At 37.1% G+C, this 127,312-nt stretch overlaps 4 protein-coding genes and 1 long non-coding RNA gene across 7 annotated transcripts; 4 read left to right on the top strand and 1 right to left on the bottom strand.

Annotated features, from left to right (window-relative positions):
- Positions 1–3,233: 3,233 nt before the first annotated feature.
- Positions 3,234–15,294, bottom strand: LOC140140291 (uncharacterized). The gene is made up of 3 exons (XR_011857240.1): positions 15,040–15,294; positions 11,469–11,540; positions 3,234–3,759 (listed from the first exon to the last, which is right to left on the bottom strand). It is a non-coding gene; the product is annotated as an uncharacterized lncRNA (long non-coding RNA).
- A 3,704-nt stretch (positions 15,295–18,998) lies between these two features.
- On the top strand, positions 18,999–19,376 carry LOC140140434 (U7 snRNA-associated Sm-like protein LSm10). Its single transcript, XM_072162195.1, has one exon. The coding sequence runs from the start codon at positions 18,999–19,001 to the stop codon at positions 19,374–19,376; it is 378 nt and encodes a 125-aa protein (XP_072018296.1).
- Positions 19,377–28,116: 8,740 nt separating this feature from the next.
- Positions 28,117–60,955, top strand: LOC140140435 (uncharacterized). The gene is made up of 5 exons (XM_072162196.1): positions 28,117–28,178; positions 55,188–55,354; positions 56,826–56,907; positions 59,443–59,601; positions 60,648–60,955. The coding sequence occupies exons 2-5, from the start codon at positions 55,202–55,204 to the stop codon at positions 60,953–60,955; spliced, it is 702 nt and encodes a 233-aa protein (XP_072018297.1). The 5' UTR covers positions 28,117–28,178; positions 55,188–55,201.
- A 6,093-nt stretch (positions 60,956–67,048) lies between these two features.
- LOC140141034 (uncharacterized) lies at positions 67,049–78,485 on the top strand. 2 transcript variants are annotated; one of them, XM_072162811.1, is made up of 10 exons: positions 67,049–67,178; positions 68,070–68,148; positions 68,951–69,106; positions 69,664–69,803; positions 70,201–70,347; positions 71,844–72,016; positions 72,934–73,003; positions 73,594–74,245; positions 75,491–75,661; positions 77,602–78,485. In XM_072162811.1, exons 1-10 carry the CDS (start codon positions 67,098–67,100, stop codon positions 77,745–77,747), a joined length of 1,815 nt encoding a protein of 604 aa, XP_072018912.1. In that variant the 5' UTR covers positions 67,049–67,097; the 3' UTR covers positions 77,748–78,485. The 2 variants fall into 2 exon arrangements, with proteins under 2 accessions (XP_072018912.1, XP_072018914.1); XM_072162813.1 differs by having other exon boundaries at positions 73,594–74,236; positions 77,599–78,485.
- A 10,069-nt stretch (positions 78,486–88,554) lies between these two features.
- Positions 88,555–112,121, top strand: LOC140141035 (chloride intracellular channel protein 4-like). 2 transcript variants are annotated; one of them, XM_072162815.1, is made up of 5 exons: positions 88,555–88,699; positions 100,280–100,421; positions 104,789–104,957; positions 109,375–109,573; positions 111,061–112,121. In XM_072162815.1, the coding sequence occupies exons 1-5, from the start codon at positions 88,628–88,630 to the stop codon at positions 111,193–111,195; spliced, it is 717 nt and encodes a 238-aa protein (XP_072018916.1). In that variant the 5' UTR covers positions 88,555–88,627; the 3' UTR covers positions 111,196–112,121. The 2 variants fall into 2 exon arrangements, with proteins under 2 accessions (XP_072018916.1, XP_072018915.1); XM_072162814.1 differs by lacking the exon at positions 88,555–88,699 and adding an exon at positions 90,376–90,545.
- The last annotated feature ends 15,191 nt before the right edge of the window (positions 112,122–127,312 follow it).

Here is a 127,312-nt window from a genome sequence, read left to right on the forward strand (position 1 = left end):
TATTTTTCAATCTATTTAGATTGATTCCTATTATCAATCGTTAAAAGATTGAAATATCTTAATCGGCCAGTGTAAGAGAGAAGTCCTTCCTTGTAAAATGCATAATTTGTTCACTCTTAGCAATCTGTAAACAAATTTGCCAATAAATTTCAGTAATACGATTTTTAAAAATCACGAAAATTGGAAACGGTCGTGTAATCATTTTGATATATCCTGTAGTATACGACGTTTATGTCGATCGACAACCTTGGCAGTATTTTTCCGACATTCGTCGCCTGACGAAGTCTGGATACTAGAACATGTAGAACAATATATAAACACAGCCAAAAAAGAAAGTCTCCATTAGTTCCATCCCCATTTAATCAGAGTCTGATGAGTTTATGGCAAAATAATTTATATAATAGTTTTCTATACACTTTCCCTCAAACGTTGATACCAAATTTGATATAAAAAATTTAATCATCATGAGCATAGGAGCCGTTGTTTGGAAATTCGTGCAATTTATAAAATGACAAATTACGAATTGACCACGCAAAATCCAATGCATGGTATCAGCTTATTATGTGGCCTGAAGCAACCCGTACATGAATCATTGCACACTTGCCTGCGCACAATTGAAAGAGCGGGTTATTTGATTTGCATTTTGACATGCATGGGTAAACCTTTAACCTGCCGGCCTATTCAGGCGACGTAATTCTTGGTACTCACGCTAGCTCTGCTACGTGATACAATTCCCTATGTCATTTTTAAAATTGCGCGAATTTCCAAACAACGGTTTCTATGCTCACGATGATTAAACTTTTGATATCAAATTTGGTATCAACATTTGAAGGAAAGAATATAGAAAACTATTATATAAATTATTTTGCCATAAACTCATCAGACTCTGATTAAATGGGGATGGAACTACTGGAGACTTTCTTTTTTGGCTGTGTTTATATGTAAATAGTCCATCATCGTTGACTTACGCATACTGACGAGTATCAGGTTACTACAGACCGTCCCTATCATGCATATATACCTCGTGAACATGGTGAAGTATAGCGCGGGTATAGGGACCAACAATTTACACACAAAAAAAATCTAGGCCCTATATCGCTCATTCTACAAAATCCGGTGCCAATCCACTGTAAAATTGAAAAAATAAAGTTGTTCAAAAGACCTGCTTTTTGTGTTTTTAAGAGCAAATGTATCACTACTTTCAGATGTAAAAGATTGTCAACACCACTTGTATATTTTTCTTTCAGGACTTCATGATGTTTTTAACACTAAAACTCAATGTAATGTGAGCTACGTTACCGGCTACAAAATGGGCTGGTTTTACTTAATCCAAGGTCATAAAAAGCAAACGAAAGATCACTTGAGTGAAATGTAACACCGATTTCACCATTTCATAGAAGTTTTGAAGATGCATTTATGAGTGCGTAACGTAGCTCACAGTAACGTAGTTCACGGGTTTTTAATGTTTTTGATGTGATTTGCGAACGTTAGAATGTTATGTCGGTTAATTCTAATATAAATGGGGTTCGATCACTGGTACCTATCACATATTATTAGGAAGTACTTGTTATACAAGTGCATACTATGGAATTCTGGTAACGTAGCTCACCAATCTTAACATGGTCGGTCGAAATTTCAATGTTTACAACATTTCTATGCCAAAAATGCTACAGCATCACGATTTTTACTGTTATTTTTAAAAACATATGAGTGTTTCCTTTCAAAAACCGTAAACTACGTTGATACCTCTGTTTTACGTATTTCCAATAATGTGTGTTAAAAAGTGGTAACGTAGCTCACAGCGTTTTCGTGGAAAGTGCAATTTATTTTAGAATTACACAAAGACGTTTTAATCACTAAAAAATAATGTTGATATGCAATATGATGACGCCTTATCTAATTAAAAAACAACAAATATGTAAAGATATCGCATTTATTCAAAGAAAATATTAAGGATCAGATTTGACACTTAAGCAGTGGAAACGCAATTTTAGCGATTTTCGAGCCTTTGCAAGGGTTAATCAGGCTGAAGAAAGCATTTAAAGTATGGACAACTATATATGTCCGTGTAGATCTCGTTTAGTTCTACCAGAAAAACAACATATTTGATGCCCTAAATGCTCGACAAAGTATTTGTGGACCAAAGAATGGAAAAAGGGCTATTGGCACCGGATTTTGTAGTATGAGCGATATGCTTCACACCACCAATGAACAATATTTTCGATATCAGTTCTAGTCTAAACATCAAAAATGATTTAAAAGTTTTTATTTACAAATTCGAGGAGATTGGAAAAGGCACAACGTCGGATATGACAGACACGATGCGTTTGTCGTATTAGTACAATCCAAATATGCAAAAACCACTATCATATTCGGCAACATTGACCGCTCCAAGCGAAACGTGGCTTTAACGAAGATTGTTCACTGGTCCGAAAAAAGGATTCGCTATGGTCCGAAAAATTAAAATGGGTTGCTAGTCCGAAAGTTAGGGTCATGAGAGTCAGAGTAATAGTTAGAGTCAGAGACACGGTTTAGAGGTTTAGAGTCAGAGGTAGGTTTAGGGTTTGGGCGCATTCTAGCGAACTTTCCGGACTACCAATAGACCTTTTTCCCTCTATCCCACAATGCACTATTCCAGGGGGTATGACGTAGTTCATCAACCTCATAGATCGTGTGCATCCGATGGTCTTTGCCAGGCCTTTGCAATTATTTTGTCTTAATATGGGCATACTGATTCCATATATGCGGATTATCGTAAAGGCCATCGATGTTACTAATTATGTAATTATTGAATACACGAGTGATGCAGTTACGGAGCGATGCAGAACATCTGTGTAAGAGATTTATGTTTACGTCTTATTTTCATCTCCGAAAAAAAAGTGAAACGGACGCCGACAAAATATCACTGCGTGTCCCGTCGTTAGTTTTTCACCATTAGGTCTATAAAATGTATACAAAGTTAGGTTTCAATAGCAGGAAACTTGTTTGGCTGAGGACACCATGTCCATAAGGCATAAAATGTTGTTTTTGCCCCGAAAGGTATTAGAGATCGCGGCGCCATTATCGTGATTATCGGGGATTCCTTTTTGTGATGAAGGCACCAGCCGAAATGTCCGTATTCCATAATGTAATGAACTTAACTCTGTACTCCCCCGGGGAGATGATGTAGTTTGCGACACTCATACCCCCCTGGAATAGTGCATGATGGGAAAGAGGGAAAAAGGTCTATTCCTTGCTATTGTTCGGACTAACGAACTTTAGGTAGGACTAACTTTGATCAGCTCGTAATCGGCGGGAATCATTAGGCCTTTACCACTACGCTGAAAAGTAGAACCATGTTGAGAGTAATATAGTTGATCTACCTGTTTTAAGGTATAGGACTTCAATTAATAATTTGTAATACTTCTGGCGAAATGTCACATGACAATTTCCCACATAAGATATATCGATATTATTCCGCGATGCTGTAAGGCCGCCGATTACGAGCTGATCAAAGTGTAGTGAACTCACCCCGCTGTACACTGCAAGAATGTCTGAAATGGCACGACTGGCTACTTTGTACATTGTTTTCTATATTATTGTAGTTATGTAACGTTTCTTCGTGATATTTGTATATTCTGAATCAATAATATAATGAAGACCGTATAAGACATTTTGGAACAGGTTCCAGATCACCGGGTTACAGTTTTCTTTGAGACAACCGTCGGCTGATTATCTTCACGAAAATAGTTTAGGCCTGCTGTTGATTACCGCCTTGATCTATGAGAATAATTAGACAAAAGAAAGTATTTAGAATTTCATTTTCATTTTTAATGCTGAAGGAAGTAGAAGTATAACAATTAAATACACTACCCACATCACACCCATGCTACCCCCGGGGGGGGGGGGGGGGCACTCAAATTTAGAGTGACGGGTATGTGCCTACCGGCGTCGCGAAGTAGGGGCCTATCGGGTACAAAGCGCTATTTTAAAAAAGGGGGTCATTGGGTACAGACAAAACCAAAAAGGGGGTCATTTGGTATAATATTTCAAAAAAAGGGTCATCGGGTAGAAAATTTTGAAAAATGGAGCAAAATTTTGAAAGTTTTGGCATAATTTTGAAAAAATAGAGAAAAAATTTGAAAGTTTCGGCATTATCTTGTTGCATTTTGATGATGGTATTCTAGAAAATCTAAAGGGGGTCATTGGGTAGCCGCAACCAAAAAAGGGGTCATTGGGTAGCCTCAACTAAAAAAAAGGGGGTCAACGGGTATGACTTTTAAAAAAAGGGGGGTCATCGGGTATAATCGACTTCAAAGAGGGGGCCTATTGACAGGCACATACCTTCACTTCCAAAGTTGAGTGCCCCCGGGCATACTACACATTCTAACTTATGCACTTCTTCTTCTCCTCATCTTCCTCTTGCTCTTCAATACATTATCCACGTTAAAAAAGGACCACTAACCGCGAAATGTGGATATCCAACTAGTTTGCCCCGCAGGGCTATAAGACCACTAACCGCGAAATATGGATATCCAGCAATCTTAAACTATAAATAAGAAAGAGGACAGGGCTTGAAGAATGAGGGAAATTACGGGGTAAAAAGTAAAACCATTAAGGTTATACAGGATTTTGAACTTTTGTGTAGGCAAATTGGCTGCACGTAGCCACCTAAAATATTTTGTTTTTCAAAAAATAAACATGGCAGGCCTAAAAATCATACTTCATCTTAAAGTTGACACTCTAATGATTATTATTGTAATACTTTTAACGTCATAGCTCATACACAAATGTACTTTGTAAGTGTTTCAATTTGTGTTCAATTTCATGAGCATGAGGTTTTTTGGGAAAGAGGCCAGGAAAATATGGGGAGAGGGTCCGATTTCATTGCGATTTCGCATATGTGTTACAAACAAACCAATGAAATAATGTACCTATTTATTCTTTCGATAGGTCCTCCTGATTTAAAACAGTAAGCTTACATGTTCACAGAATGTAAATGAAAATGATGGGGTAAATGTCGTCTTTTTTGCAACAACAATATTAATTTAGTGTGCCAATATATTGACACAGTTATTCCCTACATTATTTCTTTGAAGTATCAGCTAACACATGCATATCAAAATTTTATGAATCAGCTACGGGAAACATTAAAAATAATTTATTTCATCTCAGCATATCAGGCCAAATGGTCCAAAATGGAGTTCTGAGATATCCACACATTTAGTTTCAAGTACTCACATTTTCTGCTATTTCACAGTATCAATTCACAATCCCATAATATTCCAGGTGCAGTGCTCCTGTATTACTACTGATAATCCTTACTGCATGGGAAGTATCAATTGATTTTCACAAAACTTGCAGAAATTGACAAATTTCTGCCAAAACTTCCACACTACCTATTATCATGTTCAAACCATGTGCTAACTTGTTTACAATGCTAGTTAGTGTTGCCAGGGCCAGGGTGATAGTACTTATTTTATTGATTTTGTCTAGTATAGTGCTGGTTGAATACTCATGCTCCACTGTGCATATGCTTCTGTGATTTTAGCAATCAAATGAAAATGATAGGGTTGCCAGTTCATGCACTGGAATAATAATCACTATAAGGGGGCACATCACTAAATAAATGTCCCATTGAAATACATGTGAAAATACAATCAAGTAACTAGGTGCATAATAATTATGAGTCCTGGGGAGGGTAGAATGGGGAGGGGGAGCAGTTTTTGGCAAACATTTACAGTGCATCTTTATAAGGCTTAGGAAACACTACAGAAACATTCAAATCTGCATCATAATATCTAGGCCATTTAAAGTTTCCACATTGGCAAAGTTAGGCTGGCCGAGAGCAGGGCCAGGGGAGGATGACAGGAAATGTTGGCATACCTTTTAAAATCTAACCCACAGGCCCCCATGTATATTTGGGATTCCCCCTTCCAAAGAAAATGATAGCCCCCAAGGTCTTAGCCAGCCATGCGTCCACCGTCTTTAAGACAGGCTAATCTAATTTTAGACAGGTGGATTTAATGGATTTTACAGATGTGATAGTTCTAAAACAGATGATTTTAAGGCTATATGAACTTGAGACTAATTCAGAGTGACATGTAAAGGCCAAATCAGGACAAATTTGACCCCAGTGACCCTTCCATGGGTACAGACAAGTTGTTTTATATTTGAGGGTCAAATTTTGGTGTCTGCTTGGACGGGTGGTTTCTGATTTCTGGCTAAGACTCTGATAGCCCCTCACACCTTCTCTTTCTTCCATGAGTTACACCAAATGCGGAAAGATTTAGTGTAGTGTCCCCTTAAAACAAGAACTGTCTTTAAAAAAGAATTAGTGCTGTGGGATATCTAGAGCAAATATTGATACACAAAAATAATTTAAAAATACTTTGTTGATACAATTTTTCAATCTACATCTCTGAGATGTTTAATATATACATATACTTCATAAATAAAAATTAAAAAACAAAAGACAAGTTGAGTGGAATTTTCACCCTCCGTAACCTTAAGGTTAGGGTTTAGGGTTAGGTTTTGGTTTGGGGTTAGGTTTAGGGTTTAGGGTTAGGATTTAGGGTTAGGGGTAACCTTAATGTAACATTGATTAAAATTAACCATATTTACATTTTAACCCCTTTTACTGATTATAACATATATACTGCGCCAATAAGGTATCCTTACACTTGGAAAAATAATCACAATTTCCAAACTGAACAATATTGGGGTAAATTTGTTTGTTTTTAATAGATGTACTATCTAATTCTGCACATTATGACACTCCATTGAATCCAATGTGACTTCAAGAAGCAAAGTTACAAGCATTTGATTACGGACTTACGGACTTACGGAATTGATGGGTAGTGTTTAGGCACTCGCCTTTATATCCCCATATCTTTGCCAATATTTCTGGAGTTCATGTTTGAATGAGGTAACTGTCAGTGCGTTAATAACTTGCTGAGGTTAAGTTATTCCATTCTTCAATGACTCTTTGCGTGAAGAAATCCTTTCTGCAGCGAAGACCTTTATGCAATCTGGGTTTAAAGATCTTCTTGTTGTGTCCTCTTGTGCTGCTGTTTTCAATCATCAATTGAAAAAACTTGTCTGCATTTACCTTCTCTAGTCCATTCATGATTTTGTTCACCTCTATCAGGTCACCGCGCAATCTTCTCGTCTCCAGTGTAAATAGACCCAGTGCCTCTAATCTCTCTTCATATTGAAGATCTTTTCTGGAATTAATTTGGTGGCTCTTCTTTTGCCCTTTTTCAGCAGTAGTAAAATCTTTCTTCAATCCTGGATTCCATACTGGAACACAATATTCAAGATGAGGTCGTATGTATGATCTATAAAGAATCTGGAAGGCATCTTGGTCAAAGTGCTTGAATGTCGTTTTAAGAGAGTTCGTGGCTTTCTGGGCTGCTTTTGAACATTGGGTGCTGGGCTTGCAGTCATTCGTAATGTACACTCCCAAATCCTTTTCACTCTCAATTTCTTCAAGTGCTGCCCCATTCATCTTGTAGCTTCCACCTGGGTTATTGTATCTCATATACATCACCTTACACTTTGCTGTGTTAAATTTCAGGAGCCATATTCTAGACCATTCAAGGAGGTTATCTATGTCTTTCTGCATTCCTTGTACATCATCATTTGAGTTCACACTACTAAATACTTTGGTGTCATCCGCAAACATCTATGCCTCTGATTCAATAACTTCAGGAAGGTCATTTATGCATACTTTGAAAAGGAGTGGCCCTAGCACGGATCCTTGCGGAACTCCACTTGTAACTTCTGCTTCAGCTGACTTGCCCTTCCTCACTGCTACATACTGTGATCTCCCACTGAGAAAGCCTTGGATCCAATTCAGTATATTTCCTCTGACCCCATATGAACTGAGTTTACTCAAAAGTCTCTTGTGTGGCACCGAATCAAAGGCCTTCTGATAATCAAGAAAAACAACGTCTACTCCATTTCCTCTATCAAGCTTTTCTGTTATGTCTTCCAGAGTCTCCAATAAATTTGTAAGGCACGATTTCCCCTTTGAGAAGCCATGTTGTTTTTCTGAAAGTGCACTGTGTTCATCAAGATGTTTTTGAATTTTGTCTTTGATGATCGATTCCATGACCTTGCAAGGGAAGTTAAACTCACAGGTCTGTAATTGCCGGGTTTTGTTTTCGATCCCTTTTTGACGATGGGTGTAACTCTTGCTGTTTTCCAGTCTGCTGGCAAAATCCATGTGTCAAGTGTTTTCCTGAAGATGAGGTACAATGGAGTTGCTAATTCACTGCTACACTCTTGCAGAATTCTTGGATGAAATTTATCTGGTCCCGGGCATTTATCACCCTTTAGCTTTTTCACTTTCTCTTCTACATCTTCTATGCTAAAATCAAAATCACTCACTTCATCCTCAATAACACTTGGTAGAATTGGTATCTCTCCATCTGGTTCTTTAGTGTACACTGATTGAAAGAAGGAACTCAGTACTTCAGCTGCCTCTGTGTCGTTGTCGGTTCTTGTCCCATCTCCTTTTTCAAGCTGTGTTACTCCAACGTTCACCTTTTGTTTCTCTCTAACGTAACTATAGTACTTCTTCGGTTTCGTCTTGAACTCCTTCATGAGTTCTTTTTCATAGTCTGCTTGTGCTTTCCTGACTATTTGTCTGGTCCTGTTGTTTTGCTTCTTATAATCTGCAAAATCACTATCATTTGTGACCGTACACCACGAATGAGCCGTAAATGTCCTCAATTGTATTCTGAGTTACAGTGTAAAATGGGCATGAAGGTCATATTCATAGGTATTTCAATTTGGTGCTACGTGTATCTCATTAAATGAGGTACACGTAGCACCAAATTGAGGTACCTATGAATACGACCTTCATGCCCATTTTACACTGTAACTCAGAATACAATTGAGGACATTTACGGCTCATTCGTGGTGTACGGTCACATTTTGTGTTCTCTTGTATCTTTTATAGAGTTCATACTTCTTTTTGACAACTCTTTTGACTCCAGATTTCATCCATCGTGGTTTGTTTTTCTTTGTAGGCTTCTTCTTTGGCACATGTTTATCAGTCACACTCTGATACTTGTGTTTCAACAGTTGCCATGCACCTTCACTGTCAAGAATGTCCATTTCTTCATTCCACTTGATAGAACTGAAGTCGGCTCTCATATCATTATAGTTTGCTTTGTTAAAATGTGGCTTTAACTCATTGTCATCCTGCAGAGTCTCTATGTCAACATGGCATGTAAAATTCCAAAATAAACCGACATGATCGCTTTTCCCTATGGGGTGTATTTCCTCTATTTCTCCATCAATCATTGGTTCTTAAGACAAGGTCAAGCAACGATGGTCTTTGCCCCTCTCTATATCTGGTTGGTTTGGTAACATGCTGAATCCAATAAAGATCTTGAGTAACATCGTAGAATACACTTGCTGGATGTGTGTCACTCGCTTCCACAAAGCCTTCTGTCCACTTGGTTTCTTTGAAATTAAAATCGCCGAAAACCAGGATGTGGCTTCTTCTCATATTGTCAATACTCTTCAGTTGATGAAGTAATTTCTCATTATTTGTGTCTGTACTGTTTGGGCTGCGATAACAAAGTCCAACAAGTAGAACTTCACTTTTATTTAACTTCACATCACACCATAGTGATGATTCAAAGTTGTTGCTGACTACCTCATGACATTCGGAGACTTGTAGATTGTCACGGACATACATTAGGCTTGTCCTCTCTGAAAAGATTGTACCCACTTAAACTTACTTCTCCATCTAACACAGAGTCGCCACACCATGATTCTGCAATGTCGATGACATCAGGATCAAGTTTGTCTATGTGGACTAGTAGTTCACTCCGCTTATTCATACAGCTGGCGTTTGTGTAAAAGCATTTCAGAGAACTAAGATTGCTACTACATGTATTTCTGCAAGTCGAAACATCGTTTCTTAAGGTAGGACCATCTTTCTGGGTAGCGCTAAACTTCTCCTCTGGTTCTGGTTCTTTATTGTCTATTTCAATATCACTTTTCTTTAGTTTCATAATCTTTGAAGTATCACTAACTTCATGTACAGTACTTCCTGTACCTGTGCTGTTGTGCTTGGGTACAGATTTTATGTACAAAGTTTTCTTTTTCTCCTTTGAAGAATTTGGCTTGACTTTTGCCTGCCTTATCATCATATCATTGTCACTAGTACCCAGAACTTCCAGGGGTTGGTCAGTCTGCACATCGCCCCTTACCGTAAAGTTCTGGTTTAAACTCACTTCTCCACTGGTCCCTTCTGCTCTTCTGTCATCTGACACTGGCTGGAACTCAGGTGGGTAAAGAGTTAGATTAGACGAAGGTCCAGTTTTAAAAGTGACAAACTGGCCTATTCAAAACTCCACAGACTAGACATCTGGTTTGAGAGTGATGAATGCCTAATTTATGCGTTATGCTTTAATTTAAAACAAAAGGAACGAAAGAAAACTGAAACAAAAGAACTAACAAATAAAGTGAAAATTATGAAAAGTACAGAGAAGCAAAAACTGAAATAAAAACTGCTTTAAATAACGCTTCAATTAAGAAACTGTGTTGTCTCTTTGTTTCGCTTGTTGCAATCTTTTTGCGCCTTATAGGCCAGTTTGTCACTTTTAAAACTGGACCTTTGTCTATTCAATTGCTTGTAACTTTACTTCTTGAGGTCACATTGGATTCAATGTGGTGTCATAATGTGTAGGATTAAATAGTGCATCAATTAAAAAAACAAATTTACCCCAATATTGTTCGGTTTTGAAATTGTGATTATTTTTCCAAGTGTAAGGATACTTTATAATAAGAATGAGGATGGGGTGCCCTCGTCCTCGTCCTCCTCTTCTTCTTCTCCTCTTATCCTTCTTCTTCCTCCTCCACCTCCTCCTCTGCTTCTTCTTCTTCTTTGGGGACCCATTGACAAGAATCAGTTTCCAGGCACTTTTATAAACATCTCCTTGATCAGCCGTCTATTTAACCCGGGGGTACTCAGTAGGCCTACAAATGACCATACGGGGACGTGCCGCAAATATGGGTAGCATTTTCAGCCTCTTGGTATATCAATGACCCCTTTTTCAAAGCATATTTTGGTATATGAATGGGTCCTTTTTTCAAAATGTTCTCAATTTTTTCGGAAAATAGCCCAATTTGTCCTTAATCTAGCGAAATTTTTCAAAATTTTCCCAAAATTTTGGGAAAATTTGTAAAAAACTAAGACAATTTGGGTTAAATTCGGCCGAAAATTTTGACTTTTAGTATATCAATGGGTCCAAATTTCTTGAAAAATTGGTATATTTATGGGTCCACTTTCAAATTCTCAGCGGCACGTCCCTACCAAAACCAAACTTGAGTACCCCCCGGGCTATTTAAACGCTTTTGTTCAGTACCCCTGAATTGTCGGGCCACATGGACTTCGTCCACCCTGCTATGCACCCTGGCAGGGTGCTTTGGAAAGAACTGTAATTTCTGAGACACCCTGTACCTACCATCCTTATTTTGACCATCGTCGCTATTGTCATTTTGGTTATCATTGCTTTGACCATTCATACCACCGCCACCTAAAATGAGAGTAGAATTATTTTCATCAGTGTCATATGTTTTTGGAACACCCTGTATGTGCATGTCAAAATAACCCGCAATAATCTGATAAACCATTTAGGCATACTGATATACAAAAAATTATTCGTCATAGTAGTGATTCTTCAGTGGCGGCGCCATGGGGGAATGGGGAGAAAATGCCCCCAGTCAGAACTATTTCCCACAGTCCTCCCTCCCCCCCGCGGAAAAACCCAAAATAGGCAATTTTCTACTTTTTGGAGCAATTTTGAGCAAAATTGGTTGATTTTGCCCTCCCGGAAATTCACTTTTACTCCCAATTTCCCCCTCCCCCGAACAAATTCCTGGCACCGCCACTGATTAGGCCTACCATAGGCCTCGTGATAGATGAATACAATTTTGAATACTTATTATAATATGACCTTAATTTTTGTGATATTCTGCTCTGTGAATGTTTTTCTCACTATTTAAGCATAAAAAATATTACAATTCTGAAATTTTATTTGGTACGTTAAACTCACCAAAATGACGCCACAACATACTGCGTAGAATACGTATACTTGACAGTGGTTTAAATGCATTGTTTTAACAAAACAATAAACTTAAAATTTTTACCCATGAAAAAATGACGAATTTCTTCTGTACCTTTCACCAAATAAAAGAATCATAACTGTGGTATGATCCCTTTAGCATGAATTTTTTTTTTTTGTTGTTGTTTTTTTTTTGGTTTTTTGATGTTGTTGTTTAAACGGTTAATCTCTGTGGAGACACTTTTGGGTCCTGTTAGGCTCGAACAAAATGCTCAAGCCAGGCTAAAAAGTCTATAACAAACGATCTGGTCTATGTGAAAAGAAACGAGCAGAGGATGATTTAAGGAAGCCCCATCATGCACTGTAAAAGTGTTATCACTAGAGTTTCAACTGCCACTTTACTTTTCAAATCCCATTGAACTCTGTGCAAAAGATGTTGTTTTAGAATTGCCCGTGTGTCATTATTACTTGGTCGATTTCAGATCTAAAGTGATGTATGCATGAAGGATAATTCACACCTTCTGTAGATAACATAAAATGTGAAATCGACCAACCTTTTGAAGGTGTTTTTATTGTAAATATATCTGTCAAAATTCAAATTTCACCATGCACGTGCGTACTACTAGTATGCAGTGGGCGGACAGTGCCGGGGGACAGTGGTGTCACACAGCTGTGCTAACCGCAAGACTTGCTGGGAAGTGCTTAAATCATCCTCTGAGAAACGAGAGAAACAAATTTGAAGATCAAGATCAAGGAAAAGAAGGACACTCCCAACAATCAGGTAAAGTGAACAATTTTACTGTCAGCTCTGGGTTAAAGGCTCTGGTATGAGCGTTTGGGCAGTATTTTTTGTGGGACACACATGCATGAGAGCACATCAGACATATCGAATTGCATTCTGAATACAAAGAATGTCGTTCTGATTATTTTTTTTAAATTGGCGATATAATACAAATTTTATGACCAAGTTTTAAAATTTGATATATAACAGTCTTCGAAGTAAACTTTATAAATCGAATGATATGTACTTAAGGGATCTGGAATGAGCGTTTTAAGTGTTTCGACAGTATTTTTAGTGGGACATGAGAGCACATCAGACATATCGAATTGCATTCTGAATACGCAGAATGTCTTTTCAGTTGATAACAAATAATTTTCATTTTTTTAAATTTACAATATAATACAAATTTTAAGACAAATTATTAAAATTTGATATTTTTCACATTTGTGATATATAACAGTCCTTGAAGTAAATTTTATAAATCTAATGATATATGTGACGTGTCATGTCAAAAGGAGACACTTTTGGGCAGGATAGTAAATGGAGAAATAGCCAAAAATCTGCCCGGGAGTGATTTTTCACAATTTGGGTTTGTTGCGGATTTGTGATGTTCTTAATGATAAAAATATTGTCTGATAGTTTCAGACCGGAATATAACTGGCATCTTGTATCTTTTAAGACATTTTTCAAAGTAATTCCTACTCTCGACATTGTCAATAATATTTTTAAAGGCCGATATCTCAATTTCCAATTTTATAATACCATAACTTACAAGCTCAATATCTTCGCTTAGGAACGTCCGATTTCATTGGGGAAAACGGCGGTGTGGAGCAAAATACATCTATATTTAAGATAGGTAAAAACCTCAAAATTGATAACCTGCCCAAAAGTGTCTCCTTTTGACATGACACGTCACATATTCTTAAAGTGTATGTAGCTGGGAGGAAAAGCCGACGATCAATTTAAAATTTTGACCTTTCATATTGAAGATATGGATTTTTTTCCCAAAAAGACCTAATTTTTTTTGGTGTTTTGGGCAAAAATCCATATCTTCAATACGAAAGGTCAAAATTTTGATTGATCGTCGGCTTTTCATCCCAACTACACACACTTCAAGTATCATCAGATTTATAAAGTTTTCTTCGAGTACTGTTAAATATCAAAAATATCAATTTTTAATGATTTGCCATAAAATGTGTATAACATTGCGAATTTCAAAAAATCAAAATTATTTGATATCAGAAGGACATTCTTCGTATTCAGAATGCAATTCGATATGTCTGATATGCTCTAATGTCCCACAGTCCAAAGATTTATACCCCACCCCTTAAAGTGTATAGTTGGTATGAAAAGACCTCTTTTTTGGGTATGGGGGAAAAATCCTTATCTTCAATACAAAAGGTCAATATTTTCAATTGATCATCGCCTTTAAAATATAAAACTGTTAAATATAAAAAAAAATAATGAAGAAGGAGGCGGCCTATATGCTTCACCCTAGCATATCAATTTTTAATCATTTGCCATAAAATGTGTATTATGCCTATATCGCGAATTTCAAAAAAATCAAAACTATTTAATATCAGAATGACATTCTACTTATTCAGAATGCAATTCGATACGTCTGATGTGCTCTCACGTCCCACAAAAAATACCGTGCAAACGTTCATACCCCATGGTCCAATCTCAACCGAGGCATTGATATCCACGGTGGCGTAGCTACCGGGGGGCAGGGGCGATCGCCCTTGGCAAAAATTGCCTATTTGGGCCCCGCCCCCTAGTGCAAGGAAAAAAAGGAGAGAGAGAGAGAGAGAGATAGGAAAAAAGAGAGAGGGAGAGGAGGGAAAGAGAGATATTGGAATCCATACGATATGCAATACCATACGATTATTATCAATAAGCCTGGCAAAATTGTCTATTTGGGCTCCAGCTCCCTAGTTTGGGCCCCGCCCCATACAGGCTTGCCCCCTGGAAAAAATCCCAGCTACGCCGCTGATGATATTACGTTCTACATTCACGAGATCCGAGACCTTGTGTAAAGTGACTGGTAGAGAGGCAAATTACAAAAAGAAAAAAAGAAAAGAAAAAAATGGATTTTAATATATAAATGTATATCAACAAATAGTAAATAGTCAACATATTATAAATTAACTAGGCCTACAAACTGCCAATCGTTTTATTTGGTCAACTTACATTGAGCAGGCATCGGGAAAGTACCGGGCGGCGGGCAAGCTCGCTTTATCCTCGCGAGTACTACCGGTAGTACCGGTGCGGCATCTACGGGTGATGATATATCAGCGAGAATATAAGCAAGAACAAAACACACAAAAACAGTTTTGCAATTCATGATGCTTTGATCAAACAGTACAAACAGAACGCTTTAATAATTAATACACAGTGGTCTCTATCAAAATATCTCCTTTCAGCGTATCAACTACAAAGTGATGATGTGCACGAACGTCGGCAACCTATTAAATCACAAACACGGTTATCATCTGGTTTCATTATTTTGAAGCAAAATCAATAATTAAAAATAAATCAATTTCATAATTATGACAATTAGTTAATTGATTGGATTTCATTTGTTTCAGATGGTGCCATCTGAATGATTGTTGTTTTCAGTCTACGAAATGGGATGGAATTTTCTCATAATTAATAATAATATATTTAATTATTTATAAGCACGTCAGCACTCCACATTTGCATACGATTTACCGATTTACAAGTTCACGGTGCATGCATATGTACACAAACACACTAGGAGCCTACTTTGAATCCGGGCTTTGAATTATCATTTGAGATTATCCACGAGCATCAGCGCTAGCATCGCACCGCTCACACCCGCCTTGCACTACAATCCGGCACACCCCGTCACACATTACAAATACACCTCACCCCACCCCTCCCCCCTCCCTACCCACCCCACACACACACCCACCCCGTCTCCCACCCACCCCTCACAAAATACCAGAACACACAGTGATGATGTTATTTTATGCAGTCACAAGGTTAGCTTACCTGTATCTGGAACGCCTCTCAAAATTAATTTGCAATTTTCTGCGCGGTCACGTGAAAAAAATAACAACAAAGGAAAACTTCTAATCAAATTCTGTTGCCATATAAGGTTAATTTTTCCGAATAACAGAATATTTTGATTGATAAGAAGAAAACGAACTCTGATGCCAATTTCGTTAATTTCTAGTCCATCTTGTATTGCTTAGGATGTAATGTGTACACTAGACTGATTTTGCATACATGTAGGCCTACATGTACATGTAGTTTAGTGTGTCTTGGTAAGGGTGACTGCATCATCATCATCAGTCGGCTGCGGAGCAGGCGACTACAAGCTTTCTCCAACTAATGCGATCTTGGGCAAGCGAAACAATTTTGTTTGGCTGCAGCATCCCTTCAGTATCTCCCAGTGCGGCATGGACATACTGTAAGTACAATGTGCGCGGCCGTCCCCGTTTCCTCTTCCCATGTGGTGGAATATAAAGCGCATAATTCTTTCACAGGCTCGCCATCTTCAAGGTGTAGTATAGGCCTATGGCCGAGAAATTTGAGTTGATGAATCTTGACTTTGGAGTGGTGTTGGTCAGGTTGTAGATGGTTTCATGGGGTGACTGCATATATAACTTTGTATTTCTTGCTGCCTTTTTGTGATTTGTGGTTGATTGACCTGATTTATTAATTTTTTTTTTTTTTTTTCAAATGAATAAAAATGAATAAACATTGAAACATAAAAAACAAAAAAATTCTGAATCTGGAATACCCAGCTCTCTACGTGGTGGCCACGTGCAAAAAATAGCTTTCAGAAAACTTTCAATCAAAGTGAGTGTGACACACCCACACCCATGCATATCCGACCCACAATTTCAGACCTATTCTAGCCCAAAATGAAGGTGAATTTTTGACGGACTAATTGCGAGTGAAACGTGCGAAATTATGCAATTTTATACCCTATTTTGACCCAAACCACATTTATTTCAAGGGATATTTATTGCACCCCAAAAAACCCCCAACAACAACAACAAAACACATTTCTTAATAATCAAACTCTGTCTCTCACATTCACCCACACCCACCACACATTCACCCCCACACACCACACCCATTGACGTACACCCCAACACACCCCATAAAGTGATGATGTTATTTTACGAGTGAGCCTAGTAACAAGGTTACTTCCCTGTATCTGGAACGCCTCTCAAAATTTATGCACACTTTTATGCGCGGTCGCGTGTAAAAGGGAAAAAAATCCTTTAACTAAATTCTGTCACCAACCAACCAACCCCATAGCACACTACCCAGCCCCCACCCTCACACGCCGCACACCCAACCCTATGTCACACCACCCCACCACTCATCTTCATACACCAGACATAGAATGGATATTATGTTATTAAATAATTATATCAATTAACTTTCCTGTATCCGGAAAGCCTCTCAAACTTAATTTGCACTTTCTGTTCGCAGTCGCGTGCAAATAACCAATTTGTACCTTATCAATCGGGTTAAAGTATTCCTTAAAAAAAGGCAAACTTTTAAAATTAAAGTGTGCCCCCCACACACACACCCCCTCAACAGACACACACATTTATTACCGGTACCATAAGCCTGTTTATCAACAGTGTTCTGGTTAATGGTTTCATCATAATTATTGTATTGAAAATTTTTAAATAAACTGATCGATTTGACCTCATGATGAACTCAAAACGTGATTTAAATCCATTAACTGTTTGTTTATTGTATTGATCTGAGAATCAATAACCATGAATAGCAAAAAACAATTTCATGGCAAGTTCAAGGGTGCCGGGTTTGGGTGTATGTGACTAAAACAATTTTATTATATTAGACCACTGTGGACACAAATGAATTATCATGACCTATTGCGGATGTCTTATATGCCTCGTGTAGGGCAAAATAAGACTGAAATATATGTTTTGACATGGTGCATGGTGGATGTGGGCCCTCACTTCACTGGGCCCTACGGAATGCTGAATAAAGCAAAATGTTCTGCATAAATCTAAATCACATCAATATGAACCGTGATTTAAATCCACAAAAGGCTGTTTTGATATGAGAATCAATAACCATGATTTAGGAAAAACAATTTCAGGGCAAGTTGGTAGGCCTATCTATTTTATTTTATTATTTGCCCGCGGAGGGCAAAATATAATAAGTTCTAGGGGAGAGGGTGTCAAATAAACATAAAATCACATTCAATATTGTCATGCACCATCATAATTCATCATAAGGTTTGTTTTTAAGCTGTCATTGTTTTGATAATTTTTGTCCATCTACCCTTGAAAAGATATTTGGGGGGGGGGCACGTGGTCTTCTATGACCACTATTAGGGACGCACCATTAGACTTCAAGGGAAGTTTTTTTTTTTTCACCGCCAAAGGCGACGTTTTTTAAAAATTTCATGCATTTATATAGTTAGTTGGGGAAAAAGTTTTTGGGTTTTTTTAGTGTTGGCGGGGAAAGTTTCTTTTTTGCTCAGTGGGGGGAAGTTTTTTTTTCAAAAACTTCCTCCCCATCCCCTTGAAGTCTAATGGTGCGTCCCTTTAAAAAAAAAATGAGATTACAATTTCTATGAGACTGTTATTTACTGGTGAGCGCCCTTAATTGGTTGACGAGCTGTGATTACCAGGTCGCGCGAAGTGACAAATTTCTAGCCAGAAACTAAACTGCATTGACGTTGTGAATTGTGAAAGCTTACAAGTTACATGTATTTATTCATCGATTTGCTGCTGCAGAGAAGAAACTTTTCATGATCAATCTATGAGGTCGTTTTATGTACATCCTCTCATAAATCTCACGTCAGCAGAGTGAAGGGAATTCGTATTTGAAACCGATAATAATATATTGACTGGTGACTGCATGCACTGCACAGTGCACTGCTTGATTGTTATCACTGCATAGTGCATACGATACATACTCCATAGTGACTCCGGGATGTTGACTTTTTCATTGAATTTCGTTTAATACATTTGTAGCTTGTTTGAAACCTCTAGCTCATTCACAAAGCCTATCGAGGTCTCCACACACTGCAAAGTAACACTACAGCGACTATTCATGTATTAGCTGGGAATCTTCAGAACTTCAGGGGACCCTCTTAACATTGTACATCTGAAGGATTAGACAACATGGCAGGTGCTGGCGCATCTCTCCGAGAGAAATACAAGTCAACAAATTCTCTTATTTGTCTCCTGCAAGGCATAATGAACAGAGTTACAACGGTAGAACTCAGAAACGAAAGTACCGCAACAGGACTAATTGAAAATGTTGACGGTTTTATGAACATCAAAATGAAAGATGTGACATTTGTGTCTTCAGATGGTACAAAGACAAAAATGGATGAATTCTTTGTGCAGGGACCTCAAATACGCTATGTGCAGATACCGGATGATGTGAATATGATGCAAGTGATGAATGCACAGTTACCTGGAATGGGGCGTGGATTAAGGAAGGGACGCGGGACCGGAAGAGGAGGAAATACGTCAAAACTGCCGCAACCAGACTGAATTTGAATAGTGTTGGATTAGTAGATCTGATTTGATTGTTTTAGAGTACGGTACAATATCACCGAGACATTTAAAAGAATACATGTATGACTACATTTACAACATCATGATCATATGCTTGTGGGATGCATTTGTTTCTTTCAATGTACATCTGAGAATTAAATACAGGGACAGTTGAGGCGAGTTGGATCAGATGCTTAGTAAGTTTGTAAAGCACTGAGGGATGATTTTTAGGCTATGCATGAAATTCAGGCCATCGGCAATGAATTCATAGTTTCCTCTTGGGAGATCTTTTTTATTTTTTATTTTGGGTACCCGGGCAGGGAATTTCCTGCCCGAGTTTAGGATTCTCGGGCGGGACTCAAATTCCCGGGACTCACTCACACCCTTAATCATAGGTTCACTTTGCTCATATTGTGAAATCAAAATATTTGTAAATAAATTACAATTATTGCAAGCGCATCTAAAAATGCTCCGGAAAGGGACGAGGGATTCTAAAATTTCCATATTTTAGCACATGCTCTACCCCTACTGCACGCCAAACACCGCTAAAATGCTTACAAGAATGAGACAGACATAACTGACAAGTCAACACTTTCATAATTACATCAACTTTTAAAGAAAATTGAGATTTGAATGAAAATAATGAAAGTTTTGGTCAGTTTTGAAAAATGACGAGCGCTCCAAGAGGAAACTATGAATTAATTGCCATTGGCCTTACTGAATGTTTCAAATAAAAAAATATGAAATGCATTACAATTGCTCCAAAAATGAAATGCGTACGAGCTACAGGAACCAAACTTTTTTCCCGAATGTAATTTGCTTACAGAAACTGAATTTTTTAACAGAACAAAGACTTCAGGTATTAAAGACTCGCAAATCAATAGTTTTCATGTTGACAATTTTTATTGTTTCAGTGCTCATACTGTAATGGAATTGGAAGTTATCTTATAATAGGGTCAATCCATGTCAAATTGCCCAATTGTCAGGAAAGTTCCAGCTCAACCCTCTTGGATTTTTTAAAGAAGTTCCTAAAATGTTGCCCTTATGGTCAAACGAAAAAATCCAAATGTCTGTACATTATTTTGTTTTCTTGTGAGAGCCTCTCAAAGTTGGGATGGTGGGGGGGGGGGAGGGGGGAGCTATGTGCAGAAATTGCAGATAATATCTCATAAATCAATGATTTTCAAGAAAAAATATATCAGTCCCAGAAGGGGTTTGCATCCCCCCCCCCTGTGCAAAAAGAAGACCCCATCCCAACTTTGAGAAGCTCTCACAAGAAAACAAAATAACTTACAGGCCTCATACTTCGGATGTTGTTCTTTGACCATAAGGGCATCATTTTAGGAACTTTTAAAGAAAATCAAAGGGGGTTGAGCTGGAGTCATTGGGTAACCTGACATGAAATGACCCAATAGGCAATTACATGGAATGCCAAATAAAGTGATCTACATTTCAAATGTTGGAATTAATTTAGTGTTCAGTTTAGAGGATATAACCTGAGTGTATTAAAATAATTGACGTCATGGTACTACAGTATATTCAATTAAAAATGGGCTATTCCAGATGAAATCCATACACCCCTTATGGAAGACATGACCTTAATCTCCCACACAGGGTGTGTGAATTTCAAATGGAGTTGTCTAAATGGGTGACCCCATTTGAAATCTACACCCCATGTATGTATGGTTTTCAACTGGAATAGCCCAATTAGTGCTCCAGGTGCTTCAGTAATTTTGAAAAAGGGAGTTCTTAATTGTTATACCTAAATATAGATTCCTGTCATCTGATTGGCTATGCCTTTTGCTCTTGGCGAAGGACATGTAGTAAAGTTGCTCGAAACCTGTTGCCCTGGCCAGTGCAATTGACAATCTATGTGCAGTTACATTACAGTACATCCATTAATTTAAGCATCGCCAAGTCTTTGTCCAGTGCTGTCAGATGACAAGAATCTATACAACAGTGATAAGGTATATGTATTTAAAACAATATTGACTGCTTGTATATGGGGCACAGTTAAAATTACAGTGGAAACTTGTTAAAACGAGATCGCCGGGGCCGGCGTGTTTAGCTTGTGTTAAGCGGAGTTCGTAGTAAAAGTCAAGTGCAAAAAAATGTGTCGAGATGCGTATCGGCAGTGTACTGTACGAATGAAACTTCACGAGTAACTATGCTTAAAACATGAATATTTTAATGTGCTACAAAATAAAAAAACAAACAGAAGAAAAACCAAACATTAGTTATGATAAATGTGCAAAAATGGGCGCAAAAATGCCATTGCTGGTATATTTTTCCCCCACTTGACAAAAGCACTTTGTTCTTCACAAAATATCAGTTCGATACTAAGCTTAAAAAAGATAACAACTTCATAAATTTACCTTGAGAAATTAGCTCGTTTTATCCATCGTAAAAACAATAGAAAACAAAAGCTTGGACTGACAGTAAGTGCTTGTATTATGCAGATTTTGTGTTATTTACCTTGTATTAAACAGCTTATTTTGTAGAGTAAATAATAGGGGAAAATCGGGGCCAAGTGACTGTTCGTAGTAGGGGGTTTCTCGTATTAAGCGATCTCATATTAACGAGTTTCCACGGTAACTGTATATAGGTTCTTGGATAATCTCAAAACCATGCTATGCGCCAATGTTTGTGAGATTGTCACAGGCCTATAATAGTTACTTACTTAACCGCCCATGCCTCTCTCATGGCAGTTAATGTTTGTATGTACATGTAGGCCTACTACATGTACATTAAATGTTATGATTTAAGCTGGACATTTTCCAGACCAGACTACTTTATAGCTGCTCTTCAGGGCAAGAACAGACTCATTAATAAAAACTGTTGCAGCCAAAGAAACTTAATTGCCCAGATTGTTTTTCTTTGATTTAAGGGGGTACTACACCCCTGCCTTATTTTGTGCCTATTTTTGCATTTTTCTCAAAAATTATAGCGTATTGGTGACAAGTAAGATATGTATATTATAGGGGCAAGGACTGCAACTACTGCACTGAAAATTTTATTTCAGCGAAGACAACAGTTGTGGAGTTACATGTACAGTCAAAAATGAGGGAAAACCAATATTTGATCAATAAATCAATAACTACTTCCCTTGAGTTGCTGAATTTTTAGTGGGACAGTAGTTGTAGTCCTTGCCCCTATAATATACACATCTTAATTGTCACCAATGTGCTATAATTTTTGAGAAAAATGCAAAAATAGGCACAACATTGGCCAGGGGTGTAGTACCTCCTTAATGATACAAATTAGTATAAACTTAGGGGGCATTTTGTGATCTACAACCTCATCCTCCCACTTATATTACTCCAAAAAAAGATTTTCATACCACCACTCAGAAACCTAAAACTACATTATTTTTGTGCACATTACATGTATATATTTCTTGCATATTATTTTGGTCATTTGACAACCAGAAATTACAATACATTGGCCTATGGGACACTGTAATACTGTACATGTATGATGTATTGTATGTGTCACTCATAAATTCAATATCTGAATCAACTGAAATTTTGAAAGTGCCAGCATTTTTGTGGATATCTACATGTAGTACATCTGTTTAATCATGTCCTAAAAAAGATGTCAATGCTAGAATCACAAAATGCCCCTTCCAAGTGTTCAACAAGCAAGTATGTATAGGGAGTAGGCCTACTCACAACTTGTAACATCCAATTCACTTTCCTTAAAACTGTTTGGTTATTTACTTCAAGCTATTATTTTTCAAACAAATTTAAAGGTGTATAACCAGATCAAAACATCATCCCTCATTTTTCTCTATGAAAAACTCAGATTTTTGTATCGAAAGAAAGGTAATACTTGCACTTTTCTCATTACCCCAGTCAAAACATCTGATACATTTACATGGGGTGAACAAAAATAAATAGCCATTTTGAGCAAATACAGTGGAAACTCATTAACACAAAATCTGTCAGCACAAAATTCCTGATTACAAAAACGTCTGAAGCATAAAATTTATACATTATCAAGACCTGATAACCATGATAACACAAAATACTATTTAATTAAAATCCAAGGCCCTTACAAATTTATGTTCATGAGGTTCCACTGTATTCATTCCATTAAATGCCAAAGTGTCCACCCAGTGATTATACAACTTTCAAAATGCGATGCTATATTAACTGCCGGCTGCCACCCCAAAAATTTGTGACATACATGTATCTTGCAGGCTTTGGGCCAACATTTGGTGGGGGATAGGAGGTACACCTGGTTTCAGTACATGTTATTCCTTCTTGATTTTTTTTCCAAAAAAAAAGGGATTCTTACTAAGTTGCTGGGCGTGGGACTTACCCAGGTCAGTACTGTAAATTTGGAAACTCGTTAACACAAAAATTTTTAATGTCCCAACTCCCAAGCATATCTGTGTGCCTTTAAGTTATTACATAGACCTGACAACATTAATATATCCCTGTTAACACAAACTCAAATCTGAGGCCCTGAAAATTCTACTGTGATCACTTTTACTAATTGCAAAGGATCAGGCTATTCTAGTTGGAATTCGTACACCCCTTACAGAAGAACAAGAATCTCCCTCACATGGGCTGTAAATTTCAAATGGAGTTGCCCTTCAGGTAACCACATTTTAAAGTCACGTCACACTCCCTATGCTCCCTGTATGGAAGATTAAGGTTAAAATGTTTTCCATATGGGGTGTATGGATTTTTAAATTATACTGTACTATTATTTTAATCACTTTTACTGCTGGCAAAGGATTGGGCAATTCCAATTGGAATTCATACACCCCTTACAGAAGCACATGAATCTCCCACACAGGGGGTGTAAATTGCAAATGGAATCAATCATCCATTCAGGTAACCCCATTTGAACTCACACTCCCTGTATGGAAGATTAAGGTTAAATGTCTTCCTTAGGGGATGTATGGATTTCATATATTCTACTGTATTAAATCACTTTTACTGCTTGCAACTTAGGAGTGGGCTATTCCAGTTAGAATTCATACACCCCTTATGGAAGAACATGAATCTCCCATCACAGGGGGTGTAAATTTCAAATGGAATTGCCCATTCAGGTACCCCAGGGCCTCTCTGTATGGAAGATTAATGTTATGTCTTCCATAGCGGGTGTATGGATTTCAAGTGGGACAGCCCATTGTTGTTATTTTTCAAGCAAAATTTCTACAGTTTGTAGGCTCTGTAGCATCTTGTCCAAATTCTCCTTGACTTGTTGTTTTGTTCCCAACTCAAATTATTTTAAAGTCCTCAATCTTAAAGAACTGCACAAAAGCAACATGCCCTGATCTACAAGTACTACCCGATAGTATATAATAGTGCTTCACTTGTAGTACTCATTGTGTTCTTTTTATCTTGCTTTCTTTGAAGACCAAGCGTTTATCAAATTATTAGCATAATATAAAGTCAATAAATAAAGTCCGACCATCACGGTAAACACCAAGTATAAACACACAACAAGAGGCACAGTATCACCAACAAGAACATCTGCTTTTCCCTTTGTTAAGAACTCTTTCAATGCATCAAAATGATGCAATATTCCAAATAGCATTCCTCCCATCCCCAGTGCCACAGTTCCAGCATTGCTCAGTCTAAGGTAGATTTGTCTGTTGCGTGGTAATGATGTGAGCCCAATCAACGATGGGATTAAGGATGCGAACCACATGTATTGCCATGGTAACGGCTCCACCTGGATGATTTTGAGGTGAGACCAGATGAGTAGAATCCCTTGAACACTGGCGAGGAATGCATTCAGAAGCAGGTAAGTCTTTAGTTTGGATTTCAGTTGAACACTGAAAAGAAATGGGCAAATAAAAGTCATTAAAAATTATGTACGTACAAAACTAATTTTGGACAGCAATGTTTGCACAGTATTTTTTGTGGGACCTGAGGGCACATCAGACATATCAAATTGTATTCTGAATACGAGGAATGTCCTGATGATATCAAATATATATATTTTTTTTAATTCACGATATACGGTAATACACATTTTATGGCAAATGATTAAAATTGATACGGTACCTGTTTTTTGAAATTTTACAGTCCTCAAAGTAAATTGCATTTAAATCTAATGATATGTTCTTTTAAAATGTGTATGTAGCTGGGATGAAAAGCTGTCCATCATGAAAATTTTGATCTTTTTTGTATTGAAAATATAATTTTTTTCCCAACAACACCAAAAAAATGTAGGTCTTTTGGGGACAAAAATGCATATCTTCACTATGAAAGGTCAACATTTTCAATTGATGATCAGCTTTTCATCCTAGCTACATACACTTAAATTTATAAAATTTGTATTTACGAATTTCAAAAAATCATTTGTTATCAAGAGTGTAACATTCCTCATATTCAGAATTTCCAGAACAATTTTAAAAATTCCAGTTCATAGACAGCAAAAACTTGGGGTGAATAACTGATCTTTGTGAACTCTAAGTTCAATGTGTCAACTGTACCTTTTGAGTAAAGGTTGCCTAGATTTAATTATTTGAACAGTCTAAAATTTAGTTGAAGTGCAATTTTAGCAAATTTTTTTATGCGATTTCATGACGGGCTGTATTTACTTCCATTGCTTTTATGGTGACAGTGTCATGTCACTCATGCTTCAGTGATTTCAACTATATTTTGATTTTGAATGCAATGGTATAGCCTTCATGGCCTTCAATCGAATGTGAAGCTAACATATAAAGGGTTCACAAAAAATAACTCCCCCCTTAAATTACAAAACATTTCTTTGCATACATTGTAACTTGACATACATTTTGTTGATTTGAAAAATTTAAACACCTGTGAATAAAAGAATCCTTTTTCTACCCTCCCAAAGTTTTTTCTTCTAAAAATCATTTTGTTTTGGCCAAAAATAATGACATTTTCCAAAAATGATGCTTTCAGAAAAAGTTGCACTTTTCAACATCCTCATTTATGTCAAAATTAGCTTCAACGAATCATTATTTTGCACTACATGATGGTTGCATGGGTGGCTAAGGGATCAGAGACAGAAATGTGAAGGAAAACAAAACAATTAAATAAATCATAACATTGAAATCGAGAAAGTTTTGTACATTGCATGTATGGGATGCTGAAAAGTGCAACTTTTTTTAAAGCATCATTTTTGACAAATGTGATTAGTTTTTACCAAAACAAACGGATTTTGAGAAGGAATAACTTCGATAGGGTAGCAAAAAGATGCCTTTATTCACAGGTTTTTAAAATTTTTAAATCAACAAAATGAATGTCAAGTTATGCAAAGAAATGTTTTGTAACTCCTAAATTGATTTCACCATTTTTGAAACACTGGCTTAATAAAACCTTCTAGAAATACCCCGTACATGTCAATGAATCATTGTTTTATACTGCAAGATGATTACATGAGTGACTAGGTTATCGTATACATAAAAATTAGAGAAAACAAAAACACCATTAAATCAATCAAAACATTGATATCGAGAATGTTTTTGTACATTACATGTATAGGATGTGGAAAAGTGCAACTTTTTCTGAAAGCATCTTTTTTGGAAAATTTGATTATTTTTGGTCAAAACAAAAAGATAATTTTTTAAAGAACTTTGGAAGGGTAGGAAAATGATTCCTTTATTCACAGGTTTTTAAACTTTTCAAATCAACGAAATGTATGTCACGTTATGCAAAGAAACGTTTCGTAATTTTAAGGGGGGAGTTATTTTTTGTGAACCCTTTATATACGTGTGTACACATCAGGTTCCAGCAGGCAGTGATGTGTTAAGTGTAGTATTTCAGACACATACAGATATTGGTGAGCAAATTCGTGGCCAGGCTTCTCAAGCAATTCTCAGTCACATCACAAAAATAAATTAAATTTGGGTCAAGAATATAACATATAAAAATACTTTATGTAGGTTTCATTGTCAGTTGCTTTTCCATGTAAAATATATGTGTTGTGTTTGGCTGACCAACAAATGTGTTTTAAGGTTTGCTTTCAGGCCTAATAGTATATTCATATGCATGCCATATGCATCATTGTAGGTATGCCAGGCAAACCTTAGTCAACACATTTGCTAGTCAACCAAATTCGCCTAGAACTCAATACATATTTTACATAGAAATTTAAAAGAACAGGCTGGTCAAGGTCAAGGAAACCTACATAAATATGTTTTCTATACTTCACTTGACCCAAATATATGATTTTTTTATGGTGATAAGACAATCGCACATGGAATTTTAGAGGAATTTGGATACCAGTTCCATTAAAAAAAGCTGCTATCATAATGAGACTAAGATCTAGAAACACCCCCGAAATGCCGTTTTGGGGAATTTTGCTAGCTGAATCTTTTTGATGAAAGTCAATCTTTGACAAGATGTAACTTTGCTTCGGAAAGTGCTATGAAAAAAAGGTTTCCAGTTTTGGCTTTGTTTACTCAAGGGCTTTAATTTGATAAAATGATGCAGTTTGATGGCAAATTTGAATTCACCTAGCATACCTATCATTGCATGATGATATGATATAAATTTTAAGCTTACCTGATAACATATTGTGATGCAACTTGTTCCCTGTGTGTAAAATCACTGCCATCACTCCCCACTGCTCGTGGTCCTTCTCGTGAAGACATTCTGTTTTTCTCTTCAAAAATATTTACACTTTTCGTGGTAAAGTATAACTTTACGATATCAATTCTATCACAAAAATCAAATTAACGTTCACTTCGACGTGTCCTTAAAAAATTGACACCAATTTGACCGTCTAAATTCAGCCCGTCGCCTTTTACGCTTGCGCAGTGAGCAGTTGCACTTTGCACGGAATTCAATGCTGGACCGTATTTTGGTAACTAGAAATTTTATATTTTTGTTTATATTCTACATAATTACATGTGTAAACATTAAAGTGTATGGTAAAGCACTAATTGCAAAAGTTGTATGATCTTCTGTCTGACCGACGATCTGTCTTGGATTATTCTGTGACTGTGAGTGTAAATTATTATCATCATGAAAAGACATGATGATTGCTCGAGTCATGATGAACATGATAATAATAATAAAATTAATACATTGTAATTGCACTAAATACATATAAATTAATACATTGTACGAAATATTTTTATAAGCTTCAATTTCAGTTGAGCTTGCCAGGCACATGCCAAATGATAGTCATGAACGGCAAGGAGACTGAGCCGCATATCTAGTCCGAATAAATTAAATAACAGGCTCAGATCTGACGCGAATCCGCGAAATCGATTCGCGCAAAGATTCTCGTAAAACATCAACCGGGCGAATCCATATGGATTTGTGTAGTGCATTGGCAGTGTACAGAAAGGAAAAATATGTACCCAGTTTGAGTCCCGGTTTGACTATTTATAGGTATCCCTAGTGCCGTACTATTACGCTGACTTTCGTATTCGGCGAGGAGGACGATTTCGACCTCCTGGTTTGTTTACAAACAGAGAGGTAGACAAAAACCCGTTCCGCTTGTCCAAACACTCAGGTATCAGAAGGATGGTCCACAATAGCATGATTCACGTAACCTGAATAGGGATTAAAAAGCTGTCACGTAGAACCATGTGCTTCTATTGTCCAATTTGCCATCTAGATTTCATATGGAAACAGTTCAGACCCAGTACACGATCATGTCAGAAATTAATATTTTGTTCTGGGTCTGATTATTCGGACTAAGGTATCCCAGGCAAACCTTAGTTAACACATTTGCTAGTCAGCCAAATTCGCCGAAAATGTCAATGCATATTTACATAGAAATTTAAAACAACTGGCCGAAGAAGGAAACCTACATAAATATGTTTTCTATACTTCACTTGACCCAAATATATGATTTTTTATGATGATAAGACAATCGCACATGGAATTTTAGAGGGATTTTGATAGCAGTTCCATTAAAAAAAGCTGCTATCATAATGAGACTAAGACAGGCTCCGATAAATCCCCTGTCCGATTGCCCGGGGCAATTGAAAATACTGTCGGGCAAGCTAAATCATCAGACACCCTGCCCGACCGGGCAATTGCAAAATTATTGTGCAATGACAGCATTATTGTGTTCATTTACTTGCATTAATAGCAATGCAGATTGACAAACAAACAGTATCCGGTACAAAATATATTTCCTGACAAGCCAGCAACTAAATTTCCACTGTTATTGATCCCAGGATATTCCCCGAAGCATAGAATTATGATAACACTGTAAATATTTTTAGGCAATTTTAGCTATTACAATACAACAAAAATATTCGGGCATAATCGGGCAAGCAAAAGTTGACCTTAGCTTGCCCGATCGGGCAATTGAAAATAAAAAATTTATCGGAGCCTGGACTAAGATCTAGAAACACCCCCGAAGTGCCGTTTTGGGGAATTTTGCTAGCTGAATCTTTTTGATGAAAGTCAATCTTTGACAAGATGTAACTTTGCTACGGAAAGTGCTATGAAAAAACGGTTTTCAGTTTTGGCTTTGTTTACTCAAGGGCTTTAATTTGATATATAAAATGATGCAGTTTGATGGCAAATTTGAATTCACCTTGCATACCTACTATTTATACTTCATTATTTCAGCAACTGAACCCCCAAAATGACGAATTATGTATAATTTACTTAAGGTAATACACAATTTAAAAGTGTTGCGATTTGGTAGTTCACAACATCTTGCGAATGGTAATGAGCTTTGGCAAAAATTGCATTGCTCATTTCCTTGCGAGCGTGTAGAAGAATTCAAATATCACATACCGGTAAATAATTTTGTAGGTCCTGTGGTTGTTGAGTTATGTTGTAAAGAGGGCTGAAACAACAACACTTTTGTAAAATGTACATAATTCATTAACAACAATAAATTAAGCAAGTTTTCAAATTATATAATTTGTAGAATGAACTTTTGCAAAACATCAATGTGTTATTTGTCAATAATTTATTGATCTAGAGAATGAAAATCGATTTTTCTGGTTGCTTCGACCAACAACACTTCGCCTACCCTTAAGGTTTTACCGTCGTCAGTCGATTCGACTTGACTATTGCGCCTGTTTTCAAAGGCGTGCGTGACGCCAGCGTCAGATTCGGCGTTATGCGTTGCAGACATCGCAGAGAACGATTCTTATTGTGCGTGTCAATGCTATTTTTGCGCACCGGCGATAACTAGGGCCAAAAAATAAAGAAAACAATGTTTGCTGGCGCAAAAAAAAAGTGGTCGCTTCTAAGTAATATTAGAGTCACGCGGTAGCCGTGACCAGCAAGTTTTTAAAAAAAAAGACTGATAAAGAAGACTAATAACAGATGCTCCCGCGAGACTATATTTACAGCTAACATTAAAACACTTGACTTCTATTGTTCGATGTTATTTTTCGCTGGGTACAAAATGTATCTAAAACCATGCTAAATGTTATTTACAGTCCCAGGTGTAATATTTTGACAACTCATTAATTCAAAAGGGCCACCAATCCTACAGTCAATCATTGTTCGTAATAAACAAATATTTTTGCTTCCATTTCACGCGGTATTTCATAGCGAAAATTAGTTGCAAATCATACTGATCCAGAATTTTTAGACACTGCTACAGGTCTACCTGGTTATCACCTTCACACTACTTTTTCAGATTCACTTCCAATTATACCCTAGCAATTTCTGAAATACCGTACATACAAATTCCGAACCCCATTCGCCAAAATATCAAGTTTTTCACAATTCTTTTGTTCTTTTCGGACGACACATCAATTCATATAATAAATATTGTACATCGACACGCTATTTCGCAGCCGAGTCTCGTGGTGTAATGGTTAAGGCATTGAACTCCTAATCCGGGGACTCGTTCGAATCCGATGACCAACTTATTTTTTCAATATTTTATTAAACAATAATTTTATTGTCATTAATCAAGGATAACACAATTTTAATCATCCAGTGCTATTATGATATTTTTTTTTATATCAAAGCAAGATGTTACCAATATTTTTCTCATTTTTAGTTCTGTCCTGCCACGGGCGATTCGCATGATAATAGGACAATAAAACATGTGATATGTATGAATGGTTGTTGAATCGATCTAGAGACCTGTCCCTTTGTCATCTTCAGCTATCGTAGAACTGTATTCCAACATGACTGTCATTTCAATTGTTATACCGTTCCGGTTGGTTTATTGCATACACTCTATAGACCTGTGAAAAATTATTATAGTATGGAAGGCCAGCAGGGACAAAAACGTATCCAAAAAGATACAACCAAATATGGAAGGCCACTAAAGTCATAGTTACGTAAAGGCAAATTAGCAAAGCGGCAAAAATACCCAAATGCCTATTAAAAGGAGGGACTGTCCCCACCACAGACACACGGAACCCCCGATAGAGAGCAGGGCTTGAAGAATGAGGGAAATTAAAACCGCAAAAGACCGCCAACAACCGCCGCTTAATAGGAAAATCCAACTCGATTGCCCCGCAGGGCTTCAAAGAACTATCAACCGCGAAATTTGGATATCCAACTAGATTGCCCCGCAGGGGCTACAAAACCACAATCATGGTTGGCATGAAAAACGAGGGAAATTAAAACTACAAACCGCGAAAGATCGCCAACAACCGCCGCTTAATAGGGAAATCCAACTAGATTGCCCCGCAGGGCTACAAAAAACTATCAACCGCGAAATTTGGATATCCAACTAGATTGCCCCGCAGGGCTACAAAAACTACAATCATTAAAGCATAATTATCTTGCTAAGTCTTGGCACTTAGACGCTTCCGTAGTATAAGCCTTGCTACATATACACGCATTTCTCAGCTTCAATTTGAAGTAAATCGCACTGACTCTGTGTCTCGCTGGCATCGTCAACATTGGGTATTTTTTGTTCATATTTACATTTTCTTAGTTGCCTTGAATAAAGTTTATTAAAATGTATATGTATCCCTATTAACATTACAGTCATGCGGTAGCTGTGACCAGCAAGTTTTAAAAATAAACGGCTGATAAAGTTTTATTAAATTATTTACTGTCATAAATCAAGGATAACATATAATTTCAAACATCTATGTTTCGCTTTTATTCGTTTTATGGAGTACTTCGTAACCGATGACTTTCCAAACTTGGCTACATTCATAAAAGAAATAAAATCCACCAAAAAACGTTGACAACGTAAAAGAAAGCAGCAAGTTTAAAAAGCCCCACCTCGGCTCACTTTTTGAAACTTGGTCCCATTTTGAATATCAACAGCAAATCGGTGTTTTTAACGTTTAAACAACAGCATCATTGCCATTAACATGCCTACTTATTATAAAACAAAACATATATAGGATATTGGCCAAGAACAACATAATAACCTTTCTGATCGTTCCAGAATGCCTACAACTCAATATCGCATCGGCACATTAAAGATACATAACACTTCTGGAAATGTTTTAAGTTGATAATTATGACAAAGTTTAAATCAGTATCTTTTACAAATGGGACCAAGTTTCAAAAAGTGAGCCGAGGTGGGGGCTTTTTAAACTTGCTGCTTTCTTTACGTTGTCAACGTTTTTTTGGTGGATATTAAATGTACAAACCAAATCTTGCCAGCGTGCTTCCAGTAATAACGGACCTGGACCCCCTTCCCAAAGTAGGCCTACGACATCAGGGTCCAATAGATGGTATGAAGTTATAGGCCTACCAAACAAACACAGAATCAGGGTGTTTTTTTAAACATTAGGCTAAACGAGTGTTGGTTAAATTGGTTAATTTGTTTTAATAATATTTTGGCCTAAATGTTGGGGAAGCACTACGGTATATTATAGGCCTGTTAAGGGGTAGGGTATGAACGTTTGGACAGTATTTATTGTGGGACATTAGAGCACATCAGACATACATAGCCGCTTTCGCCAAACGTTTGATAAACATTTAGCGATCAAAACGCTTTGCCAAACGCTTACGGGTGTTTACGAAAATGTTTGACAAACGTTTGTGATCGGCAATTGTTTGACAAACGTTTGGCGAAAACGGCTGTGTATATCGAATTGCATTCTGAATACGAAGGATGTCCTATTGATATCAAATAATTATGCTCTTTTCAAATTCTCAATGTAATACACATTTTATGGCAAATCATTAAAAATTGATATTTTTGACATTTAACAGTACCGTACTCGAAGTAAACTTTATAAATCTGATGATTTATACTTAAAATGTATTTAGGTGGGATGAAAAGCCGACAATCAATTGAAAATTTTGACCTTTCGTATTGAAGATATGGATTTTTCCCCAAAGCACAAAAAAAAATTAGGTCTTTTGGGGAAATAAATCCATATCTTCAATATGAAAGGTCAAAATTTTCAATTGATCGTCGGCTTTTCCTCCCAGGTACATATATTTAAGAATATGTCATTCGATTTATAAAATTTAATTCGAGGACTGTTGTATATCAAGAATACCGTATGAAAAATATCAAATTTTAATAATTTGTCATAAAATTTGAATTATATCGTGAATTTCAAAAAATGAAAATTATTTGATATCAGAAAGACATTCTTCGTATTCAGAATGCAATTCGATACATGTATGTTTGATGTGCTCTCACATGTCTCATGTCCCACAAAAAATACTGTCGAAACGCTCAAAACGCTCATTCCAGATCCCTTAAAGGTTATACGTTTGTAGAACGTTTCATAATGAAACACTACAACAAAATTAAAAACATGTTGTGAAAATGTTATTGTAGACATAATTATTTTGGCAACATTGTTCCAACTTAGAATATGTTTTGCAGCAAGTGTTCAATGTTTTTGATTGTTATTTTTAAAATGTTTTAAAAGTTTATAATCCACCATTTAAATGTTTAAAGCATTTTGTGTTATTGGGCAAAGACCTACTACGTGCACTGAATTCATAATGCATGCGATATAGACAACACCATCAAAACTATTCAGTTTAAAAAAAAATGTGTCATACATTTACAAAAATGATATCATAATTGGCCAAACGTTTTTCTATAGCTATAGGCAACCCAGCGTTTAACTTTGCTTTAATTGAACTGCAACAATTGATGATATGAATCCACCTCGAGATAATTCCGTGGGCCTATAGTTTTGTGACCAAAAGTTTTCCTCTCGATAAACGGCACTAAGCATGCTAAGTAGACCTATGCCTATAATAATTGTAGGCCTATTATAGTCAAACACTTCCGCCCATGGTGTCAAACGCTTCGCTTTAACATGTTTAATAAATCCTCTTTTTGGTCATTCGAGTCAGCTGAAAATAACTCGCTTTGTGTAACTCTTTGGCCCAATATATTTGCAGAATGGGAGCCTTTCTTACACCCGTTTGTGACCAAAATACACCAAATTAGAATTAGGTTAAGAATTTTTAATATTCTTAGCCTTAATAGTCGACATCATTATAATTGTTCCTAATTATGGACACTTCTTAGCCTTCTTAACTTTTTTTTTTACAGTGAAAACTTTCCTGCGTAAACAGACAATTCCTTTTTTTTTTTTTTTGGCCATATGCGTAAATGAACGCTGATCCGGCATCAGATCGCGCTTCATACCATCGCGTTGGCACACACCAAAATATCCATGTACGCAATTAACTGCGCATGATGTCGCAGAAAAAATGCATTTTTGACCTATTTTGGTCAATTTACGCGAAAAATAGGTCCGGTACCACCAATTTTTTTTGCGCGATTTTACAGAGATTTTTCTTTTTCATAACATATATAAAATTAAAAAAATTTTGTCTCGACAATTTTTTTATACAACGCAAAAGGTGATATATTTTGGGCAAATTGCTGATTTTGCCATTGAAGTGTACAGAGATTTTTGAAATGTACACCTCTTTTAAAACGGCTGTACCTCAAAAGTGAGGTCCGGCACCCCCTGTTTTTTTTCCTGATTTATTATCTACACATATTAATGTACAAAATACGTCAATTTAAAAAAATTTCATCGATAGGTTTAGTAACGACGGTAAAACCTTAAATCTTTTGGCGCCTACGGCATAAGAGCGAGCTTCAAGCCTACCTAAACGCTAAGACAACTGCTTGTCTCCCCAAAAGACAAAACCGAGAAGAAGGACATAGCGGGCCGGTTTATTTCATTCCATGCCAAGGACAAACCCGTAAGGGTCAGTGATCCGAATCTTATATCGGCGAGACGGAAAGATCTTTTCGCACCAGATTTTTGGAACACTGTTGCCCCAGCTCCACCTCGTCTGAGGTTTCCCAACACATCCACATCGAGTCTCCCGGCCATCACATAGACTTGGACAAAGTTCAAATTCTGGACAAGGAACCCAGATATTTTGAGCGTGGTGTGAAGGAGGCCATCATATCAGAGTGAACCAGCCATCGCTGAACAGAGACGGGGGTTGATACAAGCTACCTAGAGTGTACGACCCGATTTTGGGGTCAAGTGTCCGAAAGGTCGCTGACCTGTGAATTGGGTTGCCAGTCTGCTGATGAAAGTCGAAGTGTCGATTGAAAATTCCAGGTACTAAAATAACCCTTTTTTTTTTTTATGCCAACCTAGCATTTAGCTCATGGGTCAGGGACACTACAAATACAAAAAAAAACAAAAAAAAACACACCTTTCTTTTTCGCCAGCCCATTCGGGCTGGTACCTGTTTCAGGTTTGGGGTCAGTTTACTCAAGAGATTATATTTTAGTGGTATTGGAATGATTTTTTTTTTTTACTTTTTGGGGTTAAATTTTTTAAAAATATTTTAATTGATTTGTTAGGAAAAGTAAGTATGTTTTGCCGTTTCAACGAACAAAACGCAGTGAGTATTACCAAAGTTATGTTTGAACTAATTAATTATGACTTTAAAAGTTTAAAGGCCTAAATGTAACAATAATAGTTAATATATATAGCATCATATGGTCAGCAGAAGAAAATCTGACATCACCTATGATGTCATATCAGTGTCCTTGACCGGGGTCCTTACTCCTTGACCACTGAACAGCGTGATATCATGTTGATAACAGATCTATAGAATCAAAATCTTCATCATATCCTCGGATCATATCACAGATTCTCAACAATCTGTGATCATATGGACCATATTGATGTGAAAGTAGTTATCTATCATATCCTGTGTCGCTTTATGGATAAAAATGACTCAAAATGTTATTGATGAAATGGTTGCTATCATAAACATCAGTTTTGTCTTTTCAACGGGAAAAATCCGATGCAAAATAAAGTTTTTAGGGCCTAGCTATAATATGGGCATAATTTATGCATATAGTATTGAACAATGTACCCCATTTGACATGCACTTATAGATAAATAAATTGTCTTACTTTATTAATTTACTAACTTCTTTATTATAAATAAAATGACACATAACTATTTGATTCATAAAATTACATTCAACAAAATGATTGAAGAGAAACACACAAGGCACTAGGCAGACTGTTATAGAATGGAGTATGTAAGATGCCATGTCCATAGCTTCGCAGGGAGTTTCCGACTAGCAATCAACATGATCAGCACATTCAGAAAAACACAGTTTAAGAGTGAAGATTGTAGTGAGTAACCAGTCCTTTATAAATGTGCTGGCCACTATCTATTATAATATAGTAGGCTTAAACTATACATTGCTTGAATTAATTAAGTTATTTTAAAATAAAATGTACATGTAAGTAAACTCAAACCAGCAGTATATATATCAAAAGCAGTGAAATCGGACATTCCTAAGCGAAGATATTGAGTTCGTAAGTTCTGGTATTACAAAATTGGAAATTGAGATATCGTGGGTAAAAAGCTGAAAAGACAAAAAACCAACGACAACAACAACAACAACAACAACAACAAAACAAACAGACCAGAACAATTTGGAGTACATGTAATGAATTAAAAGAGTTGACATGAGATTAGGAATTGATGTGTTCTGCTGTTTCAGTGTGCATGTTCTCATCGTTGATGGTTTGGTGGACTGTCATGTAGATTTAAGCGTGATCCTAAAAATGCCTTTCACATTGACCAAAACTAATTACAAGACCTCTTCTACATTGAGGCTGGCTTTCCTTTTAAAGGGAATTGTTATTATTTATAAATTTAAAACTGTGAGTACAGTCCCTCCCATAGGAATAGATCTCAGGGGGTTTGGAGGATGACAGAATGCAATATTTTTAATATTTTGATGATGGTCTCCATACAGTCATCAAACTGTTGATGTCTGTACATTGTATGTGGGTTTCTCATCAAATTAACTCATATATTTGACCAGGGTTGTAGCTAGGATATTTTTAGTGCTGGGTGGCTTTTGATGAAAATCTTGCATATTTGGAAATTGTTTGCCAAAATAGACCAAGTTCTTAACTAATTCAGCAATTTTTGCCTCTGAATGGTGGGCTCCAGTGCTAAAATTGGAGCTGAGTGGTTGGCTCCAAAACTGAGTGGTGGGCTCTACCCCACTGTAGCTACATCCCTGTATTTGACCATTTTACTAGTAGCCTAAAAAGTGCCAATTTTTGCACTCTTCATGCGACTTCATCAGGCACATTTTTTTCACTTTTGCACCATATGTATTCACCATTTTAGCTTCAATATGACAAAAATGTTCGCACATTTCTATCGTAACTTTATTCCATCACCAATAGGTGCTGGACTCATATTGCTGAATTAAGCAAAAAATATTCTGAAAAATACAAACTGTCGCCATTCAGGGGAGCTAGGGAATTCTGAGAAAATTGATTTTATTTTTTATTTTTTACTGGTGTGTGCATTTTGGTAAACAGTACCCTTTGCAAAGTTGTATCATATTTGAATTTGATTAGAGGGTATTACCAGACTTGGTACATTTGCATGTGACGCCAACAGGATATTTATGGCGATGTTTTTCCTCTGCTGCTGTTTTTGCCAACAAAAAATTAATAGTCAACCTTATGACTCATAATTTCCTCTTCAAAATCATAGCATGGTTATTCAAAATTACAACGTTCAAGCAAGATTGTCTCCAAATATGGAAAAAAACTCTCTTTGCAGCCAGACTTGTGACTTGAGTCACAACTTGTGACTTGACTTGCACTTTACTTACTTGTGACTTAGACAAAATGACTTGGACTTGGACTCAGTGGCATAGCTAGGGGTTGTGGGGCTAAGGATACATAATGGTGCCCCCCCCCCCCGGCCTCCAAAACTTGAAACAATTGTGCGGGGAGTGTGCAATAGGGCCTACCACTAATTAATTTTGGTAATGAAGTTGAATATCGGTCTTAAATTGATCTTTCAAATGACTACTTGTGCTGAAATGCATGTGGAGCGTGCGAAAATGTTGATTTTCATTGCTTGGAGGGGTGCAGAATTGATGCTGAATTGGTCATTTTGGCTCCCCAGTCCCCCCTCCATGTGGCGCCCAGGGCATGTTGCCCAGAGTTGTACGTCTATGGTGGGATGATCGCACCACAATGATTGAATCTAATCTATTGTTAGCAAATAGCCTGCTCCCCCTTTAAAAAAGAGGGGGAGGGGGGAGTAGTGTATAGGAAACCTCTTCAGATAGAGTGAAAATGGATCATTTTGACCCCTCCGAAAAAAAAATCTGACCCCTCTGAACAAAGGGTCCGAGTCTTTTTTCAGCCTGATGTGGTTGCAAACATGCAGTTATGTTGAATCACAATTCCGGATTGAATCAACCCTTTGCCTTAGTTTTAAACATTGTATGTGGGTATTGGACCTTGCCATGCTAATGCTTCAGATTTCACACCACCAAATAGTATTATATGGTCGTGCGCCCTGAATGCATTTCTCAGCCTAAAGTAAGCATTAAAATGAGCAGAAATTTGCATAACTTTGGATTGGTCATGATTAGTATTATTAAACACTTGAGAATGTTCCTGTAATCTTATTGGTTCTTACCTGTGTGATATGACACGATATCACACGGGTCAGCGCATGTGCATCGACTATGTGTGCATCGCTATTTGAACCAATCGGAGGCGCATAGCAACAACGGGACTGATCAATTTTAAGCCCTAGGTATAATTCTTTGCAAAATGTAGGATTTAATTTGATTGATATTTTTATTTGAATTGAAGTGTTTAAGAATGAGAATAAAGGTATTGTTTTTAGCTGCTGTCGGGCATCTATCGTCTCATATAACATGGGCGACATCATTATTTTCGGCGTAAAACAACTCGGCTTCGCCTCGTTGTTTTACTTAAAATAATGATGTCGACCGTGTTATATGAGACGATAGATGCACTCCAGCGGCTAAAAACAATACCTTTATTCTCTAAATATCAAATCCTGCAAGTGTACCACAGATGGCAGAGATCGAGTATTTTTTTTGATTTTTAAGCAGTCGTTTCTGTATAGAAACACTGGCATGATTTTGGAGGTAAATTTGGTAATTCCCAGACATAGACTTCGAGGGCCAGTCGTAAAAAAATAATGACGGTCAACCTATATTTTTTCCCAGTCAGAGGGATCAGGCTAGGGCTATTTTCAACCATCATAGCTGTCGCTAAGAACTGAGTCGCTCTTGCGAAGAAAAAATGATGTTTTCTTGAGGTGAATTTCTATGGGGATTTATTTGGTGGTGTGATATCTGCATTGGGCTGTGTGTAAGAGCATTGGTGTGTAGGCAACACGCTTTGATACATCTCCGTGATAGAAAATTGTCATTGACAATAATATTTAACCAGATTAAGTCCCGGATTAAGTGCTTTTCTTCTGTTTTGGGTAAGTTTTCTGTTAAATGTAGGCTTACAATGTGGGGGGGGGGGGGGGGCTAGATATGGCGACTTGGAAATTTGCTCAAAAATGGCTTGCTTTAGACTGAAGTGTTGACTTTAAGCTTACAGGAAATATTCTAGCACTGTGTCCATGAGTAAGTTTCATTATGGTGCTGCCTACTTGAATATAGATCTGGAATAATTAACATTTGTTTCAACTTTTACATGTGCCATTTGACTCAATTGAAAACATCTAAAAGATTAGGCCCTGCCTAATTTTCATATCTGAATGTTGCTATCTTCAGTAGATAGCATGTGGTTAGCAATGCACATGCTGTATTGATTTGAGTCAGCATCATACTTATACTTGAATTTAACTTTTAATGGTCAAGATATGTTGAGATAGGCTGAAGATGATGTAAAATAATCCTTTTGAAAAATATTTGCTCCCTGCATTGGGCTGTGTATAAGAACATTGGTGTGTAAGCGACATGCTTTGTTTACATCTCTGTGATAGAAAATTGTCATTTACAATAATATTTAACCAGATTAAGTCCCGGATTATATGCTTTTTTTCTGTTTTGGGTAAGTTTTAAATGTAGGTCTACAATGGGGGGGGGGGGGGGTTGAAGACTGAAGTGTTGACTTTAAGATTACAGGAAATAATCTTACACTGTGTCCATGAGTAAGTTTAATTATGGTGCTGCCTACTTGAAAATAGATCTGGATATATTAACATTTGTTTCAACTTTTACATGTGCCCTGTGACTCAATTGAAAAGATTGAGATGCAAAGAATTAGACCCTGCCTAATTATCATATCTGAATGTTGCTACAATCAACTAAAAAGTCTTGGAACGCTATGCGTAAAAAACGGAAAACTGTCACCCCTCTCCCTGTGCAATGTTGAGAAATACCAAAGTCTTCAGCTTTTCCCAATGTGTTCCAACATTGATTGATGGGGAGAGGGAAGGGTAAATCATTGTTGTAGATGTCATGCTTGTTTCCAGGCAAAATATACGTCATTTCCATGACAGAGTGTACCAAGCGTTCCAAAGACTTTTTTCGTAGATTGTAGGTCTACAATGGGGGGGGGTGCTAGATATGGCGACTTGGAAATTGCTCAAAAATGGCTTGCTTTAGACTGAAGTGTTGACTTTCAGCTTACAGGAAATATTCTTACACTGTGTCCATGAGTAAGTTTCATTATGGTGCTGCCTAATAGATCTGGATATATTAACATTTGTTTCAACTTTTACATGTGCCCTGTGACTCAATTGAAAACATCTAAAAGATTGAGATGCAAAGAATTAGGCCCTGCCTAATTATCATATCTGAATGTTGCTATCTTCAGTAGATAGCATGTGGTTAGCAATGCACAGGCTGTATTGATTTGAGTCAGCATCATACTTAAACTTGAATTATTTAACTTTTAATGGTCAAGATATGTTGAGATAGGCTGAAGATGATGTAAAATAATCCGTTTGAAAAATATTTGCTCCCTTCAGATTTCACACCAAATAGTATTTGCATTTCTCAGGAAAAACCATGCATAGCCTAAAGTAAGCATTAAAGTAAGCATTAAATTGAGCAGAAATTTGCATACCTTTGGCTAAATTTGGATTGGTCATGATTAGTAATATCAAATCCTGCAAGTGTACCACAGATGGCAGAGATCGAGTATTTTTTAATGATTTTAAAGCAGTTGTTTCTGTACAGAAACACTGGCATGATTTTGGAGGTAAATTAGGTAATTCCCAGACATCATAGACTTCGAGGGCCAGTCGTAAAAAATAATGACGGTCAACCTATATTTTTTCCCAGTCAGAGGGATCAGGCTAGGGCCAATTTCAACCCTCATAGCTGTCGCTAAGAACTGAGTCGCTCTTGCGAAGAAAAAATGATGTTTTCTTGAGGCGAATTTAGTACATATCTCTATGGGTATTTATTTGGTGGTGTGATATCTTTTAAGCTAGGTTTTAACTGCTACGGAGTACAGAGATTTGCTGGAAAATAATACAGAATGTGCAAATGGGTGAGAAAAACTCACCTGCCAATTCTAATTTTTTCCAATAGAGCGCATTTGACTTAAATAATTTTTTGTGATTGGAAACCCATAGACTTTGTACATGGAGTGTTTCTGACATGTTGCCATTCATCAATTTGTTTTGTGATTTTCTCTTCTTTATAACCACGACACGAATCTGATTTTATTGCAAATATGCTATTTTTATAAGGTCAGTGATTTTTTCCCAAGATATTGGTCTTAAGAGTAGGTCACCTACCTTTGCACAGTTTTTGTGGTTTCTTTTTTGAGTGTGGGGGTGGGGTCAACTTTCTTGACTTATACTAGAAACACTAAATTATCTAAATTCTAGAATTTTTTGAGCTAAGGGAGTGATCGTTATTTACGACAGGGGGAATGGGCATTTTGAGGGGGGAACCCAAATTTCTTTTGGGGTCTTGAGGGGGAACGCTTAATTTGTTTGTTGAACCAGGAGCCGGGGATTGTTAAGTTTTAATGGAGAAATTCGGAAAACAATGGGGAATCCAAAATTTTTGAGCGGATGCGAGGGGGGAACACATATTTTTTTGTCAATATTTTTTCCAAAATGCCCATCCCCCCCACCGTAAATAACGATCAGTCCCTAACTATAGGTCCAATCAACAAACAAGGTCTCATATGAAAGGTAATCAAAGGTTTTGGAGAATTCTCAAACACTTTAATCATGATCATGATATGTGAGTAATGTGACCATCCACCACAAAGTGGTAGTAAAGTCAGCTCTAGACCATTTTCTGTTTATTGCAGATGTTGAAAGAATGTACTTTCAGCTTTAAAATGACACCTCAACCAGCTTCATCGGACATCTGGAAGTGAAGTTATGGTTCATCAAAGGTCAAATTCCTTATATATTTTACATAGAAATCCAAATACTGTTTTGATTGTATCTCAAAATGGAAAATGCCGACTTTACGACCAGTTTGTGGTGGATGGGCACATATTGTTCCTTGTGGTTTGACTGCATACAATTAGACAAAAGTGCAGCTAGACATGTTGAAGTTATTGTGCAATATAAGGAAATGAATATGAGTTGGCTACAGACAATAATAGAGAAAACGGGTGCAACATATTTTAAGGATTGTCAGTGATTTACTCAACCAGAACATCTGGAAATTCATATAAATTGAGATTTAAATAAAATATCATGTATTGTCAAATGAAACATAGCTAGAGCTTAATCCTTTAGTTCTACATGTAAGTGGCAATAAAAGTCAAATTTTAATAGTTTTGCAATTTGAGGGAAATGGTCCAAAACATTCAATTTTATGATTTCTTACAATTTCAGTAACAAACACAGCATATGAAAAAACACCCTAAAAATGCCCCTACATGTATTTCTAATTATTGACAAAATATTCAAATTTGACTTCTATTGCCAGTTAGAAAGTTAAGGATTATGATTTCGCTATGTTTCATTTGGCAAAATGAGATAATGGTATGAGTGTTTGGACAGTATTTTTTGTGGGACATGAGAGCACATCAGACATATTCAGAGTGCAATTTGGTGTGTCTGATGTGCTCAGGTTGATCCCCCCAAAAATACTGTGCAAAGGTGGGTGACCGATCCCTTGAACCATTGTGCAATTGGAATTCCCCTTGAAATCACCTTTTTTGCCATTTACTATTATTTGTGATTAGTGAACCTTGCAAATTGTATCTGCAGAATGAAAAGACTGGATATTGGGACTTTCCAGCATTACTAAAATATAATAATAGTGACAACTGCACCCAGTTGGATGGAACTTACATTTTGTAAGTCAAAGTTTCTACACCAACTAGAATTGGAGTTGAAAGCTTGTGAAAGGACATTGCTGTTGTGCAAAACTGTATGGTTATTCTATACTCTAAGGAGGAAGTACATTTTGCAAATTGGATAAAGGTGGAACTGTTATCTGAAATTCACTTTATGTTTTGAGAAAAGAGGTCAAAACATATTTACCATTTCTCTATGACATCATTTAACTAGAGAAGAGTTGTTGCTTTTTCATCAGCAAACTAGTATGGTCTGATTTGACAGGTTACCATGGTTACAACACTTGGGTACATTTGAATGGATTTGAATTTGACAAATATCCAACAAATGCATGGAACCACTTACAATTTTGAAAGACATACCGTTTCTAATGTGAAGTCAATAAATGTGTTTTTGCTGGAAGTGATGCGTGGAATTATCAAACATACTATCAGATTGGAGTGATGAAATTGCATCATCTGAATAGAGTTAAGAAACTTGAGGCATTGCATGGTGAAAGAGAGAACCTTTTTAGCATAAAAGAAATAACCTTCTTATATGGAAAGAAATAAACTTAATTGATGCAACATTTTGAACTCGACCAAATTCTTGATTTTCATGATGGCACACAGATTGTATTTGTGCCTTCTCCTGTTTTCACTTGTGATGATCTGTTTTGATTTAGCATCATCTGAAGCCAGTGATACTGTAAGATGTCAAAATCAACATTTCATTCTTTCGCGGAATGATACACTTACAATCCACACATATAGGAATGAAACCTGTGACTTTCTGGTGTCCTCCTCTGATAACCACAGCATTACTGTGAATTTTCTTTGGATGTCCTCCTGGTCCATTTTTGACGACATGTACTTTACCATAGAAGAATCAGGAGCAGAATGCTTGAATCGATCTTATGCCTGGATTGGATTTACGCCGGCAGAACCGTGCACAATGGTTCTTAATTGTATTACAATTCGCATCAACATGCATGTTTCATCAACTTTGGAAATACAGGATAGCAGTGTGATTGCATCAACAAACAACTCTAAATATGCCAAATGGTATAATACAGATAACCGTCGTGCATTTGAGAACATCAAGTTCCATCAGTGTAAAAATGTTCATGTCATTGATGAGATTTATCAGATGCCATATAATGAAATTCACTATGTCACACTACAAGAGTTACACACATCTCTCAAGATAACATTAGAAGGAGATCCTTACTTCAAACCAGATGAACTACCTGGATTTGATCTTGACCTTCCAGATGATATACTTCTAGCTGAATTCCCGGAATGTCCTGATGGCTGCTTCTGTACCCTGCGTTTCCAAATATTTGTTATTGACTGTCCAGATAATGTTAGCAAGAACATCCTTTTAGTAGGCGGATCTCCTGATTTGATTATTGCCAATTCAACTGCACTAGACCTCTCTGATAGACAACTTACTCGCATTGAACCTCAATGCTTCCTCAATCTATCCGATGTTATCATTTTATTATTGAACCATAATAAGATGACAACAATTGAGCCTGGTATTTTTGAAGGTTTAGAAAACATTCATACATTGGACTTGTCTTTCAACCAAATCTCAAGTATAGAAGCTGGTTCGTTTTTACATTTGTACAAATTGAAACAGTTACTGTTAAATGTAAATAAGTTAAAGTATATTTCACATACTTGGTTTGAAGGTTTAGTCAATATACAGGTACTGTATTTAGGTGGAAATACTATTAAGGAAGTAGAACCAGATATGTTTTCGCAAATGCAAATGTTAAAGGTCTTGTCTATCCCTGATTGCTATTTATCTCAATTGGGAAACCTTCCAAATGAACTGCTGTTGTTGGATATTGCATCGAATATTTTCTCACACATTCCCACAAGTCTGCCAAAGAATTTAACCCATTTATCCTTAGATAACAACCATCTCTCTTTTCTGAACCAAACAATACTGTATGATAAATCTACACTGATATCACTAGTCTTGTCACACAATAATTTATCTCTCATTCGAAGTGGCTTATTCAGTCACTTTTACACGTTAAAACATCTTATATTGGGTTCTAATACTTTAGAGAAAGTACAAATAGACATTTTTGATCAATTAAAGACATTAGAAATATTAGATCTATCTAACAACAGCATTGACTCACTGCAGTCAGGTGTATTCAGAGATTGTCATCAATTGAAAGGGTTGTTGTTGTATAACAACAAACTCAATGTGATACAAAGTGACCTTTTCAATAATTTGACAAAGCTAGAGATATTAGGTATGCATAATAATAGCATTGAATCATTACCATCAGGTATATTCAGAGATCTTTATCAATTACAAGAGCTTTATCTGTATGGGAACAAGCTAAGTGTGGTACAAAAAGATGTTTTCAACAGTTTGACAGAGTTAGAGCTATTAAAGTTGGGTGATAATAGCATCAATGTGATACAAAGTGACCTTTTCAATAGTTTGACAAAGCTAGAGATACTAAATCTTACCTATAATAATTTTGATTCATTACCATCAGGTGTATTCAGAGATCTTCATCAATTACGAGAGCTTTATTTGTATGGGAACAAACTCAATGTGATACAAAAAGACGTTTTCAACAGTTTGACAGAGTTAGAGATATTGGAGTTGGGTGATAATAGCATCAATGTGATACAAAGTGACCTCTTCAATAGTTTGACAAAGCTAGAGATATTAAGTCTGAATGAAAATAATATTGAATCACTACCATCAGGTGTATTCACATATCTTCATCAATTACGAGAGCTTTATCTGCATGGGAACAAACTCAATGTGATACAAAGTGACCTTTTCAGTAGTTTGACAAAGCTAGAGGTATTACAATTGAGTAATAATAATATTGATTCATTACCATCAGGTGTATTCACAGATCTTCATCAATTGCAAGAGCTTTATCTGTATGGGAACAAACTCAATGTGATACAAAGTGACCTTTTCAATAGTTTGACAAAGCTAGAGATATTATCTCTGCATGAAAATAACATTGACAAATTACCATCAGGTGTATTCAGGGATATTCATCAGTTGCAAGGGCTGTGGCTATATGGGAACAAACTCAATGTGATACAAAGTGACCTTTTCAATAGTCTGACAAAGCTAGAGATACTAAGTCTGATTGAAAATAACATTGAATCATTACCATCAGGTGTATTTAAAGATCTTCATCAATTGCGAGACCTTTGGCTGGATGACATCAAACTCAATGTGGTACAAAGTGACCTTTTCAATAGTCTGACAAAGCTAGAGACATTAAGTATCGCTAGAAATAGTATTGATTCATTACCATCAGGTGTATTCAGAGATCTTTATCAATTGCAAGAGCTTTATCTGTATGAAAACAAACTCAATGTGATACAAAGTGACCTTTTCAATAATTTATCAAAGTTAAAGACATTACTATTGAATAAAAATAACATTGGATCATTACCATCAGGTGTATTCAGAGATCTTCATCAATTGCAAGGGCTTTGCCTGAATGAGAACAAACACAATGTGATACAAAGTGACCTTTTCTATAATTTGACAAAGTTAAAGACATTACTTTTGGATCATAATAACATCACTGTGATACAAAGTGACCTTTTCAATAATTTGACAAAGTTAGAGTTATTATTTTTGAATAGTAATAACATTGGATCATTGTCTTCAGGTATATTCAGAGATATGCAATTATTAGAGAAATTATGGCTGCATGACAATGAAATTGAGTCATTGCCCTCTGCTCTTTTTAAAGACCTTAAAAGCTTAAAGCAGCTCCATCTCTATGGCAACAGGTTGACCGAAATACCAAGAGATGTTTTCCACCAATTTAATGGAATGCCTTTACAGGTATTAACTATCTTTGCAAACAAATTGGTCAGACTTTATCCATATCAGTTTGCAAATTTGACAGATTTGATAGGTCTGAACCTTCAAAATAATAAATTGAAACAAGTTCATAATAAAGCACTGTCTGGTTTAACCAAATTGAAATTTATAGACCTTTCATATAATAATCTAACAAAAATAACAAAAGACTCGTTTGTGGGATTGACTCTGCAAAACAAAAGTTACATCTCAGTAGACAACCCATCCACATGTTGTTTTCTTGAAATTATAAATCAGTCTCATTGTGCTACAAGATATGAAAAATCTCCTTACTTATCATGTAAGCAGCTCCTCCCATCTACAGCAGTTAAATGTTGTACATGGATTTTTGGCTTTTGTGCTTTGTTTTCTAACATTGTGGTGTTCATTTGGGGATGTGAAAAAATGAAGTCCAAATCAGCAGATGAAAAGCAAGTGAAACAAGTTGTTTTTATTACCAATTTAGCTCTGGCAGACTTACTTATGGGTGTATATTTGTTAGTTATTGCATCTGTGGATCAATATTACAGTGAGTATTTTCCTTCATTTGCTGAACATTGGAGGAACAGTGCTCTTTGCAAAATTGCAGGATTTCTGTCAGTCTTATCAAGTGAAGCATCCCTTTTATTTCTAACCCTTATAGCTGTAGATAGACTTTGGGCATTTCGAAAAATCTTTATAACACGGAAGCTATTTGGAAAATTGACACAAGTATTGATGACAACAATTGCATGGGTTATTGCTCTTGCTCTGAGCATTGCAACTATTACCTTACAAGATGATAAATTGTATCAATTTTCTGATGTTTGTATTGGTTTACCATTGGTAAAAACTAAAATATATGAGAAAAACTATGAAAACATTACAATATCATACAACTTTTTAGCGCAAGATGATCATCTTCAGTTACTAACATTTACTGAAATCAGCTCAAAACTAGAAAACTATTTCTCAATTGGACTTTTCCTTGGGCTTAACTTCATGTTGTGTTTGTTGATTTCAATATGTTATATACTACTATTTATGTATATATGTAAATCAGGATTTGCCTTACTCAAAACTGATTTGAAAATGGCCATTAAAATGGGCGCGGTCGCATTGACTGACCTCATGTGTTGGCTCCCTATTGTTTCCTTGGGTATTCTAGCACAGACTGGAGTAAAGGAACTCCCCCCTGAATTGTTTCCATGGATCACAGCATTCATTTTACCAATTAATTCTGTACTTAATCCATTTTTGTATGCTACAGTAGATCGTGTTTCAAATCATTTTGTAGATCGAATACAACCAAATTGTTACAACGAAATGGAGACAATGTTGTAGTCCATTTCATTTATGTCATATTTGTTTTATCAGCATGACTTGCCCAAAAGATTGCTGTATTAAATGTATACAAAATGTTCTGATGAAAATGGATACATTGCAAACTTTTACAAGTCAAATGTGTGACATGGCAGCAATAAGTGTACTAGAAGAAGTGTACTACATGTATTTCAGATAATAAATGATATAAACATTGCATAAGATGTCCAAATGAGGTGATTTATATCCAAATAAGTTGATTTATATCCAAATGAGGTGATTTATGTCAAAATGAAGTGATTTATGTCAAGATGAGGTGATTTATGTCAAAATGAGGTGATCTATGTCAAAATGAAGTGATTTCAAAATGAGGTGATTTATGTCAAAATGGGGTGATTTATGTCAAAATGAGATGATTTATGTCAAAATGAGATGATTTATGTCAAAATGAGGTGATTTATGTCAAAATGAGGTGATTTATATCAAAATGAGGTGATTTATGTCAAAATGAGATGATTTATGTCAAAATGAAGTGATTTACATGTATGTCAAAATGAAGAGATTTATGTCAAAATTAAGTGTTTATGTCTAAATGAAGTAATTATGTCTAACTGGAGTGATTTATGTCAAAATGATGTGATTTATGTCAAAATGAGGGGATTTGTGTCAAAATAAGCAATTTATGTCAAAATGAGGTGTTTTATGTCAAAATGGGGTGATTTATATCAAAATAAGGTGATTGTCAAATTGAAGTTATTTATGTCAAAATGAGGTATTTATGTCAAAATGGGGTGATTTATGTCAAAATCAGGTGATTATTGTCAAATTGAAGTGATTTATGTCAAAATGAGGTGATTTATATCAAAATGAGGTGATTATTGTCAAATTGAAGTAATTTATGTCAAAATGAAAGGATTTATGTCAAAATGAGGTGACTTATGTCAAAATAAAGCAATTAATATGTCAAAATGAGGTGTTTTATGTCAAAATGGGGTGATTTCTGTCAAAATCAGGTGATTATTGTCAAATTGAAGTGATTTATGTCAAAATGAAGGGATTTATGTCAAAATGAGGTGATTTATGTCAAAATGAGGTGATTTATGTCAAAATGAGGTGATTATTGTCAAATTGAAGTGATTTATGTCAACATGAAAGGATTTTTGTCCTTGTCTTTTTAGAATATAATGGTTTCTAAAATTAATGATGTAGAAAGAAGAGGAGAAATGTGAAAATTAAAAAGTGGGCATGTATATACGTCAGTGACATGGGTCAAAATGTGTTTATTGTTTTATGAATTAAAAGATGATGCATACGCTGCAAAAAAAAAGCTGTTTAAAAGTTTAAACAAGTCAGTGAGTCATTTAAGTGCCAGGTTTAAACAACTTGTTATGTTGTTTAAACCTGACGCTTAAACAACCCAAGTTGTTACCTAATATATATTTTGCTGTATACAAAAGGCATGTTGATAATCATAATTATAAATATGAATGAATACAAATATGTTTGTTTGTTTGGTTGGTTTATTTCTTCTTTTGCCTGGGTTACTCATTCAGTGGATGTTTTAAGGTATACTCAGTTCTTCCATGAGTCCCAGGGTATGAACATGCATGTATGTATGTATAATGTATATCTTGGAATAACAACCGTTAACACACACAGCTTTTTGTAGTTTTCTAAGTTATAGACCTGGACCACAAGAGTGTGTTTTTTCCCGTCTATTACGATCGTGTCATAATCTTATTATAATATAGTATCATGTTTCCGCTCAATGTTGTCGGCTTACTACAATCGTGTCATCATTCGCGAATGTTAAAAATTTCCATCATCAGGCCGCTTTGTAGTATGATCGTGTTGTAATTGCCGGCAAAAATTACTTGTGTGTACGCATTTCTTCATTGTATTTATGTTTAATCAATAGACTACGTAATTGCCGTGGCGTGTATATAACCAGAATTTATTATGACACGATGATGAGGTGCTGACCGTGTGGATGCTCTCATCATTCATTTATCATAATTGTGTCATAATCTGGTAATTACAATACAATGACGAAAGCACTGGGTCATACTTAGGGGCTGTGCAATAATTATGAGCCCCCCCAGGGGGGTAAAATTTCCAAACAGCTCGCCAAAAATCGCTTGGCCCCCCCTCTTGGCCCGCCAAAAATCGCTTGCCCCCCCCCTCTCTGCCCGCCAAAAATTCTTTCCCCCCCCCTTGAACATGCCAAATTTTTGGGATCCCAAATTGTAAACTTTAAATGGTCTAGATGTATGTTGCGAGCGCAGTGAGCAGGAAAATTTGCATATTTAGGCGTTTCCGTACTGTTTTCCTAAGCCATTTTAGAGCGTTTTATTAAAAAGGCACCCCATGAATGCATGCCAAAAATCGCTTGCCCCCCCCCTCTCGGCTTGCCAAAATTGCTTCCTACTCCCCTTTCGGCTCGCCAAAATTTCTTGCCCCCCAATTTTACCCTCCCCAGGGCTCATAATTATTGCACAGCCCTTACGTGCCATGGACTTCATTGTGCTTGAAGAGTTTGTGGCGTAAGTGAGAGAAAATGAAAAACTTGACCTTATTATAATATTTGTATATTATTAAAGTTGGAAAAAAAGATTGTTAATTGGTTGTGTTCTATCAAATACTACCTTCTTATATAATGTTACATTTGGTTCTTGTAGTCCAACATGGTCTAATCAAAGCTTTAAAAAATTCCTCAGCAAATTTTGGAAGGATTATGTACGTCCTTATATTCATTTCGTCGACGGGTCCTTAAAGAACTTTAGCAAAATTACCCTCGATTAGAGAAAAGCGAGGGTAATAAATTTTGTTTCACTGGTTTCATTTTCTGATATTGGATTTCATAATTTGATCTCATATACCTCGACACCTGCTGATGTTTGACCTTTTGCATGTCAACACATTCCTGGTGCTCTGGAGGTAAGCTGGGCAGGGGAGTGAGTTTCAGGGCTGGAATTGCCAGAGGGCATATAATATGGTAACCCAAGTGAAGTCCAGCTGGTTAGGATGACAGATTGACCACTGTGTTTTTAAGACTAACTTTCATGCTCATGGCAATTGCCATGGCAACTGGCTGTCAAAGCTGAAAACATTTGAAGAAAGCATGGATTCAAAAGTTTTAAGGACATGTACATGAAATGTTTGCCCCCATGCCAAATGTCAGCATACATATGTCTGGCATTAAAGATTTTAATCTGTAAGTTTTATTCTATCTTTTAATCATGTAACTTAGTTACATTATGAAGTTATGGCTTATGCTAAATATGTGACACAATCTGGTCCATGGGGGCCAAAGGAGGCATTTTTGAAAGTTTAGTTACTATAACTATTACCTAATACAAACATCAGGCTATCATATACTGAAAACACCACAGGTTCTAAAGTTATAAAGTTTCATGATGTCTATTTTCTTATGTATTTTATTGTTTTTTACTCCATATTTTTGCCTTTATCTCAATTTCAAATTTGCCGCCTTTGGCCCCCATAGATCAGATTGTGTATATTGTCATCACAATTTCATTACATTTATATATTTTTACTCTATTTTATATTATTATTATCATCTTGAATAATTTGTTATTGCCAAGTTACTTTGTATGTGTATGAGGTCCTATTTTGGAAGAGAGGGCTTGTCACTGAAGCTGTGTACTAAAAATATAATAAAAACCCAATGAAAACAATAAAATTGTTCTTGTTTTGTTTTCGTACACTGCGATTGAATTTTCTGCCATCACATACTGTAAAAAACTTGATAGTTGGTACATGTGCTTACTGTCAAGCACTTTTAAAACATGCAAACATGAATAGCCCCATCCACAAAAGTGTAAAGGGTTTTAAGCAAATCATCGATACACATACATGTAGTTAAATATATGAACAAGTAAACCTGCAAATTTGTGTCTCAACCCCATTAGCTCAGTTGGTAAAGCGCCAGACTTTGGTACAATTTCATGTTTTTGTAAAGCCTTGATAGTAAGCACATGTGCTAACTATCAAGTTTTTACGGTAGATTCTTTGATACACTTATATAAGCATAGGAGGAAAAATCGATCGCAGTATTTGCGGCTGTATTAAATTTTCATTTTTTTTTTTGGTGCAATTGCGTTTTTTCAAAGAAATTTTTTTTACAAAAATTAAAAAACAAGAAGTTATGGACCCTAAATTACTTGTTATTTAAGGTTGGAACTGGAGAAACACTGCTCCAAAAAAACCCCAAAAATTTTGAGTTTTTTTAAAAATCAAAACTGGATGAAGTTGTTGGGGTCACCCCATTGTGGCCTGTACACCATCCGCGATAATCAACTTTTGAAAAGCACCTAAACAAGGATTTAACCCTTGGCTAAAACAATACTCTAAACAGGTAACACACGCCTGTTTCACACCCTAAACAGGGATTTTATTCCTTAAATCAAATTTCATACCCTAAATTTCATTTCCGCGTATTTAGCAATTGCAATTTTGAACCATTTCCCCCCTATTTTTCATGTTTTTGACACCTAAACACGATCACGCACGTATCGTACTCTACCTAAAAAAAAAAGCGACCCTTTTACGCGTTTTCATTATAGCGGATGGTGTATAGGCCACAGTGGGAGTGACCCCCCCCCCCCGGAGTTGTACATATTTATTACTGATCGCATCTTTTGAACAGCCAAGGACACACTGAATTAGCATGCATTGCTAACTGTTCAATAGAAGCAAAATTGCTTCCCCCCAAAATTGCTCCCCCTGATAATTATGATTAAAACTAAGCTTAATCCCCATCAGCCCTGTGGACTATAATCTTACCATATCTCTGATTGGCTTGATACATGATATAGCGCTCTTTGAAACCAATCTATTATAAATTAATGAAACTGGCAAATTGGTGAGGCTAAAAACTTTTACGGTTTACATTATTTCGGAAAACGGACTTTTGAAATGCGAAGAACAAGGTTGTGCGCACTTCAATAAAACGTCAAATTTTGTTTTTGTTTACGTTAAGGGAAGGGGTATGAACGTTTGGACAGTATTTATTGTGGGACATTAGAGCACATCAGACATATCGAATTGCATTCTGAATACGAAGAATGTCATTCTGATATCAAATAATTTTGATTTTTGAAATTACGCAATGAATACACATTTTATGGCAAATCATTAAAAATTGATATTTTTTGATATTTAACAGTACTCGAAGTAAACTTTATAAATCTGATGATTTATACTTAACGTGTATGTAGGTGGGATGAAAAGCCGACGATCAATTGAAAATTTTGACCTTTCATATTGAAGATATGGATTTTTTCCCCAAAACACCAAAAGAAAATTAGGTCTTTTTGGGAAAAAAATCCATATCTTCGATATGAAAGGTCATAATTTTCAATTGATCGTCGGCTTTTCCTCCCAGCTACATACACTTTAAGAATATATCATTAGATTTATAAAATTACTTCGAGGACTGTAATATATCAAAATTTGAAAAATATCAAATTTTTATAATTTGTCATAAAATTTGTATTATATCGTGATTTTCAAAAATGAAAATTATTTGATATCAGAAAGACATGCTTCAGTATTCAAAATGCAATTCGATACGCCTGAGGTGCTCTCATGTTCTTTATTAAATACTATCGAAACGCTCAAAACGCTCATTCCAGATCCCTTAAGGGGGTCAAATTAAGTTAATTAGTTTCAAAAGCACTGAAAGGGCCTTTCGGACTAATCACCTCCAATAAGGTTGCAGTATTTGGACTTGCGGGTCAATTTTTTGTCTGATATCCGGTCACTCATATCATTATACACAGGAGCTAACTGGTAATCAATTTTGTGGTTGGCCAACATCTTGAGCATAGTGGCTGTTATCATATTTACATAATGATGACAATGATAGTGGTGATGAGGAGTCTTTTTGTTGTTGTAATGTTTAGTCCTACCAGGGGAGATGTTTAATATTTAATGAAGTCCTACTGGGACATGCGTTAACATGTAGTCATGACGTTTAGGGGGAGGAGCTTTTTCTCTTTTTAATACTGTGTTGTCCTACAAGTAAGAGGATAAAAGTAGTCCAACAGGGCAAATAAAATAAAGTCCTAACTATGCATTTACGAGCTGCGAAAGACGGGTAATCTGCTAGTCAAAATAGTTCTTAGAGGCCGATGATCTGGCAGTGTCCATGTGGTCAAACAAATCATTTTTGTGTAATTTTATCTTATTTTTTATCCACTCTCCTTTTCCCCCAGCATATGCCACCAGTATGACTCAACAGTTTTTACAGCAGGCAGGCAAGTGTTTTCTTCAAGGAAAGTTCAACCAATGCAAGACACTGCTGGATAATCTGCCTGTGATAGACATTAAGAGGTCTGTGGTTCTTCAACTGGTACAAGAAAGCAACCTACTCTTATGCAAGGTATGTGGTATGAACAATGGCGGCACCACAGGGGGGCATGTCGGCAAATGCCTTCCCAGTCAGAACTCTTGCCCCCTGTTGCCTCCCAGTAAAAACCCAAAATTACGAAAAATTCACTTTTTGCAGCAATTTTGCGCAAAATTTGTTGATCTGAAATTCACTTTGCTCCCCCCCCCGAAAATATTCCTGGCGCGGCCACTCGGTATGAAGAAGGAAAATATGTGACCTGTTACAGCGAAAGGTACCTTTGGGGTAATATTCTGTTGGAAATGGTGGGAAAGGTTGCGGGTTCGACCCTGGTAGTGGCTTAGTATGCTTGTGGGAAAATTAAGTTAACTTAAAGTTCCCCTGGACAAGAATTTTCTGCTAATTGTCTTGTTGAAATCCGTGGAGCTAATCCTGGATATGACGGCCAATTCTCGCATTTCACGATACAATGCGCCGCCAACGGTTGCTCTTGCTAGTCCAATTTTTGGCCTCCAGCGTCGACATCGCCTTGCTAGCCACCACTGGATTTTTACGAGAGTGTGATAATAATGCTGAAAACAGCTCCACCAAGGATTATAATTACTAATTATATTGACATTTAAACACATAACGTCCTGTGTTACAGCTTATTTTTGACAACTGAATGCGAAATTACATGCCAGTGCTTGATGATATCTACTTCCGGGACTGGCTTGTTGATCAATTTCCCACAATTCAACGCGCTATGACGACTGTCGCATTTTAAACCGAATGGGGCGCATAGATTGAAAAATGCAAGAATTGTGGAATGTTAAAAGAAACTGAACAACAAAAATGTTGTTCAACGATGTTTTAATATAAAATAATTCACTGACGTTTCGTACAAAAGTACTTTATCAAAGTGATGAAATAGAGAATTGTGGAATGCTGTTGTTAAATGGTTATGGTTATGGTTATGGTATGATATAGGCCTACATGTGGGCTGTAGTATTGGTCCTCGGCAGCCTGTAAAATGGGGTGGGGCTTGTGCCTGTGTGTAACACACTTTAACTCATCATGCAATTTTTTTTTGTGTGTGGAAATTAATGGATGTTGCAATCTTGTTGAACAAGCTGCGTAGCATTTTCGTAGCTAGCAAGCATTGCATAGCACTAGCTAGCAAGCTAGCATATTGCATAGCATTGCATAGCATTGCTTAGCTAGCTAGCAAGCTAGCTATTACATTTTTTATTTATATAGCACAATTTAAGCGCTGGAGAATCATAGATCGCATCAACTAAGCCTGATTCAGCCGACCTGGCGCAAACCTATCCTCATTAAGATTATAACATCTACCAGTTATCTGAGCAGCTCCCCAACTTCAGGCATTGGGAGAAGGAATGAAGTTTTTAATAACCAAACAACTAATCACCGATTTTAAATATAGCATATATTAATAAACAGTCAGTGATTAATACCAATTTGTAATTGAATAGAATGCTATTTATTATTGAATTGAATACAGGAAGATGCTAGCATATTAACCTGTGATAAAAACCAAGTACCATCATCAGCAGCTGTCAAACAAGTACTACAAAAATTAAGAGGTAGGTTTACAGCAGATACTGTCTGTTACAGCTGTCAGCTACAGCAATGATGCCTCATGCAAGCTTGCCTTTAACTATAGTCCAACCTCTCTTATCCGGCCATGAAATCAATAACAGAAAGATCTGTATAAAAGAGGTCCGGATAAGAGAGGTTGGACTGTATAAGAGAGTGATTGATAAATATAAGCATCCACTATAGCTCTTGCCAAGGTCCTTTTGATGAAAATTTGAACTGGCAGGGACTGTATGACACACTCATCTTGATTATCGCATTAAATGCATTAAGTCATGCCAAGGTCATGTGTTGTTACACAGCTTGTTCAATGACCGAGGTGCCAATATTTCATGACATATATAATTCAATTAGTTAATTATCAGGACCCCACTTTTGTGTTTACGCTGTACCAGGCTGTACAAATGCTAAATCTGGAACATGTGCAAAAGAAAATAAATAGTATAGGATCTCAAACATCTTTAACAAAACTGAATTTGGATTTTGATCGACATCTAACTCATCTAGCTTGATCACATGACATATGGGTCACAGTTTCAACATGTTGGTCATTTGTGACAAAATTAAATGAAACTGAGTACCTACGTAATATACAGGGTTGTAGCTAGGATATTTCTAGACCTCTATACCGTATTGTTCCTAATAAGCGCCCATTGGCAATGACATTTCATGAAGGGTGGGCGTTTAATAGGGATCAATTTTTTGTATACAGTTTTTAGATGCGTCTGTATGCAGTAGGAATGGCTTACCATCATGAGAAATGAATTTCCTATAATATTCAGTGAGACCTAGCAATGATCTAACATTGTTTTTTTTGTATAATTGCACTTAATAATAGTACATTTTATTGCTTTTTCAATTTTCATTTAGGAACATTTTTGGGGTGGGCGTTTAATAGAGACTGGGCGCTTATTAGGAACAATACGGTATGTGCCATTTAATAAAAATCTTGCGTATTTGGCAATTTATTGCCAAAATGGACCAAACTCTCGACCGATTCAATAAAACTGCAATTTTAGCCTCTTGAGTGGTAGGTTCCATTGGTAAAATTACAGCTGAGTGTTGGGCTCCAAAACTGAGTGCTGGGATTGGCTGCCCATTTCATAGCAACAAGTACAACCCTGGTAATATAATAGTTTTGGGTACATAAAAAGAAAACTAAAAGATAAGGACAAAGTGGTGCCTCAGCGGCAGAAAGACGTATCTCCATTAACTGCTCATGATTGCATTTGATATGATTGAATTTACTTAATGTCCATGGTTGGGCTATACACCTCCTATGGCAGACATGATCTTAATCTCCCACACAGGGAGTGTGAATTTCAAATGGGATTACTTGAATGTGTGACTCCATTAGAAATCTATACACACCGTGTGGGTGATTAGTGTCTTTTATGAATATTAAATAGAATAGCCATGGTACATGCATTCATGTACTAGCTGGGTATATACCATATACCCTGAGTGAACTTATGCATATAATGTATCACAAGCAATAATAGTATCATACACATAGCAACTAATGGAGATGCATATCATTCAAGGAATTCCAGTGTGTAGATGCAGTGTTTTCTTTAAAGCCATATGTCACAATTTTAGCACTGTGAAAAATGAGATTTGGTGCATTAACACAGGCCTAAAATCGGACTCTTCCCACATTCCTGTTCCATCTTGTCTGGTTCACCTCCTTTTGTTATATTCTTGAAGAAATTCATCAGATTTGTGTGATACAATAACAATTAACAGAGTGTTCTTCTTGTCAAAACCAATTAATTTTACTGACCTGACAGTTTCAACCATCTTGATTGAAGGCCATCATCGGAGTGATGGTACTTGATCCTTCCGTCTTGTTGCACGCCGCCATTGAATCCATGTGGATAAGAAAGAGAGCTCCTAACACCATGAACAGAGATGAGGGGGCCCATTTTCTGGGTGCTAGAGCGCCCTCTGTTGGTGATCAATCAACCAGAAGGAAGGATCAAATACCATCCCTCCGATATGATGGCCTTCGACCAAGATGACCGAAACTGTCAGGTCAGTAAAATGAATTGGTTTTGACAAGAAGAACACTCTGTTAATTCCTTGTGTTATAGCTGCATTAAATTATGCTTCACAGCAACACTTTTAGATCCACTTGGTGGACATGGACATAAGCCACACATTATAAATCCTTGTATTTATTTATACATAATGCATGATAGATGACTTTTGTATGTCTTGTTTCAAGTTGAGAGTAACGCCATGTTGGATTTGGCAGTAGCAGATTCGAATCACGCACGCTAACCTAATCCTGCAGGATGTATACACATGAGTAGAAAAGGATTTGTCAATACGCTGGCAGCGCAACTGCGTAAAATGCACTGATTCGAATCTGTCACTGCAAAATCCAACATGACGTTGCTTTCAACTTGAGATCAGGCACACTATACCTTGTTATAGTTATTGCATTCTCTTGGAATGGAGAAGTCCTTAAAATAAGATTTTGTCATTAAAACTTTCTTTTCCTGTTTTCGTTCTTGCAGGACTTCCAGCGTCTAAGAAGCTTTTGCCTCTGGAATTAGCTCTAACATACAATGAAGTTATGTTATCACATTTGCAAGGAAGTACAGGCCAAATGGCGTGGGATGTGAAGAGGGAGATACCTGAATTGGAAAAGAAACTGTCGAGTTGTCTGAAAAGATGTAAGGAATAAACTTTGGGATTTCAAAAATAATAATTCAGAGATTGCAATTAATCAGTACGTCCATCGTCTACCACCTGCGCATGTCATTATGTCATGCTTGTTAGTAACAACTGAAAAACAAACATGATGGACATGAATACAGATACGAGAGTGACTTTTGCCCCAAACCATGTGTTTGCATGCAGTTGTGAAAGGATTGCACACTGAATGTTCTTAGATCTAAATTTCAGATGCGGGGCAGGCTTAGCTGCACTTGGACATTTTGTGCAAAATCAATTCCCATAGATTTCGGGGTAACGTCCAACACCAAATTTACACGTAATTTTCTCAGTTATACCGAATGGTCTATTCCATTTAAAATCCACACTACCCCTGTGGAAGATTTTGGAAATGTCTTCCACTGAGAGAGTATGAATTTCAAATGTTACCCGTCAGGGTTAATCATTTTGAAACCCATACTCCCCCTGTATTATGGGTTTACCTATATCTTCCACAACTGGAGTGAGTATTTCGAATAGAAGTTACCCAACTGTCTATTCTATTCAAAAACTCATACTCCCTCTGTGGAAGACTTCTGCTAAATCTTCCACAGGGGTATTGTGGATTTTAAATGGAATAGCCCAATAAGGGCATTGTCTTGTTTTAATTGTTAAGACTGTGTTAATTATTATTCAGCATCGAAGTGGTTACGTAATTCTCTTGGTTAGCGGATCACGCTATTTTGGTATGCCTTTGAGTGCCATATACTTTGTGTGATGATTGTTATGATCGTGGTTCATTACTCAAAAACGTGTGATCCCGTTGACATAGTAACTTGGACACTGAATTGTTTATGAGCTACCTGTCATTGTTCTGTTTTGATAACAGGCCTAGGACAATGACATTCACTGACTGATGTTTAGTAAAAATATGTGTTTTCTTGAATTAGGCCCATGGCTCGCCAAGCTCCTCACAAGTTTTCTCTACGGCCCTAGAATATTCTTCTAAAATAAACTTTGACAACTTGTATAACTCGTAATGAATCTCTGTTTATCACACACACAGGTAGAGCAGCACTGAAGTTGACCAAGAATTCAAGACATGGAGATATAGAAGAGCAGCTGAAGGAAATATCAAGTGTAAAACTAGAAACAGGTATATTGAATAAGGACTGTACGTTAAAAACCACCTATACATGTGATCATGACCTGCAGAGCAATTTTAGATCAGGTGCTGGTATTCACATTGTTCGGGCTGGTATATACATATTATACATGCAACAAATTTCTTATATAGTGCACCAATGGATCAGACCACAACATCTTGCACTTGATAGGCAGCCAATGGAAGGTATTAATCACCAATCAGAATAGAGCTTTGCAAATTATTCACCCAATATTTTTGTGTGGTGAAATTATCTCTTGTAATATCTACTTATAATGTCCGTACTGTAAATCAACAAGGGAAAATGCATCAGCTATTCATGGGCTGTGCTGATGCAGGTATTGACATTGCGAATTCAAGAACATCGTCTCATTACACCAAGCCCAACCGATGAACTTTGGTCAGATGATAGGAACTGGGTTTTATTATTCAGTTCTGCTACCAAGCAAAGGCACGGAGGAGTTGGTCTGGTCATGTCCAAGCACATTCACAGATGTCTTAAGAGTGTTGAAGCTGTTTCTGAGAGGATACTATTTGTAACATTCCATGGCAACCCTCAGCTCAGCATCACTGTTGTATATGAAGAGCTTTGTTTCAAAACCCCTTACATCCACTTTTGGCCAAATTGAGTTATTGGCATAATATTATAGTGTGGGTAAAAATACACATTTTGGTGGTTGTTTGACCTTCATACTACCTTCCTTCCGGAGTTATCGATATTTCCTGTTTGGGAAATCTTAGGGAATTTCCGGAAATCTGAACTTAAAATTAATATAGAATTGTTTTGTTTAAAATTTTTGATGTATAATGGTAGCCTGGAATGTTCTTTACCTATTAAAACCAAAAGGAACTGTTTTTGGGTCACTATGTTTGAAAAAATCATTTTAATTAACAAAAGGTGTAGCTTCAGAAATACCCAAAAAATGAAATTTTCTCGAATTTAATTAAAAAAAAAAAAAAAAAAAAGTGAATGAGATATTTCAATTTTTCTTTTTGATTTTCAAAGCATTAGTCAAGTTACATAATGTAGTGCAAACAAATGGGCTCAAATTTGATTGCAAAGGTGGTTTCTAGAAAAGGGTAAATTTATTTTGTTGCAAAACCCCTTACATCCACAAAAGGTGCAATATAAAAGAAATAATAAAATAAATAGGAAGCCTTGAAAATTGTCCCAAACCTATTCTTTTAGTTTCTATTTATCAACACTTTATCCAATCCCAAATTGAATCAAATCGAACAAGTAATACTTGCACAATTAAAAAAGCTGTTTTTCTCAAAAAGTCAAAAGTGGATGTAAGGGGTTTTGCAACAAAGCTCTTCAATTATGCACCCACTGAGTGCGCACCATCTTCTGACAAAGAGGAATTCTATTCATCTCTATCTGACCACCTGGATGGTATGAAAAGACACAACATCCATCTCATCCTTGGCGATTTTAATGCCAGAATAGGAACAGACAGTCATCTTTCCCATCCTTGGGTCATTGGTCCACATTGCTACCATGATTCAGCAAATGACAATGGTGAGCGTCTGGTCAACACCTGCCAGGAGTACAATCTCAGACCGGCCCAGATGAGATTCCCACAACCCAGGAACCGTCTCTGGACTTGGACCCATCCAGCTGGATCAACCCATGCACAGTTAGATCACATACTAATAAACAGCAAGTGGGTAAATTCTCTCCGCAACTGTCGAGCATACAACTCAGTAGAAGTGGACTCCGATCATCGTATTGTGAGCATCCGTCTAGCTGCCAGTCTGCGAACTAGCAAAGGAAAACCTTGCAAGAGACCAAAATTCAACTGGAAGAAGTTGCAAGATCCTGATACAAAGGAGGAATTTCAGCTGGAGCTATCAAACAGATTCCAGGTCTTGAGCATGGATGACACCACACCCATCTCTGATAGGTATGAGACCTTCGAAACAGCGGTCCGTGAAGTTGCCGAGAAAGTTATTGGAAAGCAAGAGCCATGCGGACTACCAAGTTGGGTATCAGATGCAACCATCAGACTTAAACTTGAAAGGGATGAGGCCAAAAAGCGGTACTCCATTTCAAAGTCGCAGTCAATCTAGAGAAAGATGGAGGAACTTGAACACCAGCCTTAACAACTCCTATAAATCTGATGAGCTTGCTACCCTCAATAAGCAGATGGAAGACCTGAAGCTGGCCGACGAGATGGGGAATTATACCACCACCTGGAAAATTATACACTCGCTTTCTGGGAAGAACTCAAGGAAAGGGGTGAAAATCAAAAAGAGAGATGGATCAGCTCCAACCAGTGACCATGAACTGCTTGAGGAATGGAAGGAATATTTTAGCTCACTCCTTAACAACGACAGTGGCACAGCAGCTTCAGAACTTCCTGCACCAGCTGTTGAAGATCTTCCTATTATCACTGAGCCCCCAACTCGTAAAGAAGTAGTCAAAGCAATAGCAGCCATGAAGACCAACAAGGCAGCAGGATTGGACTGTGCTATAACTGCAGAAGCACTTCAGGGAGGAGGGGATAGCATGATTGATATGATTCTCGAATTCTGTATGGAAGTATTCTCAACGCTGACACCACCACGTCAATGGGTTACTGAATGTAATCATTCCTCTACCAAAGAAAGGTGACCTCTCTCTCATGACAAACTACCGTGGTATTTCGCTTATGTCCATTGCCGCAAAAGTGTACAACAAGATCCTTCTGAACAGGATCCGACCCCACATTGATCCTTTACTGAGAAGCAACCAGGCTGGCTTTAGATCTGGTCGCAGTTGTGCTCAGCAAATACACATTTTGAGGAGGATCATAGAAGGCTTCAAGGAGTACCAACTTCCCTTAACAGTCACTTTTGTGGACTTCAAAAAAGCCTTCGACTCCATCAACAGGTCCGTCATGTTTTCAGTGCTGCGGCATTATGGAATACCAAGGTTGTGGTCAATGCCATCCAGGTGCTCTACAAAGACTCCAATAGTGCCGTTATGGTAGATGGCAGTATCTCGGAGCCTTTCCAAGTAACAACTGGAGTGCTTCAGGGTGATGTGTTGGCACCATTCCTGTTCATTATCCTGGTAGACTACCTTCTGGTGAAATCAACTTCTGGAATTGACGCTGGAATTGTTACCTACCCACGTCGGTCAAGCAGGTATCCTGCCAAGATGCTGAATGACCTGGATTTTGCTGATGATATTGCCCTGCTGGAATCTTCCATAGACCGGGCCAGTCACAGCTTACTAGGACTGCAACTGCAGCAGCAGATCTAGGCCTTGTAATCAGCGCACCTAAGACAGAATATATGACTGCAAACTGTAACGCCCAACCAGCACTTGAAGTCTATGGTAGTACCATCAACCATGTCACAGACTTCAGGTATTTGGGTTCAAGATGGGCTCTAGTGTTGGAGACCTAAAAGAAGAAAAGCACTAGCCTGGGCAGCTTTCTGGAAACTGGAACGCCTTTGGAGAAGCCTGTCCCTGCCAATCGAAACAAAAATCAAGCTGTTTCAGACAACGTGTGTTACTGTCTTTCTGTACGGGTGCGAGTCATGGGTAATTTTACCAAGGACATGGAAAACAAGATCAATGCATTTGCAACATCTTGCTACAGAGTCATGTTAAACATCAAGCGTGTGGATCGGATTCCAAACGAAACCATCTACAACCTGACCAACACCACTCCACTGGTTGCCAGAGTCAAGATTCATCAACTCAAATTTCTCGGCCATATATTGCGTCTTGAAGATGGCGAGCCTGTGAAAGAATATGCGCTTTATATATTCCACCACATGGGAAGAGGAAACCGGACGGCCACAAGCACACTGTACTTACAGTATGTCCAGCACCTCCTGGGAGATACTGAAGGGATGCTGCAGCCAAACAAAATTGTTTCGCTTGCCCAAGATCGCATTAGTTGGAGAAAGCTTGTGAGTCGCCTGCTCCGCAGCCGACTGATGATGATGATGGTGAAATTATTCTAACAATGTTGCTGATTGGACCAATTGATATGAAAACTTCTTTTTGGCCAATCGGCAGGTAGTTCTCATGGGGTTAAACAAACTGACATTTACCAGCAAAGTGGATCAATTTGGCTGCTTTTTATGCTGGAGAGATTGCAAACATTCAAGATGTTTTGCTTTTGCACCATATAACAAGGCATTGCCATAGACATTCTGCAAAGATCTGTTCTGTCAAGTGCTTTTATCTTGAACATTATATTCTTCATAAACATATAAATCGACACAACAAAATCTAAGTTGAGTACTTTCTTGTGCAGGCCTGCACGGACTAGGCCAGTTGCTTTGGCTTTCATTTTTTGGTCAACTGAAGGTGGAGAAGATGCAGTAGAGGTTATCCACTTTACTCATGTGTGACTTCTAACAAAAGGCGCTTGTTCCCGTAGTATTCCTCATTCAACCCAATTCAATGCATGACTTCTGAGTTACCTGCATGACTTTGGCGGGCTATTTTGAAACAGTTATAGAACATAACCTCTATTTGTTTGAGAGCATTCACAATAGCTTCCATTGACCGCCAAACTGCTTGTATGGATTCAGCTCTGGCTGTCCATCTTCTTTGGGACAGATTACGCAGATACAGGGCATTCTCTATCTTAACCATATGCTCGTTCAGTACCGAATGTCACTTGGTGCCCAGAAAAGAAGACATACAGCTCCTCCAAAATGTTGAACATTTCCTTGATGATGGCACTGCTGTCACATGCTCTGTGAGCTTGGCAAGGAACATACGGTATCGTTCTCTTCAGCTTATTGGTAACCTCTGCCTGTGCACCAATGTGCACCAATGTGCTTTCCAGACATACTGGATGCGAAGTCATAAGATTGGAATGCAAGTTCTTCTGTATTCAACTGATTGTCATCTAAGGACTGTAGGATGTCATGTGCTTTTCCTGCCCCGGTTTTGTCCTTAGTTTCCTTTACTTCAAGAAGTCTTTCTTTAACTTCACCATTCTCGTTGACATATCTGCAACCGCTAGACGATCTTTGTGAGATACACCTGGAGTTGTGTCAGCCATAACTGTGAACACGCTGACTTTATAACTTCGGACTGAACCTGTTTGTTGGAGTGCTTGCATGGTCAGTAGTATTATCATTTCATTTTGGGACTCAGGCCTCATATAGGTAACGTGGTAAGGTCTCAGGCGCCTCTCTTTCAGCCATCGCCCCATTGTTCTACTATGACAACCTACGAGTTGCACAATTGAAAATTCAGGAACAAAGGAAAAGTGGAATCTGCTTATTTAGCTCTTTGTCTATGAAAACGGATCACACCAACATCGCCTGGCTAATAATTACTTTCTCTGCAGAGATACTAAAATCAATACCCGGGATCAATACACGTGAATGTCCTATGCACAAGTTTGATATGAGACGAAAATCTTTGGATACCGGGGTAGAAAATGATGAATATCTCCCGTAAATGATTTTGTATAAAGAAACCGGATATGGTTCTTTGCACTTGAATATATATTTTGAACAGATATGATAGTCGTTAGCTTGCATCTTGAGATAGAAGCGGTGTCTTGAGGCAAAAACTGACAATAATTCTGATTTATATGTGCCGAATTATATAGCGCAGTGTATAGGCCAATCGTGAAGGTAGTCTAAAAGCATGACCTATGGCGTACATGTACCATGCTCGACTCGGCGAGGTCAGTCACTGGCCTAATCGGGGCTATTGTCAGTAGCCTTAGTCAGATGTCCTTTGGCCCATTATGCGACTCAAAACTATTAAACAGGTCGATATAAAATGGCCATGCGTGGCAGTGGATTCAACCTACCATGGCGATTTCTGCCATGAAGATATCGGGGCGATGACACTGTGCGGATGGCATGTCTTTATAAAATCACAAATATTTATACATTCTTGGACAGGCCTAGGCCTGTGTAAAACTAATATGATTGTTAATGTGGATCAATTGTACAGGTTTACTTCCCTCTATCACTCATCATCTCTCACTCTCTTCCATCTCTCATTTTATTGACATCCCTTTTTCTCTATCTCCCCCACTCGCCTCTATCTCTCTCCCTCCCTTTTCTCCTTCTCTCTCCCCCTTCCTTCTCTCTCTATTTCCTCTCTCCCCCTTTTTGAGATCAACAGTGGGTGTAGCACCCTCCACAGCGACGGCCTTGGCTGGACCAAGGAGTGTAAAAAAAGTTAACGGTATACAGCTTGTTTAATAATGAATGCAGGCATGAATAATAGGCACATACCACTTAACATCCTGTGGGGATATCACCACCTTATGTGACACAATTCTTTTCATCATATGTTTGTCCTTTACTTTCTTTGTAGATACCGGTACCTGTTTGGCCCTCCTGTGTTGTGTCATCAGTACATATTATCTCATGAACAGTGAAACGGATAGAGTGTTAAATGTGCTAGATACAGTGAAGAAACTTCTCCATGACTCGTCAACTCATGAACAGGTTTGTATAGGACGTTGTAAACGCCAGTGGCAGCACTGGGTGGTGGATGATGTAGCTCCCCCCTTCCCAGCTTGGGCTTTCCCCCAGTCAGTGTCCAAAATAAGGGGAAAAGTGGAGGTTGTCCCAAGGACAACCTAAGCATAGATTCTACTTGTCCTTAAAAAATTTCAGTTTTCCTAAAAATGAGTGGAAGTTTGTTTGGGTGCAAAAAATTAATTTGTTTGATGTTTTTTGCTCTGGAAAACCTGTGCTAGCTTCTGATCATGTGAATCTCCATCACTGGCACCATCAGTTTACTCAGTGAATGGAGAAGTAAAAATTCAGAAATGAATATGCTGAGGACATTACTTTTTCTTTATTCACTAATCATAATTTTGGAGGTAAAATGTCTGGTTGTCCATCGGACAAGTGCTTGGCTAATCATGGTTGTTGCCAGGTGATTTTTGGACAAGCGGGCAAGAGGATTAGTGCTTATTTCGAACACTGCCCCCACTCTTTAACAAAAGTCAAACTGAAAATCCCACTATTTGGAGCAACAATTGCAAAATTTTAGGCAAAACTCCCATTTCAACCCCCCTGCGAAAATAATTTTTTGGTGCTATTACTGACTCACCTTTCTCCACCTTGAGTGTTCCTGGGATGGAATACAATCTGCGGTGGAGTGGGTAAGGTTCAGATGTCCTGCTCCAATGTGAAATGTGGAAACTTTCTGTGAAATTGACTTCATAAAATACATTTTTTCAGTGCCATATTATTTATATGTTTTCTAACTGCCAACATTATAATGTTGTGTAAAGAAATATGAGCAGAAAGGAACAACAAGATTGGATCTATTTTTAATTTTTTTTTTTTTTTTTTTTTAATTTTTTAAATTTTTTTAAATTTTTGCAGCAAAGGACAAGTAAAATCTCTCTGTTGATGAAACTGCCGTCTCAGAACATGGTTATGAGATTATGCAAAGATGATACATGTAAGTTGTAATGAGCTATTCCAGTTGAAATCCATACACCCCTATGGAAGACATGACCTTAATCTCCCACAGAAGGGTTGTAGATATCAAATGGGGTCACCCATTCAGGTAAACCCATTTGAAATTCACTCTCCCTGTGTGGGAAATTGAGGTCATGTCTTCCATAAGGGGTGTATGGATTTCAGCTTGAATAGCCCTAGGTAACTCCTCAGGTATATTGCCTATCCCTAGTTGGCTCATTCCGTTTCAAGCTAGGTGGCTTCTATGAATAAAATGTGGGTGCTATGCCCTCTATAAAACTTGGGTATTATGTCCTCCATAAATCTTGTGTGTGCTGTGCCCTCCATGAGTGAAAACTTGGGTACTATGCCCTCTATAAAACTTGGATACTATGCCCCCATGGGTGAAAACTTGGGTACTATGCCCTCTATAAAACTTGGATACTATGCCCCATGGGTGAAAACTTGGGTACTATGCCCTCCATAAAACTTGGATACTATGCCCTCCATAAGTGAAAACTTGGGTAGTATGCCCTGTATAAACAACTTGGGTACTATGCCCTCCATATAAAACTTGGGTACTATGTGGTATGCCCTCCATAAGTGAAAACTTAGGTTCTATGCCCTCCACTTTTTTTGCACTTTTTTCCTTTGTTGAGGTAGCATGTATACTATATAAATATGGAAGTGGGGTCCTGAATGGCTACTTGAATCATGTCTGGAAATATCAACACCATCTTTGCTGAAAAAGTAGAATTTGGCACATTTTTACTAGTTTTATATTTCACTTGTTTCATCTGCAGGTTCTTCTTCCTATATGACATCATCTATAGTGGATTTTCTCAGGGCATGCTGTTTTTTCCAAGAGGGTATGTTTTCATCCTGCCTGAAACTTCTGCAGTCGGTGGAAAAAACAAGTTTATCGGCACATATGATTCCAATGTGGGAATACTTGAAAGGTATGTGATAGTTATGCAATTGTCAATTGTAATCCTGCCCCCCCCCCCAGGACCAGGCAATAGCAGGGACTTAGTGGGACTTAGCCAAGGAAGAAACAGCTCAATGTGTCCTGCACTGGCAGGACATAGCCAAAACTTATTATACAGTGATGTAACGCATCTCATCAAATGTGCTGGGTATATACCCAGGACGATATAAAAGTTTACTCGTAACTGTGCTGGGTTTGAGTCCTGGGGGCTTAGAATTCAAAAGACAAAATCCTATAATTCTTCTATTTCTTACCAAACCTCCAATTCTTCTATTACTCACCAAACCTCCATTTGGTATGTAAACACCAGGTAAACAGTTCATACTTTGCTGCTGGGTTTGTAACAATCGCATGCGCAAAGTGGGGGGTGTCACTTTTGTCAAGTTTGTGAGTCATCAGCTAGACCGATTATTCAATGACACTCTAGTTCATGTTTATACCTGCGCTCGCCACTGTTTTGTGAGTCATCAGATGGACTACTCAATTTTTAATTGGTTGTGTTTTGTGTTTAATGTTTCCGTCATTTAGGTTACTGTTTATATCAAGAAAATTCCTTCTTTGAAGCAGCACAGTGTCTTCATGAGTTGCTGAAATCATCTGCTGCCCACTGTGATTCCATTATGAAAGCTAGATGCCATAATCTGATTGGTTGCTGCTTGGCTAAGCAGGTAAAGTCTTAAAACCATAATGTAACATATGCTGAGGAGGACGCCCTCAGTATTTTTCCAAATTCTTTTTTTACACAATTGTAATGTATGTTAGGAAAGTAACATACCCTGCACAAATTACGGTGCTGTAGTTTTGTCAAAATCCAAGATTTGGAATAAACGGTCTGAACAAGATGGTTTATATTAAGATGGAAATATTAAATCGTAAATGCAAAGGCGTGCAATGCTGTGCAGAAGTTGGTAAACACTGGTGGAATGACTGACCCTCACGAATATGCGAGAACTGTCATTGCACACCAGGCATGTGGACTTCACCTTATGTGGCGCTATTTGCACCTCTTTAGTGTATGGTTTTCAAATTTCAAGAATATGAATCATTCACTTTAATTTTCAATAGGACCATCCAAACACTGCAATCCAAACATTCAGAGATGCGATACACGAAGATTTCACCTATCTAGAACCGCTATACAACATCTCTCTGATGTATAGACAACAGAAACTATGGGATGCCGAGCTGGAAAGTCTCAACTTGCTAGTAACTGTAAGTAACAATTGGTATATTTGCTTGACAAAACCAGTAAGTTTTTACTTACTCTAATATTTCGTCCTACTCGTCGGGGGAATTTATCAGATCTGAAAGTTGATCATCTAATGAAGTAAGTAAAAACTTACTGGTTTTGTCAAGCAAATATACCAATGATTCGAAGTACAAACCTGATGAATTTATTCAGTGAACTGCAAGTAACACTGTATTTTATGTGTGTATAAGAGATTTGGAAGCCAAAACTGTAAAGGTGTTGCTGCTTTATGTATGAAAGTTGGCTATTCCAGTTGAAATCCACACACCCCCTACGAAAGACATGGTCTTAATCTTCCACACAGGGAGTGTGAATTTCAAATGGAATCACCTGAATGTGGGCTGGGTCTCCATTTGAAATCTACACCCCTTGTGTGAAAGATTAAGTCACATATTCCATATGGGGTGTACGGATTACAACTGGAATAGCACAATTCTTCCAGTGTATACCAGGGCCGTGACACTCGTATTCAAACCCTGTATAAAAATTGAAGTCACTTCGGCAGTTTGAGTGACGGTTGCTAGGGAGTTTGGTACCATCGGAATGTTGATTGACAGTTTTGGGTAGTTTGGTACCCTAAATTTGTCCAAGATGGCGCCCATCGACTGCCAATTATTCGGACCCTTTCCAGCTTATTTAGCCAGTCTCGTCATGGGGTCATCGAAGAGAATATTTTCCTAGCATATTGAGCTAACTCCTCAGCTATTTGGTTTTTCATGATATGATAGTAATAGAAAGATTCGACCAAATATTCGTTGTTTTTTCGCCATTTAATTTTTTTTGAAACGATGACGTAAACATTGCATCATCTCTTCCACAGGTAATACACTCCTACACGTACAAGGGTACTATGCCATCACATGCATTATCGCGCATAGGCTGAATGACTGACTTCATTTGCGCAAATGAGTGGCTTATCCTATAGTATATTAGTACTCGAGAATCCTTGTGTATACACACTATTCCTGAATATGTGGAGTAAACTTACCAATACATACTTGCCTCATTTTCTACAATGGTTTATGGATGTATATGAGATATCAGCAAGTTTTTGTAAAGTGTACCTTGTCGGTCTGACAGTTAGAGAATAAAGGTTTTTCGCAAGGTTTTTTCTCATTCTTAAACACTTCAATTCAAATAAATATATTAATCATAAGTATACCAAATTTTAATCAAATAAAATCCCACATTTAACAAGGAATTACCTGGGGCTTCAGAATCGATCAGTCCCATTGTTGCTATGCACCTCCGATTGGTTCAAATAGCGTGTTCGAGTATCAAATCAATACGCTTGCACTAAAGTGTGTGATATCATGTCATAACACATGATTAAGAACCAATAAGATTGCAGGAACTTTCTTAAGTGTTCAAGAATGTGCTATAAAGATCATCGCCGTATGGTCACAGCATATGGCGATCAATAAATCCAATGATTTATTTTATTGATTTATTCCAACAGGCTGTGGAAAACCAAGAACTAGAAGAGTCACCAGCATCATCTGACAGTGGACTTGTACTAAACTTATCTCATGAAAATACACAAGGGATATACGCAAGGCAATATAAGTGCATGAGTATCAATCTCACAAGTGCATTGTACACACTGGCTAAAAGATGTCTGGAACTACAGAGGTATGACAAGCATTTGTATCTTCATTATTTCACTGCTCTGTCTAGACTCTGTGCTCTGTATGCAGAAAACAAAGTATAACATTAGACCTGGTCTAACTACGGAGAAGGAATTCTCTAATAGACCTTATTCTATATTATTGTAGATCCTCATAAGGAATACAAGAAAAGAGTAAAAGAGTCCCTCCCTAAGTCTAACCTCAATAGTTGGACCACAAAATTTGTTTTGTGTATACGGACCTTAGGGTTAGTGTCAAGGTACAGAATTCCAGTTTGTTATTGAGATGCTTGAGTAATTATAGATGTAACCAGGTGTATAGTTGCAATTTTAAATTTTCAGATTTTGAATTAGTTACAATGAACAAAAATAAGCCTTATAAAAATTAATGTATCAAATGTGATAATTACTTGGTCAATAGTCACTCAAATTACTTTGTTTCCTATTGAATTTTGTTGAGTTTATTGAGCCATATCTCTTAATAGGCCCTGGTGACTTTTACACCTGGTTTGTGGTGGATGGTCACATAGCCAGTAGTGTATTTAAAACGTGGGTGACCTGATTGACAGCCGCATCCCACCCACTTTGCCTCATCAAAACTTAGATTTTGATATTTAAAAAAAAGTCTTATTATCCCCGATAAAAAAATGCCAGATATATGTTTGGATTAAATGGCATGAACAACTAAGTTGTGTGCCATCACTGGAAGTATGTACTCTTCTATGTGGCTTTGTTATAGATGTGTTTGCATATAACATTTAAACCAATGGACAAGGAGAACTCAACATTTGGAAGGAGTTTGTTTTAATGGTAGACTTCCATGTAAGATTAAGAAAACTGCTTAGCTCTTTTTCTTTGACCACAATTTCACTTTTGTCCTTTCTTAATTTTATCCCTCGCTCATTTGTGTTCAATTTTACAGATATAGTATAGCAGCTGACAAGTTCTTAGACCTGCTGGCTGTCTTAGAAGAAAGTGACATTCTATTGCAGGTAAGGCCTAAAAAAAGCTGTAAATTGCTTGTTTTTCTTCTTCTTTTTTTTAATTTTAGGTTTTTAAAAAAAATTGCAAAAAAGTATTTTAAAAAGTCCATTTTTAGGGTCGGTCAGGTTACGCCAATCAATCAATTTTTTTTAGGCCTAAGTGTGTTCATTTTGAGCCAGGCAATTAGGCTATTCCAGTTTAAATCCATACACCCGTTGTGGAAGACATGACCTTAAAATCCCACACAGGGAGTGTGAATTTCAAATCGAGTTATCTAAATGGGTGACTCCATTTGATGTGATATACAAGCTAAATGAGATATTGATTTGGAGATACAGCCAATAAAAGCAGTCAATTTCCTTTGTATTTTTTTGTTCTGAGCAACACTAAAATTATCATATCTCTTGAACTAAAGTCCAATTGTGATGGAATTTTCAGCAAAATGATGCTCTGAAACTGGTCAATGTAATGCGATTAAAACATGCAATTATATTTTGTTCGACAAATGACTTATTTTGATTGATTCCATCACATACAATTTTCAGATTTATTATTAAGAGTTTATAAGTTGTGTGTACCTCTCTCTTTTACGCTTCAGACTTCTCCTAGACCGAGTCCAAATGGCATAATAACAATACCCAATGCTGACATCATCTACTTAGAAGCTGCATTAGCACTTTCTAAATCAGAGCAACCAGAAGAAGCCTTGTTACTCTGCGATCAAATCATCTCTAAGATGACAAAACCATCAGTCACCATAACAACTGGTAAAGATGATGAGGAGGAGGAGAAGGAATCTGTAGGGTCATCTATTAGTGAGTTCTCTCGCAACACAAACTTACAAAACTCTGGACATCCAACTGACATAGCTAGTACAAGTAATGATACAAGAACTTTGGACTCAAGCAAAGTACCATCCACATCGGCAAGGAAGCGGCCAAGGGATGACGACTCCCAAAGTTCAAAGGTCATTGATAGTACATTGACACCTGTCACAAAACCAAGTCAGACCAAATTAAGACATTTACATTTGTACTGTAGTACTTTGCTGTTGAAATCACAGTGTTGTAGAACAATGAAACAGTTCTCAAAAGTGACATTAATTTTAGATGAGATACTGGTTCACCTAAAGGGAGTGACTGCAATAAATTCAATGAGTCGAGACTCAACTTCAAATGATGATGAAGACTCAAGATCAACCTGTCTTGGACCACAGACTAAGAAGAGAAAACTGGAGAAAGGTGAGATAGGTCAAACTATATTTTTGTGCAATTGCAGAATAACCCTAACCTGATACTGGGCTATAATTTGCATGTGAAATCCATATACCCCCTATGGACATTGCCTTCATCTCCCACACGGGGGGTGTAGATTTCAAATGGAGTCACCAAGTTTAGGTAACTCCAGTTGAAATTCACACTCCCTGTGTGGAAGATTAATGTCATGTCTTCCTTAGGGGGTGTATGAATTTCAACAGGAATAGCCCATTGGGAGGGAGAATAGATTTTGCAATTACACTACATTTTGTGTTAAACCTTTTGATGAAAGGAATAATTTGATATCAGTGTGGTCTTTTGAGGGGTCCATATATTTTACATGTTCAGTGGCATATCTGGGTCAGTTAAGTGGATAAGGGGGCAAAGGCAAACAAAGTCCCGGTTAGCATCATTTTGGTCCTGTGTAACTGTGTAAAAAATCTAATTCAATTATATACCAAGGTGAAATTTTGTGTTTTCCAGGCCATTTGTAAATTTTACACTGTATTTGCTCTAAATATAGGTACAATTTTAAGTTTACTGGGCCATTATTCAATTTTACATAAGGGGGCCAGGGGTGAAATTATCTTTAGGAGGGGGTTGGTTTTAAAGGGAGTTGAAATTTTCTTTTTTTTTGGGGGGGGGGAGTTGAATTAGCAAATCAACTCATGGGGGTTCAACCCCCCTAATCCCCTGCAAAGACCACACTGTTTTTGGTATGTTTTTTTAGTTGAGCAACTTTTAATCTTGAACCACATGTGAACTTTGATCAACCTTTCCTACTTATGACATGTTTTATTTTTGGGAGGTGTATTAGTTGGGAAGAACCTGAATGTGTTAGCACCTTCTACAGGATCAAAAAAGGTTGGTTTTGTTCAGTCTGGGTGATGTGATTGGAGTGATTCTAGATCCTAGTCTAAAATTACATTTTCATGAAAATTGTGTTGTTGTTTTTCTTCTGAAATGGACAAAGTGTTTCTGATCGCCAACAATGCTCTGTTCACACCTTGCATACTTGAGAATACTTTAGAAGCACTCTTTCTTATTAATTATATTCAGTTTTGCTGGTTTTTTTTTTCAAGTTGGGTTGTGTGCCGGGTTGGATTTGTGTTTATTTGTTGTCTTGTTTAATTGTAACACTTTGGGTTGGTAAACTGTTCTTTCTTTCTTAATACTTTAGGCATTCAAATAAAATAAAAAAACATAGTTTTGTTCACTTTTGCACTATTATTTTCACAGAAGAATATGATGTACACAGTACTCAGCCTATGTCTCCACAGGGGCCAATCATAGGAAGTCTTCTGGAACTCAAAGCCCAAGCCTGCAATGATAAAGCACTTATGCTGATTGGTCAATCTAGGCTGCAAGAAGCTATGAAGGTTTTGCTGAAAAGTTTGAACTATCAGCCAGGTAAGACATTATTAGAGGCAAAACTTTCTGAATGACCCTCGTAGCTACAATCTTGGAAGTTAGTCTTTGAATGCCTGCGTGTAAAAAACGGAACACTGTCACCCTCTCTCCGTCATTCAGTGTTGAGAAATGCCAATATCTTCAGCGATTTCCCAATGTGTTCCAACACTGATTGACGGGGAGATGGGAAGGGTAAATCATTGTTGTAGATGTCATGTTTGTTCCCAAACACAATATGCATCATTTCCATGATCATAAGAAATTCTGCAGAGTGTGCCAAGCGTTCCAAGTACTTTTTTCCAAGGATGTAGTGTTATGTTATAGGCAAAATATCTAATCCTCGATCATGAGAGCCAACTTGGATACGCACAGTTATTTGCGTCGAGCGTACTACGCAAAGACCGGCATTTATGGTGCAAACAGAGCTTTTGAGAATTGACCAATCACCCAGTCGTTGCTAGGCAAGGTCAAGGTTCGGTCATGTAGGTCGCGCGATTGCGTTATTCTATGCAAAGTACACTACTGCAGAAGGTACATCCTCTCATGATCGAGAGTTAATTATTTTGCCTATAATATAACACTAGCTATTAGGGTCATTCAGAAAGTTCTACCACCACCCTTATATCTCAGCTTCTGCAAGTAATAGCCCATTCATATTTTGCATATTATAACATATGGACTTATCTAGCTGGTGAGAACATTTTGTTTTAATATCTTTTTCTTTTTGGTTGTGAGGTAAGAAAATGAAATCAGAATTCAAGACTGCAGATATGGAGAAATTCTGTACATAGCTCCAAAGAACGCATAAGTAGACCAAATTGAAGTTACCATAAAATGTGACCGTTCACGGCGAATGAGCCGTAAATTCCTCCCCCGGTCAATTTTGTTTTATTTCGTGTTTAAAAGATAAACATCATAAACTTAAAAATGGTATATCATTTGACTTCAAACGATATCCAGAAGCGGGGTTATGGTTTGTTAAACTTTGCTCCTTCAACAAAATTATAGCTTTTTACGTTTTTACATGTGTCTCTTTTTCCACATTGCTGGCAATAAATATCAAACAGTCATAATTGGCGGTCATTTCAAATCATCCCCAAGTCAACGCATACCTGTACAAAATACAAAGCCTGGTAACCCACCACTTGAACAGGATTTAGCAAAAGCAAACAAAGACCAGAGCTATTAAAAGTTCTATAGCCATCTACTAGGTAGAAGCTTATTATCCACTTCAACAATAGAATTATTGATTAGTTTTTGACTATCAAAATTAGACGGATGTCGGGCCAGCTTAAGTTACCGATGAATACGACCTTTGTACACATTTTACACCGTAACTCCGAATACAATTTAGGGAATTTACGGCTCATTTGTGCTGCCGGGTCACAAATATGATTTAGTCATTTCAGATGGCTTAAAATAAAATATTGGAGAAAAATTATACCAGGACAAAATTGATGGGAAGTTGTTACGGCCACCATTGTTCTTATTTTGGCCCATTTCATCATGAAAATTATTGATGGTATTAACATTGTATTGGATATGGTTGATACTAGTCACTATTGAAAGGAGATAAATTCAAGGGAAAAAATGTGCTTGCACCCCCAATTGTGTAGATTTTTGAGTGCACTTGTAAACAAAAAACAAAAATTAGTGTCAACAATTAATAATTTTAGTCAGCAAAGAATATTTTGAGCTTGACAGCGTGACAATTTGGAAATTTTGGTTACCACCTTTTGTTCATACCATCTAAATGAAATCTATCTCTGGCGTTAAAATTTACTGGGGTTATGAGAAAACTGTGAGCTTTTTTCTAATACCAAAATCTCAGTTTTGATGAGGAAAAATGGGACTGTCAATCTAGTCGCATCCCATTTAAACAAGCATCCAAACTTGAAGAAATCCACCTCATCACTGTTTTTTTGTATTTTTGTCAGCAGATAACCAGGATGCTTTGTACAACTACATCTTACTACTACTGAAGATGGGAAGGAAACAGAATGCAAGGGATGCATTCATTAAATATACCGGGATGAGAGGAGCAACAACTAATAGACTGAATGAACTTGAGAAGGCTTTGAGATAAAGCTTACATATTGCTGTGAGTGGAGATGGGATGGAAGCAGGATGCAGGGGATGCATTTATTAAATATACTGGGATGAGAGGAACAACGACTGATAGACTGAATGAATCAAATCAAATAAAATAAAATAAAATAAATAAACTTGAGAAGGCTTTGAGATAACATACATGTAAAGCTTACAAATCATTGTGAGTTCTACATACTTATGAACCACAAATAGATATGAACCAGTCTTTTTGTGTGTATACGCCCCTTGGGATTAGGTTAGCACATTCAATTTGAATCTGCCACTGCAAAATTCGACATGGTGTTACTCTCAACTTAAGATGAAACATGTAACATGTATAAACAAAAATATGTCATCTTTGTACAGTGGTCCATGTACTTTTGGTGTTACATTATAATTTGGAAGTCATGAACTGTTCTTATCATACTATGGGAGTCTGTAATACACATTTCTTGTTCCTAGAATCCAAACTGGTGAAGCATTATTTAGTCGAAACTGATAATAAGCATGTTTGGCTGATGTGAGGTAGAACAATCAGATCATGCAGCCACATTGAGAGAATGCTTTGAGAAAACCAGGTTTGCCAAGTGTGTATTAACATCAGTTCATACACTCCTATATCAAAGCAGCCAATCAGAAAAGTGGTTATAAAAGTATGCAGAATGCATTGATTGTGTATAATGACACATCGCGTCAGATTGATTCATTTTTTGGGCAGGTTGATGCATTTATATTTAGTTCTATTTTCCAACATTTTTAGTGATAATTTTGTTATAAAAACAGCAAAAATCATGTTTTTTTCCTCATGAATGAAATACAGTCTGCAAAACAATTAAGGTACCAGTTATTATTTACCCCTCCTAAACAAAGGAAGATATGTCATAATTGGAACCTGAAGCTGACATCTGCGTTGTTTAGCTCGGATTTAAGACCTCATTCGTTAAAATTGGACAAGAAATAAAGCCACAATGATCCGAAACTCGAGGAAGAAGCTAATTCAAAAGTTGCAGTTTTGCTCCATTTCATCCCTATTGATTTGTTCACAAAGCGTTATCGAATAAGAGAACTATAGTATCAAATTCAACAAGTGAGATGTTAAATCAGAGCTAAAGGGTATAGGTATTTGCTGCTGGTTTTAATTCTGACATATTTATCTTTGTTTAGGATACACAGGGGTGAACATAGCTGGTACCTTAATTCTTTGGCTTACTGTAGGTTAATAAATGCATATCACTTGTTGCTCGAGAAATTGTACAAAATAATGCACTTGTACTGAGATGTTGATGCATCTAATGCACTCCCCTTTCGAGGCTCATGCATCAACATCTCAGTACATGTGCATTATTTTGTAGAATTTTACTCCCAACAATATAATGCATTTATAAACCTATAATTTAATGGTGTTACAGACTGGAATCAGTCCTTTCTCGTTACCCAGAAGATTAGAGCAATATTGTACTGTCTAAAAAGGATTGTCAAGACGCAAGTCTTACAAAATGGCATTTCCTTGAAGATGTAAATGTTTGTAGAAATCGGCTTAAGTTGTGTCAACTTGACGTAGACCGTGGATGGGGGCAGCACAAGCCTTAACCCTCTCCTATTTGGGTTTTTATTGAGTTCCTACAGGAAGATAATTTAAAACAAACAACTATTGGTTTTGTTTATCTGTGAATTTAATATCATTAGTGAATGCAAGAGGAGATAAAATGGGCTATTCCATTTAAACTCCACACTACCCCTGTGAAAGATTTAGCTAAAGTCTTCCACAGAGGGAGTATGAATTTCAAGTAGAATAGATAGTTGGGTAACTTCCATTAGAATTACTCACTCCAGTTGTGGAAGATATAGGTAAAGCCATAATACAGGGGGAGTGTGGGTTTCAAAATGATTAACCCTGGCCAATTACATTTGAAAAATATACCCTCCTTTCCAAAATCTTCCACAGAGGTAGTGTGGATTTCAAATGGAATAGCCCAATGGTTTTTGTTGAAGAATATTTTCTAATGTGAATAGAAATATCTTGTGATTTTAAAATTGGAAACAGAACAAATAAAGTGTCATTTGTTTTACCATCTATGTTGTGTTTCAAGTTGTGTTTAGAATTTTCGTATCAAAACATTGGGTGTGCTAGCACTATGGATCACAATGGCCTCATCCCAATGCCATAGTTCAATAACCTCAATTAAACCCTCATGGTGCAAAATTTAACCTCAAGTTGCAGAGTATAGTTTTTGTACCCAAATTTTTAAGGTCATTCAATGAATGTGCAAATGTATTGGGGTGAAAGAACTCTGCCGTGATAGATGAGCATGTTTTGGATCCTAGTGTAGGCCCACTATATGGGAGGCAATGTAGCACTGCTGTACTCGGTGGCATCAGAATTTAATTTGTGAGGAGGGGGAAGTGAAATGGGGGTGCGGACCAAAATCAGAAAATTAGTATAAATTTAGGCATTTTTTGTTTTCTTCATACTAAAGAATACTTTGCTTCCCTCAAACCTTTTATTCTCATCTCATTTCCTGCCCATTTGTCTATGTTTGGTATATAAATAAATGTTTGTGTGTTGTCTCGTCACTCTGTCTTTGATAAAGATCCTGCTAGGATCAAAAGCTCAGAATATTAACCAATTTTGAACTTTCTAGGTTGAACAACATTTTTGGACTTACCTCCTTCATTTTTTTTTTAAAATTTGGTTAGATATTATTTTGGTTGATACTTAATCATTATTTTTGTGGCCTTGATGTAGGCAAATTAATTTACTGGGTAGTTTGTGGGGCAAATGCCTTCGCTTCAGGCTCTCCAGCTACCCATTACCCCAGCGACCATTTGATTGAGGTGAGAAATTTGACAATCCTCATTTAAGGGCTGGGGTATGGACGTTTGTGCAGTATTTTTTGTGGGACATGAGAGCACATGAGACTGTATGGAATTGCATTCTGAATACGAAGAATGTCCTGATGTCAAATAATTTTGATTTTTTTTTTTAAATTTCGCGATATAATACACATTTTATGGCAAATGATTAAAAATTGGATGTTTTTCGTTTGCGCGGTATTTTTTGTGGGACATGAAATAATTTTGATTTTTTGAAATTTGGGATATAATACACATTTTATGGCAAATCATTAAAGAATTGATATTTAGGCCTAACAGTCCTCGAAGTAAACTTTTATAAATCTAATATGTACTTAAAGTGTATGTAGGTGGGATCAATTGAAAATTTTGACCTTTCGTATTGAAGATATGGATTTTTTCCCCAAAACAAAAAAATGGGTCTTTTGGGGGAAAAACGTATATCTTCTATATTAAAGGCTTATGTACTCAAAATACTGAAATAATACTAGTAATAATGATCGGGAATGGTTTCTGTCCATTTTGAGCTGAAATAACGAGGTAACGTGAAAGAAACACTGCTTGTTATTTTGGCCGTTTAACACGCAGTTCTATGGGCGCGGGGGACATAAAGTCATAATTTCTTGAATTATGACTTTATGTCGAACTTTGCTCTGTTTACCTACAAACATAACAAATTTGGCTGATTCCATTTAGGTGCAAGTTGTGACATGTGTAAACATTACAAATATGCAAAAAAATCAGGTTTGAAAAAAATTAACCAAATTCATATTATAAGATCGTACATTATGACTTTAAAGGTCAACATTTTCAATTGATCGTCTGCTTTTCATCCCAGCTACATGCACTTTAAGTACATATCACTTGAGATTTATAAAGTTTACTTCGAGGACTGTTAAATATCAAAAACTTTAAAAATATCAATTTTTTATAATTTGTCATAAAATTTGTATTATATCGCTAATTTAAAAAAATCAAAATTGTTTGATATCAGAAGAATATTCCTCGTATTCAGAATGCAATTCGAGGTCTGGTGTACTCTCAGCTCCCACAAAAAATACTGTGCAAATGCGTAAAACGTTAATATCAGATCCCGTAACCCCAATCGGAGGCATTTTCTACTAATGCTATCTTCAGTAGATAGATAGCTAACAATACATGAAAAATCATCATATACCTCAAGTCTTTCCTAACACGCATACCTTTACTTTACTTTAATCCACCACTTTTGCCTTTCATAGCGTCGTGGGGAAATGTAACTTTCTTTCCTGGGCAAGTCGGGTAGCCTCACTCATGGTAATCCCATGACTTGAGAGTACTTCCTTTACTCCATCTGCCCACCTCTCAATTCATTGGTCTTCCTCTAGCCCTAGTTCCTGTTGTTTTGCTGTTATATGTTCTTGCTGCAGGTTGGCTAGGGGCCATTCGCATAAGGTGACCGAACCATCTAACTTGTTGTTTTGCAACCGTGGTTCCCACCATCTTTCTGATATCCTCATTCCTGATTTTATCCCTCCTTGACTTATTAGCTGCTCTTCTTAGGCATCTCATTTCACAGGTGATGAGCTTTTGGGTTGTTCTTTTGTTGAGAGTCCATGTTTGGCACTGGTAGCAGAGAGTTGGGAGAAAAATATGGCATTGATGAGTTTTGCTTTTGTATCCATCGGTATTGCAGGATGTGTGAGAAGCGGGCCTAGTTGGTAGATAATATTGTTGGCCTTTTGACATCGGGTCTCTATTTCTCTGGCATACCATATGCGTTAAAAAAGGCATTTGGCCTAATGCTGAACTATTTAAAAAAGTCTAAAATAGAGAAAGATGTAGGTCCGGAACGTGGTAAGGCTATAATATAGAGATGGGTTTTCTGAAACGTGGTCAGACTATATGAGATAAATTTACTGAACGGGACTTATGTACTGGAAAGAACAAATTAGCCGCCACATGATGAAATCAAAATATAGAGAAAACATGTAAAAAACATGGCTGATGCAGTAAAAAGAGATGATGAATCGGGATAAGACGCTAAATGCTATCTTCAGTAGATAGCCAAAAATACATGAAAAATCAAAATATACCCAAAAACGTTCCTAACACGCATTCTGCACGAGTTAAAATACGGCATTTGGCCCGATGCTGACGAGCTATTTAAAAAAACCTAAAATAGAGAATGTATGTCCAGAACGTGATGAGGCTATAATATAGAGATAAAATTCCTAAACGGAATTTAGTATGCACCAGAAAGAACAAATTAGCTCCTTCGTGATGAATCGGTACGCGGTATGAGACGCTAAACTGCTATCTTCAGCAGATAGCCAAAAAACATGAAAAGGTTAAAATATCATATACCTGCGTTTAAAAATCATTCGGCCTAATGCTGCTGAGCTATTAAAAAACGTTAAATTTGAGAGAGATGTAGAACTGGAACGTGGTGAGGCAAGAGATAAAATATTTGAACAGGACGTTTGTACAAGAAAGAACAAATTAGCCCCTACCTGTTAAAATAAATTTATAGAGAAAAAATGTAAAACATGGTTTAATGCAGTAATGATGAATCGGCATAAAAAGCTTAATGCTATTTTCAGTAGATAGCTAAAAACATGAAAAAGTTAAAATATACCAAAGACACCCGCGTTTCGCCTGCGTTTAAACATCATTCGGCCTAATGCTGAGCTATTAAAAACCGTTAAATTTGAGAGAGATGTAGGCCCGGAACGTGGTGAGGCAAGAGATAAAATATTTGAACAGGACGTTTGTACAAGAAAGAACAAATTAGCCCCTACCTGTTAAAATAAAAAAAAAGAAAAAAAATGTAAAACATGGTTTAATGCAGTAATGATGAATCGGCATAAAAAGCTTAATGCTATTTTCAGTAGATAGCTAAAAACATGAAAAAGTTAAAATATACCAAAGACACCCGCGTTTCGCCTGCGTTTAAACATCATTCGGCCTAATGCTGAGCTATTAAAAACCGTTAAATTTGAGAGAGATGTAGGCCCGGAACGTGGTGAGGCTATAAGAGATAAAATATTTGAACAGGACGTTTGTACAAGAAAGAACAAATTAGCCCCCACCTGATGAAATAAATTTATAGAGAAAAAAATATAAAACATGGCTTAATGCAGTAGAAAGAGATGATGAATCGGGATGAAACGCTTAATGCTATCTTCAGTAGATAGCCAAAAACATGAAAAAATTAAAATATATACCCAAAGACACCACGTTTTGCCTGTGTTTAAAAATCATTCGGCCTAATGCTGAGCTATTAAAAAACCGTTAAATTTAAAAGAGATGTAGGCCCGGAACGTGGCGAGGCTATTAATATAGAGATAAAATATTTGAACGGGACGTTTGTATTAGTTAGAAAGAACAAATTAGCCCCTATACCTGATGAGCAAAATTTATAGAGAAAAAATGTAAAACATCGCTTAATGCTATCTTCAGTAGATAGCCAAAATATGAAAAAATAAAATATACCCAAAGACACCACGTTTTGCCTGCGTTTAAAAATCATGCTGAGTATTAAAAAATTGTTAAAATTAAAGAGATCTGGCTGGGTACGGAACGTGATGATGAGGCTATAATATAGAGATATAATATCTGAACGGGACTGTTGTACTAGGAAGAACAATTAGCCCCTATACGTGATAGAGAAGAAATGTAAAACATATCTTATGCGCTCTTATGCAGTAGAAATGGATGATGAATCTGGGTGAAACGCTAAATGCTATTTTCAGTATAGCCGAAAATACTTAAAACTTCAAAATATACCCAAAGACTTTCCTACACGCGGTACGCATTCTGCGCGAGTTAAAAACAGCATTCGGTCTGATGCTAAGCTATTAGAAAAAGTCTAAAATAGAGAAAGATATCGGTCCAGAACGTGATGAGGCTACTTGTCTTTTGTGCAAAAACTGTTGGGGGACTTCGACAACTATACTGCCATGTGCCATTACCACTTTGGCTTCAAAGCGTACATGGAGAAACTTTGTAGTCGCCTGCTTCGCAGCCAAATAAAATAGAATGAATGAAAATAGAGATAAAATTTCGATATGAGCTTGAATCTGCATCGTGGTGTGAAGCTCAAAGGTCGGAAACTTTAAATCTATTTTGTTGGCAAAATGAAAAATGACTATCCTGGTGAAAATATGCCAAATAAAAGATACCGGTAGTGGTTTATATAATCATGAAATACAGCAATTATCACCGTGGCAATCACTGATATTTAAGTGCTTCAAGCATAAATAAGTCATGTTTTAACGCTTTTGAAAAGATTACACCCAACACAACAAACCTACTTTGAAATTTGACCCACATTTAATTGATAAAGATCAGAATCTATTTACAAAATACTTGGACGCAAATATCACACAATCCACATCGAAGCCTGAATCATGACTTCCCATAATGCACAACTTTTCGGCAGTGGCGTAGATTTCTTTTTGACATGGGGGTGGAAAAAATTTCTTAAAGTATAGTTAATCCAGCACCTTTTGAGAACAGAATAAGTTTATGGTAAAGATGCGCGCGAAGCGCGCGAAAATGTTTGCCATTTTGAAGCTAATGATGAAATATTGTGCAAAAATGGAATAAATTCGCGCGTAAAAAAAATTGCACTTTGGGCTAAAATGGCCAATTATGAGGCGAATTTGGTCAGAAACCCACATACAGGCGTCAACATCGGGGGTGGGGTGATTGTACGGACCATCTCCCCCTGGCAAAATATTGGGGGGGGGGGGGGTTATCCCCCATCCATCCGGGATCTACGCCTGTGTGTCTATCATATCATAAAGTTGGGCCGAAGCATGCACTAGCGCGAGCGGCTTCAGTACGCCTATCGGTGTTGGATTTTTTTTTTTTAAAGAGGTTAATTTATTCAGCCCGTGGGGTCCAATAAAATAAAGGTCATTGTCGTTGAGTGTGCACGGGACCACTAAAAATTGGCTGCCACTCACATTAAAAATAACTTTCTGGGCAAGTGTGCAAACTTTTGCGAAACTTTGCAATTTTGAAGCTAAAATTGCCACAAAAATGTTAAATTTGTTCTAAATGCGCAAAAATGTGCAGCAGGCCTAATTTGGTGTTGATTTCTGAAAAAGGGGTCATCATGGTCATTGGGACATCGACAGTTGATGAAAAAAGTGGCCATTGGGTCCCTAACCACCACTGGTGAATCCTCATTGAAGTTTTCCGGTCGGTTTTGGGAAAGTGAACCCACGCCCAAGATCCAAAACATGAACTTGCCCCTGCCCCTCCCCCTCGCGACTAAAATAGCTTAAAATCTCAGTTACGCTAATAAGTCGCTACCCCTCCCCCACCCCGCTAAATGAGCTACACCACTGCATGATTGAGCTCAACCTGGTGCAAAGCATTATGGGAAGACAGTACACTCAATCCAGAGGGTGCTGGACACACTCGTGCTACTATAGCTTTCTGTGGAAACCTTGACGAGTTTCTAGTGGGGAGGAGTTGCCACTGTGTGTATAGGTTGGATCAAAGTCCAGGGGCATGCTTTACTCTGACAAACCATAATATTATTATAATGATAGTAACCACGCCCAATTAGCCCCCGGAATTAGCCACACCCGAGGGCTCATGTTGGCTTCATCTCCGATTTTGGTCATTTTGAGAAAATCGTTTTCTAGCCCTTGTATAAATTTCACTAGTCTGTGGCTGTATATCATATGTATATTGGGGTTAGAAATGGATTGTTGTCACTGGAAATCCCATTATTTTCTTAACATTTTGTACCAAATCCAATTATTGCCAATAAAAAACAAGTTCTGCAAGTGGTATCAACCAGAAGAATTTACGTAGGCCTACTCTTAATTAAGTAAATTAAAAGGAGTAGTAGTGGTAGGCCTACTGGTGAAAACTGGGGTGTGGTAAAAGGGATGAGGGGGGGGGGGGGAAGTAAAAAATCTGGCAATTAGTTTGACTAAAAAGCTCTAAAATTAGGCCTATAGTGGATGATTTGATGAGGGTGTGTGATATACAATTTTAAAGGGACCTGTACATGATTCTGAATACTGCTGTACCCCAATTCAGCGGAGGTGTAGTCTTGGGCAAAACTTGCCCAAAGGGGATTGCTACTAAACCCTAGCAACCCCCGACTCAACCGTGTGTCGTAAAGGGTGTGTGCATGGGGTAATATCCCCATGTGTGGAACATACTTCCCCCTGTGGGATGTTGACCGCCGTGATCGTGGATTCAAGGTCTTTTTTGACAAATTTCGTGCCCCCAGCCACCTAACCCCCGGAAAAATGCTTGGATGGCGGGGGGCAGGGGGCAGAGTGCCCCCTGACAAAAAAAATGAAAGAAAAAAGTGCCCCACTGATAAAAAATAAAAGAGAAAATCACGAGAGCAAAGGAAAAGAAAAAGGGCAAGGAGCCCTTTTCTACCAAAATTCAGCCCGAAAATACAAACTTTTTGCTCGCTATGCGCGCACATTGTAAAAATAAAGCCCGTTCTAGCCTGATAATGGGCAAAAAAAGTGTAAAATACCAAAGTTTTGCGCGCTACGCGCGCACATCATCCCAATAAAGCCTTTTGTCTCTATGTATTGTATGATGCAACTGTAATTTTTTTCGTCTGTGCCCCCGAAATTTTATTTTGCCCCCCCCCCCCTGACCAAAAAGGCTGGCTACGCTCCTGGAAGAACAGTGGCAAAAGCAACCAGTTTTACCCAAAATTGCCCCAAAAGCGGAATTTTTCGTAATTTTGGGTTTTACTGATGGGTAAGAAATATTGGAAATGCCCCCGCCCCCCGCACCCGACCGAGTGCCACCAGTACCCGCTCGCATTCGCGCGCATTTCAGGTTTTTCTTAGCAATCGTATTACGTATATGCAGTATTTGGTGAAAGAAAAGGTGAAGGTTATAAATGATATCAGAGATATAGTCATATGTCTGGGGAGAGCTGTAATAAACTATAACAAGAGCTACTCCCTATTCCAGAAAAATACAGCACTAATTTTTTGGAATTAAAAAAATATTATCTGGTTTTGCCAAATGAAATAGCTAAATCCTAATCCTTTAGGTAGTCCTAACTGGCAATAAAAGTCAGATTTTAATGTTTGGTCTTTTTTTGGAAATAAGGGCCAAAAACATGCGTTTTTAGGGTGTTTTTCGTATGCTGTGACAATCAAGCCCAAAGACTTGTACCAAGACTAATTTCAGTTAAATGCAGTCTAATTTTTGGAAAAGTCATGTTTCATTCCAATAACCGATAATTTAATTAGAGAAACACAAAAAAGTGAAAATTATAGCAAAATTTCGGCATATACTCAAGATTTTGAATGCTTAGACTTGTTCCAAGTCTTTGATTTTTGTGACTCGATTGTCAGAAACTTATGCCGAAAATGCATGTTTTTGGCTCTTTTTTCAAGAAATTAGTAGAAAGTGAATTTTTTCTTTTATTGCCAGTTAGGACTAACTAAAGGATTAGGATTGAGCTGTGTTTCATTTGGCAGAACGTGATAATATTTTTTTAATCCCCAAAAATTAGTGCTGTATTTTTCTGGAATAGGGAGTAGTAGGTAGGCCTATACATGTATAGACGGTATGCAGAGGGGGACGAAAGCAACCAATGTAGGCACAGAAGATGAGTTAGAAGTTCGATACATTCGCTCAAGTCATAATTTTTTCAGTGTTTTTGTTTTAAAATTAAAGTCATTTTGAAGGCCTAAAATAATAATATTTCGACTCTTTTGAACATGGTTTAACAGGGAAATAGTATTATTATTAAAATAGTGCATGATTAATTAATAAAATTAAAATAGATAATGACTAATAAACAAAATATTTCAGGAAAAGTCGATATACTCCCTTTTTTCTGCATCAGTGAGCAACCAGTATAATTATCATGGCCATGACCCAGTCAATGGTTTCGGTTGACGGTTTTGGTTACTTTTCGGCCGCCATGTACAGAAAACTATACGTGTCGTGTATTTAGCATGATTTAGTGTAGTGTACTGTCGCAGACCGCATTTAACTTCAAGCTGTTTAATAAACTAGGAATTAATTATGGCAGCAAAAGGACAAAAATCACGAAATGATGCTGAGGGTAAACCAACTAAAATTCAGTTTTATGCAAAGGTAAGAATGATTTTGGCGCGTTTTCAGGGGGATTATTAGTGATAGTTGAGGCTCAGAAAGATTTAACTTATTTTTGAAAGTGAAGCCCGGAAGTGAAGATTGGATTGAGACGAATCAAGTCTTTGCAACTAGCACCGAGAACTAGCAGCACATGTCTAAATAGTAAAAACTTTTAATAGGCCTACTAATACTACTGAAAAAAAACCAGTACATGTAGTATATAGAATTTGACTCGTTTTCAGGGGGATCATAGTTTGGGGACTTTTAGGCTTATAAAGATTAAACTTATTTTTGAAGTGAAGCCCGGAAGTCAGTGAAGATTGTATTCAGCCGAATCAAGTCTTTGCAATAGCAGCACATGTCTAAACAGTAAAGTTTTAATACATGGCGAATAGCATATATTTTTGGGATATTTTTAAATAAATGTCACGCTTTTAAGGCGAGTGGGATGGCTGGAGCCATTACTTTTAGTTTTAGCTACTTTTTAGCCATTATAAAAAACTACACTGCAGTTTTCAATCACATTGGTTAATGATAGAGAAAAGACAAAAAGTCATCACAAGTTTGGAGTTATGAATTAGAGAGTTGATATGAAGTTGTAGGAGTTGATGTTTGGTTTGTTATGTGCGCATTATTGTTGGTGTGTTGGATCACCATGAACATGGTGAATGTAAGCGCAATAAAGTTCAAGATCAGGTCAAGGTCATCAGAGGTGAACTGAGTATAGATCGTGAGATTGTGATTACCATGATTACAATCGATGTGATCACAATTAAGCACTAGAAATGTAAAATGGCATGCCAAGTCATTTGAGGTCAACTATTAAGTATAGGCCTAGATAGATGGAATTGGTGGATGTGATAACCATTATAGGGCCGGTAATGTTCAAGGTCATCTGATGTAAAATGAGAGTCATTGTTGGATTGTCATGAAACTTGGTGGATGTGATCACCATTGAGCACCAAACATTCTCATGGTCAATTCAAGGTCATCTGAGGTCAAATCGTACGTGGATTGTTGTGAAACTTGGTGGATCTCAAATGAGGTTTTTGTTACAAGTATGAATTAAATGTAGCACACATTTTTTTAACGTAAATTCAGCTCCATGATACTAGTGTTTTCACAGTATTTTCCAATAGGCCTTTATTTCTTTAATAGGCCTACCGGTATTTTCCACCTGGTTAATTAGTACACACACAACCCACCACACCCCCACATGAAAACCCCAATTACCAGCATTAGAGCTCATCAGTTAGCTATACATTCTAGTATTCCAGCCCGACATTCCAGGCACTTTTCAAAATTAAATGCAACGTTAACATGAAACCTATTCATCCGTGGTGTTGTCTTTTTTAAAGACAGTTCTTGTTGACCTATGTTTAGGAATGACCTGCTGAGCTTCCTGATGGACTCTTCTATTATGCATATAGGGGTAAATTTCTTAATTGATTTGAGGGACGCACAAATTACACATATTAAATGAAATGTAAGCAAATCATTATTGTATTTACCAATAAATCACTGCTTTATACAATTTATAATAAACTTTGATGGTAGCAATAATGCAATAAACAGGGCTTGTTTCTGTTAAATTTAGCACAAAATTCTACTCGTTTATGCCCCCTCCTAAAAATTTACTGGGCGAAGCTTCTGCATTACACAGCGTACGCCTACTGTATTGAAACTGATAGTACGGCGCGCTATAGGCCAATACGTGTATTTTGTATACCAGATTGCACATTTTAGTGCTTCAAAAACTGTAGGAATTATGGCATCAGCCGGAGCACGAAATGATAAAGGCGGGGAAAAAGGGGATAAACCAACTAAAATTCAATTTTATGTTAAGGTAAGGATGATATTTGGAGCGTTTTCAGGGGACTGATGGACGAATTTAGAGCAGTGAATTTTGACCCACTTTTTCGACTTCTCCATATTTTTGGTGACCTTTGACTCACAATGGTTTACCGTAAGCTTACTTAGCAATTGTCTAAAATTATTTATTTTCTATGGAATATGGCTAAGGCATATTTAAGTCTAAGTTTCATGTTAGTAGATGAATCAGTGTTGCAGAAAAATGTGGTGTTTCTCGAGGCCTCAAATTGACAGCTAAAAATGCTGATGTCAACGCCCGCGCCCGGGCCCGGCCCTCTGTTGGACTCCGGAACCACAATCGTTAAAATATAATACAATGAATACCACATACAATGACCATGATGATATACCGCACTCAGGATCCCGTAGTAATTATCACACAGAACCAGCTTCTTTCCGCACATGACATCCGGGAATGGAATCTTCATGATCTACCCGAATTAGTTATAAATAAATAAAATAAATGTAGATATTTATACAGCACTTTATGCCGTAAACAGCCTCAAAGCGCTTTACATAATTTATTCCGCCGGGGCGCGGTTATTAGAATATGTCGGAACCACGTTTGCAGCCAAGTGGCACAGGGTACATCAGTACAATGACTGTGACTACCCCTAACAGCTTCCCATTGCACCTGGGTGTGGTGAGGCAAGCGAGGCAAAGCGCTTTGCCCAAGGGCGCAACACGGTGGTGGGACGGGGAATCGAACCCACGCACGTCGAGCAAGCTCTCGGATTATGAGTCCAAGGCCGTAACCACTAAGCCACCGTGCCCTCGAGGTACCGTATATCTGGTTCCATACAGCAATACGCAGTATTGTTGTCTGGTAAGCAGGTACGAATTGAGACGTCGTGAATTGAGACGTCGGAGCTGGTCAAACACAGAGGACTATAGCCTACATCCCGTATCCTACTATCACTCAAACAAGCAAATCTCTTCACGAATTCACTCACCTTGCGATCCTACATCATCAGTTGAAACAAACATCTAAGTTTCCAAAAACAACTTTGTCATTCCTCAAAACTACAAGTAACTTCATTAAAAAAAAATTGAAATCATACTATTACCCGTTATTGAAAATTTTGTTCGATTTATGTGAACCATAACTAGATACGCAAACTTGTCGAGTTCAGTTTACCAAAATGGTAGCTCCTGCCTCCTGGTTATATCTGGTTCCATACAGCAATACGCAGTATTGCTGTCTGGTAAGCAGGTACGAATTGAGACGTCGTGAATTGGGACGTCGGAGCCGGTCAAACACAGAGGACTAGCCTACATCCCGTATCCTACTATCACTCAAACAAGCAAATCTCTTCACGAATTCACTCACCTTGCGATCCTACATCATCAGTTGAAACAAACATCTAAGTTTCCAAAAACAACTTTGTCATTCCTCAAAACTACAAGTAACTTCATTAATAAAAATTTGAAATCATACTATTACCCGTTATTGAAAATTTTGTTCGATTTATGTGAACCAAAAGAACGCACGAGTCGAGTTCAGTTTACCAAAATGGTAGCTCCTGCCTCCTGGTCACCTCAGATATGACGTCAGTATCAAGCTGCTTATTAAACGGTGGATCGGATTGGTTGAAATCAACGCCACGTTTTTGACCTTACAGGGGTCAGAGATATGCATATTCATGTATGAAAACAGCGATGCGGATATAGTATCATCACCGAGAACTGAGAATTGCGACATTTTTCGATGTTTGTACCGGGAATTTCAGACACGGAGACTCATGGAGATTTCAAAAAATTCGTCCAAAGGTAACCAAAGGGTTGGGGATCGCATTTTTAACTATCACTAAATGTTTCGGAATTGAGGTCGGCTAAAAAGTAGACAGTTTCGGGGACTGTAATTGGTGTAGATGTCACATTTTGAACAATTTGAGCGATAAGTGACCAATTTCATGCTCAGCACAAGTGACTATCTTTACTCAGGGTACCTCCTGGTCACCTCAGATATGACGTCAGTATCAAGCTGCTTATTAAACGGTGGATCGGATTGGTTGAAATCAACGCCACGTTTTTGACCTTACAGGGGTCAGAGATATGCATATTCATGTATGAAAACAGCGGTTGCGGATATAGTATCATCACCGGAACTGAGAATTGCGACATTTTCGATGTTTGTACCGGGGAATTTCAGACACGGAGACTCCGCGGAGATTTCGACAAATTCGTCCAAAGGTAACCAAAGGGTTGGGGGTCGCATTTTTAACTATCACTAAATGTTTGAATTGAGGTCGGCTAAAAAGTAGACAGTTTCGGGGACTGTTGGTGTAGATGTCACATTTTGAACAGTGAGCGATAAGTGACCAATTTGATGCTCAGCACAAGTGACTATCTTTACTCAGGGTACCCTCGAGGCTTATTTAGTTGTCCAACTCCAAGCACCATCACTATTCTGAGTAAGACCCAACACTTGGTCACTTCTCACTCACTATTCAAAATGTGACATGTACACCAACAGGGTTATATTTACTTTGAAAAATTGCATCAATTTTTTAGCGAAAATATTATTTAGGTGATGTTCTTAGTTTAATATTAGCATTTATTTTGTAAAATATTGCTATACAAGCTGATATTTGTGTAGCAGGTTGTCGAAAATGGGCACGACAAGTTAAATCAAACCCTGTGCACCAATTACATTCCCCGAAATGGGCTACTTTTTAGCCGACCTCAATTCCGGTCCGAAACATTTAGTGATAGTTAAAAATGACGAATTTGTAGAAGTCTCTGTGTCTGAAAATCCCTGGTACAAACATCGAAAATTTATGTTGCATATCTCAGTCCCGGTAATGAATACTTAATCCGCGATCGCTGTTTAGCCAGCAGCCATGAAAATATATGCAGTTGTATCTGTACCCCTGCCCAATTTTGTGCCTATTTTTCATTTTTCTCAAAAATTATAGCGCATTGGTGACAAGTACATGTAAGATATGTATTATAGGGGCAAGGACTACAACTACTGCACTGGAAATTTTATTTCAGCACAGACAACAGTTGTGGAGTTACAGTCAAAAATGAGGGAAACCAATATTTAATCAATAAATCAATAACGTTTTTAACTACTTACCTTGAGTTGCTGAATTTTCAGTACAGTACCGCATACCTGCCAACTACTCCGATTTTCGCGGAGTTACTCCGATTTCCTGAGTTTTAAACCCCGAAAATCGGAGTACTCCGATTTTCTGGGGAAAAAAATTTAAAAAAAAAAAAATTTTTTTAATTTTTTTTTTTTTTTAATTTTAATTTTATTTATTTTCCAAAGTTTTCGGCGACTTTGGAGAACCACTGGACCTATTGTGAAGTGCTAGGATCATTCACAGTTAATTTGAAAACAATTGAAAAAAAATTACAAAAAATTACAGTTTGTTATCCTTAATATGCAAACCACTAACTAATGTTAGCCTCTTCATCTAGCACATATTATAAATGCATGGAAAACCATTGCATGTATAATAATGTGATAGATGAAGAGGCAAACATTAGTTAGTGGTTTCATATTAAAGATAACAAACTGTAATTTTTTGTAATTTTTTCCAATTTTTTTCAAATTAACTGTGAATGATCCTAGCACTTCAGAATACGTCTAGTGGTTCTCCAAAGTCAACAAAAACCTTGACATGTTTTTTTCAAATGTTTTTTTTTCTGAATTTTTAACTTTGTATTGAGCATCATATCAGTGTCCTACAGTCATGTAGGCCTTGTTATAAAGCCAAAAAAATCGCTTCAACGAATGATTGTTATGTACAAAAGTATAGGAAACTGCATTTTTAAAAGCACCTTTTCTATGTGAAGGAAGCATATTTTTCAAACTTGTAAAAACAGGTCACAGAATGTTTTTTTCACATTTTTTTCACATTTTTTTCAAAGGTTGCAGTCATCAAATATGTGTTGAAATTGTTGCTAGATATGGAGTATAAATCCCTCCTCAAATGCAAACCTTCAGAATAGGTCTAGAGGTTCTTCAAAGTCGCCAAAAACTTTGAAAAAAATTAAGAAAAATTGATTTTTTTTTTAAATTTTCACCTTTGTATTGTGCATCATATCAATGTCCCATCAGTCATGTAGGCCTTTTTATAAAGCCAAAAAATCTCTTCAACGAATGATCGTTATGTACAAAAGTATAGGAAACTGCATTTTTAAAAGCACATTTTCTGTGTGAAGGAAGCATATTTTTCAAACTTATTTTTTGCACATTTTTTTTCAAAGGTTGTAGTCATCAAATATGTGTTGAAATTGTTGCTAGATATGGAATATAAATCCCTCCTCAAAGTGTATAAAAACCTAGGGCTTCATTTTCACCTTGTTCTTCTTGTTGTTTTTCTATAAAATGTGTCTTCTGTGAAAGGGCTTCTAAGAGTTTTTACATTGTAGAAACCCTCTAGGTTTGGGGGGGGGGCTTCGCCCCCTCAACCCCCAACGGGCTTTGCCCCTGGACCCCACCAGGGACCCTTAAGTGGGCCCGTGGACCCCCTGCCGTCAGAGGCGATACTACGGGCGCTTCGCGCCCTACGTTCGCCATGTACTCTGTTTTCTAGGTTTTCAATGTTGGCAGGTATGCTACGTAGTTGTAGTCCTTGTCCTTATTTTACTTGTCACCAATGCGTTATAATTTTTGAGAGAAATGCAAAAATAGGTACAAAATTCAGCCGCGGATCCAGAGAGAAAAAAAAATATGGGGGGGGGCGCAAAATAAGGATGAGATTTGCGCGACACAGGGGATGTCTGAGGGGGATGTGCCCCTCCAAAGTGAGAATTTTTTGCTAAATGAAGACCTAATTGAAGCCATTTCAGGCCTTGTCTTTTGTAAATTGCTGGCGAGTGACAAATCACTTTCCTCAAAACTTGCCAGGTGAGCTGTAGGCGAGTGATTTTAATCACTTGTATTATTATTACACCAAATGTAGGCGAGTGATAAAAAGCTCTCCTCAGCTTCATTTTAGGCGAGTGATGGCGAGTGATCACTCTCACTCGCCTCAAAAGACAAGGTCTGCCATTTGGTGGACCATTTTGACACTTTGTGTAAAATTTGAGTTTGAAAGAGCGGAAAATTTGTGTAATGACCATGACGGCTCATTTCCCATTCGTGGACAAGTTTTCAATATTATTGTATAAATTCAATTGCTTGCGCGAAGCAGGGGGGTTTCTGAGGGGGGATGTGAGAAGTGAGAAACTTAAATTGCAAAATGAAGACCTAATTGAAGCCATTTGGTGGACCTTTTTGACACTATTATTGTGTAAAATTTGAGTTTGAAAGAGCGGAAAATTTGTGAAATGACCACGAGGGCTTATTTCCCATTCGTGGACAAGTTTTCAATGTTATTGTATAAATTTAATTGCTTTTAAACATAAAGTTCCGGGTATCCAAAGCAAAAGCATAAAGAAAAGGGTAACTTCTTTATACATACGCAGGGGGGGTGTATGAGGAAAATTGTGCAAAATGAAGGCCTAATTGAAGCCATTTGGTGGACGATTTTGACACTATTATTGTATAAAATTTTAGTTAGATAAAGTTCGAAATGTGTGAAAATGAAGGCCCAATCGAAGCCATTCTTGGACCATTATTCACTATTACTGTAGGCCTAATCATTAAGTTATTACTTAAAACAATATAGGCCTAAAGTGTACGGGTGTCCGAAAACAAAAGCGAAAACAGCCAGTTATTTACGACGCATACGTAGGCAGCCCCAGTAAGGATCTGAAGGGGCACAGCAACTTTTTTAGGGCAAGTTGATAATTGCCTTGGATTTTCACTGAAAAGGCAAGACAGCACAGCAATTTGTAATATTTTAAAAGGGCATCATGGCAACTGTTGAAAATTTGAGAAGGGCACCAAGGCAATTTTTCAAAAGTGAACAGATGCATTGCTGTCAGCTGAATTCTACACCAAAGTAAAATTTGACTCTCAACTTTACACTAAAACTAACCTGATTGCTCAAAAAACCTGCTTAAATAATACAAAACAATCAAAAATCAACATTTTCATTTACTTAAAATTTTGCGATCCCTACATGTAGTTCTGAGATGCAAAACTGACTCGAAACAGCGATGAAACAGTTGTAACTTTGGTAATAATATTGATCAAATTCGCCAGGATAAAAACCATTTCGTTCAAAACATATCTAGAGGTGGGCTCACATGTACAAGATAAGACGAAACCGGAAGGGTATCGCCATCGGTTTGCAATGGGAATCAATGTTTGCTAATCGAGAGATCAATTGATTTGCCCAGCGCTCGGATTTTGTTCACGACACGAGGAAGCTTAGTTACTAACAGCGTTTCTGATTGGTCGATAGTACGCTGAAGGTATTTCTCTGACCAATCGGAAAAATGAAGTCAGATTTCTAGCAACCAGATAATGTATAAAAGCCGATGTGATTGGCTGAATATGTAAGCTTACGTAGGGGTAATGAATATTAATTCACAACAAACTATTGTGTATACTGTGATTGTTTGCTGGGTTACGATGCTCAAAATAGCGATCGTGTTCAAGATTTTTGATTTTAATTTTCCACAATTTTTCGGGGTTTTAACCAGTACTTGTTAATGATTTATAATGAAGGGGCAGGGCTGGGACACCGACGGCAATTTCATTCGAGGGCACGGCAAGTGACTGCCGTCGGTAAAGGACATATTTTGAGGGCATTACGGCAGTGGGAGTGGGCACCCACGGCAATATGCCGTCGGTGCCGTGAGTTAATTTGAGGTCTTCAGTAGTTTCCTCCTTATAGCAGCCATTCTGGCTAAAGGAGTGGTGATCATCGACCTTTTCATCCGGTGCAGTGGAAACTCAGGGTGCAAGACGATCAATTAAAACGATGAACTCAAAAAGTGTGCCAAAGAAGGTACATGTACATACATGTAGGGGTGTCTGAGGGGGGGATTTTGCAAAATGAAGGTCCATTTGAAGCCATTTAGTGCATCATTTTTAGACCATTTATATCATTGCTTTAAAAACAAAAAAAAGGGCCCAAACTCAATTTGCAAAATTTTAAATGTTACACGGTCCACTGACCATGCTGACACTTTGTAAGACTTGAGACACACAATTTATATAGGCCTACTAAAGCATGCATGGATTGATGTCAGCATTGACTCTGTGTTAATACTGACTTTGGTGGCATGTGACGGGCCCTGCATATATAGGCCTATCAGAGCTTTATATCAGCAGGCTCGCAGTACGGTACTATGATTTTCACATGCTTTTGGGCCGAGGACCTGCCTTCAAGCAATGCCTAAAATATTTAGAGACCTATCCTACGCCTATTAGGCCTTCGATCGACCCGACTGTGCAGGGTATGCCTTCTCAATTATGCACAATTTAACGTTTCTCTTCTCTTTTTCTCGCTTTTCTCTTCTCTATTTCTCTTTCTTTCCTTTCCGGTGGGGAGGGGGGGTAGTACCCCCTTAAAAATCTTTCAGTTGTCCAGCAGGACAGGTAAAAGATGCATGCCCAACCCGCTTGCGTAAGCGTAAAATTATATGACAATTAGCAGAAGTTTTGCATATATATATGAACTGGCAAGTTCTAATACATTTATAAATAATCATAGAGGGAAATTGCCAAATGCCCACACACATGCTTATGTAACCTAGTCTAGATATTAAACGGCAGCAATGACTGATTTAAAATGTTGATACATACATGTAGAGCAGCTATTACATTTTTGTAACACTGTCATGTCCACTCCCAACAGGTGTCACATCCTTATAATATCATTTGGGACTGAAAAAGGACCCAACATTCCCCAAAATACTCAAAATCCAGAAGTAAAGCAAATGGCAGCCATTATTTTGTACCTAAATCTGTGTATTAGAATAATTGCCCTATGGCTAATGTGCTGCATAGTGCAGCATATCACGTTCAAGGTATAGGCTCACGGTGGACCCAGAAGACAACATTGTAATGAATTTAAACTTGGTGTAGGTTATTTTTTTGACAAATGGCATATTTTAAGACTAGGTACAAAAAAATCAGTTGACATGAGGGGCGTTTGATGCACCCTAATGCATATCTTTGACCCCTGTAAGGTCAAGCACAGGGGTTGACATAAATCGAACAAAATTTTAAATATAATACGTACGTACCGTACGGGTAATAGTAGGATTTCAATTTTTTATTTAAAATGAAGTTACATGTTGTTTTGTGGAATGACAAAGTTGTTTTTGGAAACTTAGATATTTGTTTCAACTGATGATGTAGGATCGTCAGGTGAGTGAATTTATGAAGAGGTTTCCTTGTGTGAGTGATAGTACTACATGTAGGATACTGGACGTAGGCTAAATTCACACGGTCTCGTTTCGTATAGACCAGACAGACATACATTGTACACCATCACCACCAGCATTGGACATAGCCGGTATCGCGGAGCAAAATGCTACTCAATTTTGATCACTTCGCAATTTAGAAATGTGTAGCAATTTTATGGGCACCATAGACTTACAGTGAAGTGTGTAAACATGGTAAATGTAACCAAAATCAAGTACCGGTAGTGCAAGCTGAAAATGTTATGCATACAAAATGTCTTATGTCCAACACTGCATGACTAATCACCATAATCCGAATATTCAGTCCCAGACAAAATACCCAGTAAGTACTGACATGATCATGTTTTGGGCCTGAACCAGTTCCAATAATTGAAACTCCCGGTCTGACCTACACGTGCCAAGACAGTCTGAAACGATACCAGCGAATTCAAGAATCCAAGAACACCACTGCGCGCCGCATGCGTATGATCTTTCTAGCCTACATCTCGTATCGTACTATCGTTGAAACAAGAAAACTTCATCACAAATTCACTCATCTTGGCTTGTGATCCTCAACAGTTGAAATAAACTAAAAACTTCCTGAAAAAAGCTTTGTTTTTGTTATTCCTCAAAACAACATGTTGAAATCCTGTATTACCCGTTATCGAAAATTTTGTTTGATAAACGTCAACAAAAAGTAATTTTTCTCACTAGCAAGCAGAACGCACTGTATGCAAAATGGCTGGTCTAACTCCATCGCACATGTGTATGACTCTTGAAAAGGGTCACGAGTGATGAAATTAGTTCATTCATAAAATTAGTCTCAGGCCAGACTGTATGTGGCTCTCACATGTTTGTTAGGATCGATGAGTGTCAGACCGACACAAACTGGCTGTGAAGGAGACTATCATCATCATGAAATACGATGTGACGTCCACGTTGGAACAATTGGAGTACGGAAGATATATTTAAAACAGGACTGAAGCAATGTGGTCATTTCTATGTTTGTACCGGGCATTTTCGACACAGAGACTTCTACAAATTCATCCAAAGGTAAGCATTAAGTCGAACTCAGAAATATAAAATTTTCGGTTTCTTACAGGATAGTTACAAGCACTTACAAAGCTGGATTTTGCAAAAAACCCCCATTGAAATTGAACAACCAGTTCCAATGATATGAGCAATTAAAAACTTCGCCAAACAAAAGAAATATTTCCTTTGTTTGGCTATATCAAAATCAATATTTCCGAGTTCCGACTGATTTTGCTTGATCGCATCACATACGAATATGCATCATCAGAATGTTGAAATTGTAATGGAAAGATAATCTGCACCACTTACGAATGAAAATAGGAGACTGATATAGTTAATTCATGGAATAAATGTACTGGTCTTTATTCAAGGCATAAAATATTTTAATCTTTTTTTGTATTATTTTACAAATTACAGGCAGCTCGAGCGGGAAACAAGCGAGAAGAGAGAGTGGGAGATTGTCCATTTTGTCAGAGAATATACATGATACTATGTCTGAAAAATGCAAAAGGAACATGTCCGTTTGACGTCTACACAGTTAATCCCAAATTAGAATCAGGTGAGTGCTATCACATATGTTTTATCTTCATACTCCTAGATCAGAGAAGATATATCTTACCCTTCCCAGAATCCTTTGCAGTATCACCCCATTTTATCAAATGACACTCCCATTAATTACTTTGTACAGGTTCCCTTTGTTTTCATTTTGAGAATAAACTGGATAAAGATGGGTCGATAGTCAAGAATAAACATATTTTGCAAGATCTGGATGTGCTCTGTGCAGTGTGCATATTACATTTTGTCACTATCGACCCATTAATGCAGAACAATTTCAAACTGATTCACACAAGCAATAGTAAAATTTCACTTACGAGTGGAATTTTCGTGCCTCATCCGAGGTCACTTCTTCAGCACTGAGTTGGCTGAAGCTGAGGTTTAAAGGGAAGACACACTTGGACAAGTTTACATTCATAGAGCTGTAAAGTTGGTAGTTACACATGTCTTCCCTTAGACCCTTAGGGCGAATTTCTCGACGATTGGCTTAGCAATTGGCTTGTCTAGCCTCAAGGCTTAAGAGGTCGTAAGACCAGGCTTAACTGAAAACGTGTTTCCCAAGCACGGCTACCATAGCCTCGAGGCTTCGTTAGCCCTTGAGGCCAGGCTTGTAGGATTAGCCCCAGGCTTCAGTAAAATTTGCATTTCTCGAAATCAGTCTTCTGTAGCCGTCGTCTACGCAAGCCTGTTAGACCAGGCTTACATCGGCTTTTCTTGGCCCTGCCTCAGAGCAGGTCTTAGGTCGTAAGCCTTGGTCTATTTCAATTTACAAATTATTTAAATTGTAATGCAAAGTTTATCTTTCATATTTTTGACGGTCTTTCAATTAACATGATTAAGCAGTCGCGTCTAGGGGGGGCTCTTGCCCCCTACTTGCCCATCCCCTCAATGAAAAGGTAAATTAGGCCTACTTCTGAGAGACCAGTTATTAATTAACCTCATTATTTGGTCATTTTAACCTTAAAAACTCAATTTTTAAGGTTAAATAAATTGCATTTATCCCACTTTTGTACCATTGGCCTATATGTCACCAGCTTTAATAGCTTAATATGGCATTTGTACCATAATTTTTTTCAATCCCACCTCCCCCCATGTCAAAAATAAATCTACGCCAATGTTCCGGGACACATTCCAAGCAGATCCCATAACTCCTCAGACCCACTCCACCCCTTACAAACCCAAACAGCATGAACGATGCCTGCCCCTCATTTATTATGTTTGCCCCGCTTTCCCCACCCCAGCCCAAATGAAAATGTCTAGTTACGCCACTGTGGGTAGGTAATTGTTCGATTTAGTTGAACATTTCAGCATTTTATTTTAGTGTTCATTTGAGTTAGTTGAATTTTTTTAAGTAGCTGTTCCTATCATAAGACCTAATCATTTTGAATGATGGTTTTTTAACAACGATATAATTTAAAAACAATTCTTTCATCATCATCATGATCATCATGATCATCATCATCATCATCATGATCATCATCATCATCATCATCATTATCAATATGAAGACCTATATGATACCACCTGTCCCTATCCAAGCCTTTTAGTTTGATACTCGTACTTTTCATACGTAGGCCTATTACAATATTATTTTGGAGTGCCTATATTATACCAATAGAAGAAGGACAAAATTGGTAAAGATATAGTAAATATTTGACACGAAACAATAATGCATGCAGTATTAAAACTGAATTTACGGATAAGATGCATATAATATTGCTATCTTCTACTTAAATATTTATAAATATTGTACCAAGAGATAACTTCATGTGAGATCTGAGAAGACTACTGTTATCAGCAGTAGATAGCACGTTGGTTGCTTTCCTTTTTAGGGGAATCACAGATTCCTTTCCATTAGGCTTACAGTTTTACCCTTTTTGGGATGCAAAGAAAAAATCACGAGTATAAAGCATAGGCGTATCATTCATACAAGTTGGACTCATAAAAAGTCAAGTGGAAATAAAATAATACATAAAAGACACAAAACAGACACAATATTCTTGCATCAAGTTGTGTACGGTATAAGCCCAAGCACAAGACCGCTGGGTCCAGGCTATAGTCTTTGCGCCAGGAACATTGCGATAATGAGACGGCAACCTTGTTAGTACTGGTAAACCGTGAGGACCACAGCTTATGTACATCTACCTCCAACAGCCTATACAATTAAGTCGCTGGTTGAAAGGGACGAGGTTGTCAAGCGTTAAGCCTGCAAGGCCACTAAGACTAGGTTGAATTTGCGTTGAAGAAATCCGGCTAGAGTTAAGACTCGGGCTTCGAGAGCGGGCTAGGCTTAGTAGCCTCAAGGCCACCTTAAGACTACGGCTTAATAAGACTCCTGTCGGGAAACTCGCCCTTAGAGTCCTAAATGCTTCCCTAGATAGTTAGGCATGCTCAGTCTTCAACTAAATGCAAGTATTGTGACAGGTTGCGTCCTAACAGTCCTTATTTTCTCAATTTGTAAAGCATGTATTGTTACACTTGGTAAAAACAGTTACAACACAAATGTACAAAATTGTGGACTGCTTCTTCAAAGCTGTGCATGCACAACCACAAATTTAAAATCAAAAACCTCACAGCCTGTATGGTGTGTTACAAAATCTGGACTGCCATGTGTGCCAACAAGCATTCCAGCTTTAATATTGGTGCCTGATCCCTACAAAAATAGATCAAAGTTGTTATTACAGCAAGAAACTTGGCTGCTTGTGCATGCATGGGTGTAATGACTTCCTGATTCATAGCATATTTGACTTCCTTGCTATCTTGGAATTGATTTTTTAAAAAATTGTTAAACTGGAGTACTACTTTTAAATTAAGCACAGCATCATTGTTAAATCACCCATCATACATGCATATATGACAGCTATTTAATAAAGTACTCTATTACTGTGGATAATTGGCATAATGAAATGCATGTACACATGTAGAATAGAAAATGCATTTGCTAGAATTGAAATGTGTGACTGATAAGGTAGGGACTGAGTCCCGGGAATTCGAGTCCCGCCCGGGTAGCCTAGTACCTGGGCAAGAAATCCATGCCCGGATACCCGAAATTCCAAAAAAAAAAAAAAAAAAAAAAAAAAAAAAATTGCATTGAATTTGAATGCATTTTGATATCAATATCATTAATAGAGTATGACATGAATACAAAATATCAATTTTCATATTAAAAACACAAAACATCATGCATTATTATTATTTTTTTATTTTTTTATAAGTCAACCATGAATGATCCTAGCATATCCTAGCCGAAAAAATAAATAACTTAAAAAAAAAAAGTGTTTTGTTTTTTTGCAATTTGGTACCGGTACCCGCCAAAAATAAACGGGTACCAGACACGAAATTACCCGAAAATCCCAACCCTAGTGACTGATAATGATATTAAACTTTGTGTCACAGCATGTACTTTTAAATATCATCCCAAAATGCGTGTTTTGACCCACATATTAAAATTTACCTTTCTGGTAGTTCACATCTAAAAGATTAGGATTGAGCTATTTGTTATTTGGCAAAATAGGATAATTTTTTAATTCCCCCACCCCAAAAAAAAAAATTGTACTGTATTTTTCTGGAATTGGGAGTTACATCAATGTTGATCATGTACAATTGTACATGTACAGTAGTATTGATATTATTATTTTGAATGCAGGAAATATAAAGTTACTATCACTTCCTGAAATCAATGATTTGAGTACTTTGTTGTTGTAGGGATATGGTTATTAATTAGGTAGCCAGTGGCAGTGCAAGTAATTTACAAGCCCTGGGGAGATGGTAAAATTGGGAGGGGGGGCACACATTTTTGCCAGCTGAGAGGGGGTGAGCATTTTGCCAGCTGAGATGGGGGCTAGCAATTTTTGGCATACATTCATAAAAGGGCACTTTAAAGTATTCTCAATTAAGGGGTACTACACCCTGCCCACTTTTGTGCCTATTTTGCATTTTCTCAAAAATTATAGCGCATTGGTGACAAGTAAGATATGTATATTATAGGGGCAAGGACTACAACTATTGCACTGGAAATTTTATTTCAGCACAGACAATAGTTGTGGAGTTACAGTCAAAAATGAGGAAAACCAATATTTGATCAATAAATCAATAACTACTTGCCTTGAGTTGCTGAATTTTCAGTGCAGTAGTTGTAGTCCTTGCCCTATAATACATATCTTACTTACCACCAATGCGCTATAATTTTTGAGAAAAATGCAAAAATAGGCACAAAATTGGCCAGGGGTGTAGTACCCCCTTAAGGCTTTGGAAAACTCGCCATCTGACCATTTACAATGTACATTGTAAGGGTGGTCTTAACCCTGGAATTAAGACCACTTTTGGGCTTTGATTTTTGACTATACACCTGTACATCATCTCTTCCACTAGGTGCATTGAGGACTCCACCCGTTTTAAGAGATCCAGTATCTGAGCGAGAATTCACAGATGTATCGGAGATGGCCGACTACCTGGAGCAAGTGTTTACCGACATCCCTCTCAAAGCAGAAGACGAGGAAGCAAACGCAGTAGGACTTGACATCTACCATGCATTTAATCTGTAAGTTGTACTTAAAATAGTCAGCACTTATAAATATGGTACATTAGGCCAAAAAAAAGTTCGTTTGGTTGTACTCAGAGGATGTTTAAAGACATTCCCACAACCCAATGGGGTTTCTGACCTTGTATGTCTGGCTTTTGTACACATATAGTACAGTTGATCATACCTTGCATTGGAATTGTGTGCAAATATCTGGTGTTTTCATCCTATTATTTAACATTCACAAAATCGAGACTTAGGAATAAAATTAATGCAGTGGGACAATATGAATGTTTCCTGTAAGAAAATCAAATATCATTCCTAAGTCTCAACTATTAGCTCGTTGGCTGCAGTTTTAAAATTACCATTTTGTGTGTGTGTGGCAATGGGGACTTTGCCTTTAAAATTAGGTTATATTGATCAAATTTCCCAATCATAGTGCATTGTAGGAATGCCTTTAAGCCTCCTCTGGGTTGTACTCCTCCGACCGACCCGATGTTTAAGGCCGATTTTACCAAAATTGAAAAAAAAATGTTATGGCCCTAAATTACTTTTTATTTAAGGTTGGAAACTGGAGAAATACTGTTACTCTGCCGGCTATGGCCCTTTGGTCTGGACTGGCAGTTTTGGATTCTAAACCCTTGTTTTAGACCCTTGCCAGCTGTTGCAAGTTACTAGCCTGTGACTCATTTGAAGTTATGCATGTCCACAATGTAGCCTACTGTGTGAAAATGTCATTGATTCCTTGCTATTGTTGGCAGGCATCAGTATCATCAGTCAAGAGACTAGGATTACGAACATTACTATGGACCACAATGACCTCATCCCAATGGCATAGTACAATTTATCCGCAATTAAACAATCATAGTGTAAAATTCGATCTCAACTTGTAGAGTATGAGTTTTTGTACCCAAAGTTTTTCAAAGGTCATTCAATGAATGTACAAATGTATTGGGGTTGCAGAATTGTGGATTGATAGTTGAGCATGTTGTGGATCCTAGCGCATGCTCAACTGTAAGAGACAGTTCTTTTTAAAACCCATTCATGCGGGTGTTGACTGCAGAGGACAAGTAGCAAATTTAATTTAAAAATTTCAGAATTGTTCATTTTCATGACAATATTTGGAATCAGCATTAAAAATACATTAAAATGAGTACAAACAAGCCTATAGAAAAATTACTTAATTTGTGTACATCGTGGAACATATTCTTTGCGTGGCTGTGCATAGTAAGCTGTTGTATGCAGATAACCTCGCAAGTCGCAATATGGACGTGTAAGGTAGCGCTGTACGCTTGTGTATTAGCATGATTAGTCACAGAGTAACAAGCGTTGTTGAATGTTCCACGATGTACACAGATCTAATAATTTTTCTATAGTATTGGTTCAGTGGTTTTTGAGATGGCTCTTGATATTTTGAAAAAATAATCTACAATGTATGGCTAGCACGCAGAGCATTAACTACAAATTGCTTACTTCTGCCATAGAATGACCTTTGAATATACTGGGTGCACAAACTCATGCTCCATAACTTGAGGTTAAATTTTGAGTTATGGCAATTATATAGGGGTTATTGAACCATGCCTTGGGAATGAGTCCATTTTGGCCCATAGTGTATGTGTTGGCTGTGTTATTTGCAAGCTGTTGGCAGGGTTGCCAAACCTGCAATTTGATAGCCCAATTGGGAGACTTTTGAAGATTTCCTCACAACTTTGATCATTTCCTCTCTAGAAATCAAGAAGAGAAAAAAACTAGGTGACTTTTTAACATTGGCTCCAGTGACTTCTTGTAGTTTCCTGTCCCATAGAAGCCAATGGTTAGGAGAAAAACTGGGCAATTAATGACTTGTGATATATTTGTGTGCACATGTAAAACTTACCATTAAATTGATGTTCAAATTTAAAAGCATAGACATTTTCTTTTGTTTGTAATAGGACGGCTTGATTACTGAGGGGCAGCCAATTTTAACAGTACCTTGTTATATTTGTTGGACTGTAATTTGTGATTAGTTCATTTAAAAATGTAAATTCTCTTAATCCCCCCCTTTAAACCTGCCAAAAATGATTTGCCCAGCCAATAATGGCTCCACCACCCCAAGGTAGAAAATTGTTTCACTTTGCTAGTGAAGAACTGATCACCCAAAGTTCTGAATCTATGTCGATCGCAGATAATTTTTCCATGAATCGGCCAATCTTGATTCCAATCTGTAGATACGAAAAATAACCACAACAACACATCCTACACTCCCTGATAAGTTAATTAGGATGCTCTCTATATTGGATAGTAAAATTTTATTGACTTTCACCTACCCAAATGTGCGCCATTTGAAATGGAAATAGTGATCGTTTGCCGTGATTTGTGGAAATGTACAACAAGGAAAACCACCATGTACCTGTGATAGATAAACACACACACAGTAATCAAATTTTCCGATAAAATTTGATATACTACATGTAATGGCTGTTATTCATTTTGAAGCATACAAATGATATTTGTGACGTGTCATGTCAAAAGGAGACACTTTTGGGCAGGATCGTAAATGGAGAAATAGCTAAAAATCTGCCTGGGGTGATTTTTTTCACAATTTGAGTTTGTTGCGAATTTGTGATGTTATTAATGTTAAAAATATTGTCTGATAGTTTCAGACCAGAATATAACTGGCATCTTGTTTTTTTAGACACTTTTCAAGGCAATTCCTACTCTTAACATTGTCAATAATATTTTTAAAGGCCGATATCTCAATTTCCAATTTTATAATACCATAACTTACGAACACAATATCTTCGCTTCGGAATGTCCGATTTCATTGGGGAAAACAGCGTTGGGGAGCAAAATAACTATATATTTAAGATATGTAAAAACCTCAAAATTGATAACCTGCCCAAAAGTGTCTCCTTTTGACATGACACGTCACATTTGTAGATAGATATTGCATAAAAATATTTAAATTAATTAGTTCATTATAATGGCAAATGAGAGGATTTGAAGCTTAAAATTGACCCGATTCGTATACCACTGATTTGATCTGTTCTTGACTACACTTTGCGAGAATCCACTTATTTTACAGATAATTAAATAGCACAGCCCCTAATGGAAAAGTCACATCATTTCAAAATTGATTTTCTGTGGTAGCTCTGTTAATTAAAGAGAGATGATTATAATTTGAAGTGAGTAAGCTGCTTAAGCACTCATATTGAAAAGATATGGAATTGAGAGATTTTTAACCGGCAAGTATGTCATACCGTCAAGTGTCAATGTTTTTTAAAGATTGCATATTTATAATGTGTGATGTGATCAAGCACAATCAGTCGAAAGTCGGATATTGATTTTGAGATATAGCGGAAACTCTTAACTGCCCATATCTTTTGAACTGGTTGTCCAAATTCAATGGGGTTTTCTGCAAAATGTAGCTTTAATACAAAATGCAGTTTACAAGCCTATAAGAAATAGAAAAATGAATATGACCGACTTCAGACTGTTTTTTGATTGATCACACCATGTACATGTATGTAGATGGAAAAGAATTAACACATTGTTTGTGAAATTACTATACAGCCGACATTCATTGGTAATCAAAATGATGCACGTTTTCACATCAACACTAATATTAACTCAATGCACTGAAATTTGAATTGAATTGAAATGAATTTTGGGTGACTTTCATTCCAATGCATTAGAATTGAATTGGAATAAAAATGATCTGGCTTGGGCATGAACTGATGAGCAATGAAGAATTGAAATCAATTTTTTGCAGTGAGATAACAAGTAGTCAACACCTACATGCCTAGTATGATTTATTGACTCATGAACTTGAGAGTAAGGACCTTTTAATCAGTGTGTAGCAACCATGCAAAATGTGAAGTTGAAATGTGTCATGTTGTCACACCTATTGAAGCATGTAACCATGCTCAAAATCAGAAGATAGGTTGAGCAAACAATGCTAATTCCCATTAACTTTATAGTGTAGTACATTTAGATAAGGCGACAAAAAAACCACCCTGTTTTACGGTAGATTTAATTTTCAAGTAGGGTTAGTTAGGGGGATTTTTTTGCCTTTTGGTTGTTGTTTTTTAGGCTAAAATGACCAGCGTTTGACGTAAAATATTAAACATATATTATAATGCATAGCATTGAGCTTGCACTACTTGATTTTTGTTACATTTGCACACTTCACTGTATAAGTCTATGGCATAAAATTGCTACACATTTCCAAAATTGTGTAGCAAAGTGATCGAAATTGAGTAGCAATTTGCTCTGCGATGCTGGCTATGGCCAATGCTGAAAATGACCCTAAAAGCTCACCATCACCGAAAGCTTGAAAATCTGGCAAAAATTCATTTTGCAAAATAAAACATGTAGCTAATGTAGATCATCAAAACAAATTTAATTCGAAATACTATTAATAATAATATAATTTTCTTGTAACTTTTTTGATACACAGGTTTTGTAGGAACTGGGATCCAAAGAAAGATGAGATTCTTAAGAAGAAATTAATCAACGGGCTGCAAGAATTGGAGGATTTCTTATCAGATGAAGATAAACCAGAGGGCCCATTCCTCAATGGCCCACAACTGTGTCTTGCTGACTGCAGTCTGCTGCCTAAACTTCACCACGTCAGAGTGGCTGGCTTTGAATTCAAAGTAAGGACCTGACTTTTTTAACCCTGAGTACTACAACGCCTGAGTACTACAAAATACTACTTGATAAATGTGCTGTTTGTGCATGCATCACACGTGGTGTGATGATGCAATCGCGGCATGGTTTCGCTGGCCAGCGAAGCCCAAGACCCGTGGCAAAGTGTCGCCGATCCCGTGCTTGGCATGCGAGGGGTCTCGGGTTCGAATCCCACCCAGAGCAAACAACTTCTTTCTTTCTTTTCTCTCTTTATTCCTTCCTTCTTTCCCTTCCTGTCGCCAAAAAGCCCCTGGCAGGTTTAGGATTAAGTGATCATCCAAAAAAAATGTAAAATTGCAATTTTGAATATCTTGGATTATTAAAAATTTGAAATTTCCATATGGCCATGTGTTGTGATCTGGAGTACCCAACCAGTAGCCATGGTGGGGTGTTCACTGTTGTCGATTCGAAGTCAAACCGTATGTGTTCTTTGAAGCGCCCATGCCCAATAAGGGCCCAACCAGGGTATTTTCTACTTGCAAAATACAGTATTATAAAAGCGATCACCCAATGTAGTATTATAAAAACGATCACCCAATTTGTTTGTCAATCTTCCGAATTTGGTAACCTTGTGATTGAAAATTAGTGATTATTCATGTCATAAACATTCAATTTATCAGGAGTGTGAGAGGACCGCTTTTTTATTGCTAACATTTGTATGTTTTCTATTATTTTCAGCTTATATTTGGCGTTTTACCCTGATTTTACGCTGTTTTTCAGCTTTTTTAGTAATTGTCCTCTTTTTTGTCTTAGGCCTCTCACACCCCTGATTTATAAATGATGTAAAAAATAAACGCCCACTAATATGGCTTTGTTAAATGCCATGGGCACTTATATGGTATTTGTAATAAGTAATCAACTTCAGTTTGTTTCAATGCTATCAAATTTGCATTAATTGTAAAGCCTAGAAAGTACTGTTGTTTGATACTAAAATTTATATAGTTTTTAGCAGTAACTTTTTTGCCAATTTGGGCGTTTCATGCTATAGTCTATATATCTACCTTGAGTCACCGGCACTAGCTGTGAAGTTCAACATGTGCTGTGTTGGCTTAGCGTTACTTGGTGCGTATACATATGTGTGCGATGAACGTGTCGCATATATGTACACACAAGAAACCATGCTAAGCCAATGCAGCACACACTGAACATCAAAGCTAGTGCCAGTGACTCGAGGTAGATATATAGACTATAGCCCAATTTCCATTATGGACACTTCTCAAACTTATACCATCAAGCACTCATGCACATACCAGAGATTAACACCTTGCCGATTAAGCTAATTGGACTTTCCATACACATCTTGGGAGTAAAATGTGGCTTCCCAGGAAATACAAAAAAAAAGGAAAATTATTTTATCCCTGCCAACTTCCATTCCGGTTCTTGGTTTGTGACTCACTATTTGGCAATCCTTGACCTATTCTGACTGGCCTTGTTTGTTGTTTTTCCGTTCCAGGAGTTCCAAATCCCTGATGAGTTCACAGCAATACATCTCTACCTGGATGCGTGGTACCAAACGGACGTCTACAAGGAGACGGAATACGCAGACGAGGAGGTTATCGATACTTGGAAAGAGAAGAGGGGGAAGTAGACACAGAAGCGGTGGCACAGAAATATCGTGAAAACAAACAATGTTATATTATTATGAAATTTAAAGGAAGAAACATTACAGCAGGGGTTTCCAAAATGGGCTATTCCAGTTGAAATCCACCCCCCCCCCCTATGGAAGGCATGAACTTAATCTCCCACACAGGGAGTGTGAATTTCAAATGGGTTTACCTGAATGAGTGACTCTATTTGAAATCTATACCCCCTGTGTGGGAGGATAAGGTAATGTCTTCAATAGGGGGTGTATGTATTTCAACTGTAAAAGCCCAAACTATGTGGGTTTGCAATGAGAAGAGACATCTGAGATGGATAAAAAATTGTCTACAACTTCTTGATTGTGCAAAAAAACCCAAGAAGAGCAAATTCACAAAGTTATGAAAAGTTTACTTACTCCAGAGATACTTTCAGGAAATTTCCTTACTTCAGAAAATTGGGCTAAATTTCTCTACCGAAATAGAAGAAAACATACATTTGAAGCTACTTCAGGAGCACAGGCAGCCATCTGTGTTAAAATACTTGTCCATCTTTGGGTCGTTAAATTCGCAAACTTGCTGCTTGCTTCCTTTTCATTCAGTGATGTTTCATTGGCGACAAAAATTGACTAACAATACGATAAAATGTCATAGTGAATTTTTCACAAGCGACCAAACACAGCAATTAGGCATAGGGTAGACATAAACACGTGGAGATATTTTAAGACTTTTTTATGTAATGCACTAAAAATGTTTGATGAAAGCCCCTGACCTCTATATATTGTAACTGTTTAAGATTTGTATGTTGTGACTTGTAATACAGGTCGTTACTGTTCCTGAAGAAATTGATCACTAATGTAAAGAAAAAACAAGTGAGTGGTAGTTGACTGGGGCATGCACTAGGATCCACAACATGTTCATCTATCAGGGCACAGTTCTTTAACCCCAATACATTTATACATTCATTGAATGACCTTTGAAAATGTGTACAAAAACTCATACTCTGCAGCTTGAGGTCAAATTTTTCACTATGATTGTTTAATTGTGGTTACTGAACTATGCCATTGGGATGAGGCCATTTTGGTACATAGTGTCGATGGCAAACAGGAATGAGACTCACAACAGACTATTTGAAGTGTGCCATATACCCCTGTGGGAATATTTAAGAAAAGTCTAACACAGAGGGAGTATATTTTCCAAATGGAATTGGCTTGGGTTGATTATTTTCAAACACATACTCCCCTCTGTATATGGCTTTACCTAGATATCTTCCACAACTGGAGTATTCGAAAGGATGTTTTCCCAATACACATAACCTGGGTTTCCCCACTGGAAGCCAGTTTGATCGAAATGAGTCTGTTATTGCGTGTCCTAGAACAACCGATAGTGTACGTCGCACGGGAATGCATAATGTACGCTTTGCAGATCGTGGGTGCTAATGAACGCGCTGTTAGAACACGCATATTGTATTGTGGGAATTTTGGTCAAACAGACTTTCGGTAGAGAAACTCAGCATCCATGTATTGCCTGTTCTTATTTGAATTCCACACTCCCTCTGTGGAGGACTTTATTTGAACCTCCCACATTGGGAGTGTGGATTTCAAGTGGAATAGCCCAATAAGCCGTTGTTGGAGGAATTCTTAATTGATAGAGCTGGGAAATTTTCCTGAATGCATGTACCGGGTGTCCCAAAAGTCCCTTAACATTGTGAATTGGCCATAACTTGCGTTGGGTTAATAGTGTTGTTACAAAAATTGCACAGTATGTAGATAATTCTTTTAGAAATGTTATGATACCAAACATGCCTATGTGGTCATGACCCTTTGGCATGAAATTAATGGATATCTACAGTACCGTAAAACCCACTTTTATAAACGCAAAATAAGTCTCGTCATTTGAGATGTGAACATGATATAACGTGTTATCATTTTAAAATCTGTTTTGTTTAATTTGGCTGTGTTTGTTTGATTGTTTGTTTGTTTGTTTTCAATGCGTAATCTTCATTTTCTGTTTTATCTGGGTTTTATATGGAAACTACTAAAGATCTTTTCTGAGGATTCGATGAACAGTTGTATGCGGTACGTTGTTCTCCATTGAAAGTCGAAGTACTGATCACCTTGGGCTTTTCGCCACCGCTCTTCGTATGACATCCATGTTTGTAGCCGATCTTCCTGTTCTTCCACGTCCTGCCCGAAGTAGATCATGAACAGATCCAGTTGATAGGAATTTCAGCACTAGTTGCTGGATTGTATTTCGGCTGGGTAGTGCATAATTTACATTAAACCGTTCCCTAAACATTGCTTCAGTGAGTTTGTCCGACTTTGTCTCGGCAAAGAACCATACGACCTGAATCCGTTGATCTATAGGAAATTCATCTTCACTTCAACTGTTTTAAAGGAACGTTTAATATTGTCAATATATCCTAATTATAATCTAAAACAGCAGTCACGCTTACGCTAAGCCATGTAATCCATGAATGTTCATACCTAAATGTAGCGTGCGCAGTGAATGAACCAACTCTATATTTGTTCAGGGAAGCACATTATTCATGTTCTTGAAGAAAGTACACATGAGCTTGCTTTTGTGGGTTTGATACACACATATGTACAGTCGCACAGTAAGGTCAAAGGGTCATCAATAATGCTGTTTTTGGTATCAGAATAATTCTAAAAGATCAATCTATATGAATATGTTCTCCATTTTGGTATGAAGTAGGAAATATTTGAGATATTTTTTGACAAATTACGCTATACTTCTTGTTGAATACTTGTACCTGATGTGGCAGTGATGCAACTGTTTCGCATGTGCATCTTTGAGCGAATGCTAGTGATTTGTAGTTGCGCCCAATGAAATACGCATTGACGTTACTGCCACATCTAGGTGGAAAATTGTTTGGCAACCAGCTAGAGTAAACTGAAACAGAAGGAAAGTGTCAATTCAAACTGAATTACTGAAAGATTTCTTCCTGACAAAAATCTCTGATGTTGTAAAATTGAACATAGATCTGCAATATTGGTAAAAGATCAAGAATTAATTTGATGCCCCTTTGTTGATGGTTTTAACCTTCCTTTTTATTATGCTTTTTGTTTTCATACAAATAAAAAAATGTGTCAAAAATTATGTTAAAATGATATTTTGAGACTCACTGAGGCTCCATATCTGCAATCAGATTTCTCAAAGTTAAACCAAAATATGTTCACCCTCAAAAATTTCTCCTGTTTATTTTATCAAATTCTTATGCTATAATCAATTTTGTTTATCCTGTAAACATAATATTTTATCCAGTAATATCGTTTAATGTTTCATTTATGGTTCATATTATTATAATTTCATGTACTTTTTGTTGTATGTATCATATTTTCACAAAATTAACTCAAATTTAGTTAACCAATAATCTGCACCTTTTACTGTAAATGTATGTAATACTAAAGCACTCATCCACAAGGCAAAAGTTACATAACTTGTATCCACCAATTATTGCAAGAAGCTGACCTCTACATTTTGGGTATGATATTTGGGCCCCAAAGCCAAAGAGATATTAGCCATGGTGTAATTACATACACTTGCATAGAGTTGAGTGAACTTTGCCCTTGTCTAGTGGGATATCCTTGTTTCACTGCATGCATGATTAATCTTATGGTATAATGTATGATGAAATTTGTATACTGTGTCAGTCAAATATAAAGTGTGTAATACTAATAGACAAAATTATTTTTGTGACGGTTCTATTTTCACAAATTTGGTAAATGGACGAGAAAACATGAGCATGCCACATACATCAATGTAATCGAATTACATAAATATACTCAAATTATGCAAAAGTATTTTTTTTACATGAAAATAACGGTTTATGCTGTATTCGAGGTCATGAATGACTGGTTTTTGGTTCACATTATAGCTGTAAATCAAATTTAATGCTAAAAAATTTGAATGAGCTAATGATAATGTGACACCAATAGCCAAGCCTACACATTGGAAGTGATTGCACACAGTTACAGTGTCTGTGGATTGCATGATGAAGTTTTAAATTGCTCACAGATCACTTTCAAATTCAGTTGGATTTCCTTGTGAAAATTTACAATGCATGAACTTTTCCTTGTCATTATAGTGGAACAGAATGTTTCACTTTCAAACAATGACTGAATTCTGCAGTATTCTGAGTGATCAATAGAGGTCATGAACATTGAAAGACAAGATTGTACGCCCAGTCAAAACAACAAGTATAATATCCTCATTGAGCCATTTTTCATTGCTCAAAAAAAAGCTCAAAAATGGACAAAATGTAATTTGATGTCAGACATGCATATTCATTTCTGAGACTAACTCTACCCCTTTCCCTGTCAAGGTGTGCTACCATAGATCTATGGTGTTGCTCAAATCATTTCTCGCTTGTGATCTGAAAATTGCAGAAAGATTCATATTTGTTCCTGTACATGTCTATTTCTGTAAACCATGGAAGATGATCTGGGTCTGTCATAGGTCTGTCATATGTAGGCGGAATTCAGTGAATGGCAAATGCCAATAGGTCAGTGCACTTAGCAGCCTCATTTCCTAGTTGTAAGTTCATTGACCTCATATCACCAAAGGTAATTTTGATTGTGACCTTTTGTGTGTGGAGACTGTGGGTATGAGATTTGCTACCCAGAACAAAAGGTCACACTAACTTGTCATGCATGTGTATCTAGGTCATTGGACTCGGGTCTGGGGTATTGGCATGATTACATCCTATTTGAAGAGTACATACAGAACATGTAGGTGTTCTCGAAAGTGATTATTGTAACTTACTGAATTGACATATTCTATTCATTTGAAAATAAGTATTTTGTGTGTGTTTGATACAACATTCACATACCCAATAAGTTAAGTACATTCTTTGTAATAATTCTGAACTTGAAATTTTAACAAGAAAGTATATAACCCATGAACTGTCCGAAATGAGTTGAATTTTGCGGACATAAAATTTTGTTAATAAATCCTTTGAAATATTATGTGTGTGGTTTGGTGAAAGCCTTGAAATGAAGAATTCATATGCAAAATGGGAAATAAATGTTGGCTGCCTTAGGTGATTTTTGTCAAAGTTACTATTAAAGGTCAGGTCTATAGCAAAAACAAGTTTATCTCTATTCGAAGAGAATAATTATTACATGACAAGTTGACACTTGTTGCAATTTTTGTGTGTGTATTTCTCCTGAAAAAGGAGAAATTGTGTTGGTAAAGTTCAGCCTTGTGCGTGTTCTTCCCCGTTTGAAGCGTCGTGTTCTCCCCGTTTGACTGATGACGTAGGTAAATGAAGCGGACACTTTATCGTGCTCTCATAATACAATCACAATCACTTTGACAAGTTTGACATTAGCAACAATGAGTTGTACTATCACTTATCATAACAATGCTGCATAACAATATGCACGCTATTGTTCTCTTTCGGGAACAAAGCCCACACAGTAATTGTTAATATGCGTTTGCTTTGTAATATTTCATCCAACTGAAACTATAGCATTGCAATATACAGGGAAATCAGATGTAGTTTGTGGACTAACACGGTTTATATGCTAGTCTCAGATGAAATTCTAAGCTCAAATTATGTATTTATTTTTTAGGCCTAATATTTCTCATGATATTGATATACATATGAATTGTAATATCAAAATTGTCTAATATATAAAAAAGAAGCGGCTGATTTTATCCATATGTTTAAAAACCATGAAATTTGTAATACTTAATTTGGAATTTTTTTCTGTGAACAGCAACAGTATACGTTCTGTCCATTGAGAGCGTTTATAGTCCCTTTTCTCACAGCGGGCACATCTCATTTCATGACGCCACCGGTTTTCTAGGCCAACGTTGAAGGAACTCACCGCTTAAGTTGGTTTTTGCGAATATCAATTTTAAACGTGTTATTTTCTCAAAAAGGAGTCATTTTCATTGTCCTCATAATATTAGCTTGCCAATGATATGATGTTGTTTTCGCTATAGACCTGCCCTTTAATAGTGTTATTTCAAATATTAATAGTGTGCTTTTCTCTTTCTTCTTTTATTTAGGGTCAATTATTAGTACTCTCTAAAATAGCAGTTTCAAAGAACTATTTTGATTGGTTAAAAAGAAGGCAATATCATGTTTTGAGCCAATCAGAGATGTGGTAAGAAAAGTCGGTAGAGCTGAAAGAGATTAAGCTTAATATTGCCAAGAGATCTGAAAGATTTATTTTGATTGGTTACTCACATGATAATATCATGTTTTTAAGCAATCAGGGGCACTGTAAGAAAGTAGTAGTGCTCATGGGGTTAAAAAAGCAATATTAATACAATTACTCAAGGCAGCCATAAGATATCGCATTTTCCATCTGAAGTCTTCATAAAATGCCTTAAAGGCAGAAGAGCAGCTTGTGTGTGGTGGGAAATTGTTGGCCTTAAATTTTAATTTTTTTTTATCGATAATAATTTGCGAAATATTGTAAATTGGAAAATTGCTGGTTTCTTTGATCTATTTGGGAAAAATCCTGACAGTTGAATGTGAGAATGTTGTTAGTGCTTTGTCATTATTGCGCACTTACAATATTCTTGCATGCATCATGATTATTTCAATGTTTGTTTTAACTGTAGTTTGTTTTTGTTCATACTCTTGTTTAGCATGAAGTCAACAAGTCATAGAAGTAAAAGTAATGCACTGCCGATGACACAAACATTCATTTTATGGAATACGTAAAATGCAATTGTTTGAGCTGCACTAGAGAGCTAACCAAAGTATAGTATAAGAGTGGAATAGACCTTTTCAAATTGATTCATTCCGATTGAACCGGAAGCATGAAATAGCGTTCGTTATAAATCTGTACCTCTTCATCAACACATGCAGTACAGAGTTCCAATGTGTAATATGAAAGACACAATCAAACGTGGGTATATGTCTTGTTTTCAGAGATTAATGTTTACATTGCCAATCGTCAATTTGTGCTGAAAAATGACGAACATTTGCATTTTTCTTTTCATTACTGTCGTATGTCAGGAAAATATTTTACCGGATAGCCCTATGTTGACACTGGCCCTGTATTTTCACTCAAAAGGCCATTTTGACGGAATAGAAATCGCTCACTGTACCTAGTTTTCCAAACTTTTTCCAATCTTGATTTGAGAAGGTCTATCGTTGTTGACTTCAAGTTAGACAGTATATACTCACTATGTTATTATTGTTTGTAGCTATCGTCATTAGTAATTGAGCTATTTCCAGTTGAATTCTATACATCCACTATATGGAAGACATGTCCTTAAATCTCCCACACAGGGAGTGTGAATTGCAAATGGGTTTACCTGAATGGATGACTCCAATTGAAATTCACACTCCCTCTGTTGGAGATTAAGATCATGCCTTCCACAGGGGGTGTATGGATTTCAACTGGAATATGCTATTTTTAGGAATCAAGCTTGTGTTTTCAACTCAGTAGTGATCTGTACAAATTTTGAGTTTTGATTTTGTCGTAGATAATTGTGTATATGTTCCTTTCTTTAATAGTATGGTTATTAGTTAACACTCGAATATATATAGGAACTGTAGAAAACTATTATAGGACAAAATGTCCCAATTGGCTAATCCTTTAAAATCCACACTACCCCTGTGGAAGATTTTAGAAATATCTTCCAGAACTATGAATTTTAAATGGAATGAACACATTAGGCATCTCCATTTCAATTTCATACACCCTCTGAGAAAGATTCAACCTGAATCTTCCACTGATGGAGGATGAGTTTCAAATCCAGCTGCCTGTGTTCATTCCATTTGAAATTCCTACTCCCCTGTGGAAGATATTTCCAAAATCTTCCACAGGGGTAGTGTGGATTTTAAATGGAATAGCCTTATATTATTTTAGTCTGTACATGTATCGAATATTCATTTGTAGTCAAGATTAAGGGGCAATTGCTGAATACTGTAGACACAGTGCTAGATTTCATTTTTAAATGCTCGCCGTGGGCACTACCTGTCAAATTTATTGTCCTCTATTCTAAGACCCATTTGGAGTTAGTAGCCTGCGGAGAAGGATTAAGCATAAAATTGCTTAGCGATCTAAAAGTAGGGATGACCAATGAACCATCAACTTGATTAGAACACTCCCATAGACATGCAGGGAGCTCAACTGTGCACTGCTTGCACAGACATTTCTAAATTGATCTCATTCTTTTATTTTTCAATATTTTTCTGTAAAATTTGGGGAAGTTACTGCCAATTATATTTTGTAACTATCTTGCAAATTACAGCAACATAACTTATTTTGTTTTTCTGTAAGTGCGAGTCAAAATTGGTCCATCGCCACAGTGCGCTTAATTGCCAGTGGCTGAGTTTAGCACTGCTCAAGAATGGCACAAAATATTCAAATCAGTAAGATCAGGTAAAAAACGTGGCCTACTGAGCTGTAATTTGGCAGAGTTGCCAGTAATACCTCTATCATACCCTCTGTAAAAAGGTTTAAAAATTGAACAAGTAGATCTCGAGTTACAAATTAAATCACCAGCTTCCCTTTGGAATTTTTATATTCCTTTCAAATCATGTTAAGAAGACACCTTTCTGAACATAAATGTGAAGTTTCGTGCTCATTCGATGTATTGTTCACCTGATCTTAACCCTAAACGTTTTCTTATATTTAGGCCTATAACATCTACAACTTGCTGCTGGCTATACCTTGTTTAGGACTTTCAAAAGAAGTACCTGAATGTGCAACCATAACTGTTTCAAAATAGCCCGCGATAGTCATGCAGGTAACTCCGAGGTCAAGCATTGAATTGGTTTGAACAAAGATACTCATAATGTATTGAGTGCTACTTTGGTTTGAATGAGGAATACTACAGGAATACACATGAGCATGATGAGGATAATCTCTATTGTTGTGAATGAGTCAATGACCTTCAAAACTTAAGATTTTGTTTACATACACCTACTAATTGGTCATATTAAACCCAATAACATTGAAATTCTTGGTTGTGAAGAAAAAGTTCACCTACTTAGTGCAATTTTGATTTTGTGCCATATCGGCTATCTTGGATGATTTTTGGCAAATGTCCTCTAAATGCATGATTTCTATGAATTAGTAAGAAAAAATAAGTTATGCCAGTGACTAGTTAAGTGCCATTTCATAAGAAACCCTTTGATACTTTCACAATATGCTTGTTTCATGTTTGCAAATATGTTAAAATAAAGAAATATATAAAGGTAAATATATGCTTATGCCAATTTTGCTCCCAACTGCTATTTTTGGACCTTGTCATTTTATTTCGTTCCAATGACCGGTCAGAATGGGAAACTTTGATAATTCATAATTCAAAAGTTTTTGACCGATTTTGACCATTTAACCACCAAAATACTTCTGTTGATTAGTTCTACTCAGAAAACAATCTTTTGTAGCAATAGGGTCAACATGAAATTTTGATGGTTATCCCTACTAAAAGATATATTTTGATAGGCTACCGACCCCAACTCAGATGACAATATCATTTAATTAACCAATCACAGGCACTGTAAAAAAGGTTGCACTTACATCTGGTTAATTCATAATGCGAAGATACTTGGAGATACAGGTAAATACAAGTTGCTACATGTACAACTTGTCCAGGGGTAGCGCTAGAACAGAGCGCTGCAGAGTCTGCAGGGACCCCGAACTTGCAGAAAATCTGAAAGTAGGGGGTCCGTAGTAGAGTTTGGCGAGTCAGAGTTGCGCAAAAGCAGCATAAATAGTATGTCTGCGGTAGTGCTAGATTGAAAAGCTGGGGGTCTGCAGGAACCCCTGAACTCGCAGAAAATTTTAAAATAGGGGGTCCGAACTGTATTTGGGTGAGTCCGGGACCCCAAAATGCAGCCTAGCGCTACCCCTGAACTTGTCTATCATATGCGGTGTATTCATTTTAGGGGATTTGCATGGTTTTTGAAAACTAACATTGTATACACATTATTCAGCAATTAACCCATACATTTTATTTCATGTATACTTCTTTATGTTCAAATAGGATCTGTATAAATTTGAATTAGTAAATGCACTCATTAAGGACTAATTAGTTTTGTATTTTTGATTATGAGGAAGCGAAACCAAAAATTTACAGATAATGAAATAAACCAAGTTGTTAAAGCTTTGGTTATAGTTTGGGAGCCAGACTGCCAAAAAAGCATCTAATACATTGATGCCTACTAGTGTTGCCAGTCTTCAGGAAACTTACTGATTTCAGGAATTTTTACTTGGATGATCCTGTACAAATGTATAGGCAATGTACATTTTCAGGAAATTTATTGCCATTTCAGGATTTTTTGACACCACTGACTGGAATTGGCATCTCAGCAACACAGAGGGGGTCTACAGCCTGTGTCAAAAACTGAAAAGTGCTTCAACAAAACTGCTCTGAAATTGTTTGTCATGTAAAAGGACAACCCGATTCAACCATATTGAACAATACATATTTTATGCTGTTTCACATCATTTTAGACACTGCAAACTATTTCATTTCTGACTTAACAACTCACAGATCCTCTGTGAATTTCTGTGTAGATTCCCTCTAAAACCCTCCTGGCCCTGAACTAATATGTAGCAGAGCATAGGATGTGAAAAATTTGGGTTCAATTAAAACTCTGTATGCGAGTTAAATTTTTATGTTAGATGCACAATTGCACACTAATGAATACAATCTAAGCATTACTTTATTGCCATATCAATGTTGTATTTTTCTTGTAAATGTAATGTAAATTTATCAGGTAAAATAAACTACAACAAGTTGAGATTCTTTAATTTGTGTTGGAAAATAGGTGAAGTAATAGTGTGCATGAATGCCACCTCTTTGAGCCAGGTTGTTCTTTGTGAACATGAGGGTACGGGCCACGGGATGTGCGGCAAATTCTATGTTATAATCCAATGGCGACGTAAAAAAATGGTGATATCGCATCCACCCCCCCCCCCCGCATTGAAATTCACACTGCCGTAACGGACTGTCCATGGCAAAAAGCATTAATAGTGACGCTTAATTGAGTTTTTGAAGCAAAGTATATGGGGTTGCTAAATTGATAATACTCAGAAAGTGACCATATTGGTAATGGTAATTATATTTACATTCAATTTCATAAGGACAAGGCTCAAAAAAGGGTTTGTCTCTAAAAATAGTTTGCAAAAAAGCTATGTGCCCTCTGGAAGTATGTGTCCGCAGAGATGCCAGTTTTCAGGTTTTAACCTGAATTCGGGTTTTTTGTGAGTTCAAATTCCCGCGTTTTTATTTATTTTCAGCCTGTTTTTGGGCTTTTTGGCCTGCATTCACACGCTTTTTCAGATTTTCTGACCCGTTTTTAGGTTTTTTTAGTGAAACTGAGTGGCATCTCTGGACTGTCCATTCTGGTAGTAACCACGGCAACTCATCTTTTTTTACAGTCGTCATATCAGACCAAAACTTTTGAAGAAATAGCTTCACAGCAAATCTAAAATTATCTTCCATGTTTCAAAAGACAGTATTTGTAGGTCCTTAAAATCGGATGTTAATTTGCCTTTTTACTTGAGAAGGTATGGGTATGTTAACCCCTTGAGACTATACTATTACAGTCTATATTAGGTGCACCTTACATAGAATTCCATTCACTTCCCTATATGGTACTAATATTAGTTGAAAGTTCTTGTATTAGGCTAAAAAGTAATGCTATGTCTCAAAGCACATGACAGGTCAAAAACGAATGTGGAGCGCTTTTTTTTAAACATTTTGTTTTAAGATTTAAAAAAAAAAAAATTCCAAAACATAATTTTGATTAAGATGTCATTTTTGAGTGTTCAAAAGTACACAGCATGAAATTGTGGTTGATTTACACATTTGAAGTACAAATAATATCAATTGTTTTATACCTAAACAATGTGAGTATCGAATCAGGTCATTTTCTTCAAAATATGTCTCAGAATTTCATGATTTTACAGCAAAAAATTAAAAAAGGAAATAAAAAAGGAATTTGCCATTTCAGTGGACATGGACGTGCTAAGGAACATGCGCGGGGGCTTTGAGACATAGCCATAGATCCTTAAAGATATCTGGAACTCCTGTGTATTATTATTAGCATTGAAAATTATTACAATCACTTTATATAAAAAAGCATTAAGCAAATTGTATACACTTATTCACAAAATATTTGTGTATTTTTATGTAACAGTATGGTAATCACTTAAATACAGTTTTACACAAAATATGTAAAATTTTAATTGAAAATAAGCAGTTGTTATTCAGAACAAATCAAATAATTTGAATACTTTGCAAGTGTTGTAAATTGGGTATAATTTTGTTAATTCGGTGTTAACAATTGTCCCGATTTATTTGTTTATTAATTGGAAAATGATATTAATTCCTGATATGATTACCTGTGTCGTTTTGATCAGGTATTGATAGTATGTAAAATAAAATGAATTTTGAATGAAATTTGCTGCATGATTTATTGTGAAAAGTTTTTTGAATATGATTGCTGTAACTACATTTTGCTTATGGTAACTATGTACCTAAACCAGGTCTTGAATAAAGACAGGCCATCGGTCCAAATACCCAAGTTAGCAGCCAAAGGTAGAATTAGGGATTCAATCATGTTTCACTGTTGTTCATCACCGATTAAGAACGATGTGTGCACCACGCAGACGTGCCGGACACAAGTGAAACATGATTGACTCCCCTTTAACAATGAAACAAGCTCAAGATGTCTAATTCACACGATCCTTTCATTCGGCCTTACAAGAAGATCACGGTATTTCTCTGTTGATATCAGCAATAAAACTAAAGAATAAAGCGGTAATATTTAGCTGCTACCACCAACATAAGAGAGTTCCTGTTTACACATACGCTCCAGGCATGATGAATTTTACGGCGCTCATGCGTAACGCGTCAGACAAGATAACCTTGCGTTACAGATATCGCCACCGGACTGTGGATTCATCACCGATTAACAACGCTTGGCTCATGTACAAAGGTATAGGAAGAGTTGTTGAAGGAGATGAGCTTGACAGTTTTGACTGATATTCTGTGCAGTTCAACTTGAAATGATTACATAAAAAGTTTGAAGTAATGATCTATTTTTGTTTTTCTGTTTAAAATAAATAGATCTTGACAGTCAGTTGTTTCTGAAAATTAAAAAAAAAAAACCTTGAAAATTGAAGGAAAAACTTGGCCACCCATTTGGTCTCAAGGGCAAGTACGTACCCAAGGAGGTCCACCAAGACATGGTGGCTACACTTGGGGATGTCCCTTCGTACAGTGGCAAGGAGAGCCTGGAAGAGGACCTTGTCCAGGAAGGACAGTCACCATCAGGAACCACAGACTGTTAAGGTTTTATTATCTCTAACAGAGAAACAAAAAAAGAATTCAAACTTTCTTTGTAATCATTCAATAAGATGATCTGCACAGAATATTAGTCAAAATTGTATAGGCCGCGAGCTTCCCTGAACAACGCCCTTGGTATCTTGGAAGGCCCTCAATTTTTGTGCACAATGTGCTTATCAACTTCGTAACACAGACTTTGTGGGCTAACACACATTTGCCCCCCCCCCTGTTCATTGCTGATACACCACAAGTGATGGAGATTCACATTTACCAACACTGCCATTCTTCATTTTTCACAATTTTAGTATGAAAAAATACTTAATAGTGATTTTGTTTGCCTATCCTTCACTTTTGAGCTATTTCTACATTTTCATATTTGAATTCTTTTAATTTGTCAAACAAATGAAAAGATTATATGAAATTCTCCCTGTTAAAATCAGCCTGACCACATAATGTGACATTAAACCTTTAACAAGGCAAATGCCCAAGAAGTTGACAACATTCCAAGTAGACATAAATAAACTTGTGCAAACTTGTGAGCATGGATGCAGGATAAGGTTTCCAAATGGGCTATTCCAGTTGAAATCCATACACCACCTATATGGATGACATGACATTAATCTTCCAAACGGAGTGTGAATTTCAAATGGGGTTACCTGAATGGGTGACTCCCATTTGAAATCTATACCCCCTGTGTGGGCAATTAAGGTCATGTCTTCCATAGGTGTATGTATTTCAACTGGAATAGCCCAATATAAGCAGGGGGTAAAACAAATGAAGAGCTTTTAATAGGTTCACATACAATGGCTGCTTTGAGTGACATTGTTTGGAATTGGAGTGACCGTGCAACAAATATTCTTGCAGCATTCTGGCATCAAAATTATTCTAAACTTGAGGGGGAGGCAGTGGTAGCACCAGGGGTGCAAATGCCCCAGTCAGAACTCTTTCCCCAGTTAAAACTCAAAATTACATAAAATTTCACTTTTTGCAGCAATTTTGTGCAAAATTTGATTTTGACCTCCCCCCCTGTGAAATTCACTTTGTCCCACAATGCCCCCACCCCAAAACAAATTCTTGGTCCCGCTACTGGGGTAGGGGGTTAATTCTGGTACAGGTACAGCCAAGGGTGGATGCTGGATCTTAGGCCCGTCCTCTGAAAAAAACCAGTGATTTAAACAAAATTTTGGACTCTGAGAGGGCAACACCTTGGTCTTCCCCAGAATGCAGGGATGCAAGTTTTCCTGCTTTGGCAGGAATTCCTGCTTTTTGTTACTCCAAATTTACGCACTTTTGTAAATTTTCAGCCCGTTTTGTGGCTTTATAGCACTAATTTACACGCTTTTTCAGGCTTTTCCTGCAAAATCACTTCAGGCCACTTGCATCCCTGAGAATGGCCAACTTGGATGCTTTACAATTTTCAATAGGAACAACACAATATTTGAGTTTTCTTTAATGTGTCACTGTATTTAAGGGCTGGGGTATGAACGTTTGGACAGTATTTATTTTGGGACATCAGAGCACATCAGACATATCGAATTGCATTCTGAATACGAAGAATGTCATTCTGATATCAAATAATTTTGATTTTTTGAAATTCGCAATTTAATACACATTTTATGGCAAATCATTAAAAATTGATATTTTTGATATTTAACAGTACTTGAAGTAAACTTTATAAATCTGCTGATGATTTATACTTAAAGTGTATGTAGGTGGGATGAAAAGCCGACGATCAATTGAAAATTTTGACCTTCGTATTGAAGATATGGATTTTTTCCCAAAACACCAAAAAAAAAAATTAGGTCTTTTTAGTCGGGTATCTACCAGGCTTTAATGTGCATCCCCCCAGGACTCTACCAAACCAACTTTTTTAGCTTCCTTTTATGGTCCTATAAGACATTCAAGATGTTAACAAAAAATATTTCCCGGCACTCCGGCCATATTCAAGGTTAAAGGTCAACACAGTGGTCAAATTTCAAAGTTGCTCAAATCTGGTTAACAAGCACACCAAATTATTCCTCTCATTGCAAGGATTCAGAAAAAGTATAGTTTGACCTACCTGCGACATACCGTTCATGAGTTATAAGCAAAAAGGTCCAATTTTGGGCGGTGGTCAGTTTTTTTGGCCACACAGGGGCCAAAAATTAAAAATGTCTGATTTGAACGAAATTGGTCTCAAATTGCTTGTTATGTAAAAATAAGTCAAATAAGGAATAGTTGTAACCATGTAGGATGTTTCGTTACCTAGGAAACATCACAAAATAGGTTGTGGTCAATATGCTGTAATGGGGGTTTGACCTTTATGGCCAATTTTGTCAACAACAAAACATTTTAGACAGTGCAAACGATTCCTTTTTTGACTTTCTTTTGCATGACGAGCATTTTGGGACCATTTGCGTTGAAATCGGAGCATTTTTAATTTTTGGCCCCTGTGTGGCCAAAAAAACTGACCACCGCCCAAAATTTGACCCTTTTGCTTATAACTCAAGAACGGTAAGTCGCAGGTGGGTCAAACTATACTTTTTCTGAATCCTTGCAATGAGAGGAATAATTTGGTGTGCTTGTTAATCAGATTTGAGCAACTTTGAAATTTGACCACTGTGTTGACCTTTAACCTTGAATATGGCAGGAGTGCCGGGAAATATTTTTTGTTAACATCTTGAATGTGTTATAGGACCATAAAAGGAAGCTAAAAAAGTTGGTTTGGTAGAGTCCAGGGCTGATATTCATAAAACCACGCTAGGCCTAGTTGACAGCTAAAATTGACTTTAGCAAGCTGCTAAGCCTAGCTGATTGCTAATTCTTATTCATAAAACCCAGTTAGAGTTAGCA

The sequence above is a fragment of the Amphiura filiformis genome, chromosome 19 (genome assembly GCF_039555335.1).
Source record: "Amphiura filiformis chromosome 19, Afil_fr2py, whole genome shotgun sequence".
Classification (NCBI taxonomy): Eukaryota; Metazoa; Echinodermata; class Ophiuroidea; order Amphilepidida; family Amphiuridae; genus Amphiura; species Amphiura filiformis.

Coding starts and splice junctions, on each gene's coding strand:
- LOC140140434 (XM_072162195.1), top strand. CDS start 18,999: ATGGCAGGTGCTGGCGCATCTCTCCGAGAGAAATACAAGTCAACAAAT.
- LOC140141035 (XM_072162814.1), top strand. CDS start 90,468: ATGGCATCAGCCGGAGCACGAAATGATAAAGGCGGGGAAAAAGGGGAT. Junction 90,546..100,279: donor AAATTCAATTTTATGTTAAG/GTAAGGATGATA, acceptor TACAAATTACAG/GCAGCTCGAGCGGGAAACAA. Junction 109,574..111,060: donor TGGCTGGCTTTGAATTCAAA/GTAAGGACCTGA, acceptor TTTCCGTTCCAG/GAGTTCCAAATCCCTGATGA.
- LOC140140435 (XM_072162196.1), top strand. CDS start 55,202: ATGACTCAACAGTTTTTACAGCAGGCAGGCAAGTGTTTTCTTCAAGGA. Junction 55,355..56,825: donor GCAACCTACTCTTATGCAAG/GTATGTGGTATG, acceptor AATTGAATACAG/GAAGATGCTAGCATATTAAC. Junction 59,602..60,647: donor GTCGAGTTGTCTGAAAAGAT/GTAAGGAATAAA, acceptor TCACACACACAG/GTAGAGCAGCACTGAAGTTG.
- LOC140141034 (XM_072162811.1), top strand. CDS start 67,098: ATGAACAGTGAAACGGATAGAGTGTTAAATGTGCTAGATACAGTGAAG. Junction 67,179..68,069: donor ACTCGTCAACTCATGAACAG/GTTTGTATAGGA, acceptor AAATTTTTGCAG/CAAAGGACAAGTAAAATCTC. Junction 69,804..70,200: donor GTTGCTGCTTGGCTAAGCAG/GTAAAGTCTTAA, acceptor AATTTTCAATAG/GACCATCCAAACACTGCAAT.